This window comes from Rosa chinensis, chromosome 5 (genome assembly GCF_002994745.2).
Source record: "Rosa chinensis cultivar Old Blush chromosome 5, RchiOBHm-V2, whole genome shotgun sequence".
In the NCBI taxonomy this organism is placed as follows: Eukaryota; Viridiplantae; Streptophyta; class Magnoliopsida; order Rosales; family Rosaceae; genus Rosa; species Rosa chinensis.
The window spans coordinates 74,862,847-75,002,488 of record NC_037092.1 but is presented as its reverse complement, the minus strand read 5'-3'; the positions used below and the strand labels follow the sequence as shown (position 1 = coordinate 75,002,488).

Below are 139,642 nucleotides of genomic sequence, written 5' to 3'. Positions count from 1 at the left end.
CTTGGTTGGGGAGTTGCCTAGCGGTTTGAAGAGTTGCTTCCACTAGTCTTGCAAAAGCATAATTAGCGTTAGTGCGTTGTCAACCATGGACTTACTGAGCAAATGCTTTGTACCCTTTCGTGTGGGCCCCTGGTAGGCCCTCCAGGGAGTCCCCCACTCCCCGGCTAAGATAGACCTCCGTTTGGCCGGTATATTGTTTGGTGAGGGGAGCTGCACTGGGTAGAGAGTGCTGGGTAGCGAGCCCAATCTTTGGTACCCGAGTGGCGGGGGTCAACGTGCCTGATTAGGGCCGTCGTAGACTGTTGAGGTTTCCCCGTGTCCCGGAGGGGCGTATCCTGACTATAATGTCGCGTGTCGGTCGTCGTCAGGATGAGGCGTTGCCTCGGGAATCTCTGTTGGCGGAAATCCCTCAACTGGTAGAGAGTGGCAAGCGGTGTCGTTGGGACATGCTTAGTGGTAGACCAGTGAGCGGTGTTATGCTCAGCGGAGACTGCCCTACTTGGCAGGTGAAAAGGTAGAAGTGCCGCTAGCGGAGTTTCGTCTAGCAGAGACTTCCACTTGCAAGATGAAAATGGTGAAGTTCTGCTAGCGGAGTTGCGTCTAGCAGAGACTTCCACTTGCAAGATGAACAGGGTGAAGTTCCACTAGCGGAGACTTCCACATTCAAGATAAAAAGGGTGAAGTTCCGCTAGCCGAGTTGCGCCTAGCGGAGACTTCCGACGATTGGTGGCCTTCCTTTTTTATAGTTCCTTCAGATGGACGCTTCGTCTGACAGCGCCCGACACGTGGCCAACTTGTATTGGGTTAGCGTCTCCCTAGCACGCCCGTATCTTGGCCATTAATGATAGTAATCATGGATTTTGTAACCGAGGCGACGCCTCGGTTAATCCGGAGAGTAAGTGCGGGTGTAGGGCACGTGTACGGCTGTGGTGTGATGTCTTTTTTCAGCGGACGGCCTAGATTGATTTGACATTGACATAAAAGAGAGGGAAACTTGGTGGTTTAACACTTTTCACCTTGAATTAGTATCGTCGTCTTCAAGCTTCGTTCTGAGATCCGAGAAGGAGAGTCTGCATTCTCGTGAAGTCTGTCGATCTTTGGAGGACGAAGACCTTTTGCAGAGAAGACGAGCACCCTCGAGCGCAGCAGAGTTTCCTTCTTTTAGGTTGGTAGCCTGAATCTCGTCCCTGTTTTATTAGGTTTTTGTTTTTTGTTTGCTTCTGTCAGTTTCGGTTTTTTGGTATTCGGAGTGGGTTCTGTTATTCCCTATTGTGTTTGAGGGTCTAGAGTGGGTTCTGGGGATGGGTGTAGGTGTTTGACAAAGGTTGTGGTTTATGGATTAGCTAGATGGTCGAATCTGGGTTTTGGATATACACACGCTGTGTTCTTGTTTTGGCGCTTTTTGGGTTTTCTGGGTTTGGGTGTTCTTGATGTTCTTGGATGAAAACAGAGATAGGGCGAGTTTAGATCTTGCTGGAACTGACTTGGTTTGGGTTTTAGGATTTGTGATGGCTAGCGTCATAGAGATCTCGAGCAGTGAGGATTTCGGGTCTGACGTGTCCCTCAGCTTGGCGGATAGGATGTTTATTGACTCGTTGCCTGTCCATGCAGGAACCTCACTGTCCGATCCGCTAGACATCGAGCCGCTACACACCATACCTGGGAACGTTGTAATGGGTCGTACTGGGCGTCCAGAGAGTTCTAGGGCGAGGGAGGATGTTACCGGCCTCCAAAGGCGTGAGGACAGGTTAGCGAGCAATAGCGCTGTTAGCTGCTCCGTTGGTGAGGGAGAGGTTGGCTGAGAGGACGTTGAGTCCCCCTGGGTCCTCCGAGACGGCACTGCGGTTGATGAGGTGGGAGGGCCGATGACTGCTGCCGTCGTCAATCTCGTGAAGCGGGTATATCGGCGTAAAGCTGGGTCCGTCGAACGCCGATGAGAGGGCTTCCATTCTGCCGGAGGGGCATGCCGCCGTCCATGAGGCTGTATTCTGCCAAGGTGTCACTTTTCCGCTACTCCCTAACCTTTAGATCCTGATATGCGAGTTTGACCTTGCATTCGGGCAAATTTGCCCTAATATGTGGCGGTTGTTGATGGCGCTGAACTCTCTTTGGTGTCTATCAGGGTGCGACGGGCCGACTGTGGCAGAGATGCTGCATTTCTATGAACTTGTCTACGTGAGGCGACAAGGATGTAGCGGACAGGTGAACCTTACTCGCCGACAGGGGGCACCCAAGCTGATAGAAAATCTAAAATATTCGATGTCTCCCTAGCGGGCGACCTATTGCGTGGCGACGTCAGGGTGGGAATATGACGTCGGAGTGAATGATGGGGTGCAGACATAAAGGATTAAGTCGGAGTTCCAGCCAATCTGAGGTTGTTGGCATTCGCTACTGACCACAGTTGGCGGAAATCTTTGATACGATGTGCCCGTGTTTTGCCTTTCCTAATCACTGCTTTGTTTTGTGTGTAGCGGGTCTTCGTTTCAATTTGACGCATGAAGAGCAGTGCCGTGTGGTGATGATAAAAGGCTGCTGGCAGAATCACAACCAGCTTGATCTTCGCCTGCTCACCGGGTGGGAGTTGTTGGTTGATCTGAGGCTGACACGCGCTGTTGGTAAGCATTACCCACCAACATGTTCTCCTTTCTTTTATTTTTTTTGTGTTCCGTTATGAGTAATTTTTTTTTTTTTTAAGATTCACCGCCTAGAAACAAAGCCAGTCGGGAGGCCTTTGATAAATCAATGGAACGGGCGGAGTTGAATGATTTCCTGGAGGGTATGTATGCTGCCGGACTGGCCGCGTAGTAGATCATAGTCGATCCGCAGAACCTAGCGGTGACTCCCTCAGAAACTCCGGTGGTGCTGCCCATGCCACTCCACTCACACCTCCCTCCCTCTGGCCAAGCTGAAAGGCCGACTGGTGGCGCCGAACAAGCAGTTGTCGGCTGGATCCAAGCCACTGTCGCTCATGTCAGGAGCAAGAAAGTTGCCGCCCAGCGGTGAGGGCCCCAAAAAGAGAAGAGGGTGCCGCAGCTTCCCGTTATCATAGCCGGTTTGGAGTCGCGGGTCGTGCTGAGGTCTGTTGCCGCTGGTGCGACAAGGGGGGTTCTGCAAAGGAAGCGACGGCAGAACAACGAGGAAGAAGAGGAGGAGGCAGACGATGCCGTGACCATCGGGGTCTGCCACCAGAAGAAGGCGAGGAAGGACGCTCCGGTGGTGACTGTGGCCGTTGCCGGGGAAGTGCTGCCGAGCGGGCTAGATTCATTCGTTGGCTACGCCAAATTCCTGAACGACTCAGAGCGGGAGTTCCTCTTCCACCTCTATGAGCTGTTAGGATTTGGCGGGTTGGATGGGACTGTCACCCGACTGCTATTCAACAGTCACCATTCAGTTCGGCGTTTGGACATCTGTCCGTCGGCCTGCATAAGCTGTTCCTTGCAACATCAAGCCAGCCTCGGGTCGAGCTACAGCTGAGGGAGGTGATCAAGGGTCTCCAAAGGGAGCTGTAGGAGGCTCAGGACAAGTTGGTGGATGTCGAGCGGCGCTTGACCAAGGCGGAATGTGAAGCCATGGATGCCCGCGGTAAACTGAGCGTGGCCATCGAGTGGGACTTTGAGCGGAATGACCAGATCTCCCGCTTAGAGCAGAACATAGCTCAGTTGGAGGATCAGCTGGCGGCAAAGGAGAAGAAGGTTGAAATCCTTCAGCGGGAGTCCGCGGCCAAGGGTGCCGAGCTGAAGAAGCTGGAGGATACAGTTGCTCGGCTGGAAGCTGAGCGGAGCAGCGCCGAGGCCACCGCTGTGGAGGCGTTCAAGCAGTCCTTGGCATACAAGCAGGCCTTGATGGAGGCGGCGAAGACTGGTGCCGCCGCCAACCTGGAGTTGCTAAACAAGAAAGGCGCCATTGACTGGGTGAAAGTGTCCCAATCCGCCGAGTCGTTGGGTCAACGGGAGCCTGCGAGTAGCGTGATTCCACCGCAAGCTAGGGATGCCCGTTCGGGTAGCGAAGAGAGTGGCCAGCGAGCGGCAGATGACTCTCAGTGGACCGCTCCTACTCGATCAGAAACTTCCCGTGCTGACTTCATGGCCGCCCATACCCATACCCGAGCGGATGGTACAGTGGTGACGCCGAGCCCAACTGCTCGTGGGTCTGATCAGATGAGCCGCCTGGCCGGGCAACAACCGCTGCATGAGGGTGAGGATGTTGGTGCGCTGCTCCTGAGAACCAGTGAAGACTGCTGCTCAACTTTTTTTTTTTTTTTTGTAATGTCGTCGAGGCTTCTTTTGTAACTGACAATATTTTTGGGCGGGTAGTCCTGACCCTGAATATATGACGTACTTGCCATTTGCCTCTGTAATTTTTTCAAAGTATGGATTGGTTAATGATTGCGTTGTGAGCATGCTGATAAACCGCTTATAGTTTTGACGTTGCTTTTGTTAATCAATGAAACATTAAAGGAATTAAAATTGTTCCAAGTTCACAATGTAGCGGACATGGTCCGCCGAATATTGTTGGCGTTGCCAGTAATTCTTGTGCTTGGACTTGGTGATAATGGTTTGAATAATTTCTCGTTTCATTGATAGTTGATATGTCAGCGTTTACAAAAGCAGGGTTGTACCCGTTGGGTAGCTTCACTTGGGTAGCGGCATGACTATTTGTAATAGTACCAAAGGTGTTCGGTGTTCCAGGGGTGGGTCGTTGTGACTCCATCCTTGTCCATTAAGTAGAAGGTGCCGGGGCTAATGACTTCCACAATTTTGTATGGTCCTTCCCAAGTTGGCCGGAGTGCAGTTGGTGGCGGGATAACCTCCATTACCCAGTCCCCCAGTTGGAGGTTCCGTTCTTTGACTCTAGCATTGTAGAAACATGATACATGTTGCTTGTTTTGCAAGTTGTGCAAATGGGCCTTGTGGTGTTTCTCCTCGAGGAGGTCCTTGTCGAGGTTGATGCCTTCGTCGTTGGTAGCGGAGCAGTAGCCCTTGACCCGAGTGGTAGGTTGGGTGACTTCAATGGGTAGGACGGCCTCAGTGCCGAACATCATACAGAATGATGTTTCACCTGTGGCAGACGTTGGAGTAGTCCTGATGGCCCACAAAACTTCTGGCAGCTTCTCCGCCCACAAACCTTTGGCGTTGTCGAGCTTCTTTTTTGGCAACTTCTTGATTATCTTGTTTGCTGCTTCAACTTAGCCGTTGGTTTGGGGGTGAGCGACAGATGCAAAACTCATCTTGGTGCCTAGGTTAGAGGTGAAAGATATGAGTTCCTTGTTGTTGAACTGTGTGCCGTTGTCCATGATGATTGTGTGGGGGACGCCGTAGCGGCAGTAGATGTTCTTCCAGAGGAAGTGAGTTACCTTTGCGGTAGTTATTGCCGTGAGCGGTTCTGCTTTTATCCATTTACTGTTGTAGTCGATGGCGACAATGATGTATTTGAACTGGCCCTTAGTGGTTGGGAATTTGTGATTTGATGCCTAAAATGCAACTTACGCGCAACAAGGACACGGTCATCAAAGAATTGGGAAATATTTAAATCCGGAAATATCGTACCTCGGGGATCTTGAGCTAACTCAAATCCAATGGTTTATGGGTCACAAAAGTCACTTGCTAAACTAAAAGAAAAATTGTAAAATGGCTAAGTGAGACACCAAGTCTCACACATGCACGGCTTAGGTCTCCCGAAGCCAAAAAGTAGCCAAGAACTCACCAAAATAAATTGGTAGGCTCAAGGCCTTATGGTACTTACAATGAAAAATGTGAGCAAATATTTGGGGGAATTAATTTTTGGTTTTGGAAATTAAAAACTAGGAAATTAAAATTTGCAAAAAAGTAAAGTGCTAGAAATTTAAAGGTTTGTAAAACAATGGACAAAATTTGGGTACTAAGGCATCCACTCTAGCAATCATTTACCGTAACAACACAATTTTGGCACACAACAAAAGGGAAATGGCGCAATCCCTAACTCTAAGCCGGACTAGGGCCTTAGAGTGATAATGCAAATCCGGACTAGGGCATTCACATTCTCATAGTATAAAAATAATGTAAATCCGGGCTAGGGCATTCACATTCTCATCACACACACATTAAGACCGGACTAGGGCTCCTAACATGCGTAAAATGGCATTAAGTCAATTTTTAGAGACTAACAATTTGCTCATGACAACATACTCATTCATAAAATTAAGCCACTAATTAAATGAATTTCATGATGAGGGCAAGAACTAGTCATAAAATTGGCTAATTTCTATAACAAATTCCCATCGAAAATTACGCAAAGTCATAAACAAAAACCACAACACACTTTCATTAAGCACCAAAAATTAATGTCATTACATGGTAAAAATTGCTAGGGCATCAAGCCCTAGACCCAAATAAGAAACTACTCACAATCCATCAACATACCCACAAAGAAATTCATCAATTACAAGAAATTAAAGCAAGAAGAGAGTAAAGAAAAGAGAGAGACCAACACTAATCACAACAACACTAGAGAGTGAGCATGACTATCTTGGAATTACACTCTCTCTTGTACCTATAAATCTGGAATTATGAAGAATTGATGAACTTTGGGTGAGTGATGATGAAGAATAGTTGAGAGGAGAGTGAGTAATGGTAGAGAGAATAATGGGTAATCGAAGGAATGGTGGAGTGGTGTGATGGAGAAGGAGAGAGAGAGGAAGAGAGCTGCGGCTACTGTTCGGTGAATGTATATATATGGATAATTAGGTCGTGGTCAGTGCGAGGAAGAGAGAATATATGGTGGGATTAATTAAGGTTTGTGGCTGCAAATCACTGAGAGTGAGGAGGGAGATAGGACAGCCACGTGGCATCATGGGAGTGGCCAAGAAGGAAGGAAGAAATGGGCACGTGATGGCAGCAGACAAGCTTAATTGAAACCAAAGCTTAATCAAGTGTAAGGTTTAATTAAACTAAGGTCTAATTAAGTAAGGTGCTGCATGCTAATGGTTGGAGGCAACGTGCTTATTAATTAATCAAGCTAATGATTAATTAATACAACCTTTTATTTCTTTTCTGCAATTTTCTTCTACTCCTCTTCATCCACAATCTCGAATATTTCCATATATATTGTCAAGTGGCTAATCGGGTTTCGCTCTCAAACTTGCATTGACCATGGTTGATCGTGTCGACAACTTCGTCTTTTCGTCGGTAATCCTAATTAGCTTCATTTTCGCACCATTTCATCCGAAATTCACAAGTCCGCTTATTTACTACAAAATAAATAAAAATAGATTAATTACATTATAATTAACTTAAGGATTAACTAATTTCTAGTGTTTTAGATACAATTACATGCATAGAAATGCGTGTAATCACACCCCCACACTTGAACTTTGCTTGTCCTCAAGCAAACTAAATGAAATATAATCCGAAAATCTAATAACTCATAAACATAAAAGAAGTGTAGTATTAGCCTTTCCAACCATAACCCTCGGAGAACTAATTATGTATATGACCATAAAGTAGATGTAAGCACAACATAAGATTTTTGAATTTGTAAGGCAATTGAAATGCACATGTAATAGATACTCAAGTATATGCATGTATTGACCATGTGTCAAATCAATCCACCACAATCAAATAGGCATATAGAAGACCCAACATAACCCACTAAACTCACATAGGTGCACTAAATATTACCGCTCAAGTGTTTAGGGGCTATATGTGTTTCACTCAAAAGCCATTTCACAACATGCGCTGCCATATGCTTGCTCTTCAATCTCATCTCCACTAGGTAGCCCACAACATTCAAGATCAAGAGGTCTTTTATTTGGTTGTAATGGGGCTAAGGGTAAGTGGCTAATAGAAATGAAGGATAGGGAAAGACAAAGTCCATGAAAATCGGTGAAGCAACTCTCTCTTGTAGAGATATATGACTTTGCTTTCAAATGCTAACTCACTCACTCTAATCCCAATGTACAACACACATTATACTACATAATAACTTTTTTTTTTTCTTCACACAACTTACTTTTCTTTTTTTTTTCTTTCTTTCTTCTACTTTTCTTTTCCTTCAACTTTCTTTCTATTTTCACAATTTCTTCTTCTTCTTTTTTTGGAGAACTTTATTTTCTAAACAAATCACTCACCCCACGCTTATTCTTTTGTAACCTCACACTTTTGACTTTTCTTTTCTTTTCTTTTGAAGCACTCAAACATAAATCCATTCTCTCGAATCGCTTCACCAACCACCATGGAAGGGTATGATAAAAGTGTATAGGCTAGGTAGGAATTTGTGGTGCAAATGAATAAAAAGGCTAAATATATAAATAGGCGGCTCAAAGTGGCAATCTAGTGATAAATATCTTTGGACACATGCTCCTTTGGCCATGGTGGTATTAACCTAATTGCCTCAATCCTTTCTATCCTGTCGCAAGCTAAAAGTAGCCTCGAGAGGTCTTAAGCAAGTTCTAGATACGCAATGTCATGAAACTGTATACACATGAAAGAATCAGTGAATGAACGATGCATACACTATATATATTAGGCTCAAAATCTCACAAATAAGGCATGCAAGTTAATCGAATAATCTATATGCTTCTCTAACTATGATGAACGAACCTAACATAGGCTATGTGCACACATATAATCAAGCATAGATCACATATACACTCAATCACAAAACAAATTCAAAGTCCTAGATCATGCTCAATCTATCCACAATCATAACAAGTTAAGTCCATGTCTCGTCATTGGGGTTGGAAAAGGCATTAACCACTAAAATATAATTACAAAAAGCTAATCTAATTTTTTTTTTTTTCATAGGCGCCCGAGCCCTCACCCCCACACTTAAAACCAACATTGTCCTCAATGTTGCAAAGTGAGCTCGAAAGCCAAATCCATATCGGATTTAGGCATGAGAGTGAAGTCCGGGCGTAGGCACAAAAGATAACTATGAAAATGAAAAAAAAATCTAAATGCGGAGAAGAAATGCGAAAACCCCCTTTGTAGACATCCCATATCTCACGACCTTCGGAGAAGACCAATAGACACCAACCTCAAGGCATAAGCCTTGACTTCCTTTGCGTATGCTCCAAGTTAGGCTCCATGGTGCTTAAATGGTTCAAGTTTCTATTTTCAAGTGATTGTGGTCGTTGGAGCTTCCAATCCTCCACAACAGGAGTAGCAAGCTCCTCCCAAAAACAAACTCCATCTCCATACCCTCCCAACCTCCAAAAGCATGGCCAAAAAGGCCTTATTCAACTACTACTTCTATAAAAAGGATAATCAAACTCTCAAAATTTGGTGGGGTTGCCTCCCCACTAGCGCTTCTTTTTAGAGACCTCAAAGCCGGTCTATCTCATATTGCTTCTCACTTCAAAGTGGCGTCATCAAGGAATTGCACCTCTTTACAAGCCTCATAAGTATGGTCAAAGTAAGGCCTTAGGCGATGCCCATTGACCTTGAATGTTTCCCCATTCCTCAAGTTCTTGACTTCAATAGCTCCATGTGGGAATACCTCAACCACTTCATACGGTCCACTCCAACGAGATCTTAATTTTCCGGGGAAAAGATGAAGCTTAGAATTGTATAGGAGCACCTTTTGATGAGGCTCAAAGATCTTCTCAACAAGTCTTTTATCATGTGTTACCTTTGTCCTCTCCTTAAACAAATTGGTACTATCATAAGCCTCCCTTCTTATTTCCTCCAACTCATAGAGATCAAATTTTCGCTTCTCACCCGCTTTGGCTAGATCAAAATTTAATTGCTTTATTGCCCAAAATGCCTTGTGCTCAAGCTCTACGGGTAAGTGGCAAGCCTTGCCATAAACAAGTCGGAATGGAGTCATGCCCAAAGGGGTCTTATATGCGGTACGGTATGCCCACAAAGCATCATCAAGTTTGGTACTCCAATCCTTCCTTGAGCTATTCACCGTCTTCTCTAGAATTCCCTTCACTTCCCTATTGGAAATTTCAACTTGCCCGCTTGTTTGCGGGTGGTAGGGAGTGGCGACCTTGTGTTTAACCCCATATTTCTTCAAAAGTGAAGCAAATGCTCGGTTGATAAAATGGGAACCACCATCACTTATGATGAACTTGGGTGTGCCAAATCTAGTAAAGATGTGCTCTTGGAGGAATTTAAGAACTACCTTAGCATCATTAGTCCGAGTTGCTTGCGCTTCTACCCATTTTGACACGTAATCCACCGCAACAAGAATGTACTCAAACCCATTTGAATTAGGAAAGGGCCCCATAAAGTCTATTCCCCATGTGTCAAAGATTTCCACCTCAATGATGTTAGTCAAAGGCATTTGGTCTCTAGAGGTGATTCTCCCCACTCTTTGACATCGGTCACACTTTTTGGCATAATCATGAGAATCTTTGAATAATGTGGGCCAAAAGAAGCCGGCTTGTAGGATCTTGAAAGCGGTCTTCTTTCCACCAAAATGTCCACCACAAGTGTGGGAATGACAATGCTCAAGAATATTAGGAACTTCCCATTGTGGCACACATCTTCTCAAAACTTCGTCTTGACCAACTTTCCATAGAATAGGGTCATCCCATACATACCGACATGCATCTCTTCTAAATCTCCTCTTGGTTTGATAGTCCCAATCCTCCGGAATAAATGTACCACCACTTGCCCAATAATTGACAATGTGAACAAACCATGGAAGCTCCCTTGATGTAACAGTAAAGAGTTGCTCATCCGGAAATGAATCAACAATAGGAATAATACAATCATCTCCCCCATCAATAAGTCTTGACAAATGGTCCGCTACCACATTTTCCTTGCCGGCTTTGTCATGAATCTCTATGTCAAACTCTTGTAGAAGCAAAACCCATCTAATAAGTCTTGGCTTGGAGTCTTTCTTGGCTAAGAGATACTTCAATGCCGAGTGGTCCGTGTGCACAATCACTTTAGAACCCAAGAGATAACTCCGAAACTTTTCTAATGCAAATATGATAGCCAAGAGTTGTTTCTCCGTTGTTGTGTAATTCACTTGAGCTTCATTCAAGGTTCTACTTGCATAATAGATGGCATGCATCAATCTCCCATGCTTTTGTCCCAACACCGCCCCTAAGGCAAAATCGGAAGCATCACACATCAACTCAAATGGGAGTGACCAATCGGGAGCACACATAATAGGAGCACAAGTCAAGAGTCTCTTGATTTCATTGAAAGCAATGAGACAAGCTTCATTGAAGTCCCAAGGAGCATCTTTTGCTAACAAATCACATAGAGGCTTGGATATCTTGGAAAAATTTGGAATAAATCTTCGATAAAAGCCGGCATGTCCCAAAAAGCTTCTTATACCTTTGATGTTCACCGGTGGAGGTAGCTTTTCAATGACTTCAATCTTTGCTTTGTCCACCTCAATTCCCCTCTTAGAAACCACATGACCTAAGACAATGCCCTCTTCCACCATGAAATGGCACTTCTCCCAATTCAAGACCAAATTGCTTTCTTCACAACGCTTCAAGACTAGGGTCAAATGGTGTAGGCAATCATCGAAAGTGTTACCATGAACCGAAAAATCATCCATAAAGATTTCCATGAATTTTTCGGTCATATCATGAAATAGAGCCATCATACATCTTTGGAAGGTTGCCGGAGCATTACATAAGCCAAAGGGCATACGCCTATAAGCAAAGGTACCAAAAGGACAAGTGAAAGTCGTCTTTTCTTGGTCTTCGGGAGCAATCACAATTTGATTATATCCACTATAGCCATCTAAGAAGCAAAAATAGGAATGTCCCGCCAATCTCTCCAACATGTGGTCAATGAAAGGTAGAGGGAAATGATCCTTTCTAGTAGCACTATTCAACTTCCGATAATCTATGCATACCCTCCAACCATTTTGCACCCTTTGAGGAACATCTTCTCCTTTGTCATTCTTCACCACCGTCATTCCACCTTTCTTAGGAACGACTTGTACAGGAGAAACCCATTTTGAATCCGAAATAGGATAAATCACACCGGCATCTAGAAGCTTTGTCACCTCATTCTTGACCACTTCCATCATAGGAGGGTTAAGTCTTCTTTGAGCATCTCTAGAGGGCTTGCTACCTTCCTCCATGTAAATGTGATGCATACACTTACTAGCACATATTCCCTTTATGTCCGTTATAGTCCACCCCAAAGCTCCTTTGTGCTCTTTCAACACCTTCAATAACTTGGCTTCATCAACGTCACAAAGCTTGGAGGAGATAACCACCGGCAATGTGTCATTAGGTCCCAAAAATGCATACTTGAGAGTAGATGGGAGAGGCTTTAGCTCAAGTGTAGGAGGAGAAATAATAGAGGGCAACAACTTCGGTTGAAGATCAAGCATGCTAATAGGAGTGTGTGAGGAAGAGGTGGGCATAGCAACTTCAATAGTGGAATCATCTTCTTCAATACTTTTGTCATTGAACTCTTCTCCATGATGCATAATAGAAGTTACTAAAGAATCCTTGGCACTTGTTTCAATGAAAGCCTTCTCCACCATGGAATCAACCACATCTACCCGAAAACACTCACCTAAGTGAAGAGGACTTCTCATGGCATCAAAAATTCGGAAGCCAATAGTAGTATCAAAAACGGTCATCGTCAAGATTCCCTTCTTTACACTAATGTTGGTATCGGCGGTGGCCATAAATGCTCTACCAAGCAATATAGGAGATTCATCCTCCTCAACATCAATACTCTTAGCCATGTCAAGAACAACAAAATCTGCCGGCACATAGAGAGAATCAATCTTCACAAGCACATCTTCTAGCATCCCTCTTGGGTAGACAACACTCCTATCCGCCATTTTCAATGAAATTTTTAAAGGCTTACGATCATCAAGACCAAGTGTTCGATAAATATCATATGGCATCAAATTAATACTTGCTCCTAAGTCCAACATCGCCTTGTCAAAGAATCTTGACCCAATAGTGCATGGCACGGTGAAACTACCGGGATCTTTAAGTTTAGGAGGCAATTTTCCTTGAAGAATAGCTGATACACTCTCACTTAGACAAACTTGTTCATGCTCCTTGAATGCTCTTTTGTTTGTGCACACATCCTTTAGAAATTTAGCATAAGAAGGCACTTGCTTTATGGCTTCCAACAAAGGGATATTGATGTTGACTTTCTTGAACAACTCAATGAACTCTTTCGTTTGTGCTTCTTGCTTCTTCTTTAACTCTTGCTTCCGCTTCACTTGAGGATAAGGCAATGGAATCTCATAATCCGTCATATCTAGAGGAGGCACACAAATTGGACCCTTTCTTGGCTTTTGAGCTTGAGTAGATGCTTGACCACTTGATGGATCCCTAGGGTTACTTATGGCTTCATTGGGGTCCCTAGCCTTCATAGCCTCACCCAAATTATCAAGAGCCATGGAATTCCCATTCTTAGGATCTACAATATCTCTAGAAACCATCGGTTGCACAATAGAAGGATTTGTAGTCTTGCCTTGAATAAAAGTGGGAGAAACCGAAGCTTGGCTTGTGTGAGGCTTGTCAACATTAGAAACTCCTCCGGAGGGTACATTTTCTTCCCCTCCGGCTACCTTATCCACCCCCTTATTTCTTCCTTTTGCATTCAAAGCCACATCACCCACTCCAATTCCCGGGGGTACATTTTCTTCCCCCGGTTCCCATCCTCCTTTGAATTAAAAGCATGCAAATAATCATTATTCAAATTGCCACGAGGTACATTTTCTTCCCTCGTGGCACCATCATGCATATCACGATTATCACTATCATATTCCTCAACCAACACATAATCATCATTAGAATGTAGAGAGGTAGAGTTGGGAACATGTGTGGAAGGGGAAACACAATTACCAAGAGAAGGTGATATAGTAGGAGAGGGAGCATTAAATGGGGCATTCACATGCAAAGGGGATTGAGAAGATGAAGGTAAATATACCTTATTGTCGTATGTCCTCCCGCTTCTAAGAGTAGTAATAGCCTTGGCTACATGCTTCGGGTTCTTCTCCGTTGTGGAAGGAAGAGCTCCTATTGGTCTCTCACTCAAATTGGTGGCTATTTGGCCCATTTGTATCTCTAATTTAGTCATGCTTTGTTGTAGACTTTGATACCCTTGAGCTAGTGAAGAGATGTTTTGCTTGGTCTCCACATTGGTAGAAGTTTGAACCTTGAGGAACTCACCCATCAATTCTTCAAAATTAGGCTTCTTTGGTTCACTTGGAGCTTGAATCGGCATGCCTTGAAGAATAGGTGGGGAATTGTAGCTCTCGCCTTGATTTGGACCTTGAAATGAGCTAGAATTACCTTGAAGCTTGCTACCACTATAGCCAATACCTTGTGTAAACCCGGGAAAGACATTTGGAGCTTGGAATCCTTGTGAAAAAGTGGCTTGACCATGAGAATGAGGCATATATGCTTGCTGCCCTTGTGAAGAAATAGGCATAAAATGAGTGTTTCCTTGGTGCACATTGCCATGGGGCATGCAATTGGATGATCCTTGGCCTTGGTTGCCTCCAAAGCCTTGCTTTCCTCCTTGGTGCATATTAGAAACTCCACCTTGATCTTTCCAAGAAAAATTGGGGTGATTTCTCCAACCGGGGTTATAAGTGTTGGAGTATGGATCATTTCTTGGGTTCCTTGGCACAAAACTACCCACTTGGTTAACATGCTCCTCCATAAATTCTGGATATTGAGAAGATAAATGGCACTCTTGAGTGGAATGTGCTAGGCTCTCACAAAGCAAACATGGTGTAGAAGTCGCCATCTTGACTTGTGCTTGAGGAGGGTTCCGGTTAACTTGATTTAGAAATTGGTCAATCTTGCCTTCTAACCTTTTGAATTCATGCATAGAAGGCCCGGTTGATGTCCCTTGAACCTCATAAATACCACCTCGGTTAGGTATACTCTCCTTGTTATGCACTTGCCGTCTCCTTATATCAAGATCATCCCATTGAAGGGAGTTGAGAGAAAGCTCCTCGTATGTGTCCCAAGCGGCATCCGGGAGTTTACTTGCAATAGTTCCACCACTAAAAGTGTCAACCCTTTGCCTTTGATCCGGCATCAATCCTCTATAGAACTTGTCCACAAGGAACCACTTCTCTAACCCATGGTGAGGACATGACATCTCCAAGTCCTTGAATCGCTCCCAACACTCATTAAAACTTTCTTGTGGGAGTTGTTGGAATGCAACAAGCTCATCTCTAACATTGGAAGTTCTTGAAGGAGGAAAATATTTTCCCAAGAAAGTTTCTTGCATCTCAACCCATGTGCGTATGGATCTAGGAGGCAACTTACTTAACCACTTCCTCGCATAGTCCTTGAGTGTGAAAGGGAACAATCTAAGCTTTAAACCATCGGGATTGAGACCATGTAGTTGAACGGTAGTACACACTTCTTCAAACTCCGCAATATGATCATAGGGATTATTTGAGGGCATGCCATGGAATATGGGTAGAATGCTCAAAGTACTTGGCTTGATCTCAAAATGATGCTCGCATGGAGGGAGCACAATACAAGAAGGATGATCAACAATTGTGGGACTAGTGTATTCCCTCATTGTCTTTCGCTCCCCCATGGTGTTTGTAGGTTGTGATCTTAATGGACTCGGTGAAAGGCTTCTTGGATGTACTCTTGGTCTAGGAGGTGCTCGCTTTCTTGGACGACCTCTTTGTCTCTTTGGAGTTTCACTCATGCACCTCGCAAAAATATGACCATGTAAGAAATACTCAAGAATTCACAAAATAAGCAACTTGAATCCAATTTCACGCTTCACAATGAATGGGGGATGTAATGAGATAAGGTAAGACAACAATTAAACAAGAAAATAAAATAAATTAAAGCAAAGAATAAGTGAAAAGCTAACAACTCAAGAAACTAACGACTAATTAGAAAATGTAATAAAAAAACTAGCAAACAAGTCAAGCAAAGTGACGATCGCTATCGATGCTCATGTCTTACATGTACTACAAAGTAATACAAGGCCCGTCACTTCGATAGAAATAACCACAATGTCTCAACAACAAATCACACAAGTAAAAAAGTAACAAAAATAAGCAAAGTAAAACAAACGATCACAATTTTTTTTATTTTTTTTTTTTTTTTTAAGCTACACACAAAAAGAAAAATTAACTACGACTAAGAAAATAATGCAAGTAACCTAACAACCTAAAACCAAGGGATTAGAGATATTACACTCTAATCCCCGGCAACGGCGCCATTTGATTTGATGCCTAAAATGCAACTTACGCGCAACAAGGACACGGTCATCAAAGAATTGGGAAATATTTAAATCCGGAAATATCATACCTCGGGGATCTTGAGCTAACTCAAATCCAATGGTTTATGGGTCACAAAAGTCACTTGCTAAACTAAAAGAAAAATTGTAAAATGGCTAAGTGAGACACCAAGTCTCACACATGCACGGCTTAGGTCTCCCGAAGCCAAAAAGTAGCCAAGAACTCACCAAAATAAATTGGTAGGCTCAAGGCCTTATGGTACTTACAATGAAAAATGTGAGCAAATATTTGGGGGAATTAATTTTTGGTTTTGGAAATTAAAAACTAGGAAATTAAAATTTGCAAAAAAGTAAAGTGCTAGAAATTTAAAGGTTTGTAAAACAATGGACAAAATTTGGGTACTAAGGCATCCACTCTAGCAATCATTTACCGTAACAACACAATTTTGGCACACAACAAAAGGGAAATGGCGCAATCCCTAACTCTAAGCCGGACTAGGGCCTTAGAGTGATAATGCAAATCCGGACTAGGGCATTCACATTCTCATAGTATAAAAATAATGTAAATCCGGGCTAGGGCATTCACATTCTCATCACACACACATTAAGACCGGACTAGGGCTCCTAACATGCGTAAAATGGCATTAAGTCAATTTTTAGAGACTAACAATTTGCTCATGACAACATACTCATTCATAAAATTAAGCCACTAATTAAATGAATTTCATGATGAGGGCAAGAACTAGTCATAAAATTGGCTAATTTCTATAACAAATTCCCATCGAAAATTACGCAAAGTCATAAACAAAAACCACAACACACTTTCATTAAGCACCAAAAATTAATGTCATTACATGGTAAAAATTGCTAGGGCATCAAGCCCTAGACCCAAATAAGAAACTACTCACAATCCATCAACATACCCACAAAGAAATTCATCAATTACAAGAAATTAAAGCAAGAAGAGAGTAAAGAAAAGAGAGAGACCAACACTAATCACAACAACACTAGAGAGTGAGCATGACTATCTTGGAATTACACTCTCTCTTGTACCTATAAATCTGGAATTATGAAGAATTGATGAACTTTGGGTGAGTGATGATGAAGAATAGTTGAGAGGAGAGTGAGTAATGGTAGAGAGAATAATGGGTAATCGAAGGAATGGTGGAGTGGTGTGATGGAGAAGGAGAGAGAGAGGAAGAGAGCTGCGGCTACTGTTCGGTGAATGTATATATATGGATAATTAGGTCGTGGTCAGTGCGAGGAAGAGAGAATATATGGTGGGATTAATTAAGGTTTGTGGCTGCAAATCACTGAGAGTGAGGAGGGAGATAGGACAGCCACGTGGCATCATGGGAGTGGCCAAGAAGGAAGGAAGAAATGGGCACGTGATGGCAGCAGACAAGCTTAATTGAAACCAAAGCTTAATCAAGTGTAAGGTTTAATTAAACTAAGGTCTAATTAAGTAAGGTGCTGCATGCTAATGGTTGGAGGCAACGTGCTTATTAATTAATCAAGCTAATGATTAATTAATACAACCTTTTATTTCTTTTCTGCAATTTTCTTCTACTCCTCTTCATCCACAATCTCGAATATTTCCATATATATTGTCAAGTGGCTAATCGGGTTTCGCTCTCAAACTTGCATTGACCATGGTTGATCGTGTCGACAACTTCGTCTTTTCGTCGGTAATCCTAATTAGCTTCATTTTCGCACCATTTCATCCGAAATTCACAAGTCCGCTTATTTACTACAAAATAAATAAAAATAGATTAATTACATTATAATTAACTTAAGGATTAACTAATTTCTAGTGTTTTAGATACAATTACATGCATAGAAATGCGTGTAATCAATTTGCCAAGTAGGTCAAGGCCCCACGTGGAATGGACCCATGGGCCAATGATGATTGACAGGGGTTCCACCGGAGCATGGGGAAGGTCAGTATATTGCTGACACTTGTGGCAAGACCTGGAGACTTTCCTGGCTTCGTCGCCGAGGGTGGGCCAGAAGTAGCCTTGTCGCATTGTGCTATTTGCCAAAGATCTGGCGCCGGAGTGCTTTCCACATTCCCCAGCGTGTATCATTGCAAGAACGACCTTTCACTCTTCTAAGGTCAGACATCGGAGGTTTGGATGGGTGAACCCCTGGCGGTAGAGTTTGCCATTCTGGATATTATAGCGGGTTGCTCTCCGCTTGAGTTGCCTTGCCTCGACCTTGTCGGTTGGCAGTGTTCCATTACGCTTGTACTCAATGATCTCATCCATCCTGCTTGGGTTTACCTCAATGTTGAAGATTTCCGCCAGGGTTTTGTGACGCTTGGCTTGTCAAGGCACTCCACCCTTGTGTCCGCCGGGCTTTAGTGTGGTTGGGCGGTTGCTAATCTTGCCAGCGAGTCAGCCTTGGCGTTCTTTTTTCTGGGGATCTGAGTGATGGTGTGGAACTTGAATTTTTTAGGAATGTCTTGATGGACTCTAGGTATGCCGCTAACTACGGGTCGTTGGCTTGAAAACTGTCGTTGACCTGGTTAACGACCAGCTGAGAGTTGCTGAATATGTTGACACTGTCAACCCCTGAGTTGATGGCGAGGAGTAAGCCGGCAATGAGTGCTTCATATTCCGCCATGTTGTTTGAGTCTTTGAAATTGAATTTTAACGCGTATTCCACATTCAGTCCCTCTGGCCCAGCCAAGATGACTCCGGTGCCGCAGGCCTTGGCACAAGCGGAGCCGTCCACGTGGAGGTTCCAATCTGACTATTGCTGGGGGGCTGGTTTCTCAGCGGTTACTGTTTCTGTGTTGTCCTCTGCCTCTAGGTTGAGTTCATCCAGCCGCTCAGTGAGCTCAGCAATGAAATCTGCCACCACCTGGCCTTTCATGGTTGTCCTTGGCTTGTAGTCAATGTCGAACTCGCTGAGCTCGATGGCCTATTTGCTGAGGCTGCCAGAGTGTTTAGGGTTTTGCATTACTTGCTTTAGCGGTTGGTTTGTTAAGACATGGATGGTATGGACCTGGAAGTATTGGCGGAGGCGTCTAGCAGTGACGATGAGTGCGAGAGCGAGCTTCTCCAGGGGGGATATCTCGTCTCTACCCCATTCATGCCCCTGCTAGCGTAGAATACTGGAAGCTCTTCCTGGCCCTCTCGTCCCACAATGGTGCAGCTAACTACTGATGGTGATACCACCAGGTAGATGTATAATACCTCCCCCTGTACAGGGATGGAAAGAAGTGGGACAGCTGTCAAGTATTCCTTCAAACTTTGGAACGCTGCCTCACAGTCTGGGGTCCAATCGATTTCTTTCTTGTGGGTCCTTTTCAAAACTTTGAAAAATGAGAGGCACCTGTCGGTGAGTCTAGAGATGAACCAAGAGAGGGCGGTTAGTTTGCCTTAGAGGCTCTGGACGTGCACCTTCCATTCCAGAGTCTTCAGGTTGAGAATGGCTTGCACCTTATCAGGATTGGCCTCTATGCCCCTTTCGCTAACGATGTAGCCCAGCAATTTGCTAGCGGTGACGCCAAAGAAACATTTTCTGGATTGAGGCGCATACCATAAGCCAATAGGATGGCGAATATGATTCTGAGGTTTACCACGTGCCCACTGGCCTTGATGCTTTTGACTAACATGTCGTCCACGTATACCTCTATGATTTTTCCGAGATACTCGGCGAACATGGCATTCATCAACCACTAATACGTTGCACCGGCGTTCTTCAAACCGAAGGGCATGACATTGTAACAGTATAGGCCCTTGTCGGTAGTGAAGGTGGTGCATTCCTTGTTGCCGGGGTGCATCTTAATCTGGTTATAGCCGGAGAAGGAGTCCATCATGCTGAGTAACTAGTGTACAGCGGTTGCATCGACCAGTTGATCAATGCGGGGTAGCGGGAAGCTATCCCTGGGACATGCCTTGTTAAGAGCCTTGTAGTCTACGCACATTCGCCATTTTCCGCTAGGTTTCTTGACCATGACCAGGTTGGAGATCCACCGAGGATAATTGATCTGGCGGATCAATCTGATGCCCTGGATCTTGGCGACCTCTTCCCCTATAGCACGATATCTTTCTTCATTGAAGGCCCTTCGCTGCTGCTTCACAGGGTAGAAGGATGGTTTGATGCTCAACTTATGTGTTATGATCTCAGGGGAGATGCCCAGCATATCAACGTAGGACCATGCAAAGACGGCAGCGTTGTCACGTAGGAATTGTGTGAGTTCAGCAGCTACCTCTAGGGCCAGCTGAGCGCCGATGTGGACCATCCACTCAGGGTGCTCGTCGGAGATGCTGATAACCCTCAAAGATGTTTCTGGGTTGACAGGCTCCTTTTGGACATATTTCTCCTCGTCATCCCGATGGTCCTTAAAAATGCTTTGTGCCGGTGCATGGTTTCCTACTGTTAGGATTTTGTGGCAGCGTGTCGACCATGCCACAGTCGTTGAATAGCACTCCAGTGCCAGCTATTGGCTTCCTCTCACATAGCCTGTGTTGTTGGGCGTGGGAAACTTCATGAGGAGCATGTAACCGGCGATGATGCACTTAAGTTTGTTAAGTGCCGGTCGACCAATGATGGCGTTGTACGAACTGAAACAGTCGACCACAATGAACTCTGCATGAATTTCCAACGTACATGGGCTAGTGCTGATGACTAGGCGCATGTAATCAGAACCTAGCGGCTGTGTGACATCGCCGGAGTAGCTGAGCAGGGGCTCATGATCTTGAAACAATTTTCTGTTCCGCTGGAGTTGGTTGTAGCAGCTATTGAAGATGACATTGACAGCGGATCTGCTGTCAACCAGAACCCTTCCCACTGACCACTTGTCGAGCATGGCGTCGATCAAGAATGGGTCGTCGTGGGGTAAGTGCACCCCTCGCTCTTTCTCCTCTGAAGGTAACTGGTTCCCAACCGGACTTTAGGAGCTTGGCGGATCTCTCGTAGCGGATGTTGCAAACTTCTTTGAGATGGTTAGCACGTGCATAACGCTTTCTTGCCCTATGAGACATGCCGGTGATTGGAGCACCGCCGTCGATGGTGTTGATGCGGCGCATGGGTTCGATGTTGGCCACTACGGGTAGCGGTTGGCGCACCTTGAATTGTTCCATCTTGCCATCACGGTACAAAGTCTCAATAGCGGTTTTGAGAGCATTGCAGTTGTTGGTGTTGTGACCACTGTTCTCCTGGTATTTGCACCACTTGCTGGTGTTCCTGGGCTTCCCCACCCTGGGGTCTTTTCTTGGGGGTGGTGGTGGGATCTGGTCCTTGCATTGGTCGTATATCTCCTCATACGAGGCTGTGAGGACCGTGAACACTCCGTACCGCTGGAAGGACTCCGTCTGTTTGTTACGGTTATCCCCGTGGGATGAGCGGTTGCCCTTGTTGTAATGCTGGTCCTTCTGTCGCTTGCTCTGGTAGTTGCCTTGTTTCCACTCTCTCTTCTTGTTAGTGGGCAGCATAGCGAAGGTTTTGTTAGCGGTCTCCTGATGGCTGGAGGAGGGATGAGTGGACTTTGCAGATGTTGGCGGTGATGGTGGGGTTTCTCCATATGTGATGAATTCTGCCTGTGCATGGATGACTGCCTCGCTCATGACGTGGTCGTACGCTGCATTTGGATGATTGTAATTGAGATGATAGAGAAATGGTCCCTTTAGGAGTCCTTGCTTGAAGGCTGCCAATGCCATTGTTCTATCAAGATCGCGGCACTAAGATGCTGCCGCTAGCCACCTGGTGACGAATGCCTTTAGTGTTTCCTCTGTGCCTTGCTTGACGTTGAATAGTTGAGTAGTATTGTGGTGTCCAGCGGACAGTAGGATGAATTGAGAGAGAAAAGCGTGTGATAGTGCGTGGAATGAGTAGATGGATCCCAGCGGGCATTCAAAGAACCAGCTCAGTGCCTCACTATCCAACGTTTCGCTGAACAAGTGGCAGAGGGTGGCGTCATCAAATCCCTTGTTGTTAGTGACTTTTTTGAAGGTGTCCATGTGGACAAAAGGGTCCGTCATGCCGTTGTAATGTGACATCTTTGGTGTCTTTGCATGTGCTGGTCTGACGGCCTGCAGGATTCTAGCGGTGAATGGTCCTGGCCTGGATGCAAAGAGCGGGTTTGGAATTGGCGCTGGGGCGCTTGTCTCCACTCGGATTAGCCTTTGCTCTAATTGCTGCATCCTTTCCAGGATTAGGGCGGTTGCATCGCTAGCGGGTCCCACCTGGAGATTCCACTGGGCCACCTCTCCTCTGGAGACAGGTGGATTACCCTCAGTTCTAGCCCTAGCCGCCGAGCGGATGGTGTTCGGTTGCAACTCCGCTTCATGTTCCATCATTAGGAGGGGCGGGGGTGGTGGACCCATCCCCAATAGTTCTGGTGGGTTCGTTGGTATTGGGTCGACTATGTTTGGTGCTCCGCGATTGCTCGCTCTGCGCTGGGCTATCGTTTGCCTCCAGCGCCCTCTTTAACTCGTCTAATTTTGACATCAGCGTCGCCACCTACTTTTGGGTGGGATGGGGGTTGGCGAATTGATCCGCTTGCTCTTCAGAGTTTCCCCCGCTACCGTTAGTCATGGTGATTGTTGTGGTGGGATGGCCTTTTGCTCAAGGATTCCCACAGATGGCGCCAATGTTGATGCTTAAGGTTTGAAGAGTGGCCCAAGCCTTTGGATAACGCTGATCCGATGGGCGGATCGTTACTTGCAATGTTTCAGAGCTTTCGCTACCTGTCAAGTGAAATACAAAGCGGCGTCAGAGGGAGATCACGCTAGGCGGTCTTTTCTTCTCCGATGCCTAAGTTAGTCAATGTATTTGTGTTAACAGAATAACAGTAGGTGAGTAGTAAATGCGTAATTAATAAGGAGAGAGGAGAGAACCTTTTATAGATGGGGAAGAGGCTGATCTCTTCCATTTTTCAATGTGGGACTGATATGCTTCAATTCCCAGCTTCTGCAGCTTTTGATGCCATCTTGACGCGGCGCGTCGGCGGTGATCTGGGGGCGAGCCGGGGCTCGGGCAGTAGCCTGCTTGGTGGTGATTCCGTAGGTCATACAGTTGGCCGTAGTTGGTACCGCTGGTGTTAACATGAGCGTGGCTCTTTTGTAGCTAATTATGCTTGCAAATGCTCATGTAAGTACATATACCTCTTGTACATACATGGTGTCTGCCGGCCATAATCAGCACTCATACCAAACCACTTCACTTTGTCGAAATGGCCTTGACGGTATGACCCCCCAGAACACAGCAAGCCAACCTTTACCGACAAACCAGTTCCAGGCCGAAACATACCTCGACACGCCGACACGCGCCACCCAAAGTCATCCCTGCAGAAAGGACCAAAAATCATCAGATTGAAGCATGTCAATCCCGCATCGAAAACAAGACTGAGATAACTCACTATTCCACCTTTAAAAGGTCCGCTTCTCTCTCTTCATTCTTTACACATTTAATAGCTACCAATCGCTACTTTGTCAACATAAACACATTGTCTAACTTTAGCATCGGAGGAGCGAAGATCACCAACCGCGGTCTCTCCTCTTGACGCCATTGTATTTCTCTTAACAGATAGCGGAACTTTGCGAACTCACAACATATCTGAAGATTGGACCCTGGTCCGCGTTATCGGAAGTTGACACCTTGTGACGGTATTTTGAGCATTAACATTGGCGTCTTCTGTGGAAATCCTTTGAACTAAAGGCCACTCCCCCATAATCTACCATGGCTAGTGGTAGTGGAAATGGCGTTGGCGATCAGACAAACCAATCCGTCAACCTTCAACCCACGAACCCTGATAATCCAACAATTGCCGTTAATCGCGAACTGTTCACCACACCGATCAACACTGATGGTTGACCCCCTAACACCCCCTAGGTACCCCTAACACAATACGTTGTGGAGAACCAAGCCGGCGCTAGCCATCAAGCACCAAGCCGAGACCTCGCTGCCATGTTGGAACTAGCTTTAGCGGACCTGCACGAAATAAACAGGGAGCGGGAAAAAGAACGAAAGGAGAAGGCGAAAGCTCAAAACTAAGTGGCGACACTATTATCAAAGTTTAACGAACTAAAGAAGGTGCTAGGAACAAATGCAAACCTGGCCCAAAGCGAACATTTGCAAAGGGCAAGGCTCAGCCCAAGCACATGGACAAGGGCAGCGCCGGCATCAATAATCCAAATGGATATTGCTTTGAACTAGGGCTGTCACTCGGTCGGTTCGAATCTGTTATAGGTATTACCAACTTCAAAACCAAAGCTTTCGGTTTCAAAATTGAGTTACCAATTACCAACCAAAATTTTCGGTTGTTAATCATATCTGCCAAATTCGGTATTTCGGTTTTCGGTATTACCAATTTTAGAACAACTAATTCTTTGTAATATAAATTTTAATGAACAAAATTAGGTTTTTCAATTTTATAACTGTAAACTTTGTATTCATCTACTAATCATAGCTTTCTTTTGTATATATAACATCAAATTTTATCTATTTTCAATAAAACTAGGTTATTTAACCATTTTGGACTAGGTTACTCAAAATACATGTAGTATTAATTATGTAGTATATTGAGTAATGTTCATACTATTATGAAAACTTTTATGTTTATTTCTTAATATACATGTATGTGTATTGAAAACCATAGTATATAAAGCTAATATTTAGATAATCGGTAAATTCGGTGTTTACCAAAACCAAACCAGCTTTTTCGGTAATTTTCGATTTCGGTTTTATCGGTTTCGGTTACCGAAAAGTTGGTTTATCAAACCTAAAATATCGGTTGGTATTCGGTCGGTTTGGTAATTACCAAACCAAGTGGCAGCCCTACGTTTGAACCCACCTGAACTGGCGGGATTAGGGCCAACCCCACCACCATAGTTGGTGCAGGAGCAGGTAACGGTCTCACTGCCGCAATATGATAACTCATTTAGCGCAAGCCAATAGAAGGGAATGGGAAACATGCCAACCCCCCGACAACAAATTTTGGTACCAAATCAACCACTTCCCAGGCATACTGTCTATACCACCACCTTGATCCTAGAAAAAAAGCGGGAACTAGAAGAAAAGTTAATTAGAGCTGAAACAAGCACACCTACTGCCAACTCAAAACCCGCTCTTTGTGGCACGGCCAGGCCCATTTACTGCCAAAATTTTGCAAACCGTCAGATCAACATATGCTAGAACTCCTAAGATCGCCCAATTTGGCGGTTTCACAGATCCACTTGTCCACATGGACATGTCAAGAAGGTAACCAACAACAAAGGCTTCGATGATGCGACTCTTTGTCACCTATTCAGCGAAACGTTGGATGGTGAGGTAATGAGCTGGTTCTTTGAATGCCCCCCAGGCTCTATGGACTCACTCTCAGCCTTATCAAATGCATTCTTGTCACGTTTCATCCTCATGACGGACGAGTATCACAGCTCAAGCCAATTGCTCATCATCAAGCAAGGTACTGATGAATGGTTAAAAGCATTTGTCACAAGATAGAGGACCGCTACATCAAGATCTCGGGATCTAGACAAAACAATGGTTCTAGCAGCCTTCAAGCAAGGGTTCCTCAAGGCGAACTTCTCTTACCACCTTAACTACAATTGCCCAAATGCCAGATACAACCACGTCATGAGTGAGGCGATCTTACATGCCTAAGCAGAGTACAGTGCTTATGGCGCCACCCCACAACCACCGCAAACTCCACAAAAGACATCCCAGCCTTCCACATCCCAACAAGGTAACACCACCACCACCTCAAATATCACCACACCACCAAATGACAAGAAGAGGGAATGGCAATAGGTTAACTACCAAGATAAGCGGCAAAGAGACCAACAATACCACAACAAGGGCAACAGATCTTTTCACATTGATCGCGACGACAACAGCAACAATATGCCCGCCGCAAACCCTCAAAAGTTTGAAGTATTCATGGTATTGACAGAGTCGTATAAAGAAATCTATGATTAGTGCAAGGATTAAATTCCGCCACCACCCCCAAGAAAATACCCCAGAACAGGAAAGACCATAAACACTGGCAAATGGTGTAAACACCATGAGGATAGCGGCCATAGCACCAACGATTGCAATGCCCTCAAAACCATAATCGAATCGCTATACCGTGACCGAAAGTTAGAGCAGTACAAGGTTAGACAACCGGCATCCGTCGTTGCCAACATTAAACCAATGCTTCTGATCAACAACATTGACGGTGACGCTTTCATCGGCAACATGTCACATAGAGCAAGAAAACGCTATGAACGTGCTAACCACCCAAAAGAGGTATTCAACATCTGTTATGATCGATCCGCCAAGATAGCCAAAACTGGCTGGGACCCAATCATTTTCTGTGAAGAGGAAGAGAGGGCTATTCACTCACCCCATGATGACCTATTTCTGATTGATGTAATCCTCGACAAGTAGTCCGTCGGCCCGGTGTTAGCAGACAGCAGATCCGTCATAAATGTCATATTTAATGGCTGTTACAAGCAACTGCAACGCAACCGAAAACTCCTACAAGACCACGAGCTACGACTCAGTTTCTCCAGTGACATGACTCAACCTCTAGGGTCTGACTACATGCCCCTATCCATCTAGGCAACCCTATGTACAACGGAGATACACACTGAGTTTATTATGGTAGACTGCTTCAGCATGTACAATGCTATCATCGGTCGTCCCGCCCTCAACAAGCTCAAGTGCAACATAGCAGGGTACATGCTGCTCATGAAGTTCCCCACCCCCAATGGCACTGGCTCTGTCATGGGAAGTCAGTTGGTTGCACGGGAGTGGTACTCAACAACAGTGGCAAGGTCAAAAAACCGCCATGAAATTCTAACAGTAGGCAATACACCACAGTTGACGGACAAAATTGATGACCCCAGGGATGATGAGAAAAGGTACTTCAAGAAGGAGCTCGTCAACCTGGAGACATCACTCTGTGTTGTGAACATCTTCAATGAACACCCAAAAAGAACTGTACGCATTGGAGCCCAACTATCCCCTGAGATAACGGCAGAGCTCACTCAATTTCTAAAGGAAAATGTTGCAGTCTTTGTATGGTCATACGGCGACATGCCAGGAATCTCTCCCGACATAATTACACACAAGCTCAGCATCAAGCCATCTTTCTACCCCGTCAAGCAGAAACGATGGGCCTTTGACGAAGAAAGATATCGGGCCATCAGGGAAGAAGTAACCAAGTTGCAAGATATAGGTTTCATCCGCCAAGTTAACTATCCACAATGGATCTCCAACGTGGTGATGGTGAAGAAGCCTAATGGGAAGTGGCGGATGTGCATTGACTTCAAAGGCTTGATTAGGGCATGCCCCAAGGAAGCTTCTCGCTACCACACATCAACCAATTAATTGACGCTACAGCAGGTCATGAACTACTTAGCATGATGGGTGCCTTCTTTGGCTACATTCAAATAAAGATGCACCCTGGAGACCAGGAATGCACAACGTTCACCACCGACAAAGGCTTATACTGTTATAATGTCATGTCATTCGGCCTCAAAAATGCTTGAGCTACATACCAACGATTGATGAACGCAATGTTTGTGGAGCACCTGGGTAATATCATCGAGGTGTATGTCGATGACATGCTCGTCAAAAGTATAAAGGCGGTCAGCCATGTAGCTAACCTCCGCATCATATTCGCCATACTGCAGGCATATGGCATACGTCTAAACCTGGAAAAGTGTTTCTTTGGGGTGGATCACAGCTAGCAAGTTCCTTAGGTACATTTTCAGTGAACGAGGAATTGAGGCCAAACCTGACAAGATACAAGCAATTATAAACATGAAATCTCTAGAGAAGAAGGTTGACGTGCAAAGCTTGCAAGGAAAGTTAATGGCCCTTTCTCGATTCATCTCCAAACTCACAGACAAATGCCTACCATTCTTCAAGACAATGAAGCGATCACATTGTAAGGTGGTAGATTGGACTCTTGACTGTCAGGAGGATCAAGGTCTCAAGGAATACTTGGCCTCTGTCCCGCTACTTTCAATCCCAGTACAAAGCGAGATACTCTACATCTACTTAGCAGTGTCCAAATCAGCTGTCAGCTACGCCATTGTATTCAGAGAAGCTACGGAAGAATTGCTGGTCTTCTATGCCGGTAGAGGCATGAATGGAGCTGAAACTAGATACTCGCCACTTGGCTAGCACTGGCATTCCTATTGGCCACTAGAAGGTTGCGGCAGTACTTCCAAGCCCACACAATCCATGTCCTCACAAACCAACCTCTAAAGCAAGTGCTACAGAGCCCTGAACACTCAGGACGCCTCAGCAAGTGGGCAATAAAACTCAACGAGTTCGATATAGAGTACAAGCCAAGAACCGCCATCAGAGGTCAGGCTATGGCTGAGTTTATAGCGGAGCTGACCGAGCAACAGCCAGAACAAGCAAACGATATGACATCGGAGGTCAACACTCAACAACATGAGGCCACGCCAACTGAAACACCATCAAAGTGGAACCTCTTTGTAGATGGCTCGTCTTGCGCAAAAGCATGTGGCGCTGACATCATCTTAACAGGACCGGGGGGACTTAATGTTGAGTACGCCCTTAAGTTTAACTTCAAAGTCTCCAACAATATTGCAGAATATGAGGCACTCATTACAGGACCGCTGTTGGCCATTGACTACAAGGCAAAAAGTGTCGACATCTTTAGCGACTTACAACTGGTAGTCAACCAAGTCAGCGACATCTTTCGAGTTAAGGATAAACAATTGGCGGCATATCTAGGGTACGCCAAGATCCTACTCGGCAAATTCAGTTTCTTCAACATCACCCAAATACCTCAAGAGAAGAACACCAAGGCAAACTCCCTGGCTCGCCTAGCAACGACCTAACCACATCATAGCCCAACCAACACTTAGGTGGAGACTAGACAAACCTAGCATCATAAAAACTCTGGCGGAAATTTACACAGTTGATATAAGCCCAAATTGGATGGATGAAATACTCAAGTACAAACGTGACGACACATTACCATCCGACAAGGTCAAAGCAAGATGACTTGTGCGAAGGGCAACACGCTATAACATCCAAAATGGCAAGCTTTACCGCTAAGGATTCACACATCCCAACCTAAAGTGTTTGACGACAGAAGAGGGAAGACAAGTTTTAGCAAAAATACACGGTGGAGAATACGACAACCACTCAGGCGCCAGATCACTCGCCAACCGCACCATGCGTCAGGGATACTTTTGGCCATCATTGGGAGATGATGCCAAAGAAATATCACGGCCATGTCATAAATACTAGCAATATGTAGACCTGCCACATGCACCAGCAGAACCACTATCCATCATTACCGGATCATGGATCCACTCCACATGGGGACTGGATATTGTCGGAAAATTGCAAACCGCCAAAGGTCAGTTCAAGTACATAATCGTGACCATTGATTACGACAACAAGTGGATCGAGGCTGAACTGTTAACAGCCATCACAACCCCCAAAGTACAGCATTTCCTCTGGAAAAACATTTACTATCGCTATGGAGTCCCCGATAATCATCACCAACAATGGAATATAGTTTAACAATGAGGAAATCATCAGTTTCACTGCCAAACTAGGCACCAAGATGATCTTTGCATTTGTAGCACACCCCGAAACCAATGGACAAGATGAGGTCGCCAACAAAATTATCAAGAAGCTGCTTAAAAAAGAATTTGGAGGACAAGAAAGGTCTATGGGCTGAAAAGCTCCTGGAGTTTCTATGGGCCATCAGGACAACACCAACATCCGCCAACGATGAAACCCCTTTCTGCATGATGTTCGGCACATAAGCAGTCCTCCCCATCGAGGTAACCCAACCTACGGCCAGAGTAAACGGTTACAACACCATGACAAACGTTGAAGGTGTCAACCTCAACAAGGATCTACTCGAAGAAAAATGAGACAGTGCACAATTGCACAATTTGCAAAATAAGCAGTGTGTGTCGCATTTTCACAACACTCTTGTTAAGGCCATGAACCTCCAACTTGGAGATTGGGTAATGAAGGAAGTCATTCCACCACCTAAAGCACTCCGCCCAACTTGGGAAGGACTTTACCAAATTGTAGAAGTGGTGAGTCCCGACACATGCTACTTAAAGAACAAGGAAGGCGTCATATCCACCCATCCTTGGAACATTGAATATCTCCGCTACTACTACAAACTACGCTCAGAGCATCTTCATTTAGCTAATTTTTGCAAAGCTTAGATAAGAAAAGCTACCCTACGGGTACACATATTTTTGTAAGCACTGGTTCTACCCAGTCGTCAATGAAACGAGGAATTATTAAAACCATTGTCCCACACATGCACCCAAAAAAAATAAAAAACTCAAGTCTGGTCACGCCAACACCTTTCGCATGTAAAACAGGCAAGGACAATATGTGCAATTAGCGGACCAATCTCAATTCTTGTCATGTTCCATTGACATACAAAAATACGCATTCCGAAAAAAACACTTAGCGGATAAACATTCATCATACGCAAGAGAACAAAAGAAGTATCACATTCAAAAGGAAAGTTGGGACTCCCCAACCAAAATTTTCCATATTTTTCAACACAGAGCATCTACACAACCACAATGTTACCAAAAAAAAAAACTAAACTAAACTACTGACAACTCTACTCCTGAGAATCCTCATCAACATGCGGGGAGGAACCTGAAGCACAATCACTGCGGCTACGCTTCTGAACAGGTTGACGAATAGTTCCTTTCCTCTTCTCAGCTTTACCTGTCGCCATTGGAGTCTTAGGATTACCGTCGAACCTGACGTCATCCTCCCCGGAAGAACTACTTCCTTCATCGCGATCAGAGGACTCGGCTTATGAAGACTCGTCATCCCCATACTCCTCAACATCTTTGCCTTCCAAGGGACTTGGCGGAGCTTGGTCGGCGACAATCTTGTCAAAATTCAAATACCCTTTCTCCTCAAGCTCCTGATAGTTAGCAGCGGCACCTTGCCTACCGGCATTTGTCAAAAGCTCCATAAACTCAGCAGACTTTTTGAAGGCCTCCACTACTTCCAAGCCAACCCTTGTTTTCTCATCCTCCACCATCTTCGCCACTTCCTCCCGCCTAGCAGACTGGAAGTCCGCCAACTCCTTTTCTTTTACGTAAATGCCTCTTGCAGTTGGGAGATAGTATCCTCCCTATCAACTTTCTCCATTTTCAGAGCCACCAACTCGGAGTTCAAGTTGGAGACGGTGGTGGTATCGATGATAGTTTTGTCAACCGCATGCTTGAACTTTTCCTAAACATCAAGGAGGGCCCCATCGAGCTTGGCAATGTTCCCCTCAGTTATTTTATTTTTCTCTCTCTCTCTGCCGCCAAGTCATGTTGCCCTTGCAGAAACTCTTGCTTCAACTTACGCTCCTGCGACGAACCCTGATAGAGGTAAAGCTCGTGGGCACCCTTCAAAATAAGGTCCAAAGATGTTTCCATCTTTGATGCCTCCACAGGCCAAGAAACTCTCCCCTTGCCGCCAAAACCAAGTCGCTCGCACACCTTGTATAGAAAACCCTGTTGACCAGCGGGCACACTCTGAACCAGCCCAAGAACAGGATTGTCGGAAACAAACCTGCCTCCCCCGGAACCTTGACTACCACCAGCAGCAACATTCTTTTCAGTAATCTTGACCCTTTTCTCATGGTCAAGGGGAATGACCGAGGCGCCAACTTTCCTCTTCTGCAAAACAGACGATTGCCCTTCAGATTGACCAATGGCGCTATCGCCAAAACCCAAACTCTCAACAATGCTTTCACGAGCATCTTTCCCGTCATGTTTGGTCCCTTCTTTCTCCACCTTAATCTTCTTTTTCTTCTCTTTCTCAACATCATTCTTCTTCTTTACATCCTTATTACCATCTTTATCCGCCACATCTTGTTCTCTAAGGACAGTTGTAGTCTTCTCTTGAGACTTGCCTGCAGGAACTTCCAGAACCAACCCAGTCTGCTCATTTTCTTGCTCAGCCTTATCGCCACATCTTTCTCTTTGCCACCAATTTTTTTCTTCCTCAACTTTGCACTATTGGAATGCAGGGGAGCTCCCATAGTCTTCGTCGTTACCACCCTTGACTTAGGGTCAACGATCTTCTTGCGCACCTTGGCAGACTTGACAATCATGAAGTTAACATAATCTTTAATCCCGTCAAGATCCGCCATTGCTTTCTTCAAAACTTTGTCGGTCCTCTTGTTTGTTCGAATTGCCTCTATAACAAGTAAAAAATCACGATTCAGGCAACGACAACAACACAACAAAGTACAAAGGTCCAGTGACAAGCGCCACTTACTAGGCTCACGAGTAAGAGCCAAGCGAATTAGCAGTGACCAGTGTGACAGAACACGAAGATCAAGGCAGTTCTTGTTCGTCTAGCAGTAGTGCACACGACACACTTGTTATTGTTTGATGTCCGTCAACTTCAGTCTCCAACCCTCTGCAAACACACAGGCAAGTAATCAAATAACGAGGCAAATACAGTAGTCAAAGGTGACGTCAGATTCAACAACAAACACAAAAGAGACACTCAATGCAAAATTATATCCCAAGTGATCAACAACAACCTTTTATCACTTGAAACTTCGACGGAACCCTGAATCGCGGTGCCCTGGCCCCTTTTGGCCTCTTGTCATATTCCCAACCTAACTTGGCAACACACATGGTGGCCCTCCATATCATAGAAGAGTCAGGAATGTATTCCAGAAGTTTGGGAGCGACAGGCCGACGAGTTAGTTTCACGGTGGCACCGCACTTCTTTCTCTCGTTATACGTCAACTCGTAAAATAACTAAACCTCTGCCACTGTAGGGAATTTGCACCCGATAATTTCCATAAGGCAGACATAGCCAACAACATCTTCCATATATTTATAGAACCTGGCCAACTGCAATATTTAGCTCATACAGCAGGTATTGCAAACTCGGAAGCAGCGGCAATTTCACATAGTGATGGAGGATGGCTTCGTGAATGGCGGCACAACCCTCCGCTAAGTTTGGAGCCTTCTCATCCTTTTGAACGGCCACAGCATCACAATACCAGGTAGCCGAAACTATTCTCTCAGTTTATTTATTTTCCGCCATGACATAGTAGAAGTGGGCTCTTCCACCCCGGTGCTGTCACTAAGGGTCCAGGAGAAGTTGGTAGGCCGAGAACTTTGCACCCCCGCTTTGATGTCAACTTCTTCATCAATTTGGCTTGAAACACCGACACTATCCTCACTAACGTCCGTCGATGTTACGTCCTCTCTCTGCCGGACAACCTCGTGTTCTTCACTTCTTGGCGGCACCATTCGTGGCGGAGAGATTGTTTGCAATGGAATTAAATCTAGCGGCTCTTTAAACCTACCCCTTGCATAATGATGCAACGAGTCAATAAATCCCCTCTTCGATAAGTTAAGGGACGATACGACAGACGCCGAGCCTTCGCTGCTTGAAATATTGATAACGGCTGGCATGCCCCACAAAGGCTCTAACCTAGAAGTTAACAGTCAAGTTATATCTAAACCTACCCTATGCTATTAGTCACAAGAACTCACTCAAGAACACAATCGTTCAAAACCCAGACAAAAACCCAACAAAATCCCAGAAAACCAAAACTTCTCAAACCCTCAAACACAACACACATCAAACCACAAACATATCTTTACGACCCCTACGAAGCACATACATTTACCAAAAAGAAAATTCAGCCAGGAACACAAAATCTCATAAAAAGAAAGCATACCTCAGAAACTTGGCAAAGTGAAGAGTGAAGAAGAGCACCACAACAAAAAAAGCAAAACTAAATCGATCTCTGTCTCTATCCACTCGATCTCTACGCCTCTACACGATCTTTTATTTTTTTCCTCTCAACTCGATCTCTGTTTCTCTAAGCGAAGAAGACAAAGGAGAGTTAGAAGAATAAGGCAAAGTGAGGGAAACTAGGCCTTGTTTCCCCCTTAAATACGAATTCCCTTGACAAATCTCCACCGTCGACGAAAAGTAACCGCCCTGCAAGATCACACCACGTACCCTCACTAACTGAGACGTCGCCTCAGTAAAATCCACAAAATCATAAATGTCACATTTATGGCGAAATGACAAATGCTAGGAAGCGACACACCCACGCACGCCATGCCAGTCAAAAATTCCTACGTGTCACCTACCTTGTCAGAAGATCACTCCGAATCTTAAAGAAAACTCAAAATTCAAAAGGCCACTGCCAGTCAAGGCGGCTTGCCGTTAATGAGCATCATTTTCCGACAACAACACTGCCTCTCCGCTAAGGTTACGCAATGAAAGTCCACCTTTAAGAAGCCAATATTCCAGAAAAATAGGCTCACCGCCAACATCCTAGTTTCACAGCTAACATCCTATTTTCACCAACAACTTTTGAACCACCAACACAATTGTTTGTCGATAACGAACCTCCTCGCAGTAAACCAGTTTCATTCCCGGTTCACACCCAGTTTCCCGACATCATCACTCCATCCGCCAAAAGGCAGCATAGCCATAATAACCGACATAGTCCATACTTAAAGGGGAGGTATCCAGCAATGGACACCCCTACTTATTATCAGTACACCGATCCCTACGAGGCAGTGCAGTCAAGTTTTTCTCCTCTGGGAAAGAGTAAGGAACGCGTTAACATAGCCCACGGTAACCACTAATCAGGCCATTAAACCCCTGACACTAGGGCACCAGAAGAGTGGGATCACTACCCACCGCCACATGTTGTCAAGCAGCTCCCCTCAGCAAACAATCACCCGACCAAATGGAGATCTTTCTTAGCCGGGGAGTAGGGGACTCCCTGGAGGGCCTAGCATGGGCCCACCCAAAAGGGCAAAAGCGCTCACTCATATGAAGTCCATGGTTGACGACGCACTTGCACTGATTACGCCCGACATGTAACCTAAGGTTTTGACTTAGCGGTAATAACTCCCCAACCAAGAAATCTCTCCTTGACTGGAGACTTGGGGGACTTGTATATACATGGTATCTGCCGGCCATAATCAGCACTCATACCAGACTACCTCACTTTGTCGAAATGGCCTTGACGGTATGACCCTGGGAACACAGCAATCCAACCTTCACCGACAAACCAGTTCCAGGCCGAAACATGCCTCAACCCGCCGACACGCGCAGCCAAAGACATCCCTGCAGAAAGGACTAAAAGTCATCAAACTGAAGCATATCAGTCCCACATCAAAAATAAGACTAAGGTAACACACTATTCCACCTATAAAAGATCCACTTCTCTCTCTTCATTCTTTACGCATTTGATAGCTACCAATCGCTACTTTGTCAACATAAATACATTGTCTAACTTTAGCATCGGAGCATCGGAGGAGCAAAGACCGCCAACCGCGATCTCCCCTCTTGACGTCGTTGTATTTCTCTTGACAGATAGCGAGACTTTGAAAACTCACAACATATCGGATGATTGAACCCTTGTCCACGTTATTGAAAACCGACACCTTGTGCGGTATTCTGAGCATTAACACCTCTAGAATAGGGAACTAATAAATCACAAAGCAATGAGATATCTAAAACTATATACCTCTTGACAATGTATCTAAAAAACTCATAGCATAAGACAACATACCTCATAGCCATGAATATCACTGAATATTATACCTTTAGAATAGGTAACCAATAAAACTCATAGCATAAAACAAAATGATTTTTATCATAGGTGAGATCTGAACTTTCTCGAACCGGACATAATAGTACCTGGACTTTCAAAGTGATCAAATAGGTATCTGGACTTCTGAAATCACATCACTAAGAAGCTTCCGTCTATATTATGTTATTCCTCCGTTAAGTGTAGAGACAAATCAGACATTTCACTCAATTGACCACTAAAATTAGAATTGCAATTAATGTTATCGTTATGCTTTATTTTTACAGAATACTTTGCTTTATTATTCACTAATCATGAAACGTTTCTACTTGGATAGTGTTTATTTGCTTAATTACTTACTCGTAAATTGAGGAAAGTAATAATTAAAACACATACAGGAAAATGAATATATTGCGAAGGCTTTTTCATTTCTTTTCTGGGCAAAGTCATGTGATCATATATCCTAAAAAAATATAAAAAAAGGTATGTGATCATAATATGTCTAATACTTCAATAGATTGATTTCCCTTGCTCCTACTTCACCTCGATAATGAAGCTAGATATAGTACAGGAAGTCAGGAACGTCACAATACATGTACGGGCCAACTTTTGTTAATAGTGATGACCAAGAGCTTCAATCAGATCTCCAATTTCGACAAACACAGTGAATTTGGCAAGAGAGACCATGTAATCATGAGATCTGACATGAGAAAGAGAACTGGTTTTATAAAAAATTTGAACTGTTAATTGCTTTAGTGAAGAACAAGAAGCTTATGATTTTGATGAAATGAAATTATTTTTTGACTTTGAACCTTTGTCCATAGGAAGACTGACAATAGGGAACTCTAGCCTCTAGGTAGCAGTTAGGATCTCTCTGTTTTTTTTTTTTTTTTGGTGCAATTAGTTAGGGTCTCCCGTAGAGCATTCATTTGAGAGTCCCACTACGATCGTTACATGTCGATCCTTATTTAAGGGAGTAAGTAAAGTGCCTAAACGTGTTAGCTGAATAATAAAGACGGAAACAACGGATTACTATCAGGCCACTAATAGAACGCGTTTGTTCTGCAGGGCATGTACCCGCGGCATCCACCATGCCCAACAAGCCACGCATTAGAACGTCCTTCCTCTGCAGGGCATGTACCCATCGCATCCACCACCAACCAGGCATACAAAGTTACAAAAACTTCAAATCTTCAATTGCCTATAATAATGTCGATCATTTTGGTGGGGCTAGATTTTACTTAAACAATGCATCTAATTTTTTTTTTCTTTTCTTGTAAGTTTCTAGAGAGTGTTTTTATTCAAACATCTAAAATTAGCATTTAGACATCTCGACTTATTAAATCTCTAACCTGCTTTTTGAAAAATCTAATATACTAACTAAACCTCTAAATTAGCATTTTTCAGCCTATACAGTCCATGAGACATCGTGACTCATGGAAACATATATCACTCCTTTCAAGTTAGGTTTAGGGTTTTAAGGATAATATCCTATAAAAACCCAACGAACACCTGAGAAGATTTTGCCAGGTTGTTGGTAGTTGGCGGGTGTATTTATTATATTCGTCCTGCTATAGAATTCTGGCCAATCGGTGAAGTTTACTTATGGCTATATAAACCCATCACATTAGGTTTTGAAATTATTCGATCATCCAAATTAAGCTTTAGGTTAAGTGCACTACTCGACCAAGGCTAGACTTCATTCCCTCTATCACTTCTAATTTTAATTATTTTCTTAAATGGAGTTGGAGAGCATAGTGGCATACCTAAGCAATAAGACCATTTTGATAACTGGAGCCACTGGTTTCCTTGGAATGGGTACGATAGCTCTCTCTCTCTCTCTCTCTCTCTGTGTCTCTCTCAGTCTCTCTCATCAATTTGTTACGTTAATGTATTATGCAGTACTCGTAGAGAAAATTTTGAGGGTTCAACCCGACGTCAAGAGGCTTTATCTTCTTGTAAGAGCAACTGATGCTGAATCTGCTGCATATCGAATGAAGAATGAGGTATTCTATAACACGCACAACTACATAGTCGTTAATTATTTACAAATCAAAAATGGCAAGCACACATGCATGCAATAACAGTAATTGTGTTTCCATGCAATTTTGAAAGTTGAAGACCTAGAGTAGTTTACTAGTTTACTTTGAATTTGTGCACCAAGATCTTAGGGAAGGAGTTGTTCAAGGTTCTGAAAGAAACATGGGGTGAAGATTTTGACTCCTTTATATCTCAAAAAGTCGTTGTTATACCAGGAGACGTAAGTTTTGAAAACCTGGGAGTGAAGGATGTCATAATAATGGAAAATATGTGCACTGAGATACAAATCATAGTGAGTTCTGCAGCAAATACCAAGTTTGACGAGAGGTAAAAAATACGTGCCACACAAATATCCAACTTTTTACAGTTAAATTTGTTTTTTCTTACTCTAGTTCCATCTTTGATGTTTTCTTCCGCATAAGGTAAATTCCATTGGATAGTGAAAATCTCACATCTAAAAAGGGACAAAATAAAATATAACTTATAAGTGGGTGACTTATTTATAATGTTCCCAGGCCTTTTTAGTTTTTGAATTAAAATTGAACACCTAATTGGTAGTTAAAAGTTTGTTCTTTTGTTTTTTAGACTTCATTTTTTTTTTAATTGAAACAATTAGTCTTATATGAGTCGAACTCACAACCTTCTACTGAAAGGGAGAGTTATGTCACTAGATTAAATGGTATTAGGCTCATAATTTTTTTTTTTATGAAAAGAAAAAAAAAGTATATAAAAAGTTAATATAAACTAGAAATTGCTCACACCCTGTGGGTGTGTAGAGAAGTGGGTGGTTACCAATCTAGAATTGGGTATAGTTAGGGCATCTCCAACATAGTAGCTATTTTAAAAAAAAATTGAAATTTAACAAATATTAGGATAAGATCTATCTCCAATAGAATAGCTATCCAATACCTAAATTTAGCTTTAGCTAAACACTCTAGCTATATTTAGCTAGGATGAGAAAAAATTTAACTAAAACCTAAATTTAACTTGAGATGTAATATTCTGCTGGAGCATAACTAAACAGTTAACTAGTTATATTTCACTTTTAGCTACTTTTAGCTATGAATATAAGTATCATTGTTAGCACCCTATACTGGTTCTACTATTATATATGATCAAAATTCTTCTCTTATAAGGATAAACATTATATCTACGAATAATTAATTTAATTTGAGATCGCTTAAGAATCGAATTATTAATGCAATGAATTATTAATGCAATTTATCTATTGAATAATTTTTTTCCTTCTGAAAAAGATAACCCTTGAAGATTGATCTAAAGCGAACACCTCTAAATATAATAACAAATGCATATGTATGTTTATCTCACATTAGTAAAATAATCATATATATATATATATATATATATATATATATTTGCTGGGTTTGCAGATATGATATATCCTTGAGCATCAATACATTTGGAGTTCTGCACATGTTGAGCTTTGCAAACAAATGCTTAAAACTAGAGATGCTTCTCCACATATCAACCGGTAGTATTTATATCTTTTACTGTTCTAATTAATTAAGATTGCGTAACTTACATAACATTTTTCTATTCTAAATAATTAGTACTAGCTAGCAGGGAACCCATACCCTATATGTGTGGGAGAAAAGAAAATAAAAACCGAAACATAGTGGGTAATTTTAGTGAAGAAACCTTTTTTTTTTTTTTTTAATCTTTTTTCTTTTCCTTTTTGAACTAACTTTTTGTGTCATGTTTAAATAATTCAAGGGTCCTTGACCAAAAGCATTAAAATGAGTCAAAATTTTCTCACTTACCTCAGCAACAGATTTTTATTCCCACTAACCCAATTTAGAGTATAACGACAAATATACCCTTAGTCTAATTAAACAATTATATTTTATGCCATTCTCTCATCTCTCTCTCTCTCTCTCTCTCTCTCTCTCTCTCTCTCTCTCTCTCTCTCTCTCTCTCTCTCTATCCATATTCGATATAGATCACCGGCCACCTTCGCCGGAGAAAGTTTCAGAGCGACACGGAGAGTTGTTCTTCCCGGACGGTGGCTTATTCAACTGCAGAGGCGACGCAGAAGATCCATGGCTCTATACTGTTCGACAGGGTCCGATTTGGACAAGATGATTTGAGGAACGATGGAAGGGATCTGTCGAAGACAAGGAGCGCCACACCATCTCGCGCTTGGCCCGCGACAAGGTCATGGGCTTTCTCTGCTTAGCTGTCTTCCTCCTCCTCGGCCTCAATCTTGACCAGATCGACTCCTTTTTGATGAACTTCGCGAGCTTCCCATTAGGTTTTAAAAGCTCTACCATCTCCACCATCTTCTCCCAGATAGAAGTATATGTGATTTTAGGGTTTAGAATTCCGGTTTTGATGTCTTCGGCTAGTTGTTGCCAATTGAGTTGAAGGAAACAGATTGGAGTAGGCCGGAGGCAAAGGTGCCCCTACATGGAGGATTTGCTCTAAGGCCGGGTGCCTAGAGCATTTTCTAGGTGCCTAAATCAAATTTTTTTTTTTTTTTTTTTTGGGCAGAAGGCCCAGAAGGAAAGAAAAAAGAAAATTTATCGAGGGGCAATAAAGGGCCATTGGGGGGGGGGGGGGGGGCAATAAATGTTTTGAATTGATGTAATCTCCTCATTTTTTCCTTAATTAAAGTTTTATTTGTCTAATTTTAGGGAAATTAGTTCTCATTCCAATGACTGAAAGTTCTATTAGGGGGCAATAGAAGTTTATTGAGGGGGGCAATAAACCTTTCTGGCCCCATATGAGATCTCTGACAACCTCTTTGAAGGCCTCTAGAAAAGTTTCATAAACTTTTACTACCCCCAATAAAGGTCTATTGGGTGCCATAGAGGTTTATTGGGCGGCAATAAATGTCTATTTGGGGGCAATAAATATTTCCGGCAAATTATGAGATTTTCGACGACATCTTTGGGGACATTCGACGAGGTTTTATAGAGAAGTCCGGTGGGCGGCGGCCAGTGACCGGAATCCCACGGCTGGTGACGGGACTCCAGCAAAGTCTCCTATGGTGTCTCTCTCTTCCACTCTCTCTCTCTCTCTCTATGTAACAAAAGGATGAGGGTAAAATAGTCTAAAAAAAAACTTAATTGGGTATTAAGAAAGACCTTATTAGAGTCTTTATGGATAAGGGGGAATTAAAAAAACTTGATGAGATAAGTGGGATAAATGACCCTAGAATTAGGGTAAATTGACAGAAACCCATAATTCAATTATAAAGTTTTTTAATATTTGAGGGTTAAAACCGTAAAAAAAAATCTCTCTTTTTATTTTTTGGGTTTGTGTCCATTTACCCCATTTATAGCGATTTTTTTCCCACTAACCCCATTAAGTTTTTTTAATTCTCTCTTACCCAATACACTCTAAGGAAGTCTTCCCTAATACCCCATTAAGATTTTATTTTTTTTTTAATTTTTTTTAATACCATTTTACCCCTCACCCTTTGTTACTTAGAGAGAGAGAGAGAGAGAGAGAGAGAGAGAGAATGGAAGAGAGAGAAACCATAGGAGACTTCGCCGGAGCCGGTCACCGGATTCTGGCTAACTTTCTCCGGATTCCAATCACGGGTAGCCGGATTTCGATCACCGGTCAGCTGATTCAGGTCACCGTCCGCCGCCCACCGGAATTTGCTGAAAATCTCACCGGAAAGTTTTTTGCCCCCAATAGACATCTATTGCCCCCTAATAGATGGGCAATAGAGGTCTATTGCCCCCCAATAGACGTCTTTTGCACCAATAGTCTATTGCTCCCTAATAGAAGTCTATTGCCCCCAATAGACGATTATCAGCCATGTATTGCCCCCCAATAGACGACTATCAGCCATGTATTGCCCCCCAATAGAAGCCTATTGCCCCCCAATAGGACTTTCAGTTGCTACAATGGGAACTAATCTCCCTAAATTTAGACAAATAAAACTTTGATTACAGAAAAAAAAAAAAAAGATTACATCAATTCAAAACGTCTATTGCCCCCCAATAGAACTTTCGATAGCCAGAATGGGAACTAATCTTCCTAAAATTTGATAAATAAAACTTTGATTAAGCAAAAAAACTAAAAGATTACATCAATTCAAAACGCATATTGCCCCTAATAGACTTGTATTGCCCCCTAATAATCCTTTATTGCCTCTCAATAAAACATTTATTTTTTTCTTTTTTCTTTTCTTATAGGCTTTCTGCCCCATTTTACCCAAAAAATTACAGATAATCATACTCACAAAGAAACAAAAATACAGAGCAAAAAAAACATCCTCCCCACTCATATATTAGCCATGATTAAAATACATAAAATAGCAAAATTAGATTATAGATTAATGAACTGTACCAGGAAACAAAAAGTAGTGGGGAAGAGGAAAAAAACAGAGAAATTATTAAAGAGGACTGTGCAAGTCATTGAGATGATAACTGTGCATGTCAACAGGACGAAAAGCATCAATTAGAAGTTAGCTGGCTCATTATTGCACATACTTTGGTGTTTTGATTTGTTTGGCTGATTAAGCTAGGCAACCCACTACTCCGTAGTAGCTCCGCCTCCTCACCCGGCGCCTCGTTCAAGTCGAGAACTCCATTATTGTCAGCTAGTTCAGCAACCAAGTGCTCACGATGATCATCGGAAGTCGCACTCTTTACATGATCGTCAGCATCATCATCATCTTCGGCGACGGGAACCACCGGAGGAGTAGACTCCAGCGCCACTCTCCACCACAATCAGTTGTGGTCCCAGTACCAGTTTCCGGCTAAATCGTGTCGGAGAAGATCCATCTCCTCCGTCAAACCTCCTGTCAACTAGCCTTCATCTTCTGAGATCAGATCGCCAGTGCTTCGGAGCTCTTGATTCCTCGTCATGCCGGACTCGAGAAAGACGACCTGAAGCGCTGTCGCTAGCTCACCGGAGCCTCCGTCGTGGAGCTAGCCGGGGTCGGAGATGTCGGGTTCGGAATTCAGCGGGGGGAGAGGGGGAGAGAGAGAGAGAGAGAGAGAGAGAGAGAAGAAAGCTGTGCATCGTGACTGGTGAGAGAGGAGAGAGAATCGCATGGCAGTATTGTAGTTTAGTAATTAGGCTGAGGGCATATTTGTCATTTCTCTGTAAATTGTGTTAGTGGGAATAAAAATCTCTTGCTGGAGTAAGTGGGATAATTTTCTCTCATTTTGGTGCTTTGGGTCAAGGACCCTTATTTTTTTCTTTCCATGTCTCGGTCCTTGGATTTGCATAACTAATTAGTGGTACGTGTTTTCCAGCATATGTGTGTGGTGAAAAGGTCGGGCTCATACTAGAAGACTCAACTTCAATTAATAAAAGGGTCAAGGAGATGCCTAGATTTGATTTCGAAGTAGTAGAAAAGAACCTAGTGAATGAAAAATTGAATGAACTGAGAACACAAGATGCTTCAGAAGACGTTATTACAAATACAATGAAGGATCTCGGCATTGAAAGGTCTTAGTCATCGACCTACTTACTTTTGCAGTATTCAAAATCCTTATCAATTAATAATCTTTCTCATTCTTTAAACTTACTTTTCTCCAAGTTGTGATGAAAATAAAAAAGGAAGAGAAAATACTTTAAAGACTTCCTTGTATACAACTTAATTTGTAGGGCTAAACTACATGGATGGCCAAACACCTATGTATTTACAAAGGCAATGGGAGAAGTACTCTTAAGTCATCACTCTAAAAACAATCTGCCTTTTGTCATTGTACGTCCACCTATAGTTTCCAGCACATACAGTGAACCATTTCCAGGTTGGGTTCAAGGTTACAGGTATGACAGTCCATGTACTTCAAAACACTTGCTTGGGAATTGGGAAATATTGTTAACCCCTATAGCTTATGAGAGGTTAATGATATTTCTCCATAATCCTCTATTACTTGTTTGATTTGGTCCGTAATCAGGTCAATACTAAATTTGTGTATACATGTGTTCGATGAATATTTGGGTGGTTAAAGAACTGTTGATAGCGTAATTGCTGGTTATTGTAAAGGAAAGCTGACATGCCTACTTCTTGGTCCTATGACAGTAATGGATATGGTGAGTTTAAGTATATCTATTCATTTTAACGTAATCCTTGAGTTTATAATATATTGCTACAATCTAGAAGGAAACAAGAAAAATAAATAAGTTAATTATTTCTTTTCTGTCAAATTTGGTGGTAAATTCTTTAAAGGGCATCTAATTATGTTTGTAAGCAGATTCCTGTGGATATGGTGGTAAATTCAATGATAGCAGCGATTGTGGTGAATGCAAATAAATCATCCGGCATCATTTACCATGTGGGAAGCTCACTAAGAAATCCAATAAAATTCGATGATATTCGTAGTTTTGTGGTGAAATACTTTACCAAATATCCATGGATTAACAAGGATGAAAAACCTGTCGTAGTGAGGAAGGTCCCAATATTCAAGACCATGGCTACTTTTCGTATGTACATTAAAATTCGCTACTCACTTCCTTTGAAGGTTTGTTCTAACCACTCACTAGATTATATAATTAACGTGAAGAAAAGCTACTAATTCTTTAATCAATTAATACATTAATCTCAAACTTTTGATATAATGGTAGAAACTCTTTAGCATACCACTAGAGAGAATGCTTGAATCTCTTAATGTATGCTTAGAGGAAGTTGTGCTTTTAAGAGAAGAAAAATTGTCAATCAAAACAAGATGTATGCTTAGATGGGTGGGTCATTATATATAATTTTTTTTCATATTTTATCTTGTATTCATCAATAAGATAATGTCGTACATTCATGAATAAAAAACTGAAAAAGAACAGTGTAGGTTAAGAAGATCTTGTCATTCATAAATTTAATTTCATTTTATTTGCAAGGGATTAAAGTTGGTGAACAAAGTATCTGGCCAATGTTTCCAAAATATATATGTCAAGTATAACCAGAAACTCAGATTGGTGATGCGCATGGTGGAGCTATACCGTCCTTATATGCTATTCAAGGGCATGTACGTATGCTTTTAACTGGTTATAATTAAACATAATTTGATCATTTGTAATCATGTAATGACACTAACAGAGTGTGAAATGTTGCATAGTTTTGACGACACCAACACAGAGGAGTTGCGAAAGATAACAAGAGAAGGTTACATAGAAGTAGAAGACTTTAATTTTGATCCAACATGCATTGATTGGGAAGACTACATTATGAACACTCACATTCCAGGATTCCTGAAACATGTTCTGAACAAATGATGGATTTGCATTGGGATGCAATGATTTATATGTATGTGTGCATGTATCTCTGTGTGCGCGCGTCGCAAACTTGTATACTTATGTGTTGGATTTGCATTATTATTGTCTAACTACCTAGATTGCGAATAATTGTATTAGTCGTCCATAGCTGCTATCAAATAAAAAGAAAATGCACCTCCTTCGGTCATTCAGTTTAAGCACAATTTAATATTTATTTTGGGATATGTTTACTAAATTGAAGGAGGAAAATGAGTTGGAGATAGAACGCTGTTAGTTGATCAGAGTCGCTGTTGCAAACGGTGGGTTTATACTCCATAGTTTAATGTAGACTAAGACATCAGAACTTCAGAAGTTGTTGTTTCTTTATATATATGATTTTGAAAGTTAGGCAATACAATAAGTTTGGTTCACGGCAATACAATAAGTTAATAACCCTCAATATCAATTCGATTTTGAAATGCTTTGAATTATAGGGAACATGGAAAAAGAGAGAGAAAAACAGATGATAATAGAAGGTAAAAATTTGGGTTAATTACATAATCGTGCATCTTTGAATGTTTTTTTAGCCATAAGACCACAAATTAGTTTTTTGCCTCATAAAGCCACTAGATTAAAACTGGTGTTATATTTTGGATATAAAAACTAACATATTTCCATAAATGCCACTAGTTAACTCCAACGGATCTCCGGCCGACCTCCGGCCAACTTCAACGAGTCTCCGGCGAACTCCAGCGACCACAAAAGCTACTGTCGCTAGCAAAAAAAGCTACTTTGGTGAGATTTCCTGCAACCTCCTGCGAGGTCACAAAAGCTACTGTTACCAGCAACAAAAGCTACTTTGATGAAATTTCAGGCGATCTTATGTGAGGTTACAAAGGCTACTGTCACCAACACTAAAAGCTACTCCCACCAACAACAAATATTACTGTCACCAGCAACAAAAGCTACTCTGATGAGTTCTCCGGCGAGGTCACAAAAATTATTGTCACTAGCAACAAAACTTACTGTCAGTAGCAAAAAAAACTACTCTCAGCAACAATAAATGCTACTCCCACCAATAACAAAAACTGCTGTCACCAACATCAGAAACAAAAGCTACTCTCACCAGCAACCAAAACTACTCTCACCAATATCAAAAAAGTTACTCTCACCAACACCAAAAGCTACTTTAACCATCACTAAAAGCTACTCACAGTAACACCAAAAACTACTACCACGCAAAACAAAATCTATTCGCAAGATTGAAAAAACTACTACCAGAGACTAACAAAACTACTATCACTGACTAAAAAAGCTATTACCAACCAACACAAAAACTACTATGAAACATTAAAACGACTATAAATTTACAATGTCGAAGGCTTGCAACAAAAACTAATGTCACTAGCAACAAAAGCTACTCTAATATGAAATCACAACAAAAAGAAAATTGAATTTCATTGAGAATCACGCTTGACACCAGCTTTTGACATCAGCTTGAAAAGATACCAACATAGACATACAAACCTACTATGACTGTGTTGAAAAATCACTATAACAGTTATAGAGAGCTACTAACTTAAAATCTATTAAAATGAAAATAGAAGATACTAACATTAACTTGAAAATATACTAACATAGAAATAGAAAAGCTACTATTACTGTGTAATAATAAATAGGTATAGAACTTAAGCGTAGAAATCAGTCAAATAGAACTAACATAGGCACATAACTTGGATTAGGCACAAAATCAGCCAAACAAAGCTTCAGTTATGCTCAGATTCAGCTAAACAAAACTCTGCTTCAATCACATGTACAACTTAGCCAAAAGATTGAAAAAAGTGAAGAGAAACAGAGAGCAAAGGCTCACTGTTAGCTTCACATCACAATGAGGAGCTGCAAGAGTGGATCATCCTGATTTTGCAAGCTTCAGTCTCCTCCCTGGGTTCATTGATGCTCTTGTAATTAGCCTGCACAATATGCCCAAATCACCATGAGAAACTAACAGAATGAACACAGATTAAAATTCTAACTATATGAATATTGTATCAAATGCTAAGCTTAATCAAGTAGTTGCCCAGCCTATTATAAATGTCTTCCTAATATAATTCATTCTTATCCATTGGTATTTTATTAGTATTTGCACCAACTACTTGATATTTATTCAGGATTATATTACTGACAATATTCATATTCGAGAAGCCATTGCACCACCAGCTTCTCTTAATTGAGAACTCTTGCATTCTCTGTTCATGACTATTATATGATACAATATCCATGGGCATTCTCTTAATCCGATCAAAAAATTCAAAACCCTAGAAAATCAAAATCCCCCAAATTCCACTACCAATCTAAGTGAACCATCCTAAATAGTCGCAAATCAAATAACTCCAAACACACAAATTGCACTAAAAACACGATCATGAGAGAGAGAGAGAGAGAGAGAGAGAGAGAGGCTCACGAGACACAATAGCTCTTGGCTGATTCGAACCAAAACTCAGATTGCGCTTCCACTGTCATCTCCTCCCAAATATGACCTTATCGTAGACACTCCGAAATTGTCCCAGGCTCGATGAGTATGGTGTCGAAACCTAAATGGCGGTGACGTTGACGAGGCTGAGAGTTGAGTCCTCGCTTGAATTCGGTTCCGACATATCGAGAGTGCCTGGAAATGGGATTCGGCGAGCATTAGTGAAGACAGATTCGATCTATGGCTCAATTTGGGAATTGGAGAGAGAGAGAGAGAGAGAGAGAGAGAGAGAGAGAGAGAGAGAGAGAGAGAGAGAGAGAGAGAGTGTGTGTGGATTTGAATCACCGGAGTGAGAGATCAGAAAAATTTGTTGTCATACTGGTGAAGGGGTATAATTGTCATGGTTGAAAATAGTTTAAGCCTGAAATGGCCTTATGTATACAAAAAAGATTAGGTGGCCTTATGACTAATTAAAGTTTCAGAATGACACTTGTGTGTAATTTTCTATAAAAATTTCAACAATATTCCAAATACACATTCATTAAGAAAATAAACGAAGATTACCTAGTTATCTTCTATTCTCAACAAGTTCGACTCAACAGATTCCACATCATAACAGAACATGTATATACAAAAGATGAACATTTATCTAATGTTTTTGTAGGAGCGAGATTTAGGGAGCAGCAAAAGCTTTCCATTTTCACCAGTAATCATTACATGAGCAATGCCCCTCTCTAAAATGATGAAACCGATATCGATCTCTCAGAAAAATCTCCTTATTATAAAGCTTAGATATAAGCTTAGCAACTGAGTGGCAGTCTCCACTGTTAATGCTTGGATCCGTTGGGGATCTAATTAACGTAAAGAATGAGAGATAGAGAGAGTGACACAAGATGTATAGTGGTTCGCCTCCGCATGAGCAGGAGACTACGTCCACTTGAAAGCTATACTAGTGTGTCGAGCCTTGCGGCCTAACAAGATTACAAGAGATGTAATGAATCTGTTGAGTTGTGGGAGGAGGCATTCCTTTTATAGATGAAGGAATGCTTCACATTTACTTGTTCTTCGATGTGGGACAAGCAAAGTTACTATTATAGTCTATTTAACATGTAGAAAGCTATGTTATGGGGGCATCTTGGCAAGGGCGGAAAGGTGGCTTCCCGGTGGCGGATTTGCGACTTCCGGATACCGCCGCGTAGCCTGAACATAGGGCTACACGATGCATGTCTCGGTTGGGCCTTGCCATGTCTTGTGGATGTCCCAAAGTAGGTGTTACTTATGCTTGGTGATGTAGTAAATACTCCATATTATTGGAGGTATGTACAAGTCCCCGAAGTCCCCAAGTAAGAGGAGCTTCTTGGTTGGGGAGTTATAACCACGATGTCATCAAGCATAAGTAACCGGGCGGCACGGAGCCCCTACAAGTCCCCGAACTCCGTAAGCAAGAAGGGACTCGTTAACCTGCACAACAAAGACAAAAAACAGGCATATGTAGAATGCTCGTTGCATTGGGCAACAAATGTGAGTTGCAATGATATGCGTTGGCATACATGAACGTAATAGTGCGCATATGGTCGTGTGAGCAAATGAATTGCATATGATAAGTGCGTGACGCGCGCAAGGAGACGAACGAGGTCGAGTTTGACGGAGTTATGCTCGCGAGATGCAAGTTGCATGAGCGCCGCGGAGGTATGCGTTTGTAACTCATGAACGATGATCGCGAGTACGGTTGTGTTTGTTTGGTTGTCTCTCGTATTAATGGAACGCGAAAAGAATTTGATTTGTCGCGGTCGGTAAGCGACAAATGGTAGAAAAATTCAATGTTCCATTAACGTGTGGTGTGTCGAGTAGACATGAGCGTAAAGCTCGGGGATTGCCGGGAAGGCATGAGCGGAAAGCTCGTGAGCGGAAGCTCGTGGGTGCCGGGAAGGCATGAGCGGAAGCTCAAGGGTTGCCGGGAAGGCATGAGCGGAAGCTCGGGGTGCCGGGAAGGCATGAGCGGAAGCTCAAGGGTTGCCGGGAAGGCATGAGCGGAAGCTCGGGGTGCCGCGAAGGCATGAACGGAAGCTCGTGAGCGGAAGCTCAAGGGTTGCCGGGAGGGCATGAGCGGAAGCTCAAGGGTTGCCGGGAAGGCATGAGCGGAAGCTCGGGGTGCCGGGAAGGCATGAGCGGAAGCTCGGGGTGCCGCGAAGGCATGAGCGGAAAGCTCGTGAGCGGAAGCTCAAGGGTTGCCGGGAAGGCATGAGCGGAAGCTCGGGGTGCCGCGAAGGCATGAGCGGAAAGCTCGTGAGCGGAAGCTCAAGGGTTGCCGGGAAGGCATGAGCGGAAAGCTCGTGAGCGGAAGCTCAAGGGTTGCCGGGAAGGCATGAGCGGAAAGCTCGTGAGCGGAAGCTCAAGGGTTGCCGGGAAGGCATGAGCGGAAGCTCGGGGTGCCGCGAAGGCGTGAGCGGAAGCTCGGGGTGCCGCGAAGGCGTGAGCGGAAGCTCGGGGTGCCGCGAAGGCATGAGCGGAAAGCTCGTGAGCGGAAGCTCAAGGGTTGCCGGGAAGGCATGAGCGGAAGCTCGGGGTGCCGCGAAGGCATGAGCGGAAGCTCGGGGTGCCGCGAAGGCATGAGCGGAAGCTCGGGGTGCCGCGAAGGCGTGAGCGGTGAGCTCGTGAGCGGAAGCTCAAGGGTGCCGCGAAGGCGTGAGCGGTGAGCTCGTGAGCGGAAGCTCAAGGGTGCCGCGAAGGCGTGAGCGGTGAGCTCGTGAGCGGAAGCTCAAGGGTGCCGCGAAGGCGTGAGCGGTGAGCTCGTGAGCGGAAGCTCGGGGTGCCGGGAAGGCGTGAGCGTGAAGCTCGTGGGTGCCGGGAAGGCATTAACGGGTAGCTCGATAGTGATGCCCTGAGGCATGAGCGTGACCGTTGCTAATTATGTTGGGCTGTATGTACAAGTCCCCGAAGTCCCCAGTCAAGGAGGGTGTTCTTGCGGGTTGATACCAAAGCGTAGCTTTGTGCCATATATCAAGCATAATTAGTGCGAGTGCGTCGTCCATCTAGAATTGGTTGGAGCGAACGCTTTTGCCCTTTCGGGTGGGCCCCTGCTAGGCCCGCCAGGGAGTCCCCCACTCCTGGCGATAGACCTCCGTATGGTCGGAAAATTGTTTGATGAGGGGAGCTGCGCGGAGCAGAGGGTGTTGGGTAGCGAGCCCAATCTTAGATACCCAAGCGTCGGGGTTAACTGCCGGATCAATGGCTGCCGTGGGCTGTGTTAACTAGTCCCTAGCTGTTTTCTCGAAAGAGAAACTTGACTGCAATGCCGCGTAGCGGTCATTGTCATGATGAGGCGTTGCCTTACCGCTTGGCGGTTGTTTGAAAAAATGATAAACACATAGAGCAAGTAATAAAATTTTGTTTGAGTGTCCCATGCTTATTTAATTTTGCAATTAAAATAGAAGCATGGCATATGTGTATAGCATGTACTTGTAATGCGGATGCTAATATCATTTTTGCATTTTTGTAGATATGCTAATGGATCATTGAGATCGGTATGTGAAGCATGGCATATCTAGTACGTGAGATCTAGAAAGTGTTGCCAAATCTACGAAATGTTGTAGGCATGCTCAAAAGTTTATGGAAGCATGTAAAAGCATATCAAGTGTGATATATTCGTAGGCATGCTTAGAATAGTAAAAGCATGTGAAGGCGTAGCAATAGCTCTAATTGCAAGAGCGTAAAAGATAAGATATAGTGACTTATCTTATGCCGATTTGGAGGCTAGCGGAGTTGGCCGAGCATGGCGGTCCATTGCTTGTGGCGGATAAAGTATTCCGATAATGTACGTCAACTCGTAGTTGAGATTGAATGCTCAATAGAAATAATTGAATTTCCTTGAAACAAAATAGATGATTAATATGTAGATTTGTAAAATCAACATCAATAATTTGCATATGTACTTTGATAAAATTATAAGCAAAGTGTATGAGCAAATGTGGTGGTTGACGACAAATAACATGCATATATATCTATTTTGAATGTCGAATTTGCAGGGAGCATGCGAACTTTGACTATGTGCGATAACAATTGAGTATGCGCAACAATATAAACTAATATGGGTAAACTAGGAGGTAGCCAGCAAGCTAGTTTAGCATTTGCTTCTTTAGGACTTAAGTGGCAGCTTGTGATTTAACTAAAAAGGCTGCAAATGCACTGCTCGACAGCGGTGCGTGTCTCTGTCAATTGACTAAACGTGATGGCTTGTGGCCAACAGTCGTAGCATTGCTGTGCATATATATATATACAATGGTGCAATGAATATGTGTGGTGTACGTGTGCGTAGACGTGCGTCCAGATGAGAGGCTATGTATGTGTATGTGACACACAAGTACTGTAGTTGATACGTGCAGCATGGATAGGAGCACGAACGTGTGCATAGCTATAATGGTGGGTCATGTTATTTGATAACAAGTATATGATCTCATGGTCTTACTGCAGCACGTAAATAACCACATGCATAATTATGTATAGAAAGTGTGCACAGGGGAAAAGCATAATTAGGTATATGTGGCATTGAATTATGAACCATGCTCTTGTTGACCAACTGTGCTAAGCTAGTTCACCCGTGAAAACTAGGCACGTGTGCACCAAGGAATAAAGAGATAGAAATACTTATCTTGATGGCTGGCTTTGCTGGTTGCGCTCTGACCATCATAGAAACCCACAGTTCGACTGCATAAATGAAGGCAGAGTCCGCCGCAGTATCCTCCGGCATATGAGAAGTTTGGATGATGGTCGCTGATCCAAGAGGATGGCAGTCGGTGTCCATATCAGATGTCTAGGTGTGCAGGTAAGATTGCCCAGAAAATTGAGTCTACACCAGGGTTTAGAGCTCAGCGGAGCTCCTGCCGGAGGTGGCTAGCGGAAGAGTTGCTCAGCGGGGCTTGCTTGGCCAGCGGAGCTGCCACCTGGCGGTAGAGATTGGCAGTGGTAGCTCGGCGGTAGTGAGGCTGGCGGAGCGGAGCACTTGGTCAGTGGCGGAGCGGAGCCTGGCTGGCGGAGCGGAGCTTGCTTTGCCGCTGATGGTAGCTGGCGGTTCCGCTGACGAAAGCTAGCGGAAGTCATGGCCGGAGCTAGGCTGGCGGGGATTTGCCGTTTTTAAGTCTGCAAAGCCGCCGGTGGTGAAGTTTTAATGGAGCATGGCCAGCGGTGCTTTGGCCGGCGGAAGTGCGCCGGTAAGTGTTGACTGGCGGAGGCCCAGCGGAGGCAGCCCGGTGGTGCAGTCCGGCGGAGGCTTCCTGGCAGTGAAGCTTTGGAGATTCCTAGCGGAGCTCTGGCCGCTGAAGAAGTGTGGCGGAGCGGAGGAGGATAGTTGGCGGTCGCAGCTGGTTGGCCGAAGGACCTTTGCTCCTTGTCTTGCAACCTGGCAGAGCTTGGCGGAAGATGTCGGCGGTGAACAGTCCAGCGGAACGAAGTTGGCTAGCCGATTGTCTGGCGGAGCGGAGGATGGTGCTCGGCGGAGGCTCCGAGTTCGGCGGAGATTGCAGTATGGTCAGCGGAGGTTAGCCGCTGGTATTCTTCAGCGGAGGTGATGAGCTGCAGAATTGGAGTCCGGTGGAACAGGAGTTCGGCGGAACTGGTGTCCGGCGGAACCGGAGCTCAGCGGAGCGGAGAAGAAGAGTTTGGCGGAGGTGGTTGGGTGCCCAGAGCAAATCTCTGGGTGTCCAGAGAGGTTTTGCCGCCAAGTTTTTTTTTTTTTTTGAAGGTTCAGCGTTGACTAACCTTGGTCAGCGTTGACCGGCCCCTGATGGGCGTTGACCGCCTCCGCCGGGCGTTGACCAACCATCTCCAGCGTTGACCAAGCATTGACCGGACCCGCCGGGCGTTGACCGGCCCCGCCGGGCGCTGACCGGCCCCGCCGGGCGCTGACCGGCCCTAATTTGATGTTGAATGAGTGTCGACTCGACATTTTCGGGTCAAAGTTCGTGGTAGGTGACGAAGCCTTTGTGTTGGCTTCCCACAGACGGCGCCAATGTTAATGCTTGGATCCGTTGGGGATCTAATTAACGTAAAGAATGAGAGATAGAGAGAGTGACACAAGATGTATAGTGGTTCGCCTCCGCATGAGCGGGAGACTACGTCCACTTGAAAGCTATACTAGTGTGTCGAGCCTTGCGGCCTAACAAGATTACAAGAGATGTAATGAATCTGTTGAGTTGTGGGAGGAGGCATTCCTTTTATAGATGAAGGAATGCTTCACATTTACTTGTTCTTCGATGTGGGACAAGCAAAATTACTATTATAGTCTATTTAACATGTAGAAAGCTATGTTATGGGGGCATCTTGGCAAGGGCGGAAAGGTGGCTTCCCGGTGGCGGATTTGCGACTTCCGGATACCGCCGCGTAGCCTGAACATAGGGCTACACGATGCATGTCTCGGTTGGGCCTTGCCATGTCTTGTGGATGTCCCAAAGTAGGTGTTACTTATGCTTGGTGATGTAGTAAATACTCCATATTATTGGAGGTATGTACATCCACAAACACGAAGATTCTTCACAACGCGAATTGGTTGAGATGGCTTGGAGCTAATAAGTCCAAAGGCAATCGCTAGTTTCTCACTATGAAGAATTAGGGCATGTTCCTTCATGTCCTCTTCCTCAACAAATTGCAGTAGGTGTGACTTGTTTGGCACATATCCGATTGACTTCAATCTCCCTGCTATCTCATCCAACGTTGAGTAGATATCCTTGGATAAAGGATGAGTATTATCACCAACTAGAAATTCATGAACACTACCGTTGATTTCGATTGAGCTACAACCAGGTTCTTTCTTTATTCCAGAATCTCGCATGAGCTTCCTTAACCCAGAAACTGCTTCCCATTTCCCTGTTTTGGCATAAGTATTTGATAAGAGTACATAGGCTCTATGATTTCTGGGATCCAAGTCGAGCAAATGGCTACAAGCCTTCTCAACAAGTGCAACATTCCCATGGCGCGTACATGCCCCAAGCAGAGCCCCCCATACAGAAGGAGTGGGGGAAATTGGCATTTTCTCTATCAGTTCTGCAGCTTCCTCCAGATTACCTGAATGACCAAGAATGTCAACCATGCACGCATAGTGCTTTATTCCAGGCACAACTCCATAAACTCGCTCCATTTGATAGAAAAATGTTCTTCCCTCATCCGCCAATCCTGCATCGCTACACGCACATAATATGTTAGTAAATGTCACAGCATTTGGCTTCACCTCAACTTCTAACATTTTTGAGAAAAACTGCAATGCATCCCTCCCCTGACCATGCATTGCTAAAGCAACAATCTGCAATGCATCCCTCCCCTGAACATATGCACTTACATTTTTCTCGGTTCTGTTCCTAGCGATATCCTCTCGGTTCGGTTCTGGTTCTTGTTTTTAAAACCCTCTTGGAACCGAAATACAGATGTCAATGTATAATTGGATAATATAGCCAAGCTTATTTATGTAAAATAGACCCTTTCTCATGTGATCAGACACGAAGTTAGTCTTTCAAATGCGATCAGAACCTTCCATCTTAATGATCTTATCTCCTATCCATTCGATCAAAACCTTAGAAAATTATATCTTCCCTCAAACTCTCACTCTCTCAGTATCCACTCTCCCCTCTCTAACCTAGAAACACAAACGGAGAAGCCCCAATTCAGCAATCCTTATGATCAAAACCCAGACGAGCGAGACGACCTCCCTCAAAGTCTGGAACCCAGAAACATCGCTTCTTCGATTTGTGTTGGCCGTCTGCGATTTGGTTGATGCAGCCCCATCTGGGATTTGGTTGATGATCCATCTTGGATTTGTGTTGGCCATGGCTCCATGTAAGCTTTCATTTTTCTCGCTCTACTCTCATTAATTTGCAATTTCAATTATAATAGGATGTTTATACATCACTCTTTGCCAGTGAAATCTGACCACTTTTTCGTCTTCATTTGAACCTAGCCCTGCAGTGAGTGCAGTCCAGTTTCATTCCTTTACAGTTTCATTCTTGATCAGATTTCCCAATCTCGGATTTGTGTTGGCCATGGCTCAATGTAAGCTTTCATTTTTCTCGCTCTACTCTCATCAATCTGCAATTTCAATTATAATAGGATGTTTGTACATCACTCTTTGCCCGTGAAATCTGACCACTTTTTCGTCTTCATTTGAACCCAGCCCTGCAGTGAGTGCAGTCCAGTTTCATTCTTGATCAGATTTCCCAATTTCTCCCAACTCAATTTAAAGGTTCACCCTTTTCTCTATTCTTCCAAATTCTCTCGCTCATCGCAGTTTGCAGCTTTCCTCTTTTCCATTCAAAGTTTCAGTTCAAATAGTCGGGAATTAACTGATTTTGCTTTCTTTATAGGCTTTGCAGGTGGTTGAGCAAATCCCAGAACCAGAGAACAAGCAGAGCGACAACTATAGATTAATCAAATCAGTGCCGCAAATATTGCAGCGACCGATGTGAAAACGCTTCCCAATCGGTACTTGTTGATTGCTGCTAGTGGAGGCTTGAATCAACAGAGAACAGGGGTGAGTATCGAATTGAGCTGCAGCTGCATGGTTCGTCAATCCCACTGTGTTCATTTTTTAAATTTCGAGGCTCATAAGGTGGATTTCGCATGATGTTGTATTGCTTAGTATAAAATTAATATGAAGAAGGGGTGCTTTAATATTGGTATCATTCTGGCCCATGCTTAGAAATGGGACATGCTCTTAAGACTTTCTATTAATTATGCTTAGAAATGGGACCAGCTCTTAGGACTTTCTATTAATTATTATCTATTACATTACTTATCATGATACAATTGGTGTCTAATTTCTGGTTTAGTTTCTAATGATTACCGTATTATATCTGGTTACAGATAACAATCAAGGCTACATAAAGGTCTGAACATTTTTGCTTCATATATTTGAAGTTCAATTTTTTTTTAGCTGTCCTAATATCATTGATTGCGGCTTCAAATTCTGTATGCAGATTTAGTATTGATGGAAGACTTGTTGCATTGAGAAAGCCATGCTGGAAATTTGTTTGAAGTTGTGCACTTTGATGAAATGTTGATGAACTGTTTCAATTTTAGGTTATTTGTTTCAGTTTGAGACTTTCAATTGATCAGTCAAACCATTTTAGTTTGCTGCAAATTGATGCAGCTGCATTGTTCTAGATGGACTATGGACAATCTATTGCTTATTTTTACTTGCTGCAGTTTGCTGGAATATGTATATTGTTGCAGACTTGCAGCTTTGCATTGTTCTGCAGTTTGTTACTTTACTTGGTTCTGTTGAACTGTTGTTTGACAGTTTAATGCTTTCATGAGTTTCATGCTTTGACAGTTTGAGAATTTGCAGGAAACTACTGATTTGCTATTATGATGTTGAATTGTTCATTGTTAAATATGTAGATAATGTTGAGTATGAATGAGTGAATAGATTGTGGCATTGTGCAATGTTGAGTGTATGTTTGGAAAATTGGAAACTGGAAATGGCTTAAAAGTAGTGTTTCATGCCAAACTGACAGTTTAAGATTGGAACCAAAAAATCGAGGAACCGAACAAAGAACCGAAAAACTGAGGAACCGACCCGAGTATGGTCAGTTCGGTTCTACCTCGGTTCTTAATCTCAAAAACAACAAATCCGAACCGATAAGCAATAGTCGGTTCCGGTTCCTAATTTAGTACTAGAAACTGCAGAACCGACCCGAGGCCAACCCTATTGAAAAGTAGATGAAAAATAAAGAAATTGGAGTAAAGCACAGAATTTAGGTGTGTAAATTACAAATGTTCTAAAAGCGTTCAAGGAACCTTATTTTGCAGCTAAAATCGAACGATATGAAAATGATATCTAGACTTTCTAAACAAGATAAGAACATGATGAGAAAAGCATAAACAGTACATGGTTTCGATCAGTTTTTCAACCTAAGCATTAACCTTAATCAGAACCAAAATGATTCCTCATCACATCTTCAATAAACCGTCCAAGAGAAACGGAGGAAGACCCAACGTCCTCTACAGCTTTTCTGCTCACCACCCCCATCTCTTTAACCTTCTTCCTCACCTCGCTGTCCTCCATTACACTAACCACTGCCTTCCCTATCTCATCTGCCTTCACAACCTCACCACCTTTCTTGTAATCCAACCTCATCTCCAATCCCAACCCCCACTCCTTCACCATTCGAAACGCATTCAGCTGTTGCTCGGCATACATAGGCCATGTCACAATAGGCACACCATACCACAAGCTCTCCAAGATCGAGTTCCACCCACAATGCGACACAAAGCCTCCGGTTGCCTTGTGGGACAAGACTTCCACCTGCGGCGCCCACCCGCATATTAGTCCCTTTCCTCTAGTCCTCTCCAAGAACCCATCCGGCAAGACTTCCTCAAGGTTCGAGCAGTCGATCGGAGTCAAAGTTTTGCTGCCTTTTGGTGGTGTCAAACGCAAAGACCACATGAACCTCTGCCCGCTCTGCTCAAGCCCCAGAGCTATCTCCTTCACTTGTGCTTCACTAAAGCTCCCCAAGCTTCCAAAGCATAAGAACACAACAGATTCTTCAGGCTGATCATCAAGCCAGCTCATGATCCTGTCACGCTGCGCCTGGTTTAAATTGGACCGAGCCTGACCATCGTTGAGATCAAGCACCGGCCCAACTGGGTACACCGGAGGCGTAGTTTGATCTTCTGAAAACGAGTTAAAAGCATGTGCCTCTAACTCAACACAAGTATTTGCTATGATACCTTTGGCCTCTCTAAATCTCGCAGCAATCCCAAGATAACTAGAGTAGCTACCATCTGTCATGGACACAGGCAAAACTGTAGTAGGAACTGGGGGGACAATACCTGGGACTAACCAATCAGGATCGGAGTCTTTAGGTGGCGCACCGGTCCGGCTATCCTGCTCCGGAAAGTGGAACATGACAGAAAGATACCCTGCATTGCTCGTCATGAAAAGATAAGAAGGGAGATTGAGTTCATTGACCACATCAATCATGGAGACACAGAAGAAATCAAGAACCACTCCAACAATTGGAACCGAGTCGGGCTTAGAATGCAATGATGAAACGTAGTTAGTGAGGGCTTCCCTGACATTAGGCACATGGTTCTCAATGTTTAGAATGAAAAATTTAGCTGGTGACTTTGCAAACTCTAATGGAGGCAGCTCTGCTTGAGGGACATCAATGAGTTGGATTCGGGATTCCGAAGCAACAAGGGATTCTGTGTATGAACCTAAAGATGAAGGGGCTGCTGATTTGATGGCAAGAACTGTGATTGAAATTCGATCATCTCGCTGAAGCAGACGCTTTCCGAATTGCAAGGCTGCTACGAGGTGGCCGGCCCCTGGTGATGGGATGAACACTAGTTCTGCTCTCTTCATCTCAACTGATCTCTTTCACTCTGCTCGAGTACTTCCTTTGCAGACCTGTCACATATATATATAGAAGAATATTTCGTGCTCAGCAATCCAGCATCTAATGCGGTAGATTCTCAAATTGGTAATGTGAACCTTTACAAAAAAGAGAATAACCCATTCGCGCAGTCAGATTGACTATCATTAATGAAAATATATCATTAATTGGACCAAAAATGGATGGACATGATAGGTCATTTGGTCATCAGTGATGCAAAGCTTTTTGACCACCTTACCTTCTTAGACCGCGCTGGTTAAGAAATGTATTGGGAAGGGGAGAATAAAAATCAGAAAAAGAAAAATCACATTATATATTTATACATAAATTCTACGATTACACAAGAGTCACCAAAACATCTCTTAAATTTTAGTCACCCCTCGTAAGATTAGCGACTTCCATAGTGTTGATTAATCTAGATAATCAGTAGCAGACCTCAGCTGACCGACAACAAGATCAGACTAAAAATCTTGGGACTTGTTTTGGTGTTTCTAGCATTTCCTCGAATGCTTCCGTTGTTTTACACATCACTACTGTCGTCTTTTACTTCTCATAGATGATGATAATGGAGTGCTGATTCCATAAAGAAGATGATAATGGCGCGCGCACTGTCCCTACGTAACAAACAAGTGAAGCAACCATCATATTTCTGTTGTTTTGCATCACATTCACAAGCGACCAACTATTATTAAAGACGCGGACCAGGAAATTTCCGTGTTTGTTCCGTAAAGACGAGTCTATTGACCATGTTTGTCTATTGAAGATGGAATGGTAGGTGTCAAAGTAAGTAGACCAAAAATGCATTACCGAGAAAAAAAGGACCAGTTCACGATGTTAAGCACCAGTTCGAATATGCAGAATAATTCAATCGCAAAGCACCAGTTTGAATGTAACCAAAAAAAAAAAAACAGAAGTTGCGTTGAATGAACGAAAATTCTAATATGGACAAAGACTCTTCGTTGAATGAATCACAAATCACAATGATCATTTCATCATTTCCACAAGGGGTGAAATTTGCACACCCAAATTTGCAAAACTCACCCCCTTTTATTTTTTTAATAATATTTCAACTTGTTGAAGGATGTCGATATAGTGTGACTCTACAAATTAGGGTTTAGAATTGTAATAGGAAAGTGTTATAGGTATTCAATTGTATTCGGATTCTCTTACCTTTTGTATACCTTTTAACTCCCTATATAAGGACTCCTATTATCAATAATAAACACACAATTCTATTCTCCTACAACACGTTATCAGCACGACGCTCTAACCCTAGCCCAAAACAAAAAGAAAAAAAAAACCTAAAAACTCTCTCACAAATTCTGCCGCAGCCTCACCCCAGCAGCCTACGCCCTACAACCTGCTGCTGCCCGCCATCTGCCGCAAGCCTCACCGCCTTGCCCCCGCGCACACTTCCTACAGCCCACTACCATACCTCCTACAGCAACCTCCTGCCGCACGCCTCAACCTCCCCGCCTGCTCCCTGCGTCCTGCCCCCAGCAGCCCAAGTCGCGAACAGCCCAAGCACCTACAGCCCGACCTGCAGCCAGCATGCCCTACAGCCCGCGCATCCACACAGCAGCTCCCCGCAGCAGCATCGTCCCCGCAGCAGCTAGCCTTCTTTGCTGCCCTTGCACAGCAGCCTCACAGCCTTGCAGCAGCGCAGCCCATCAGCCTTGCAGCCCCTGCAGCGAAAGAAAAAAAGAAACCAGAAAACAGAAGGAAGATGAAGAACACGCGTAGAAGGAGGAGGAAGAAGGAGTGGGGCCAGAAGAAGAAAAGAAAAAAAAAAAAAAAAAAAAAAAAAAAAAAAGGGGTAGCAGGCCTGGGCCAAGAAAAGAGAAGAAGAAAAAAATAATAATAATAAAATGGGGTAGCAGGCCTGGCCCGCGAAAAGAAAAAAAGAAAAAAAAGGGAAGGAGAAGGGCAGCCCACCAACTGCCAATTTCCGACCGGATTCCGGCAATCCAAATTTAGCTACACGCCTGCATCAACACGCGCGTGTATAAAGAATCGTGAAGCAAACCTTCAAATTGCCAAGTAAGTTTTTACGATTAAAGTTCCTACATTTTTGTCTTTTAAATTCCATTATTTGCTGCAGGTTTTGAAATATACGAACATAGGTTCGATTAATTGATAAGCGGAATTGTGGGAATTCACGCTAAACGAACTAAGAGCGTTCGTAACCAATGAACTAAGAGTGTTCGTAATAAACGAACTAAGAGCGTTCGCATGAACTAAGAGTGTTCATAATGCTTGGACTAAGAGCGTCCGTAAGCATCAAATTGTGACCATATTAAAACATCATTGTTTGGTCTAATCCAATTATTCTTGGAAATTGATTTCTTCGTAGCATAGCTCGGAAATCTTATTATTATTAGTTTTCGTGGAAGTTTAGCTCCGAAACTAATTCGTTCTTGTTTCACCCTTTTTCAAGATGTCAAACTCGAACATACTCGATTTTGTTCCATTGGATTATGCAGGCAAAAGATACATATTGTGGGCTCAGGACGTTGAGCTCCATCTTATTTCCCGTGATCTATTGCACACAATCCAAGAGCTTTGTTCTGAAGGAACTGCTCCAGACCCTCAAACTGAGATTAACAATTCCAGGGCACTTGCCCTAATGATGCGTTATATGGATAGAGACCTCCAGTTTGAGTTCATGAATGAGGATAGCACCATAAAACTTTGGCAAGTGCTTCGAGAACTCCATGGCAATGTTCGTGACTCCATCCTTCCGAATTTAGAAGCAGAATGGAATGATCTTCGCTTCTCTGACTTTAATACAGTCATACAATTTTATTCAGAAGCTCTCCGCATCACAGGAATGATGCGCTTCTGTGGCAAGATGATCACAGAAGAACAATTGATTGAGAAAACCCTCAATACCTTCCCTGTCTATGCTATGAGATCCTGTGATTTATTTCGGACTCATATAAATGCAAGACAGATCACAAGCTTTCAAAAGCTTATTGAAGCTATGAAAATTGCTGAAAGGTAATACAACGAGCTTGTGAGAAGAGAAATTGATAGGCTTCGAGATAGCTATCCAGAGCATCGTCCCATGGCTAGAGAAAGTCACCATAGACATCATGATCCATATGATCGAAATGCTCATGAAGGTAGTCGCCAAAGGCGACAATCACGCCACCGTAGGAGCCGTGATTTTGAGGGAGTAAGGGTTGGAAACCATAGAGCCAACGTTGGTCATGGTCATAATCTTCCAACGCCTCAGGTCCTAGGGACCATGCGCATTGCGCCAATGCGCCTCAATCAAGGGAGAGTCCTCTTCATGGTATCTATTTCTGATATGGAACGTCTGATCAATGAGACTAAGTTTGCAATGTACCTAAGAAGGTAGCTGCCTCACAGTGATCAAGACATCGAGTTCAAAAGACTTTAAATCTGGCGATGAAGACAAAATGCCGCAGATTTTTATTTCGAATAGTCTTTTATTTTTCCAAGAATTATGTAATGGCAGTTATGCCTTAAATCAATAAATGACATTTTGTTTTAACTCTTTCTCACTTGGCTCACCTAATTAAGTATGATGTCTAGGAAAGTAATTGAGATTAGTGGTACTTAAGAGAGCCTCACTCCACCGACATATCTTCCTACTTTCCTGGTCATATTTGATTGGAGTCACCAAATGGATTGAGTGACTACAATCTATCTAAGTTTGACTTTTATTTTTGGATTAGACTTTGGTTAAGAAACTTTGATGTAATCATTGGCTATTAATAAAATGTCGATTCCTTAATGTCTTGGACATACCTTAATTCGGACTTTATTATATAAGAGCCAATGGTTTTCATGTGGAAACACATTATGAGAATGGACAGAGTTCCTTTGCATCACCTCTAATGACTACGAACATAAACGAGTATTAGAGAAACTTATGTGTCGCTCTAGTGGGTTGTATGCAACCACTATTAGAGTTATTGAATCCAACCATGTCATGAGAGACGACTTATGGGATTCTGACACATATAGGCTTTGACATGATAATCCGTGTATTAAAGACTTTACACGGACATCCATTTTCAGAACGAAGAAAAGTAAGAACCAAGAATTGGTTCGAGGAGCTGCACATGCGCCTCATGGCGCCATGATTGTGCAAAGACCGGCCATACATGGCCAGCGCCGCCTACCCCCTGCGGCAAATACATGGCATTGACGCCATAAACTCCTCTCTCTACTTCTCAAGTCTATTGTGACATTATGGCTTAACCAAAACCTTCATTGGTTGATTATAAAGTCCATGTGTCGTTCTATGAAGCCTGTTATTTAGGATTGAGACCATTCTATGCAAAGGAGATTGAGGAAATAATTCCATTCTTACAAAGAATCTAAGGGAATTCTATGGATTGATCAACCAACTTGCGGACCGTATAGATGTTTTATGGGGTTGGTTGATACGCAAACACGCTGGTCCCTTGTTGTGTCATTATCCACTCATAATGCTGCTTATACTACACTCCTAGTACATAACATATGGCTACGGACTCACTACCTAGATCATCCCATCCAGTCAATTTGACTTGATAATGCTAGAGAGTTTACATCGACAATTTTCGATGACTATTGCATATCATTGGGTATTGATATCAAGTATCATATTCCCATGTACACACCCAATTGGTCTCGCGGACAAGCCACCATTAAACGACTACGATGGTAGCCCGGACATTGGTAATGCGCACCAATATTTCGGCTTGGGTTATGCAATATCGCATGCAGCTATGCTAATTCGTCTACGACTCATAGCAGCCACTCAACTTTTATTTGCGTTACAGCTAGTGACTGTGTTCGAGTCTAATATCTCATATTTATGCATATTTGAGTGTGCGGTTCATGTGCCAATTACGCCGCCACAGCGCATCAACATGAGTCATTGCAACGAATGCATATATATATTTGTTGGACATGAGTCTCCAACTATGAGTCCACTATATAGAACCCTTGACAGGCGATCTCTATTTAGCTGGATTTGCAAATTGTCACTTTGATGAGACAGTCTTCCCGTTGTTAGGGGGAGATTAGAACGTCACTGTTCAATAGGAACGACAGGAATTGTCGTGGTCTGTCCCCACTATGTCTCATCTTGATCCCCTAAAAGTGACAAGATCACATATACTTGCTGCAAACATGTCTGCAAGGATTGATGTCTCCACAAGAGGACATGGTGCCACCCAGAGAAGATGGGTACTGCACCACTACCATGGATGGTGGTATGGTGACGCCACAAAGGTGGCATAATGGCGTCATAGGCCATGGGTTCCTCTAGAGAGAGTAGGAGACCCATAAGTTCGATGGATTCTCGCCCTAAGAAGAGAGCGAGTTTGGCACAACTTGATCCATTGACATTGATACTCAAAATCCGTCTCATGAAGATATTTTGGATTGTGGTTATGTCCAACAGACATTGTTGGGGGACGCCTCAATGTTAGAACCAATTCCTGAGAATATAGAGATCTCTACAAACTACACTAGTGTACATGAGGACGTGGAATTATTGAGACCAATGACATCGAACCTTACTCCGTTGAAGAATGCCAACGTAGAGAAAATTGGCCTAAATGGAAAGATGCGATCCAGGTTGAATTGGATTCACTAACGAAGAGGAAGGATTTCGGGCTTGAGATGCCAACACCTCCTAACATAAAACCTATTGACATTAATAGGTCTTCGTTAGAGAGCGTGATGAGAAAAAGAGATGGTAATCTCGCCTTATGGCACAAGGTTTCTCACAACGCCCTAGAATCGACTACGAGAAGGCATATTCTCTCGTAATGGATGTCATTGCACTCCACTACCTTGTCAGTTTTGTAGTTTCCAAATAACTGAACATGCAGCTTACGAATGTGGTCACTACGTATTTCTATGGGGATCTAGATAATGAATATAATGAAGGTTCTTGTGTATTTCATTTACCCAAATCAAGTGGCTCTTGACCACGGAGCGCGTTTGCAATGAGAGTGAAATGCTCACTAAAGTGACTACTTGATTGGGAAGGGATATGATGAACTATGCCCCTGCGTTTTCATGACAAGTTCGGGATTTGCAATTGTCGCGGTTCATGTTGATAAACATAATTGGAACCCTTGAGAGTTAAGGGAAACCGCTGAACACCTGAAATCTGAGTTTGAGATGAAGGACCTTGGGAGAACACGGTTTTGTCTAGATTTAGAACTTGTATACCGTGTCAATAAATGCTTTGCATTTTGATAAAGTCAAAGATGCACTCCCATGGTCGTCTGTAGTCTTGACCCTAAAAGGGATTCGTTTCGTCTCAGGGATGATGACGAAGACGTGTTAATAGCGGAAGTGCTTACTTATGTACAATAGGCGCATTATTGTACTTAGCACAATACAAGACCGGATACCTCAATTATTATGAACTTGTTGGCTAGACATAGCCCCGCGCCAATGCAACGCCATTAGATTGGTATAAAGACAATCTTTCGATATTGGAGAGGTACGATTGATATGGGCTTGTTCTATCCCTATAGAGAGATGACGGAAGTGTGGGATCGGACCCCACAAGGCAAAATGCCACCTTATGTGCTCCTCCTCCCCTCCATCAAAATGACAACAAGCATTTCTAAATATTGGAGTGAACCAAATCCGATCAGAGGATAATGTAGCGGACTTATTTACTAAGTCGTTACCAAAATCCACCTTTGAGAAACATGTGAAGAGCATCGGATTGAGAAAGTTATCCGAACTCCCATGATTGTAGCAATCAGGGGGAGATATTGACATCAGGGGGAGGCATGATGTCCACGTGTTCGATTTCGAAGAGTGAAGGACGTGTTGTGCTCTTTTTGTCCTTCGACCAGGGTTATTTTTGTCCCACAGGGTTTTTGTTACCTGACAAGGTTTTTAACGAGGCAACGATCAAAGCGTCATCACTAAGTTTGAGCGGCACAAGGGGGAGTGTTGAAGGATGTCGACATAGTGTGCCTCTACAAACTAGGGTTTAGAATTGTAATAGGAAAGTGTTATAGGTATTCAATTGTATTCGGATTCTCTTACCTTTTGTATACCTTGTAACTCCCTATATAAGGGCTCCTATTATCAATAATAAACACACAATTCTATTCTCCTACAACACAACTCACATCTATTTACACTTCCTAAAATACCCTCAAAGTCAGATTTTCTTTTTTCTCTTTTTGAGTCTTCTCTCTCTCTCTCCCCTCCAAAACCACGACAACTCTTACTCTTCTCTCTTTCTTCTCCAGACAGCGACATACTCTCTTCTCCATTGAAACTTTACCAACCTCAACCCTTCCTCTTTCATTCTCTCTTTCTGCAGTCAAGCTTGCAACAATTTGCAAAGATTTATATTCTCCACTTATCTACTAAGAAAAGTAGGTGTTAAAGTCTTACAGCACAACCAAATCATAAGAATGCACCATTGAATATAAGACCAACAAGCACGCATAAAGGTAATATTTTCTTTACTTTTACCTCAGCTCCATGATGATCCATCAAATATCCAACTAGTCCAACAAATTCTGCATAAAACCTAAATGAAAATATTACCTTTATGTGTGCTTGTTGGACTTGTTGGATATTTGATCGATCATCATGGAGCTGAGGTAAATATATGTGAGTTGAAATATTATTAAAAAAATGGAAGGGTGTGTGGTTTGCAAATTTGGGTGTGCAAATTTCACCCCCTTTCCATATTGCTTCAGTCCATAAGTCTCTTCGATCTCTATCTACTTCTTCCTCACCTCACTGTTACACATCACACAGCCATCTAAATCTTGTGCACTGAACAAAAAGTCCCTTATTTTGATCCACTCTAAATGCTTTGAGCAGCTGTTCCGCATATATAGGGCAAATTTCCAATTGACATGCACCATACCAGGACGTCTAGAGTTCTTAGCATCCTTCTGGCAACAATGGACGATGGATCGTTTTGCGCTGCCAAGTATGTTAAGCATATGACTACGAAACCATGTTTTGGCAACCCATTGCATAATCAAAACTAAGTCATCACTCTGCCTCACGTGCTTGAGCAGCTAAGATTCGATTACAAGGGCATGTGCAAAAACTTTTACTTGGAATCTGGCTAAGCACCTTTATTGTTTTTCAACGTTGAGACGTGGTATATGTTTCAAGCACATGCCTTAAACTACTATTCTACTGAGTGGTGTCAATTACTAGTCTAGTAATCAGAAATAGTACTGAAATTTGATCGTCTGGGGTTTGAACAGAACTGAAGACAGAATCATATATACAAGAATGAAGCAGGAGTTAATTTTCCCCGGTGCAGAACAGCATGAGAATATTTGGCTAAACCCGCAAATCCTTGTGAAAGAAAATCTGACAAGATCCGAACACAGAACTCAGAAAGTGCAAACAGCCATACAAATTATCAAATGAGTTCTGCATCTACAAACAAAATGAGGAATAAAGTTTTGATTCAATCTAAAATTCAATTGTTTTCCATCTCAAGACAATTCCCACAACATTTAGTGAACTGTGAATACAGTTCTACAGAAGTCAATAGACTCAATACCATGGGAAATGCATAACTTAACAAAGCCATAAGGTAACCACACCAAGTCAACAGTCTGCCACACCTATCCGAGCAGCTAAGCCTGCATTTCCAGGACCGCACTGTTCTGCAACTAAAACTCTACCCAAATAAAGCTTCAATCTTATAACTGTTTACAGATTCAGCTAAGCACATTGGTTGATTTCCAAAGTCAAGACCTTCTAGATGTCTAAAAACATGCCTTGAATTATTTTTCTGGCCAATGGTTTTGGTTATTTGTCTAGTAGTCACATTCACACACATTGTAGCCTTTGGGGTCAAAGACATATGCTTGCAGTAGGAACAAGGAAGGAAAAGTGTATGCAACATATGACAGCAGGAGAATATTTTGCTAGACTCCCAAATTCAGCTGAACGAATATCTGACCTAGATTCTGGAAAAAGCTCCCAATGTGCACACAGACACAGAAACGACTCAAATGAGTTACGCACCAACAATACCAAATTTGACCGATAAGCTTGCTTCAATCTAAAACTTAACTCTTTACAATCCCAAAACAATTCCCACAACATTCAGTGAACTATGAACAGAGTTTTACATATTCCAGTGCCATCTAAAACACTTATTCCACTTGCCAACCTCAATTAGCTAGTAGAACAAATCATCTCAGTTTAGCACAAGCACACTGCACACCATTAAAGTTCAATATTTTTCAAACGAAACTATATAAATCGCTATCTCAATTACACAAAACATAAACAAAGAAGCCACAAAGGAACAAAATTCAGCCTAAATTTCTCACATTCCACAGAGAAAAAAGCTCCAAAGTTTCATCGATCAAGAGAAAATATTACATTGAGCTAGTTTTTGTTTCAAAACAAAAGTAAAAACACTTAAATACAGTCGCAGTGTACCAGATGAGGACTTCGGGACAAGCATCACCGGCGGTTATCGTAATCGACGACCTCGGAATCGGCGAGCGATCTGGAGTGCTGGACTAATGACCGTCCGATGGAGTTGATCCACTCCTCCTTCTCCTTCTCAGTATCGGCGATGAAGTACATGGTGTCGTGGGTGGTGGTGGAGAGCTCGAAGGCGCAGGGCTTGTGGAGGACGTCCTCGGCGCCCTTGACGGTGAGGCAGGTGCCGACGGGGATGACGCCGCGTGGGGTGGAGGAGGGGGTGACGTGGGAGTCCTTGAACCAGAAGAGCTTGCCTTGCTTGAGGACGAACCAGCGGCGGCGCCAGGTCTTGATGTACTCGCCTTGCTTGGTGAGCCAAGCGGCGCGTTCGGGGTTGGACCAGAATTCGATGCCGGTGTAGTCTTCTGGGCTTGGGTCCTGGCCCGTCGCGGCCCGCCACAGACCCTCCATCAAGAGCTGAGAAGACGGAGATGGGAAGAGACAAGAGAGGGTTTGGGAGTTTCAGTTGCCTTTTTTGGGATCGCGGAACGGAATATGGTTCGTGATTAGCTGGGTGCCATAATACGCTGTCGTTCTCTGTGCTGGAGTATAAGAAGTTGGACCCCACTATCTTGCACATGACTAATGGTCAATCTTATCTTGTTTTTGAGCTGGGTGCTATGTTGGGCCTATCTGTTTGGGCTCATTGTAAGTTTTGTACGGAGTAAGTTTGATGTTATTGGCCCATATGTTATTTCTGATTAAATCAACCAAGCGTCACGCCATGTTGTTGACATTGCAGCATCCGTGTGCGAGGAGGAGCATCTAAAAAATGAATAAAAGAGAATCAATTATTCTGTCTCTTAATTTTTTTTTTTTTTTTTACCTCAGCATCGTTCCCACTAAATTCAAGTAATATTATTGACTTAGACCACACATGGTAGTGTCACGTGGTAATCCGGGATCACAGAATAATTCTTTAGTAGATTGTTATTACTAGAGAATTATTCCATGCAGTACACCTCACACGACACACGCCATGGGAGCTCACCTCACCGGTCTACAAGATGTCCCAAGACACAAGCCGCTCTTGGTTTAGAGCACGGTGAAGTGCTAATCCTAAATCCTAACCTACCTTAGACTAATCATGCCGAAATTACCAGCCGAATGTATTTCCTAGTTGGCCAGGGAATTCCCCAAAGAATACTGGCGAAGCTGCTAGGAATATTCCACGGGGATACATGTACGCATCAGCACCATCAATACCGTGGCATGCCCTAATCCTAGGACTTCCATATTATGTGTTTTACACATCTCTGCTCAGACACACAACGCCTAAATCATCATCAACACATAGAACAGGCCGAAACTATTTGCTCCAACGTTCATGTGTAGAGACTAGAGACGGGTTGCAAAAGCAGTGGAGCCACAACGCATGCCAGGCCCAATCGAGCCCACTTGCAAAAGCAATTTCAATCCACACTCCCGCTTGTGACACAACCCAATACTGTTGATCACACTGTTATTTTCTTCTGTGCTTCATTTCCTCTCCTCGGTTCTCGTGTGAACCCCCCCATTCCTTTCTTCTTCTTCTTCTTCTTCTTCTTCTTCTGCAATTCTGTTTCTTGGGTAGTGCAGGTTTCTGGGTTTCGATTTCAGCAGCCAGGTTAGTTGTAGATGTAAATCGTTTGCATGTTTTTATTTTCTTTTTTGATCGAACTGAACATGCATTCTGTATCTTATTACATCCCTTAATTTGTTAATCTTCTTGGTAATTCCCTTTGCATCTCAAAAGACTCCCTCAATGTGCTCCAAAGATCTCAAGTGTGAGTGAAATAGTTAAAAATGTGTTCAAAGAGCCTCTCTAATTCTCTATCACACTCGATCTTGGTGAACTCCATTGTGAACTTTATATTACATGGTTGAGTTTTGTTGGATTACTCAGTTGAAAGCGGCTTGCCTTAACAGGCCATTTTGACAACAAATTCGACTAAAATTGGATAGTGTTTTTTGAGATGGTCTTTATAGAATTGAATCAGCAATGCTCTTTTTTCATATAATTAGTAGTAAAGTAGTGGACTTTCCTAGCCGAAGTACCTAGAGGGTTGGTTACTAATTCTGATTACCTTTTGGTTCCACATTTTTCATTTGCCTGAATCTTTTGTTCCGGTTAAGAATTGAAACACCCCAAATTTTAGGTGCTGTTGACGTCAACACTCCATAATTGTGGTTCGTAATGTGCTTAATCATTGTAGAAGGTTAGAATTCGGTTGATACATAGACAGTATGCAGAAGAGAGTTTCTCACGCTTTATAGTTTAGATATTCGTAGTAATTTTGGGTGACTATTGTTCTAGTACAGGTATAGTCATTTCTCCCTGTCATTTAATGCTGCAGCAGAACAACTCCTGTAGCTCCACTGCGGCATCCAGCAATCCATACAAGGTGCTCTTACAGTATCAGGGGAGCCTAGCAGAACCTACGTGCAATGACAAGTTGTCAAGTTCAAGAAGCTTCTAGTGAGAGTATAATGATGGACAGATTCAGTGATCTCCCCGATGAAATTTCTCATCATATTATTTCGTTCCTCTCTGACTCTTTAAGGAACCTCATTCAAGTGGGAGCTGTGTCCAAAAGATGTAGGAAACTTTATCTGTCAGTTCCATCAATAATTATTGATGCAAGTAGCGTTGCAGATTGCACCAAGTTGCGAGTAAGATTGTTGAACTCTTGGGATAGGTACTTCTTTCACCGTGGTAATAATAAGATTGAGCGCCTTAGTATTTACTGGGTTTTCAGAACCTCTTGGGAGGCAAAGATAAGTGATGAGTATTTCCGAGTCACCACATGGATCCAAAATGCAGTGAGGTGTAATGTTGAAGTACTTCACCTTGATCTGAATCAATACGACCTCAGGATGACAGTTGTGTTGCCATCTTGCATCTTCCTTTGTCATTCGTTGAGGACTCTATCTGTGAATTTGTATATGGGCAAGATTCAGTCACCCAACTTGTCTTTTTCCTGTAATCTCCACTACTTGAAGTTGAAGTATGTAGTTCTTAAAGATGACGGTATTTTCAAATGGATCTCATATTCCTGCAAATGCATTAAGGAATTACATCTTGAAAAAGTTATTGGGATAAAAGATATCAAGATTGAGAGCTCGTCTTTGGAATCGTTTAGTCTTTTGCTTCCTTTTCAGAATTATGAGCTCTGCGATCTTAGCATTTCAGCTGAAAAACTTGAAGATATATGTAGACACTGGCAATTTGATTCAAGATGTGATTCAAAGTTTCATCATTTACCTCGCATCAGATCGATTAATCTCTTTGCTCCAAAGCTTAAAAATTTCAAATGGAGTGGGAATTTTCTGAACCATCATCATCTTGGGAACTTGATGTGTTTAGAAGAAGCTGACATATTTCTGATGCCCGATTTAGATGATTCTAGCAACCTATTTGAGGTTCTTTGCAGCATATGTATGGTTAAAGTTCTAACCCTAAATGAAGAAACTACAAAGGTAAGAACAAATGCTCTTCAGACTATGAAATCTTTTTATGTGGCTATATGGCATGTCACTGCAAATACAATATGGTGATGCTAGGCTTAATGTATATTGTTGGTCAGTACGATAAAGTTGAAGTTGATAATAAGTCCCTGGTTAGAGATACCAAGCAATTCGAAAAGGACAGTAAACTGGGAACATACATGATAGTATGCTATCGGTTTAAATATCTAGCAATAAATGATTATTCATCTAGATTTTGAAACATATGTATATACTGCAGATATGCTTTATTAGTACTTTCGTTACTGGGTTTTAGGGTTCTCAATTTTTTTTTCATTTGTTAATGGATGGGCTGTACTGCAGGCTTTATGCAGGGGAGGTTCCTTGCCGGTACCATTAGATAGTATTCGTTACTTGAGTTTGCATGTTACAAGTCTGAATGCTGACTTGGTCGCGGCAATGGTGTCTATTTTTAGAGGAATTACTTCTTTGAATACTTTGTGCAAAATGTCTGACCTATCCAAGTCATCTGTATCTGGAACTGAAGATGACAGTGATATTGAGGAAGTGGTTGAGGATAATGATACGGAGGAAGAGAATAATGAAAACGAGGAAGAGGACAATGACAATTATACCGAGGAAGAAGATAATGAAACTAAGGAGGAAAATGCAACTGAGAAAGAGAATAATGTAAGTAATAAATAGTGCATATGCTATGGTAATTTTTTTCTTAATACTTTAAGAAGTTGCCAATTAGCTTATTGCATTTCCAGGAATCCAGGTTCAATGTGGAATACTGGAAATCCCAAAACCTAACCTTTATTTATCAGCTCAAGGAAATGAGAATAGACCTTCTAGATGGTAATAATGAATTGGAATTCGCAAGGTATATTCTGGAGAATGCTCCGAGTTTGGAGAAAATGGTCATAATTCAATCACCTCAGCATTCGGATGTTGTGGAGATGGTAACCAAAAGCAAGATGATTTCCAATGCGACAGTTGTTTTACAAGAAAGGCAGAGCAGTTGGCCATGAAGAAAGAGGGAAAGCGTCCAAGTTAAATATCTTTCAGAAGGATATTTTATGATGTAATATGTTTTTTTTTGGTCAATAGAGGCTGGCTGTTGAGGATTATGCGACTGTTGCAATGGCTGAGCCTTCTGTCTGTGTATTGTCTATGTTGTACTGTCTAAATGCATTTTGAACTTCAGTCTTAATCCCAAAGCGCATCAAATATTTTGTCTTCTTCGTTGAAGAGGTGAGTATTGTATTTTTACTATATTTCTTTAGTCCTCTAGTTTTGTCGTGTAAACGCTCTGTCTTGACTGGAGTTGAGGTTTTGTTTTTTTGTTTTTTTTTTTTTTTGACACAAAAATTTAAGTCATGAACAAAAAAACCCAGGAAAATAAATTAAAATAACAGCCAAAAATTTAACGAGCTGAAGAGATGAATTAATGACTACTGAGGTTGGAAAACACTCTCCAATCAAAAGCAAAGAAGTATAAAACACAAAGTTCTAGAGACGGATGAACAACAAAATTGAATATATGCTATTACCAAAAAAAAAAAATAACACAAACGAATCTATGCCCCTTTGATTAGGGCGAGGACTTCAGACTCAGTGGGGAGTGCAGGAATTGCTCCCTTCTTGGTAGTTGTTATTGCTCCACATGCATTTGCAAATTTGAGTACTTCCCTCAACCTTTGCTCATCATCAAGAACAGATTGATCATCAACAATCTTTGCGAGCAGAGCACCCACAAATGAATCACCAGCACCAGTAGTATCTACCGCAGTTACATGAAAAGCTTCCACACATCCACGGAAATTCTTAGTGTAGTATCTGCAACCCTTTTCACCAAGAGTGACAAGGAGGAGCTTCAAGTTAGGGTGCCACAGAGTCATAGCAGATTCATCATCAATGTTGGGATTTCCTGTGAGAAACTCAAGCTCCACATCACTGACCTTGATCACTTCAGCCTTTTCCCATATACTCATTATCTGCTCGCGAGCCTCCTCCGGTGAAGGCCACAGTGGTAGCCGGAGGTTCGGGTCGTAGGAAAGCAAGGCACCGGCATCTTTTGCTACCTCCATTGCCTTTAGATGTGCCGACCTGCATGGTTCCACAATCAAGCTTATTGATCCATAGTGAAACACTTTGGCGGATCTGATCAGCTCGAAATTGAGCTCTTCGGGCTTGAGCAGCATATCAGCGCTAGGGTTCCGGTAGAACATGAACTCGCGCTCTCCGTCAGCGCGTAGGGTCACGAAGGCCAGAGCGGTACGTGCGCCTTGGTCAAACAGGATGCCCTGTCCGGAGACACCGTTCTCCTTCAAGATTCCAGCGAGCATGTGCCCGAACTCGTCGGCGCCGAGCTTCCCGACGAAGGAGGCGTTGCCACCGAGCCGAGCCACCGCTATCGCCACGTTGGAGGGGGCGCCACCGGGGGCTTTCAAGAAAGCCGGGGCTTCTGCCAGCGAAACGCCCGAAACAGTGGGCACAAAGTCGATCAGCATCTCCCCGAAACTCACAATCAGACCCTTCTCATTAGCCATTATCAATCACTCAAAGATAAAAAAAAGTAAATAGAGTAGGAGGTTGTCTGGTGGGGTATAGGAGGAGAAAGAAATAATAAGATACTGGATTTTGGGGAAGGCATGCATGCAGTATTTATAGACTAGAAAGAGAGACAATCATATTCCTCATTGAAAATTAATTCATTTTTCTGATCAACTTAGCATTTCCGAATTCCGATCTTACTCCTCATCGAAAACTAATTCATATGTTCTTTAGAAATTTTACTAATACAGTGAGACAATCCTACTCCTCATTAAAAACTAATTTATTTTTCTAATTGCATTAGAATTTTCAATCTTACACCTCACTGAAAATTATTTTAATTAAATTACTAATATCTGCGATTTGTGTGATTTATATCACTAATGAAATTAATGCTCTGAAACTTGTAACGCGTTCTTCAACAATTATTCAAACACAAGAAGCATATGCATTTCCATATCTTTCTAATTTTAAAAAAGCATGTGCATTACCATCCTTATACATTACAGTTCATGTATTGTAACAGACTTAGACTTCAACTAGTACTTCTACTATTCCAAAATGCAGAAAGATTGTAATAAAGTCAGACTCAATAAAGACTAGCCAAATGAATGGTAGTTCAGAGATTCAAAATTATTATAACTTCTAAGTCACCTGCATGTAATAATTTCCCCCAATGTATATATATGTTCTACGTTCTTGCACAACCAATTGTCATTTTCTCCACAATTATGCTCTTTTGGCTACACTATAATTAAAAGAATGTTACAAGAAAAAGAGTGTTACAACAGACCAGGCCCAGTTGGCCCACTCACCCAAACAATCTCAGAATCCGCACTCCCCGCCCATCACACAACCCAACACTATTTTCTCGACTTTTTCATTTCTTGTTCTCGATTCTCGTGCGAACTCACCTTTCTCATTCCTTGGATTCTTCATCTGCAACTCTCCTTCTTGGGATAGATATCAGTATTTGAAATGGTCGATTGAAAAGGTAAGTCTAATGTTACTATACTTGCTCTCTTTGTTTTTACTACTCTTCTGGTTCTTGTTATTCCCTTTACTCTCTAAAGAAGTTTTCTATGAACCAACATTTAATTGTTATATTTTTGAGATTTGAAATAATTCCCAGATTTGGTAGTGATTAGTTGTTGGATTAGTCACTTAAAAGTGATGGCTTTCAGACTATTTTTGACAAGAACTTGGCTGAAATTGGGAGAGTGCCCTTCTTTGGGTGGTGTACTAATTTTATAGACTTAATTCAGCGATGCCCTTTTCATGTAATTAGTAAAGTAGTGAACTTTCCTAGCCTATAATGGATTTATTGAAATACTGGTTGGCTGCGCATTCCAATAATGTTTGGTTCCACATTTTTTAATTTTTCCTGAACTTTTGGTTAACAGTTGAATGTTGAAACAAAGAAACATAGTGCTTTTGGTTTCTCATGTCCTTAATCCGTTTAGAATGATGCTTTTATTATTTTCTTGGGTTGAATCGTCTTCACTTTTCTTGTAAGAATACAAAAATCATTTGTCCAATTCTTTTTGATGCTCCAGGGGAACGATTCTTGTGGCTCAGTTGTCCAACCAGGTGCTCTTATAGTAATGAAAAGAAACACATTATCATGGAGCCCAAGTGTGAGTTAGGAGCAATGACAAGTTCTCATGTTCTAGGAACTTCTAGTGAGAGTATCATCATCGACAGATTTAGTGATCTCCCAGATGAAATTGCTCATCATATTCTTTCCTTCCACAGTGTCATCTTAATGAACCTCATCCGAGTGGGTGCAGTGTCCAAGAGATGCAGACAACTTTATCTATCACTTCCGTCTTTGATTATTGTTTCAGGTCACGTTTCAAACTGCACCATGTCGAGAGTAAGGTTGATGAATTATTGGGATAGGTACTTGTTTCATCGTGGTGATAATAAGATAGAGTGCTTTGGCATTTGCTGGTCTTTCGATGCCACAGTCAATGCAGAGATAAGTGATGAGTTTTTTCGAATCACCACGTGGATCCAAAATGCAGTAAGGTGTAATGTTAAAGTGCTTCACCTTGACTTCACTCAAAACAACTTGAATATAGTTGTGTTACCATCTTGCATCTTTCACTGTCATTCTTTGACGGAACTCTATGTGAACTTGAGTGGGGGTGATATTCAATCACCCTCCTTGTCTTTTTCAAGTAATCTCCAGCACTTGGAGTTGAAGGATGCTATGGTCGAAGATGACCGGTTTTTCAAATGGATATCATCTTCCTGCAAATGCATCAAGGAATTACGTCTTGAAAATGTTAGTGGAATAAAAGATATCACAATTGAGAGCTCGTCTTTGGAAATATTTATTTATCTGTTTCCTTTTAACAATTATGAGCTCTGGGATCTTAACATTTCAGGGGAGAAACTTGAAGAAATAATAATACTTTGGCATTTTGATTCGAATGATGATTCAAGACGTGGTCTTATACCTCGCATCAGGTCGCTAAATATTCTCGCCCCAAAGCTTAAAAAGATCACATGGGGTGGGAACTTTCTGGATCATCAGCATCTTGGGAACTTAATGTGCTTAGAAGAAGCTAAGATTTTTCTGTTCCCTGACTTAGATGACTTCAAGAACCCATTTGAGGTTCTCTGCAGTATTCGCGTGGCTAAAGCTCTTGTCCTAAACGAAGAGACTACAAAGGTAAAGAGACAATCCTCTAAGAGTGTGAATCCTTTCTATTTAGCTATATGGCATGTCACTGCATTTACTATATGATGATGCTAGGCTTAATGTATGCTTGTTTCCAGCATAGATAAGAAGTTGAATTTCAAACTCGAAAGTCTTATAGAGGTATAAATTACTGGTTAGAATACTAAGCAGTAGCTTCAACAAATAAACTGGACACATGAGATGGGCATAAATAGTCTAACAGGAAATTACTATTCATCTAGATTCTGAAGAATATGTAGTGCAAATATGCTATATTACTATTTATTGTTAAAGATTTGGCCTTTACACCACTGCAGGCTTTTTTCATGGAAAGTTCGATGCCATTACCATTAGATAATATTCATGACTTGACTTTGCATGTTAGAAGCGTGAATGATGAATTCGTCCCAGCAATGGTCTCTCTTTTTAGAGGAATCACTACTTTGAATACTTTATGCATAACGTCTGTCACATACAAGCAAGCAATTGAGGAAGCGTTTAATGAAATTGAGGAAGAGGATTATAATTATGAGGAAGAGGACAACGGAACTGAGCAGGAGAATAGTGAGACTACAGAAGAGGATGGTGCAACTGAGGAAGGGGATAGTGTAAGTAATTATTGTATATCTCTCTCTCATAGCATATAGCATGTTTTGCCAGATGAATTTAAGAGGTTGTCAACTGACATGCTTATGGATTTTCCAGGCTCCCAAGTTTGATGTGGAATATTGGAAATCCCAAAACCTTAATTTTACTTGTGAGCTAAAGGAGGTGAAACTGGAGATTGTGGAGGGTAATGATAATGAATTGGATTTAGCAAGGTACATTCTGAAGCATGCTCAGAAATTGAAGAAAATGGTGATTCTTCATTCACCGCAGCATCCGGATATTTTGGAAATGGTAAGAAAAAGCAAGATGATATCCACTGCAACAGTGGTTTTGCAAGAAGTAATATTGTAATATTGTAACCTTGGTACAGTATGTGACACAATTTGGATGAAGGAACTCTCTAATACCTGTCACGAGTGTAGTACTCGTATGCTGAATCGTGCAATATGCGTTTTGAACCTTCAGTCGGGGATGAAAATCAGAAAATGCATCAAAACCTTTCGTTTCCTTTCTCTTTTTTTTCTTTTTTCTTCCTGCCAAGTATAGTAACCCTAACACCAACCCCAATATTCATTGGAAAAGAATAGACCCTAATAAAAGAAGATTAGTTTCTTTCACTCTTTCCTCTTCCTTGCAATACCTGTCTTTTCAAGATCAGTACGATACAGAGCAAGACATGGTACGCATGGTGTAGGCTTACATTTATAAAATCACTGATTTCCAAATACAACCTAAATACTTCAACTTAGAATAAAACAGTCCAAACATAGTCTGGCCGGCATCTACAACGATATCAGAAAATCTCCTAGAACCAGAATAGCAAAAACCCACCATGTCAAAATAGGTGAAAATAGCAACAGCTAAAAATAAAAATCTACACATTAGCACCCCTAGTCGGCCGGCATACATGATTCCTTTTACGAGCATGGTCTTCATTATGGTGCTGTGTTCGACATGAATATCCATACCAGCAATTTTCCCTTTTTGATGCATCAGGGGGAAGATGGGATGCAGAAACTGAAACCCGAAACCAGTACAAGAGGAATGAGATCAGTTTCTCATAACAATCGCTGCATGTATATGTCCCAGAAGTTATCAGCTCGGCATGCTTCAGTGGCATCCTGTTAGTTCGATCAATTGTTCTGTTATTGAACATTACCATCCATTCTGCAATAACATCCTGCAATGTTCTTCCCATTTGTGCAATACACCTCATAGTGATTTCTTGTTCATGGCGATTGTTTTCATGTGCTGAAGTAGGAATTCTAGAGATGGTGCGTTCTGAGATTGGTTTGAAAGTATCGCGACTGCATATGTGGTGAGAAGCACTTTGTGCAACACCTTGAGCATGCCAATATGCACCGCAAAATGACCTATCACACCCTATACAGTGTTGAGGTACACTTGTATTGGTTCGTGAAGGCATCATTCCTCCACATGCTTGACATTGCAGATGGGTAGTGCTTCGGTTGCAGAGAAACCCACCAAATTGATTACTGCATTGAGGGCAGGGAAGCTCTACACTATCAGCTTCATCTTGCACTGCTGAACGAACCCTTTTCCCAAGCAGCCCTTTTCCCGACTTTATTACCAGATTTGATCGTACTGTTGCATAGGAATCTAAAACTGCAGTGTCTTCGTTGGAGCGTCTCAGTGAAGAATCCGCATTCAGTATTTCATCGGCAATGTTATGCAGGAAGTGGTTTCTTCCAACAAATTGCACAACTGCTCGACATTGGGGACAGAGTACACTTGAACGCTTCTCCTGTGATCTCCTTAACCACTCTGAGAAGCACCCATTGCAGAAGTTATGGAAGCAAGGAGCAATGGTAACAGCATCATGCCATATATTTAAACAAATGCAGCACTTTGCATGCTCAGCATCCACACTAATCTTCAGCATCTTCTGACAAGTTTCAGGACCAAGCAACACATTGAATCTGTAGCTTAAACACCCTTCTCTCTCAAGACCTGTAATAATTTCACTTCCAGATCTGATAACAGTACTCTCTTCAGATTGGATCGCAGCTCCATCAACAAGTATTGCATTTGAACTCTTATTTTGTATAGTGGCAGAAGACTGATCGGGGTTCCTCGTAATTCTGCACCACTCGCATTTGTCAATAGGAGAGCAAACTAAACTCTCATCTGAACCAATATCTTGACTCTGAGGGGTATCTTGAGTCAGAACAAGATCTCTGATCTCAACATCCGGAAATCTCGAGTCGGAAGGAACAAGCTTGGCCCAGATTTCACCAGAGGGCTTTGCACCAGAGCTTTCTCCAACTTCTGCCATTCCTGGCTTTATTCACACAGGAATCAAATTTCACAATTAAGAAACAAGTATTTCTATTAACCTGTATAACAGATCAGATTTCAATTAACCAATAAAACAAAAAATCAATCCCACAATCAAATAATGCTCCGCAGCAAAGTTTCAAACTTACAACAAGTCAGTTTGGCACTCCAAATACTTTGTTCCCTCAGTTCAAATTGTCCACTCCAAAAAAAATTGAAGCATAACATTCACAATTTAAGCGATCAACCATAAAATTTCTTAACTCAAAACCTAGCCACATACAAGTATAAGTTTCATATTACATCTAAACCCATTCACACATATCACATTATCTTATAATCCTAGTATGAACTTTCTCCATAAACTAACCCCACTGCAATCCCAATAATTCTAAACTGTTGCATCATTCATATAACCCGATTTCCCTGCAATCTTTGAACTCTCTCTACTCTAAAGAATCAATCTTTTTATCCAAAATATAACCCCTAATCAAAAATCGTTTTCATTACTTAAAACAAGACAATAAAAGATTGCAACTTTACCCAAATTTTGATACTTTGATCAAAGATTCCTGATAATTCTACCACACCGAAACAACAAACCCAGTCATTACAATCAATTGGAAATAAGAGGTAGAAAGAGAAAAGAAAATACCTTTGGGCCGGCTTGGGATGAAAATGTTAAAGATTGGGTTTGTTGCGAATTGGGGAAGTGGGAAGCAGCCTATGAAAGACTGCCCAGATGATCAAACTGAAGAACCGAACAACACGGGGGGAAAAGGGATTACGGGGAGGCTTCTCTTATAATTTTTTTTTTTTTTTTCTTGGCCCTGAAAGCTTCTCTTGTAATTCATCCCAAAACTCAATTTTTTTACTTCTTTTTTTTTTAAGCCATGTGTCATATTCCTCAACCCATAAGAAAAATGATACATTTTATAGACAAATTAATGGTCTTTCAACCCAAAAAAAAAAAAATTAATAAGAAACAATTGTCGATGAATTATCATTTGTAAAAATCTCAATAAAAATGTAACATACTATGACGAGGAAAAATTCGTGAGCACTAGCCTCCCACAAATCCTTATTTTTGTGGAGGCTTTTTATCGTTGAAGTTTCCGGCGGCATTCTTTGTCATTGTTCGCTTGTGAAAATATAATGGATTATGTACTGCGGTAGATCTGTACAAGAGAAGACAATGATGAAGCAGAAGAAACAAAATCACGATAAGACTATGCCATGTCATAGTGATAATAATATAGTTAGCTAACACGTTACTTTATTGTTTCCGCTTCGTAAACACTTGGCTGAGTTGGCTCGAAACTAAAACTGGATCATCATCTTTATCATCTTCTTCACCTACCTCCATACCCTGACTCTGCATTTTCAAGGTACCACCAACATACTCTTAGCTCCTTTTCTTGTCCTCAAATTGATCATATAGCAGTTGTTTTGCACTGTCTGACTGTTTGATGATCTGGGTTTGTGCTAATATGTGGAAGAGGGAAAAAAAAATGATTTTCCATTGTTTATGAGCTTTTGATATGTTTAGGTCTTGTAGACTTGAGTTTTGATCTTGATATTGACTAATTGTAGGTTATGTCATTGCATAATTGAATCTCATAGTTAGTTGCAAACTTGCAATAACTTGGAAATTGGATCATAGAAGGATAAGGTTCTGTTTCTGTATTTTCATTGTTTTAATTTCTTCTACTTCCATAACTTATGCACTCTGCCTTGACTGCCTTTTTGTTTCCAAGTACTTCTTGTAATGAGGAGTCATGAGATGAATGTCTGCTTTTATAAAACATATCAGAGACTGGGATATTCTTGAATTCAAAATCATACCATTTATGGGAGATATTCATCAAACACGTTTGCTGTCTGTGAATTTTCTCCTCTCTTGAAGTGATCGAGAGCCTTCTCTATGTAGTAATCCTCATTAGACCTTTATCGGCAAAATTATGCCGTGATGTTCCCTATTGTATCAATTAAGGATTATCATTTGGTTTTGAATAGATCCATATCGTTGGCACACTTTCACCAAAATTCTTCACCATTCTTCTTTGCTTTTCGTCTATGTACTGTAGCTTGTACTAATGAGCGTAAGTGATGTGAATCAACAAATATTTATTTGCACGTCAACTATCATCTCTCATTCGTTATGTGGGTTGCATTTGTCAGGGAAGCAATTGTACTTGCATAAATAGTTGGAAGTCAGGAATCAGGATCAAATTCCTACCAGTAGTCTATCTGTATGGCTACCACCAAGATATACATAGTGTAAGTATTTCTATATCTCCCTTTTTTTCTTGCATACATGCATCATTTAATGAACTTGGACCATTCCTATTTGTTTCCTTAAAAACTTCTCCCTGAACAGACTTTGGATCTTGAAACTACTTCTTGCAGGTACTACTCTTTACATGGACATGTGGAGACTATGGCACGAGAAGTACAGCGAGGAGTTAATGCAGTGGAAGGTGTTGAAGGAACACTTTGGCAGGTAATTGATCTCATTGATTTTGATTGCAGTCATCTTTGATATTGAATGATCACAATCATCTTTATTACTCATCACAACTATCAAGATAGCTGAATTCTACTACGGTAGTGGCCCTTTAATATTCTGAATGGAGCTTTGTTTTGACTTGATTAGAATGGAGCAGGTGCCTGAGACACTTTCTGATGTAATATTGCAAAAGATGAAGGCCCCTCCTAAGGCAAATGATGTGCCAGAGATAAGGCCAGAACAACTTGTGGAAGCGGATGGTTTTCTCTTTGGATTTCCATCGCGTTTTGGTGTGATGTCGGCTCAATGCAAGGCCTTCTTTGACGCCAGTCATGAAATATGGGAAACACAAGCACTTGCTGGCAAACCTGCTGGAATCTTCTGGAGTACTGGATTTCATGGGGGAGGCCAGGAGCTTACTGCGTGAGTTTCCACTTCTCCTTAAAAACCAACCATTTATAAACCAGTTCACTTGATTAGTCTTGGATACTTGTTTGTGTCATTGACTCCATTTACTGTTCGTGCATAAACTTCATCAACGAATATGAGATAAAACTTAGGGAAGACCTTATAGTGTTGTGTCTACTTTCTTCCACAAGGACAATATGTTCTAAATTTTCACTTCACTTATGGTGACTTGTAGCTCCAATAATACGGAGCCCTAGACAACACTTAAGGCCAGAATTCGAACTTCCCCCTTTCCCTTTGGCCTCTGTTTGGGGTTTTGTACCCCAAAAAGAGAAGAATTTTTATTTTCACTTCTATAATACAATCTGATTTCGTGAAGTTCATTCATTTTCATTCCATGTTCTACATCTGCAGATTAACAGCAGTAACACAGTTGGCACATCATGGCATGATATTTGTCCCTCTTGGGTACACATTTGGAAAGGGAATGTATGAAATGAACGAGGTGAAGGGTGGCTCTTCTTATGGTGCTGGAACATTTGCAGCAGATGGATCTCGTCAACCAACAGAGCTGGAACTACAACAAGCCTTTTACCAGGGTAAATACGTGGCTGGAATTGCAAAGAAGCTTAAAAATTAAGGTCTTTTGGTTTCAGTTTCACCATCACATAAACAACTTTAAGCAGTTGTATACTCATATACTCACTGTCAGAAGAATTATTGACTATAAACTAATACATTGTCGTTCGGTCCAGTATTTTCAGTTTAACTTGTTGTTTCTTTGTCTGGTGAGTTCAGTGGAGTTAATTCATTTCATTGCTGAGTTCAGTGGTGACATCAAACTGATGAAAATACAGAGTACATTCTTGACATCCACTCCACAAGAATAAATTGAGCAAAACTACTGTATACAAGTACGTGGATTCTTAAATAGGCTAAAGGCCACTCATGATTATTATGTGTGTAGCAAAGGAAGATTACTTACAGTAGAACTTATGTGCATGACATGGGAATAACGCTCAATGTTCATGAGCTTCTCAACTTTGACAGAACCAGGTTTTGAGACCTGCAGGAAGAATTAAGCATATGATAATGGTTAAGGTTTTTTTTCCTTTCTTTCTTTCTTTCTTTTGCTGAAACAGTTTTTAACAGGGAGTACAGCAATATGTTGCCTTAATTCGAAAAGACACATCAGACTGAAAAATTTCAAACCTCAAACCTTAATTAATGAAACTGCCGAATACAAAAGGAAAACATTGAGCCTAAACCCCTTATCACAATAAACATCTAGAGTATGTCCCGAAATAATATCAAAAAATCTCTACAAAATACATGTATTCAAACAAGCACCAACTAGCAAATAATCAGATTACACAAAATGTTACACAAAATCATGCTGCAATATCTATCTTTATTAATCAATAATTCATATGCTTCATTTGGTACAAGTGTACAACAAATAATCAGGTTTTCAATGTAAAGAATGTACTACAACAGCTAGTACAAGCAATCACAAAGATTAATCTCCTGTGTATGACCTATACTACATTTTTCTTTGTTATTCTTCTGTCATCTTTTCTAAAGGCTTGATGTCAAAATTGGGGGTATTGAGCTCTAAGCTGAACATAATTACTCAAGACAAGTCCGAAAAAACCGAATTCCCTGTTCAAAAAAAGAAAAAAGAAAAAGGTTAATGTCAAGAAGCAAACATTGAGAATCAAGAATACAACATAAATGAAATGCAGACCATCTCAGAGGCTGAGATATGTGTCCTCACCTGCAATGCAAATGTGATGTCCCCTTCATCTACATTCAATGTCACTCTCTTGGATTTTATATCCCTGGATTGGCCACTGAGTTTGAGGAGGCCCTGCAAATTGATGATGCTTCAGTAACTGACTAGTTTCCCATTTTCCAAGTTGGTATGTACTATTAAGAGGAGTTATATTAACAAAATGTATTTTCTTACCTGGTCATTTAGCACTTTGCACATACTTGAAAATTCAAAACTTCCAACTGGGGGAATTAGTGTTGCTTTGCAGATGTCAAAGTAAGATTTATTTAACTGCATACAATGACAAGTTTAAGAGATCAGTAACAAAGTTTGCACATGCTTCCATTATCTTTATGGTCAAATATTAGCCAGAAAACACACCTCTCCTATAGTTGTATCTTTCTTCACACCACGGAAATGCTTTGCAGCAGAGCACATTATAATCTGTGGTCAAGCAGATGAGGAAATATACCAACACTTGTTAAACACAAGTACAAGGACTAAAATTTACACAACTAAACTTAGAGACATAGAGCTAAGGAATATTAGCTAGCAATTAATTTAACGGCACCTTGCGGACTGAGCTAAAGCAATGACCAAAAATTTATAGCTTGTCAATATGTTCAATTGATGGCTTGAAAGTAGTGAAATTAATAAAGAGTAGTTCAAATACTCCTCCTATGCACTAGTACAACTGAATACAATACTTGCATGAGGGTTACCTGTTGATGTTGAGGAAGACATTGTATGGTATCCACTACTGGTGACTTGAATGTCTTTGACAAAGCAATGGCCATGTGATCAATTCTCACCTGCAACCAGTGGTAAAACTCGTAAACAAAAATATAATGTGAACAATGACATGGATCATGGATGTATGCATTATCAGACTTCTGCCACTTTGAGTCTCTTAGTACTAATAATACCGTGGAGTTAAAGTGAAACAATTATAGGTCTGAAATTTGAAAACTAATCATAAAACTCATGGGAAGTTATTAAAGAGGAAAATAGAAAAGAAAAAGGATAGTCCATCTAACAAAAGGGACCAAAACTCCTCTTGATGAAAAGGACATAAAAGTCTACAATGGGTACGCATGGTGTCAATGGTAACTACTTACAATATCAATCTCCTGTTTTTTCACCAGAGCAAGAGCTGGAGCTGTCTGTTGCTCAGAGAATGGATTCTCTGCTGTTGATGAGTTTAACTTGTCAGTAGATTCTCTCAACTCTGCTTCCAGCATCTCAATTGCACTCCTGGAAAAAAGAAGTTTAGGTTAGGCTCATGCCCAACAGAAAGCTCAAAGATATCAGTATGTTTTTTGTTTGGTCAACGATATCAAAAATGTTACCCTAGTCTTATTGATACACTTTTCAGTAACTGGGATAGAAGTGGGCCAGTTCAACTTGGAGGACCGGGATTTTTGAGGGACTAATCAAAGCTAGGTTACAACCATCCTAAATTGCCTTCACACTGGAGTTGTATCAACCATTCTTGTTCTACATTTTTCTACTTTCTTATTAAGGGTAAGCTATATATTCCAATATTTTCTTTTAATGCTTTTGTAAGATGTTTCAGAAGTTAAATAAATGATGTTCAGTAAGATGCTTTTGAATGCCTGAGCTTTCACTAACCTGGAAATACAGAGAGCTTTCCTCATATCTCCAGATGCAGCAGCAACTTTCTGCCAATTTCATACAATTAGTACTACATCATATAAAGATGATTTTGATAAAAAGAGCAATGGCCTCAAAATCCGAAAAAAAATCTTTGAAATATTATAAATCATGGTAAACTTACTCTGGCACAAAGTTCCAATGCATGTGGTTGAAAAACAGTGTAAGGTAGTGCCTGTTGAAACAGAATAAAAGACCCAATTATTACTAAGAACGACGAGTTGGCTACAACAATAATTAGCTTCTACTCATACTTACAAGTATGACAAAAACAACACTCTGATTACATTAAACTAATTTTTTCTTTAGCAGGATTATTAAATCCACTCTTATCCAAATCTTCCTCCCAAGGGGAAAAACAAACATTCTTAGTCAAGGTTCCCGATGAAAACTATTTCAAGATTTACATACATTAATGAGTTGAACAAGTAAATGAACTCTACATGTATAGTAGAAAGTCAAAAGGAGCACAAACTTACCACAAGCCTCTCTTGGAGAATCTTGAGAATCTGATCCTTAGAGTATGCCCGAAAAGTTATAACCATAGGCTTACCTAGAAGAACATACGAGTTCAAGCACCAGTAAGTACTACAAAAAGATTATAGATTGCTAAACTTGTAAGCAGAAACATTAGGAAATACAAAAGTAGGTAATGAACTCACAATTTAATGACTGAAGTTTTGGAACAAAACGATCAGCTAAGTCGATAGCATTTGCTACTCCTGCAATGCGAATATATTATGAGCACTTAACATACAAACGTGGCATACATTTTAAAATAGATTGTGTTATTGACTACAGTTAGTACCTAAAAGTATACATCTTGAGAATGGGTATGTTGTGAGCATGAAAAGGTCATGGAGCACTGCCCGGTCTTTAGTGATTAAGTAATCCAACTCATCAGCTATTATCAACCTGAAACAGAAACCGCTTAGATTCACTCTCTTGGTCACATCGAAATTGTTAAGACGAGGAAAGAAGCATTATGAGTTCATCCGGAAATGCAATACAGTATAGGTTGCAGATAATTTGCTTACATCATCTTAGTCCCATCTGACTGAGGCTTTTGAGAATATAATTTCTGAAGAAGTTGCAGGGAGGTAGTGCCATTAGCTTTCTTCTGAGGTTGGTATTTACCAAGTATCTGCCAGGCAAAATTGGATAAGGACATCTGATACATTAATCAACAATAGTATTTGCTTCAAAAATTTGAGTACCTTAGCAAAAATATCAGAAGTTTTTGTTAGCGATGTACAGTTCAATTCCAACACATCCGGTTCCTGAAATCCACCCTGGTAGTTAAAACAATTCAGTGTCAAACACTTCATACTTGAAGCAATGAAGCCATTTGTAGACGTGAAATATGATATTGCAACGAGATAAACACAATCACATTTTAGGGCTTGAAAATAAATCAATTATAGCCTAGATGTTTTGAAGTTCTGACATCTATACAAAGTGAAAACATAAACTTTAGAAGGCAATAATCTCACCTCTCCTGCCCAATTCACCAAAAGCTGTTTCACTTTCCCCATGGACAAGGACTTTCCGGTCCCAGGACAGCCGCATACATATAAACTCCCGGCCTTCTCTTGCTCTATGCATGACTTGCAGAACTCCAGAACCCTATTCTGCTCCACATCGCGGCACGCAACAGTAGAGGGGACAGTAGACAAGTGCAATGCCTCCTTCACTATCCTCATCTGCTCCTTATCTACAAGTTCAACACAATTTGCTAATTTAGAAACAAAACAAACACATTTTCTCCCAAAATTTAATCCCAGTTTGTTTCAACAAGGCTTGCCTTTGGGATTCCAATTCGGCTTAACAACAACCGGTGGTTTGCAAAAGGCTTGAGGCTTTTTCTGACTGAAATACTTCTCAATTCCCTGAAAAAACAAACACACTTAAGTACTCTTGATTTGCCCAATCGTTTCTCGGATTCAGTTCTTACTATACAATCCAAATCTCACATTTGCAGGAGTGCTGGTGCAAGCACTGAGGTTCCGGCCAGCCGATTTGCACTTCATCGGCGACGAGACCGGTCTCGGCTTCATCGGCGACGACGAATCGGACCTCAATTTCCGCTTCTGAGGAGTCAAATCACCGCCGGATCCGACTACCTCCTCCACGCTCCTCTCCGATTCGACCTCAACGCTGCGTAATTTCGCGACGGAAGAAATTCCGACGCGCTTGCATTTCATCGGACTCAGCTTCATCGGCGACGAATTGGATCTCAGCCTCCGTTTCGGAGGAGTAGAAACTCCGGCGGATCCGACGGCGTTGGATTCGAGTTCGACGCTGCGGTCGGCGATGGAAGGCATTGTGAATCGGGCGACGGCAAATGGGGGGAGGTTTTGAGAAGAAGCGAAGATGTGACGGGAATCAGAGGCTTGCTTAAACCTGAGAGCGCCAAGGGCAAGGGGTGTGAGGCTATATAGATAGAGGGAGACGGAGATTTCAGTGGAAATTGAAAAAGGGTGTAGGGATTTTGGTGCCTTTTAGCGGGAATAGGATTTTCATTTGGCGCGCGCAGACGTGACCGGTTTTCAAAGTGTGGGGCGGATCTAGTAGTACTATAACAAAGTGGCGCCAATGCTTCCGCGCGCATCACGTGAGTTGTCATAAACTGACTCCACTGCAATCCCAATACTTCTAAACTGTTGCATCATTCATATAACCCGATTTCCCTGCAATCTTTTAACTCTCTCTACTCTGAAGAATCAATCTTTTTATCCAAAATATAACCCCTAATCAAAAATCGTTTTCATTACTTCAAACAAGACAATAAAAGATTGCAACTTTACCCAAATTTTGATACTTTGATCAAAAAATTCCTGATAATTCTACCAACACCGAAACAACAAACCCAGTCATTACAATCAATTGGAAATAAGAGGTAGAAAGCGAAAAGAAAATACCTTTAGGTCGGCTTGGGATGAAAATGTTAAAGATTGGGTTTAGTGCGAATTGGGGAAGTGGGAAGCAGCCTGTGAAAGACTGCCCAGATGATCAAACTGAAGAACCGAACAACCGAACAACGGGGGGAAAAAGGGTTTATGAATTAGTCGCCTCTCTTATAATTTTTTTTTTCTTGGCCCTGAAAGCTTCTCTTGTAATTCAATCCCAAAACTCAATTTTTTACTTTTTTTTTTTTTTTTTTTTTTAAGCCATGTGTCGTATTCCTCAACCCATAAGAATAATAGAAAATTGATACATTTTATAGACAAATTAATGGTCTTTCAAGTTTCAACCAAAAAAAAAAAAGTTAATAAGAAACAATTGTCGATGAATTATCATTTGTAAAAATCTCAATAAAAATATAACATACTAGCTATGACGATGAAAAATTCGTGAGCACTAGCCTCTCACAAAATATAAAATAAAATAAAAAGGCCAAATGCCCTCCAAATATTCACCAGCAATGTACATCCTTCTTTTTGTGGAGGCTTTTTATCGATGAAGTTTCCGGCGGCATTCTTTGTCATTGTTCGCTTGTGAAAATATAATGGATTATGTACTACGGTAGAACTGTACAAGAGAAGACAATGATGAAGCAGAAGAAACAAAATCACGACAAGACTATGCCATGTCATAGTGATAATAATATAGTTAGCTAACACGTTACTTTATTGTTTCCGCTTCGTAAACACTTGGCTGAGTTGGCTCGAAACTAAAACTGGATCATCATCTTTATCATCTTCTTCTCCTACCTCCATACCCTGACTCTGCATTTTCAAGGTACCACCAACATACTCTTAGCTCCTTTTCTTGTCCTCAAATTGATCATATAGCAGTTGTTTTGCACTGTCTGACTGTTTGATGATCTGGGTTTGTGCTAATAAGTGGAAGAAAAAAAAAATGATTTTCCATTGTTTATGAGCTTTTGATATGTTTAGGTCTTGTAGACTTGAGTTTTGATCTTGATATTGACTAATTGTAGGTTATGTTATTGCATAATTGAATCTCATAGTTAGTTGCAAACTTTGCAATAACTTGGAAATTGGATCATAGGAGAAGGATGAGGTTCTGTTTCTGTATTTTCATTATTTTAATTTCTTCTACTTCCATAACTTATGCACTCTACCTTGGCTGCCTTTTAGTTTCCAAATACTTCTTGTAATGAGGAGTCATGAGATGAATGTCTGTTTTTATAAAACATATCAGAGACTGGGATATTCTTGAATTCAAAATCATACCATTTATGGGAGATATTCATCAAACACTTTTGCTCTCTGTGAATTTTCTCCTCTCTTGAAGTGATCGAGAGCCTTCTCTAAGTAGTAATCCTCATTAGACCTTTATCGGCAAAATTATGCCATGTTGTTCCCTATTGTATCAATTAAGGATTATCATTTGGTTTTGAATGGATCCATGTAGTTTAGGGGGTTTAGGATTATCATTTGGTATCAATTAAGGATTATCATTTGGTTTTGAATAGATCCATATCGTTGGCACACTTTCACCAAAATTCTTCACCATTCCTCTTTGCTTTTCGTCTATGTACTGTAGCTTGTACTAATGAGCGTAAGTGATGTGAATCAACAAATATTTATTTGCACGTCAACTATCATCTCTCATTCCTTATGTGGGTTGCATTTGTCAGGGAAGCAATTGTACTTGCATAAATAGTTGGAAGTCAGGAATCAGGATCAAATTCCTACCAGTAGTCTATCTGTATGGCTACCACCAAGATATACATAGTGTAAGTATTTCTATATCTCCCTTTTTTTCTTGCATACATGCATCATTTAATGAACTTGGACCATTCCTATTTGTTTCCTTAAAAACTTCTCCCTGAACAGACTTTGGATCTTGAAACTACTTCTTGCAGGTACTACTCTTTACATGGACATGTGGAGACTATGGCACGAGAAGTACAGCGAGGAGTTAATGCAGTGGAAGGTGTTGAAGGAACACTTTGGCAGGTAATTGATCTCATTGATTTTGATTGCAGTCATCTTTGATATTGAATGATCACAATCATCTTTATTACTCATCACAACTATCAAGATAGCCGAATTCTACTACGGTAGTGGCCCTTTAATATTCTGAATGGAGCTTTGTTTTGACTTGATTAGAATGGAGCAGGTGCCTGAGACACTTTCTGATGTAATATTGCAAAAGATGAAGGCCCCTCCTAAGGCAAATGATGTGCCAGAGATAAGGCCAGAACAACTTGTGGAAGCGGATGGTTTTCTCTTTGGATTTCCATCGCGTTTTGGTGTGATGTCGGCTCAATGCAAGGCCTTCTTTGACGCCAGTCATGAAATATGGGAAACACAAGCACTTGCCGGCAAACCTGCTGGAATCTTCTGGAGTACTGGATTTCATGGGGGAGGCCAGGAGCTTACTGCGTGAGTTTCCACTTCTCCTTAAAACCTTCCATTTATAAACCAGTTCACTTGATTAGTCTTGGATACTTGTTTGTGTCATTGACTCCATTTACCGTTCGTGCATAGACTTCATCAACGAATATGAGATAAAACTTAGGGAAGACCTTATAGTGTTGTGTCTACTTTCTTCCACAAGGACAATAATATTCATTTCACTTATGGTGACTTGTAGCTCCAATAATACTGAGCCTTAGACAACACTTGAGGCCAGAATTCGAACTTCCCCCTTTCCCTTTGGCCTCTGTTTGGGGTTTTATACCCCAAAAAGAGAAGAATTTTTATTTTCACTTGTATAATACAATCTGATTTCGTGAAGTTCATTCATTTTCATTCCATGTTCTACATCTGCAGATTAACGGCAGTAACACAGTTGGCACATCATGGCATGATATTTGTCCCTCTTGGGTACACATTTGGAAAGGGCATGTATGAAATGAACGAGGTGAAGGGTGGCTCTTCTTATGGTGCTGGAACATTTGCAGCAGATGGATCTCGTCAACCAACAGAGCTGGAACTACAACAAGCCTTTTACCAGGGTAAATACGTGGCTGGAATTGCAAAGAAGCTTAAAAATTAAGGTCTTTTGGTCTCAGTTTCACCATCACATAAACAACTTTAAGCAGTTGTATACTCATATACTCACTGTCAGAAGAATTATTGACTATAAACTGATACATTATCGTTCGGTCCAGTATTTTCAGTTTATCTCGTTGTTTCTTTGTCGCAAATTGCACAAAGTTTGTCATTGTTTTTGACGTCGTCAAGATTAAGTGCATTCCCAACATCTGAGACATTATCTTTTCCCTTCAAACTTGCATTATAAATCGGGAAAAATTCCTCAATTCTTGGGCAAACTCGGAATTACATAAAATAAAAAAAAACAGAATCTGAAAGTGAAGAAAAATTTATTCAGTTATCAACAAACGATGACTCTGCAAGATCGATAGCCCGTGCAAGACCAGCAGCTTTGTTCTCACACTCTCTCTGCTCCTCGGCTGGAACACTGTCGGCCACAATTCCAGCTCCGGCTTGGAGATGAGCAACCCACTCTCGCCGCTTATTTGTGTCCTTGTATGAATACATTGTATCATATCGAAAGCTAGTTGGGAAAACAATAGTTCTCAGAGCAAGGGCGATGTCCATGTTTCCAGAAAATGAAATTCCTCCAAAACCGCCACTGTATGGACCACGTCTAGTCACTTCCAGCTCATCAATCAGCTCCATGGCTTTTACCTGCATAGTTTAAAATGAAGTCATTCAAGAATGAATCTAATCATAAGCAAGTCCATCTAAGACAGAATAGGAATCTCGATATCATGTTAAATCTGTTGCAAGTCCACGACTTCATTTCCAACTATATAGGTTAATCCTCTTCAGCACATACAGGATAATGTTAGTCAACTAAGGTGACTTCTGACAACATGAATGGCAAACAACCAATTAATTAGAAACTTTGAAAGCATAAATGCAGAATAAAAAAGTGCAATAGGGCTCATGATGAAAACCTTTGGTGCTCCGCTGACAGTCCCAACCGGCAATGCAGTTCGTAGAACATCCCAGCTACTTAAATGATCAAGCAACTCTCCAGTGACCTACCATGAAAAGTGGTGAGTTCAGTGGAGTTAATTCATTTCATTGCTGAGTTCAGTGGTGACATCAAACTGATGAAAATACAGAGTACATTCTTGATATCCACTGCACAAGAATAAATTGAGTAAAACTACTGTATACAAGTACGTGGATTCTTAAATAGGCTAAAGGCCACTCATGATTATTATGTGTGTAGCAAAGGAAGATTACTTACAGTAGAACTTATGTGCATGACATGGGAATAACGCTCAATGTTCATGAGCTTCTCAACTTTGACAGAACCAGGTTTTGATACCTGCAGGAAGAATTAAGCATATGATAATGGCCACTATATACTCAATAAAATAGCGGAATAAAAAGAAAAAAATTAATAAAATTTAAAAGATAATAACAGGTCAGACCCCGCACAAACCTACTGAGCCAGATTTAAGGTTTTTTTTCCTTTCTTTCTTTCTTTCTTTTGCTGAAACAGTTTTTAACAGGTAGTACAGCAATATGTCGCCTTAATTCGAAAAGACACATCAGACTGAAAAATTTCAATGCAAATCAAAGGGCACTCCATCTATGGTGTATCTCTTCTCATGCTATGGTTGGCCTAAAGTCAAGAACTAACACCATCAAATGCTCAGTCTCCAATTTGATGCAAAATAGACACATGAAATTCTAATTCAGAAAATTAAAATTTAATATCATTGGAATGGAAAGTTTAGCAATTACCATACTCCTATAAAATATAATAAAGTTTGCCTCTTTTGCTGTAAGTCTAGGGAAAGGGGATACATAAAGGAAGTGGGTTTGATTTGTTATTTTATCAGCTTCAAGAACCAAAAAGAGAAACAAAATCCACAACATGCTTAACTGGAGCTCTAGAGCAAATGCAATAGTAAGAGAGTATCAAATATGTCATAGAAAAGAGGACACTTCTCCAAAGTAACAGATCTTTGTGGAGAACTTTGTGATATGGTAATAAATATTAAATCACTATAATGTTTCAAACATCAAGGCTCTCTGATATAGAATTTCTATCAACCTGAAAACAACAATTTATGCCAATTTTACTGTCTGGAGAGTAAAGTAGCAGAGAGAAAAGAGTATAAACCTTCCCGACATCATTCCTCCCCAAGTCAACAAGCATAATGTGCTCTGCGCATTGCTTTTCATCATTCAAAAGCTGATTTTCCAACATTAGATCTTCTTTAGGTGTTTTTCCTCTTCTAACAGTCCCAGCAAGAGGTCTATTGGTGATTGTTCTCTATTAACAACCAAGAAAACAACCAAAGATAATGAGAATGTTATAGAAAAACAAAAGGAAAATAAACATATCAATATGACTAACACTATAATAACCCAGGCACCCAGCTAGTAACAATGTCACATAATAAATTAATAAGACAAAAACTCAGATGACAGAGGTTTTTGGATTTCCATGACTTACATTCTTAACACGTGTAAGAATTTCTGGACTTGAAGCAACCAGAATACAGCCTCTACCCTGATCACAGGAAGTAAGTAATCGAATAACATCAGATTGCACGGTAAACAAGAATCAACAAATAGTGTTTACTCAAAAGGAGGCAAACCTGTAAATAAGTCATGTATGGACTCGGGTTAACTATCCTTAACGATCGGTAAATTTCGAATGGGTCAGCAAATGTTCGCCTTTCAAAGCGCTGACTTAATACTATCTGAAATATATCCCCAGCTAAGATGTGTTCTTTAGATTTCAAAACTGCTTCCTTGTATTCCTCACTTGTCATGTTTGAATCCTCCAATTTAGCACCAAATAGATGAGTGTGTAACTTTATTGAACCTGCAGGCAGCCTCGGGCTGGAATTGACTTCTTACATCAACCTTAAGATAAAAAATAATGTGATGAAAAGTATGGAACAACAATTGTTTCCCCTGCCCTCAGGCAGCCTCGAGCCGAAAAGGACAGTTGAAAATCATGCATTCGTAAAACACCCAAAAAATCACAAAAAAAAAAAAGTGATTGTATTCTAGCACACTTTATACTCAAATCCCAACCAGCACTAACTTAATTTTCCTTCAAAATAGATTAGTTCACCCTTAACATTGAAAAGTACCTTCAAACTTTTATGAGCCAAACCTTTAATTTTTTTTAATTTTCTGATGACCATGGCAACCACAAAATGCTGCCATGTCCTCAGCTATGACCTCCCAACAAATGCTGTGGTATAACTCTATTGCTATCCAGGCCATAGAAGTAATATTCTTTTTTTCTTTATTTTAATATATTTATTCATTCATTTATTTTATATATATATCTTTTTTAACTGAAACGGTGGCTTGAGTGGAAGGTAGGATAGAAGAAGAAACACTTGAAAATAGAAAGAAACGGGAAGAATTGATTACTCACGTGATAATGTCATGCACTCTAGATACCAGTGTTTCCAATCTATTCATCCCATCATTGAAGGCCTCCTCAACTGAAGAATACTGATCTAATTGCACCCAGTGAATTACATGTGCTTTCTGTAGTCACAAGATTAACAAATAGAATGGTTATACTCAGAGAGCATGGCAACCAATATGTTCAAATGCAAATTTACAACCAAAAGAATGCAAGTAGCTCATTCTCCTAGTTTTATTAATGGATTAAATAATTTGTTTTACCATGGAATTTTTTTTTTCTTTAAGGAACACCATGGACTACTTCAAAAATATTGAAAAAACAATGATCTTAAATATATGAAGAATGTATGAATAAGAGTAATTGGGAAGGAAGAAGCTCTTTTTAACGAGCAGATATGTTATACTGACATGCATTTAAATTTAGGTATGGTATCAAATTATTCATTTTTCATTTCACTATGTTTCAGTGAGTAAATTGGACAAAGGTATTGAAACCTAGCATGAAAATCCAAGTATACGGAAAACAAGGCAGCTAGTGCCACTAAATAAAATTTATCTATAGTGACAAGAAATAAAAAGTTATAATCGGTCATAGATCAAAGCACCTTCTCCACATGATCAAACACTATCACACTATCGTACAGGCCAAGATGAAGATCAGGAAGATTTCTGTCATCTGGTGGTGCACCACTGAATGGCAGCTTTTTCTTCTCCACATAACGCACTGTATCATAAGAGAAGTAACCAACCCATCCACCTGATCAAAGATTTAACACCAATTAGTCATTTCAAAAGCTAGACAACGCAAAAAAAATTGATTTCTGTAAGAATCCATGACATCAAATTATATAAAGAATTTCTGTCAACAAAAAAGTGCATGCAAAACAGACTGACCAGAACTTGTATCTGAATAATTTAGAACTTAGACACAAACAAAGAGGAAACAAACAAACAAACAAAAATATGTGTTCTTCGGGAAGAAATTCATCACCACTTGACAAGTATCTAAGACCACAAGAGGGGTGGTGATATTAATATATGAACACTATGAGTAAAATTCAAGTTTGTTATCCATGCACTTCTCTTACCACAAAATGCTTCTGGCATCTCATCAAGACGTTGCGGTATCCATCCCTCCGTGATTCTCTGAGGAACAGTCATTGGATCCTCCACAATCTCCTCTGTCCTACACCCTTTTCTATGGTCCATAACTGTAACCATGTTCTCTTTTGCTACGATCTCAATAGTTGGTTGCGCTCCAATAATACTGTACCGCCCCTAACAAATATTCCCAGAAAATTAAACATATGATCCAGTACTGTCAAAAATGAGAGTCAGGTGACATCAAAAACAAACACAAATGTGCAAAAAGACTGAAGAATCTTACAACATTGGAGTCCTTGAAACCCGGATCAACTGCCTCAAAAAGAAAACTCGGAGCGTCTCTATCATCCTCCTTAACCAGACACCGGTAAGCAAGCACAGGAGTTAAGTGATCCGAAAATATACTTCGGTATAAAGGAATTAAATTCCCATTTTTCGAAGCCTCGAAAAACCTCTCTGACTGTTCAGCTGTAGCAGCATTCCAATCAAACCTCACATTAGTATACTCTGAACATATTTCCAGTGCTATAACCAAATTTTTCACAAGAACTCCATAGATCATTTTTCTTCAATTTTGAATTCTGAACCGAGCTTACTACTCAGCTCATGGCAGCAAAATGTACATTTCTAATGTAAATCGAAACACGAACATCAACGGAGTCCAGAAATTGAAGAGAGCATTGTACCTACTGAAAGAGACGAAATAGCGGAGCATCTGAGTGAACGGACACGCGCGGTGGAGCGAAGCAGAGGTAGAGAGCTGGAGACTCGGCCGTTGAAATTGACGGTGACGGTGGACGGCAATGCGAGAGTTGACGTCAGCTGACGGGAGCTGACGGCGGCTAGGGTTTCCATGGTGGAGCGGAGGAGGAGGAAGCAGCAGGACTGATTTGAACTTTCAACAGACCGAGGGGGGGAGTGGTGTTAACTTGTTTCTGCGGTCCTGCTCTGAGAAGGAAGAGACAGATTTTTGTGGGCTTTTTATTTGGGCCCCATGTTGTGGACTGAGATCTCGTGAAAAATATGATAAAAAAACAAAAGGAAAAATATCCTGAAAAACGTGGAAACCATTGCGCAAAGAACAACACGCAATGATCTTCTGATAAACTCTTCTATGGTATCCTGAATTGTTCAAACAAAAAGAAAAATATCCAGAAGAACATGGAAACAATATGATGATTTGCTCAAAGAAGTTGCCCAGTTTTATACATAGATCTTATACTTCTTTTGTCACTCAACACAATGAAAATAGAACTTATAATTATTTTGATACTGTTTGCTCAAAAATTGTCTCAACCACGTGTCACTTGGCGGAAGGATTTTTGGTTTACACGTGTTATTTTGGCTTAGTGACATGTGCACGGTCGTGCTAACTCGAGGCTAGGCGAGCTTTTGTTATGGTTCTTGATCTTGCATTAATCTGACTTCTAGTTAACTGATTGTGGACCGAAGAATATATGATTGATCTCGACCACGGGGTTATCTGTATCTTGGATATAAAATTTTAACACGGATCAGCCTTAGTAGTTGAAATTTTGTGATGTGGGTGATTGATGTGAAAGTATTTATGACAATGATTTTTAGGTTTCCTTAATTTTTGCATACAATAAAGCATCAATTAAATGGGAGGAAGTAAATAGCAGTGGATATCGGTAAAGAAATTGCAGGAACGTAAAGTGCATAAAATATAGTGCATGATAATAACAAGCAAGAAGATAAATTGTAGGTATATAAAGTGCAGGAAAGATAGATAAATACTGGTAAAGAAAAACGATAAGATAGAACAAGTAAAGCCTGATAATTATGTTGAAATGTTGACAAGTTATTGAGATAAAATGTATAATCGCGTTGACCGTTTGGTCGAGCACATCTAGCAAAGATGTCTATGGTCTTTTTTATAGGGAAAGATAAAACTACTGAATAAATAATATATACAATCTTGGCTGTAATTGTCGAGACCGTATTGATTATAAGAATTCAAAGTTGAGAACCAAAATATAATTACGTGCATTTGAATAGAGTAACAACTGTCAGGACCCACCCCGGAATTACGCTCCTAACTCTAAGATGGACCTGCGGGGCCCACTTTTCGAGAAAATTCAACAGAATTTCCCCTAAAAGTGGACAACCCTAAACCTGCTGGAAACACTTCTAAGTATAGTAAATTTCTATGCTTGAAGTCTCCCTGTTCCGAGCAACAATCCGCAATTTCCAAGTATAAACATCGTACTACACAAACATAACCATTTATATAAATTACAACCCAACAAATCAAATCTTTCAACTTCCTCCAATATTATACAACTCCCATACACTCATAATTATACAAACGTATAAATCCACCCTTTTAAAGTAATCAGAGCAATCTAAAGAACACACTCGAAATATAATACATATGGTAGGTTAATAAATAACCTACTGAGGATAGATGGCAAAGGTCATGCTAGCCTCCACTCCTAAGCCGGTCAGCAACGCTGCGATCTGGGCAATTGAAACCAAAGGGCCCAGGGGGAAAGTACATAAAAACGTTAGCGTGAGTGGACAAAATAAATAAATGTAAAGGAAGAAAAGTTTATACTTTCCCACAAATTTAAATTATAAAATCTCGATGCATGCAACGTTTATAAAACGTATTTCTTTAAATTCAAAAACTCGTGAAAAACATACCAGCCCCGCTGTTTAAAAGAATTCGGACTAGCCCCGCTAGTCAAGTAATGATAAAATATGGGGAAGAAATTTCACCATACAAAGAAGGGAGCCTCCCAGGCTCGGGTCGGAGTGTCCCACACTCTGGAGCATCCCATGCTCTGCTCTTACTCACCCACAAACACATAGTAAGCAGGGAGGAGTACTAATAGGCTAGCTAGCAATAAAATATAGCGACCCAGGTATGGTGGGTAAAAACTATTAAAATCCAATAAATCCTTAAGGCTTCCCCATGTCCCACGAATAAAGAAAACACGGGTATGATTCCCAACCGTACCCGGAAATTCTCGTAAAGTCGTATAAATTAACAGCGTGTCCCACACGCTAAAGGAATAAGTAGATTGTCAATGAGGCATTCCCAATGCCAAAATCGAAAATCGATAAATAAACATGGAGATTTACTCCAACAAAACTCAATTTGCAAATAAAGTCTCAAATCAACGAATATAAATATAATATAATTAGTATAAATCCGGAAATCACATCGAAAACAATTCGTCGAAAATCAACATCAATTATAAATTCGAATCCGAGCATAACAACTTAATAATCGAAACTCACAACCGGTATAAATCATAATTATTTCCTGAGAATCATTATTGAAAGCAAAACAGATAAATCGCAATCAAATTCATATGCTCGGAAAATAATATGTTAATTAAATAGAACATGATTTAATAAATAAATGCATGCATCACTTATTTGAAAACAAAAGTCTACTCACAGTGTACGGCTAAGCCTACCGTCGATCCGAACCCTCCTCGAGGGAATCCTCCTCATGTCTTGTACAATATAACGTTCGTAAACCCATAATTACTGGATGGAAAACTAAATTACGGTAAATAAAACCAAACCCTAACATTATCTTTATTTGCCCCAAAACCTCCCAATCTTCTTCACTAATGTTATTCCCTTAATGTATGGGCTTTAGGGCCGAATCGAGGAAATCCGATGGATGGATTCCTCGTAATTCAATTAACAATTCCACCATTAAACAACATCAAAATCCATATTCATTCCATCTCCAATTCTATCCCAAAGCTGCAATTATGAAACTAGATGTATAAATGGCTAATTATCTCAACAGCAGAAGTTAAAGTCCGGCCAAATACAGTCTCACGCGCCACCAACAGTGGCGACGCGTGGCACCCACGCGCCGGTACCAACCTCCACCACCGGCTACCAAATTCCATGTATAGCTACAACTCAACCCACTGATTAATTTTCTCAACTACAACACATCCCAATTTTACCTGGAAATGGTCGAATTCGGCCGGCGAAGATAACCCATAAATTCAAGAACCCTAGGTTGTCGATTCGGCCTCTACACGGCAAATCTTGGCTCGAGGCTAGGGGCGAAATGATCTCCGTCGAAAACCGAGCCTTCGACGCCGGTTTGGTGACCGGAGCTGGCCGGAATCGCCAGAAATCGACAATAATGGCGAACTGCTACAGTAACCTTCCCTGCTCAAAATCGAGCTCCTCCGGCCAAAACTCCACAAAATACCACCACAGATGCGTCAAGGGGAAGGAGACGAGCTTGGGGATAGCCGGATTTCGTCGTGGGTCGGCCGGAGGGGGACGAAATCGAAGGGAGAAAATTCGGGCCGAAAGGGAGGAAGGGTCAGGGGAAGGAGAAGAGAGAGTTACCGGGGCTAGGTAGATTTTCCGAAAATGGAAATCTACCAACAGTAACTTCCATATATATATTAATTATCATGAACAGTAACTTTTACAATTTTGGCCATAACTCTCACATACTAAGTCCAATTTTTACGCACCACATATGCACGCGCTCGGTTTAAAGTCCTCTACAACTTTCATGAAGAACATTTCCTCAAATTTTGAACCGAACAAAAAGTCAACTTTTAGGGCCACTAAAATATCGATAGAAAGTAAAAATTGAAAATATTCGACAATTACCGTCCAAATAGTAAGTAAATCGTTAATTCTAGGTTCGGGGCGTAACAACAACTAACTTGGGAATTGAAACTCATAAACATGCATTCTTGGCTATAACCATTGAGACTATATTGACTAGAAGAATTCAAACTTGAGAACCAAAGCACAAATAAAACTCATAACCGTGCATTCTTTGTAGTAACTATTGAGACCATATATGACTACAAGAATTGAAACTTGAGAACCAAAGCATGGTTACATGCATTTGAATGGAGTAACATCTAACTTGGGAATTAAAACTCATAACCGCCCATTCTTGGCAGTAACTATCAAGACCGTATATGACTACAAGAATTGAAACTTGAAAACCAAAGTACGGTTACATGAATTTGAATGGAGTAATAGCTAACTTGGGAATCAAAACTCATAACTGCACATTTTTGGCAATAACTGTCGTGACCTTATATTACTATAAGAATCGAAACATGAGAACCAAAGCACGGTTACATGCATTTGAATGGAGTAACGGCTAACTTGAGAATTAAAACTCATAACCGCGCATTCTTGGCAGTAAATGTCGAGACCGTATATGACCATAAGAATTGAAACTTGAGAACCAAAGCACGGTTACAGAGGCGGAGCCACGTTGGGGCACGGTGGGTCCCGTGCCGCAGTAAGATTTAATATAAAATCTTTCTAGTTTGATATTACCATTGATAGTTGGTTTGCTATAGTGGTAGAAGTCTTTTTGCATGTGGATGTGGTCCTAGGTTCGAGTATCACTAGCAACAATGCACTTTCTTTTTTTTTCAAACATTAATATTATTCTTTCTTCTCAACAAAAAAACATTAAAACTATTCTCTCATATGATTTTAAATTCATAGATAAATTATACTTCCATTATGAAAAATTGTCTCAAATCTAAAAACTATAAGTTTGATTAATAAAATATGTAATTTAAAAAATATATATTGATATTTTCGTAATGTTATTTTAATTTTTTATTTTTATTAAAATTTTGATATATTTTAAATTTAAATTTTTTTTTTTTAACTTTAAAGTACCCCACTGATCTTAAAGTTCTGGCTCCACCACTGCACGGTTACATGCATTTGAATGGAGTAATGGCTAACTTGGGAATTAAAATTCATAACTGCGTATTTTTGGCAGTAACTGTCGAGACCGTATATGACTAAAAGAAATGAAATTTGAGAACCAAACCATGGTTACATGCATTTGAATGGGGTAACAGCTAACTTGGGAATCAAAACTCATAAATGTGCATTCTTGGCTGTAACTGTCGAGACCGTATATGACTACAAGAATTGAAACTTGAGATGTTTGCAAGTGAAATAATTGTCTCTTCAACACAACCACATCTCTTTTCAGAATCAAAGCACGGTTACATGCATTTGAATGGAGTAACAGCTAACTTAGGAACTAAAACTTAAAACCATGCATTCTTGCCTGTAACTGTCGAGACTGTATTGACTATAAGAATTCAAACTTGATAACAAAAACGGTTAGCATTTGAACGAAGTAATGACTAACTTGGGAATTAAAATTCATAGCCATGCATTCAAGTTGATTATCCCAACTTTTATTATCTGCGACTTTGAATGCCATAAATTTTCTTTGACTCCTGCAATTAATGGATTTTGTAAACTTGATGAACACTTAAGACTTGTTTGGTTGACGGAAGGAAGGAATATTAATTCCATTGTCTTTTCCATGGGAATGGGTAAAAATTCCTGTCAGGTTTCATTTCCTATATTTTGTAAAGCAGAGAAAACATTCATAAAAGACCATTTGATTTTCCTTCCGATGTTTGATTGGTGCAGTAATGGTAAGGCAAAAATACATCTATGTTTCACTAATACCCTTATATATTTTAAAATAAAAATAACATCGTGAAAATTTAAAAGTATACCAATTTTGACAATAGCACATTTGAGCAGGTGTTCGCTCAAAAATCATCTCGGCCGCGTGTCACTGAGCCGAGGGCTTCTTTGGCTTACACGTGTCCTTTCTGGAGTGGTGACGTGTGCTCGGGAGTGCCAACTCACGGCCAGTAGGCCAAGCGAGGTTTTGTTCTAGATTGTAGATCTTGTGCCGATCTGACTTCTGATAAGTTGATTGTGGGTCGAGGAAGGATCGATCTCGGCTGGAGGTTCTCTCTGCCTTGAATGCAAGGACTTTAGCACGGATCGGCCTTACCTAGCCGCAGTGTTGTGTAACTCGGTGATTGAGGTGAAAGTGAAGTGATGAAGATTCTTTTTGTGATTTTCCTTATGAGCGCAAGAATGTAAATAATGCAAAGTAGAAGTGCAGCAAATAAAGATAAACAACAAGAATATAAACCGCGGGAAATAAAGTGTAGACAAAGTAAATAGCGAAAAGATAAATTGCATGAACGAAAAGAGCAACAAAGTAAAGTGCAGGAAAGATAAATATTGGTAAAGAAAGCGATAATATAAACACGTAAAGATTGATAAGTGTTGCTGAATTGTTGAATCGTATTGAGATAAAATTTGAGTAATCGCGTAGAACGTTTGGTCGAGGACCTCTAACAATGAATCCTATGGTCCTTTTTATAGTGAAGCTAAACTACTGAATGAAGGAAAAGAAGCAATCTCAGCAGTATTCATGTTTGTGATACTTTTGACGTTACCAATGATTGATTCTTTCATGAGCAATCAATCAGGTCTTGTAACTAATGATTGGCAATAACACCTCCTAATGCTCATTCAAGTTAATTGCCCCAAACTTTGGTAACATTTCTCCTGACAATCAATCTCTTTGATGAATTAGCCGCGGTCATTTATTACGCCTTGTGACTCATTTGGTCTCTCCCGATCTAATAACGGCTCTCTGCACACGTTATCTTCGGTCATAAATTTGACAATAAACATTTAATGTGCCGCGGCTAATTGAGAATCAACTTTGTAAATCTTTAATGTGCCGAGGCTAATTAGCCGCGGACATTCATTACGCTTTGTGGGTCGAGCCCACCTATCTACCACATGAGCCTTGCCAAATATTGGTTCAAACAGCAGGAATATTGTAGTTTAAAATTTTCAGAAGGAAAAATCAATCCCATGGAGTATGAAATGAATGATCTATCCCCCCTATTTTCCCTTCTGTCAAGAAAATACTTCCAAAGTTTGCGTCTGCCAAACAAATGAAATGAATGACTTTCCTTTCATGATTCCTCATATCCGTGAACCAAACATGGTCTTAGGTTTGGCAGGTTAGTCAAACTTTCAATCTAGGTTTACCGGTCGACCTTGGCCTAATTTGGTAACGGCCACAACCTAAGCTATGCAATCTCGCGGTTGCGGTGTCAGTCAACTTCATTCATTATTATTATGGTCATTTGACCAAGGTTCCAACAATTTCATTCATTACCCCGCGGTGTCAGTCAATTTCATTCAAAAGCCCAAACTATTATTGCGGTCCCAACCAATTTTATCTATAGCAAGTTACCAAAAACTACAAACTCAGCCCAGCTTTTCTTGTGCGCATACCCTATTTTGAAGAAATCCATGCGGTATATCAAATTACCCATGCGCAAGGCATAAACACATGCGGCCTTAATTTTGTTTATTTTCAAGATTTTTTGTTAAATGATATTTTACTAAAATACCATTCGCTTAGACCTAGATATGTTTTTCTTTTAGTTCAGTTTGGTAGTTCTGGTTTCCTCTTCGTTCGAAATGAGCTCTGATTCTCTTCATTTTTGAATTGAATCAATTCTATCTTCATGGACAATCAACCCCATACTTTTTTCTATTTATGCTCACGTCTTTGCTATATAAATAGTATTTTTTTGAGGTTGTGAAATATACAAAGAAATAGAGAACTATTACATTTCATCTTGACTTTTGAAATAAACTACTCATTTATATAATAACATCCCAAAAATTATTTACACATTTTACAGAATGAAACTTAAACAATATATTTTTTTTTATGGCTTTGCTGCTTCCCCATATAAGTTGCTTTAAATTCCAGGTCTTCTCATGATGAAGAAGTTTCTCCAATAGAATTTTCTCATGTGCTTGAGGCTTTCTTTGATTTCCTTTCCAATTTTATAGCACATTTCTACCTAAACTCTTCTATCCTTGTCTTCTTGGTTATCTGTAACTTGTTGAATATAATTTAGGATATATACACTCCACAATCAAACTAGAAAACGCATAAAGAAATTTAAGTGAAGGTATGCATTTAGTTAAAAGCTACTGACATTGAGTAAGGTAGGTATAATGAAATCTTACAAAAAACATTGCTGCAAACATATTCCATGTAGTAGCGAACACACATTGTGTCATCTTCTTCCATTACAGCTGCCTTCCTCTTTGCCACTGTGATTTATCTGTGTATATGATATGCGAATATATGAGTATTGCTAAAACTAAGAATATTGACCTTTAATAGAACATTTTTATGAATACATATTAACCTTCACTAGCTTACTTGGTAGCTTACACATGAAATTCATGTGTTATGTATTTACACAATCATGCGGTATAAAGAACACAACTATAAGGGAATCATATAATGTATCCGACATTCTCAAAGTAATGAAAGAATTAGATGCTAGAAATCAACAGTTTTAATGAAATTCTAAAGCTATTGAAACAGACCTCAATAGAGTATTGACCAAAGGAGCTCTAATATTGACCAAAGAAAATAGGATATTAAGTGCCATATGTTGCGTAAAAATTTGAACTCTTCCATTTCATGTAGGAAAAGAAAGGTACTGATCCTCAATACTACATTGCACATATGACACATTTTAATGCTACTGACCTTCAAAACGCAGGTTTTACTCAAGCCATATAGGCTATAGCTACCCAATCCTCACTAGCTTTAATTGCAATTGAAATTTTAATGATACTGACCATCAAAACTCATATTTTACTCTAGTTAAACATGCTACTGCTACTCAGTCCTCACTAGCTTTAACTGTAATTGAAATTTTAATGCTACTGACCCTCAAACTCAGGTTTTACTCAAGCCAAACATGCTACTTCTACTCAATCCACACCAATTTTAACTGCAGTTAAAATTTTAATGCTATTGACCCTCACAACTCAGGTTTTACTTGAGCTAAACATGCTACTGCTCCTCAATCCTCACTAGCTTTAGTTGCAATTGAAATTTTAATGATACTGATCATCAAAACTCGGATTTTACTCTAGCCAACATGCTACTGCTACTCAATCCTTACTATCTTTAGTTGCAATTGAAATTTTAATGCTATTGACCCCCACAACTCAGGTTTTACTCAAGCCAAACATGCTACTGCCATTCAATGCTCACTAGCTTTAACTACAATTGAAATTTAAATGCTACTGACCCTCACAACTCAGGTTTCATTGAAGTCAAACATGCTATTGCTACTTACTGCTCACTAGCTTTAACTGCAATTAAAATTTTAATGCTACTGACCCTCACAACTCAGTTTTTACTCAAGCCAAAATAGGCTACCGCTACTCAACTCTCACTAGCTTTAACTAAAATTGAAATTTCTCATCATTTCTAAATAGTTTCATGCATTTTCTCGTCCTAACCCTAACTCACTCTGCTGTATCATAAAGTTCCTTATCAGATCTCAAAATTAGTAGCCTACTATCCTATGTACAGCTACATAAATTCGTTATTCACTTACTTCAGATTTCTCAATAACCAAACCAAACGATCAATATATCATGAATCAAAGACTATACCTACTGACCCTCTGTGACTAGATATTTCTTCTGCTACTAACCTTCAAGGCCTACGCCGGAGCCTAGTTTTGTTGCTTCACCGTCGGAGGCTCGCCTTGTTGTTTGGCCGCCGGAGCCTCGATTTGTTGCTTCGCTGCAGGAGTCTCGATTTGTTGCTTCGTCACCGGAGCCTCGAATTGTTGCTTAGCCCCCAAAATGGAAGAGAGAGGTTTTGATTTTGGGGAGAAATGGATTTGAAAGAGATATGAGAGAGAGACAGCTGATGTATCATGATATAGAGTGAGTGGCAATTTTTGTAATTTCATAAAAGTTTAAATGTCCTTTCTGTCTTTAACGTATAGAATTGTTATTATAACTAGCTTTAATTGACCGCACGGAGACCGTGTCTGTGGCTCTTGCACGTGGGAAAGAAATGTAAGAATTCGTAGTTAACGTTCATTACCCCTTTTATCTATTATACTGCTATCCATTCGATGTGCGACACATAATCTGGGATATATGACTACGGTGGTGATGAACTTCATTCCTTATACTGTGGTTATTTAACCACATTTTCTACAAATTCATTCATTGGGCTATGGAATTTGACTACAGTGATTCTTTATGTTGGCGGTAATTCATTCGCGGTCATTCATTATGCCGCAGCCATTCAACTGCAGTCTCACATGCCATTCATCGAATTCAGGTAAATAGCTATGATATGGGTAGGCCTCATCATATGGCCCTTGGGCCCAAACCCCGCCCGGCCCTGCCCGGCCCTTCCATTAAGGGGGGCCGGCCCGACCCTTTCTCAAGTAGGGTAGGGTATGGGTCATACAAATGAAGCTCGGCCCTACCCTGCGGCCCTGCCCAATTGAGCCCGTAAGGGCTAGGCCTAGCCCGGCCCTAACCCAGCCCTAAAACTATAAATTATGCTAAATGTATACCATAAGCATAGGGAAGTATGGATGAATGGATCTGTATCTGTCTGATGAGGGCATGAAGACTACTAGACTAAGTAGAGTAGTATTTGAGGCCCATTCTCAACAGGTCACAAGCTCGTGTGTGAGTCCAAAGTTCAAACTTCCAAAGCCCAAAGATGAGCTGATGAGGTTCATGAAAAAACCCTAGAGACTAAGTCATAGTGTCAAACTCCAACACTGAACACTCCATTTGCAGCAGCAGCCGTTCTCCTTTCTCACACTAGCGACATATCAGATCGTCCAATCTTATGTTGTTGTCAGCGGCTTTCAGCGATGCTTAGACCTACAATGCTTTAACCGGCGCTCATCCTCTTCCCGGCCACGATCTATGGTCTCAACAGCTCCTCAGTCGACGAGGATCATATCTATGGTCCCTTCAATCGGTTGGCAAGAGCCTCGCCTTCATTACATCGCTGGATTTGACCCTGTCGGCAAGTAGCTTCGTTCAATACCTCAATATCTAGGTCAGCTTCTTCCATTGGTGGCAATCGAGCTCAACACTTTGAAGGAAGGCTTCGATCCGAACAGCAAAGATGCCTCAATTTCTTCGCTTGTGGTTTTGTGAGCAGGGAGATGTACAACTTATGAAGGATATGGGAATGGATGCTTATACATTTTCGATATCCTGGTCTCAGATTTTCCCCAGTAAGTTCTATAAGCTTTTGTTATGTTACATTTAAGATTCTATAGCTATTGGAAGAAGCCTAAAATGGAAGAAAATACAAGATTGAAATTTCCAACGTTGAGTTTTATGTATATCAGATGGAACGGGGCAAATCAATCAGGCAGTGATTGATCACTATAATAAACTCATCAATTCATTGCTAGCAAAAGGTAACTTCTACATATTCATCAATCATTACCCTCCAAAATTTTTCCTAATAAAAGTCTAATTAGGGTTGAATCTTGGATTATTGAGTTTGTTGCCGTTGGTCCATCATATATTAAGAAACATACACGTTCAGAAGGTGTGTATCTAGGGACGCAAGAATTAGTTGGTAAGTCTTGCATGTTTGCCTAAGAATAAGTCTTCACAAGAGTCAAAACACTTGGTCCATGTTTAAGTGTTCCTGATCATTGTTTCATATGCATAACTTCTCTTGAGATCAGTAGAGGAGCTGTGAAGAAAGGAGAGCGATATTTGGTGATCGTTCAAGTGAAGAAGAAGTTCAATTAGTTTTCATCTAATCATTGTAGCCGAGTTAGTGCTATTCAAGTTTGTAAAGAACATATCCTTCACCATAAGTTAATTCTTATTTTGGGTTCTCAAGATTAAGAGCCTCGCAGTGTTTTTAATCTCAAAAGTTGAGATTTTCACTACGTAACCAAAAATCTGGTGTTCTGTTGGTTATTTTTGGTTTCTACCTAGTAGGGATTGAAAAGTGCCTTGCAATCCCCATTTTCCAGAAAAACACATTCTGTCCTTATATTTTCACTTGGCATCAGAGCAGGTTCTAAAGCTTTTTAGTTGATCCGTGGTCAAGGATGAAAAGTGAATATAACAGAGTCTCCAGTTCGATAAATTGCCCCCCTTTGTTTGACGGTGAAGATTCCCCACAATGGAAGATCATGATGAGGGCATTCATCTACTCTCAGGATGAAAATATGTGGAATATAGTTGAAACTGGATGGGAACACCCCACCAAGGATGAAAATATGTGGAATATAGTTATGACTTTCATGCTCGTCTTATGAATGTGACAAGTCAGTGTCACAGTCTTAGTGATCCTTTTGAAGAGCATCGGATTGTCAAGAAAATACTTAGGTCTCTTTCATCAAAGTTTTAATCCAAACATACAGCAATAGAGGAGACTCAAGACCTGGACACCTATTCTCTTGACGAACTTATAGGTAATCTCAAAACCTTTGAGATAAGGATCAAGCCCGAGAAAAAGGTAAAAAATATTGCTTTCTCTTCTGTTAAAAAGAAAGATGATGTTGATGATGATTATGTGGATTTATTGTAGTTGACAAAAGAGTTCAAAAATTTTCTCAAAAACAAAAAATTCTTTGGAAACTCTTCGAAATTTTTTTCTAACAAACCTAAATGCTTTGAATGTGGTGGAATTGGACACCTTGTTGCCGATTGTGGCAACAAGAAGTATAATTCACGTGGTAACAAGGCTTTAAAGACCACATGGAGTGATAGTGATGAAGGGTCTCAATCAGATGGTGAAGAGGTAAATCTTGCTCTTACTTCCTCTCTTAATATTGATTTATCCGATGATTCTGACGTGGAAGATGATACTCTTGATGAAGAAACAAATGAAAAGTGTAAGCAATTGTATAATGCTTCAAAAATTGTTCTTCGAAAAAATTACAAACTTGAAAAAGAAGTTGAATCATTAGGAGTGGAAAAAGAAATTAAAGATTGAGAAAAAATTTGAAACTTCTTTAAAAGAATGGGATGAAGAACGTACTGACCTTGTTTGTAAGATTAAAGTTTTGCAAGGTGATGTCAAGTCTAAGGATTGGGACAAGGAACATGGTGATCTTATTAACAAAATTAAAGTTTTGCAGGTTGAAGTCAAGGCTCAGTCCACTCTAAATGTTTCACTAACCCTTGAAAATGAGAAATTGCAGGATGAGCTACTCAAAGTCAAGGAAAGCTTCAACAAGTTCTCTATAGGGTCTCAAAAGGTCTCCAAGATGATGGGCTTTGGTAAGACTCATGGCAACAAAGAAGGGTTAGGTTACGAATGTGAGTCTTGCAAGCCTTTAACCTTTGTTAAAGGTGTGGAATGTGAAAGTTTATTGGATCAGTCACAAGCTTCAAACAACAATGATTTTGGTCCCAAGTTGCCCAAAAGATCAGAGGCAAATTTAGCCCTTCAAACCCATCAAAAAGATGCTTAGGTAAGTTCTAACAGTCACAAGTCTGTGCGTCAACCCAGGTACGTTCATAACACTAAAAGCTTCATTCCCACTTGTCATTATTTTGGAAAATTGAGACACATACGTCCTAGGTGTAATATACTTCGCAGGGTCACTCAAAATCAGAGAAAATCATCAAAAATTAGCCCAACTACATCGCTGCAAGCTGAGCTGAAAAAGCATTTAGAGTTGATTAGTAGGATTGCAGAGAGTATTGCAATCCCCAAAGATGAAGCAGAAGCAAATCTGGATTAAAAAAAGGTTCAAATAATCATTTTTCTGCTCATACGAATAATCTTGATAATATGCTTGAGCTTACTTTTGTTCCTACTGAACACAAATTGGCTAATTCGTTTACTAGACCGTTAGACATAACTCAATTTGAATCACTTAGAGGCACCGTTGGTGGATGCTCTAAGTATTGATACTCTCACTTTGCTTGATCCATTGTGCATTTTCTTTACGTTTCTGCATTGTTAAGTTCAGTTTCTGGAAATTTAGGATTGAAATGGTGGTTTGTATCCCCGAGTGTCTGATAGATTATTTTAAACTTAGATTGACAAGGGTCGTACTCTTTTCCTTAAATCTGTGTGCAATAAGGTGCCTAGCATGTTTTGATTTTGCTCTTGCATTACTCTGTAATTGTGAGCTTGAACAACATATTCTCTATCACCTTGAATCCTCACATGCACACATACTCTAAGTGGTGGTAAGTCATATTTGTTGGTTGGCCTGTTCTCAATACTCTTGTCCGAAATATTTCCTTATTTTTGCTGCTCCTTGAAAAAAAAAAAGAATGATTTATGGAGCATGGCCAGGCTATTCCCAAAGTAAACAGGCCTCGGTTGTGACGAATGATATGAGGATTGGGAAGAAACGGGAATGGTTTGGTCACCCCGGTGGATTGTGAAACTATTGACTCCAGTAAATGTGCTCTTTGGGATGTCCTTGTTACATCTAGTACCCTAAAGTCATCTGACTTGGGAGCTGCTAGCATAATACTTGTTACATGGGTCGTAGTCTTCTTGAGCAAAAATGTTACTTTGTGTGAAAGGCAAAAAGAAAAAAATTCAAAATCATGCCCACACGGTGTTATAAGGGGACCAAAGATTATGTGCTTCAAATTGTTTCGTATGTGAGTTTTGCTTTTCAGGTTTCCACAAATATTACACACCCCATTTTGAGATATATTCACTCTTCACAACAAGAGGTATAAAATACTCGATCACCCTCTATCTTACCTTGTGATTGTCGGAATCAATTCACTCGTGTGAACTTATTTTGTTGCACTCTTGCTTATGGTTAAGTGGTATTGCTCTTGTTGGAAAAGCTATGCGAATTAAATCTGTTCTTAGCATTTGAATACAACTCACTCATTGTGTGTTTGCATTTCATTCTTGCATCTCCCATAACATGATCACACTTAGGGTGTGTATTAATACTTGGACTATCTTCCTCTGATTGATTCGACTGAGCAACATCTTTTTGTGATCCTCCTTCTACATAGCTTCCCCTCCATCTATTATCTTTGTCGTTCCTATTCAAAAAGGGGGAGAAAGTGGATGTGTGACTGTGATAACATTATTCTATCTTATGTATTTTACCAATGTGTGATAAGTGTTTCAGGAAAAGTATGGATTGTTATTCTCTCCTCCTGTACTTGTTGAGGGGGAGTTTGCGTTGCTTAGATGTGTTTTGTATAGGAATGCCAAAGGGGGAGATTGTAGGTACAATTCTTGTACATGTCGTGTTGGCATTCCCATACAAAGCTGTGACAAAATCTATTTACTGATCTTGGAGAATCACAGGTAAATGCATCTGCATCTGTATATGCATGGGATTGCAACGTGTGTTGCAATCCCCGAGTCAGTAGTCAGTTTCTTTTGGAGTCCGATTTTGGAAAGTAGGTCTTGGGTTTTATGTAATTACATTCTTAAAAGATTTTTTCTGACTGATAAAATCGTGGTTTTTAAGTCCTAGGCATTTTAGGATTTGTAGATTTTTTAATTGATTATCTTTAGGATTTGGTGGATATCTTGGAGTAAAAGTTCTTTCCTAATAAAAGTCTAATTAGGGTTGAATCTTGGATTATTGAGTTTGTTGCCGTTGGTCCATCATATGTTAAGAAACATACACGTTCAGAAGGTGTGTATCTAGGGACGCAAGAATTAGTTGGTGAGACTTGCATGTTTGCCTAAGAATAAGTCTTCACAAGAGTCAAAACACTTGGTCCATGTTTAAGTGTTCCTGATCATGTTTCATATGCATAACTTCTCTTGAGATCAGTAGAGGTGCTGTGAAGAAAGGAGAGCGATATTTAGTGATCGTTCAAGTGAAGAAGGAGTTCAAGACGAAAACAAACTTGGTATTAGTTTTCATCTAATCATTGTAGCCGAGCAAGTGCTATTCAAGTTTGTAAAGACCATATCATTCATCATAAGTTCATTCTTATTTTGGGTTCTCAAGAGTAAGAGTCCCGCAGTGTTTTAATCTCAAAAGTTGAGATATTCACTGCGCAAATAAAAATCTGGTGTTCTGTTGGTTATTTTTGGTTTCTGCCCAGTAGGGATTGATACGTGCCTTGCAATCCCCATTTTCCAAAAAAACACATTTTGTCCTTGTATTTTCAGGTTGTGATAGGATGTGATGGAGTGAACTCAATGATAGCTAGTTTGCTGGAGCCAAAACCTCCGCCAAAGGTTGCCTCCATATGTAACGTGAGGGGTTTCACCAATTACCAGAATGGACATGGATACAGCCACGAGTTTGTCACCAAAAACCAAGATGGTCATTTTCTTGGAAGAATCCCACTCGATGATAAGTTGGTCTTCTGATCCATAGCTCGCACAGGGACACCTCAAGGTACCAATCAATGACCCATTAGGGCAACTCCAACAATCAAGTTTCATTTAGGGGTGCTAATGTGCTATTCTCATTTTAGCACCCCTTTATTGCACTATTCATATAGAACTCAATTCTTATCTCCAACCTTGAGGTGCTATTTTCACTATTCTTGATTAAAATATAATATGAGAATAATGTTTAATTGTTTATGAATATTATATTAAAAATATGTTAATTTAATTAAATAACATAAAATTTTACATTTTTATTGTTCGAAATGGGTCTTTTTCCCTTCATTTTTCTGAAATTTTTTTTTGGATTAAAATAGAATTAATAACCATCCATTTAATAAGAGCCGTCGATTTTTTATCTCTCAAATCTGACCCACCAGATCAATTATTACCTTTGAAGTTTAAAAAAAAAAAAAAAAAAAAAAGAGAACATCAAGCAGGGCCCACCAATGCTACAGAAAAGTCAATGACATCTTCTCTCCCAGCGCACCAAGGTGCGTGCACATGAATCCAATGCTCCAGCCCAGCGCGTTCGATGCAATCTTCTTTTCGGCATGTCCATCTAGGTGTTGGGGTGACCCAGCCCAATGTGTGGCCCCGATGCTACAGTCTCCAGTCTTGGTTCTGAAAAAGTCTCATATTTGAGACTTGGGATAGCACCAAGTCTTATAATTTTGGGTTTGAGACCCCCTAAAAATACCTATTGGAGATGAAAAGTCCTATATTTTTACAAATTCTGGTATGGAAACCCCTTGTTGGAGTTGCCGTTGGTGTAAATTTACTATTCATAATTAGTGCTATAACTAGCTGCATATGAAAATTTGTACATAAATCGCCATATGTACGTTTGATGTAGGAGAGTAAAATCAAAGTAATGGACTCGAGCATTGTTGTATCATGTCTAAAACTAGTAATGGATGCAACGCATCGGACGCGAACGGATTAAAACACGCTATTAACCAAAAAGGAAGTCAAATGAGTTCATTTCTTCTTTTTTTTCCTTTTTTTCTTTTCCCTGTTTTCTATAGGGAAAAACCAAGTTACTATATTTTTTTATTTTTTATTTGTTATATTGAAGAAGAGTCGAACTCCCATCTATATAGCCTAATATTCTCATTCTACCCTCACTGCTGGGGCTAACTGAAGAGCTTGAAAAAAGCCCCAAACCTGGAACACCAACATCATGCCCTACATTAATTAGGAATTTGGCTTCTCAAAAGTATATGTCTGAAACTAAAGAAGACAAATGAATTAGGGGTTTCTCAAAAAGGTTTCAAAAAGGAAAGAAATGAGTTTAAGGTTTTACACTTCACAAGTCTTTTTTTAATTATTATTGTTATTATGTCAACAATTGAGAATTACAACAACTAGTTTTCTATGAGTCGAACCTACAACCTCTCACTTACAAATTAGAGACTTATGCCACTAGACCAAATGGTATTCAGCATGATTTTTTTTTTTTGGACAAAATACTTTAATACACTTTGCATTGTTTTATTTTAGAAAAATGCATAGTAGCACCAGAGAAAAGTTGGAAAAACAGAAAACACAACTTATGTAAGTTTCATACAAATTAGAACACAGAGTCCAGGCCCAAGGGGAATGGGGCATGCCTAATCCCTGATCTTTCATGTGTAATTATGAATTAAAACAAGCCCTTGTTAAAAATTACCGTGATGCCACTAAGATAGTCTAGTAGCTGTGAAAAAATCGTGCTTGCTTATTTGCGGCTATGGAGAATGAGTTGAAAGAGTGTCTTTTCTCTTGTGACATTTGAAACGACAACGTAGAAGAAGACCTACAGAGCTATGGCATCCCGTGGTTCCAACTCTTCCCCCAATGGGCTTCTGCAGACGTGGAGTCCAGTTGCCACCAAGTTGAGTCGCTGACGTGGAGTCTCGCGCCAAGGCCTGGCTGCCCATCGAGTTTGACGACAATGCGAAGTGCAATAGTGATGATCATGACAATGACGACCCCGATCTCGATGCTTTTCTCCTTCACATTCTGAACAATTCTGATCTCTCATTTAATAATTCATGATAGCTTTCATGGCGGTTTTGGAGTGAGATCTTTACGTTATCTGCGCCGAGGCTCACTACAAGAAAAAATATCATCCGCAACAACCCAAAGTTGTCGTAAGAAGTGTAAATTTCTTGCTTAATTGAAAATGCGATGACTTTGGGTTGTCACAACCAGTTGTCGCCTAATGTGTTTTACTAATTGTCAAAAGCGACAAAATTACACGGTTCTCGCTTTTTCAATACATGACGCAATTGGTTCCTCATATATAACAAATTGTGAGACACACAAGTGTGTTACCAAAAACTATATGCTAGACTTTATATTTGTTAATATTTGTAATATACAAGGCTTCATTTACGTCGCATATTCTATCTGTGGGGCTTGTATATTAGTTGCATTTTCTATATGTGACACAATTTGTTTCTCGCATATGATATCTTGCAAGACACCCAAGTGTGTTACATAATGTTATATATGAGACTTTATGTTTGTTACAATTTCTAATATATAAGGCTTCGTTTACGTTGCATATTTCATCTGCAAGGCTTATATGTTTGATCAAAAATTTATACGCGAGACTTTTTTCTGTTGCAAAAAATAACTACGAGGTTTTATTTTTGTTGCATATATTAATATGTGACCCATATGTATTTGTTGTAGAAAATTATATGCGAGACTTCTTGTTTGTCTCGTATAATTTCGTCGATGAACCAATTGCCTCGCATATTGAAAAAACGATAACCGTGTAATTTCGTCGCTTTTGACAATCAGTAAAACACATTAGGCGACAACCGGTTGCGACAGCCCAAAGTCGTTGCATTTTCAATTAAGCGAGAAATTTACACTTTTTCCGACAACTTTGACTTTTGTATGCGAGATTTCATATCGTTGCAAAATATAATTGCGAGACTTTGGTTGTGTTTTAATAATTTGCAATGCATATGTTATTGTTTATTACATTAGTTCTTCTTAAAGAAGTAGTATATCTAAAGTGGGCAAAAAAAATATTTGTTGGTAGAAATTTTTTTTTATCATTGATAATAATAGGAATACAAGAGTAAGAGAAGGGGACATAAAGCCTAAACTTCTCCTAGTAGAAGAAAACAAAAAAACAAAAATGCAATCTATTAAATTAAGGGGCCGTGACCACTTACCCAATTTTAGCTAAAAAATTGCCTACTCCACCAAGAGTTTTTAAACCTCATTTAGCCAATCTAACAGTGTTTGACAATATCGTCCTCATTTTAAATAATAAACTACACCCATCTCTCTCTCAGACTCTCTCCCCCCCCCCCTCCCCTCACCGATATTTCTCTCTCTCTCTCTCTCTCTCTCTCTCTCTCTCTCTCTCTCTCTCTCTCTCTCTCTCTCTCTCTCTCTCTCTCTCTCTCTCTCTCTCTCTCTCTCTCCCCCCCCTCCCCCCCTAAGCATGAAGCTGCACTGCCGCGCCATGGAGGCACCGAACTTGGAGGAAGAGATCTGAGCTTTCTCCAGTTGCGGTGAAGACACTCGACGGCAAGGCCCAGTTGAGATTTCGATTTCGACTCCGATCGACAATGCCCAGCCTTGATTCCGATGTCGATCTGATTCTGATTCCGATCAACAAGACCTAACCTTGATTTTGAACCCAACGCCTGCAATTCCGGTCAGCTTCACCAAGGAGGCTCCGAGGTGGTGAGAAAAGAGATCGGAGCTTTCTCCAGTTGCGGCTAATACACTAGACGGCAAGGCCCAGCTGAGATTTCGATTTCGACTCCGATTGACAAGGCCCAGCCTCGATTCCTGTTGACGAGCTTCCTATCCTCTTAACCACGTCAACGAGCTTCCTATCATCGACAATAGCGTTGTGCACGCTTCCTGCAGTGGGCCGAAACCTGACGAACAGAGGTAGGTTGTCGCGCCAGATTCCGGATTTGCAACTGGAAAGAAGAGAGAAGTCGACCTGGGTGCCCAAATCAATTTTTTTTTCATTGTTTGTTTTGATGAACTTTTTAATGTGTTGGCATCTGACTACAATTCAGCTCTAACATTTTGCTTCTACTATGGTGGTATCCAAAAGTATGTGAATATATGTAAAAATGATGTATATTGTTGTATATGTGTTGGCAATAATATGATTATTAGGGCAATAATACGATTATTGGGGGTCAATAATAAAATTATTTATTTGGATAAACCTCCGAAAGCTTTCAAAATTCAAAACAACTTTATTTTTAACTAATTATTGATCCCCAATAAACTTGTTATTGAGGAGCAATAATATGTTTATTGGGGGGCAATAATATGATTACTGGGTATTATTGGGCGGTAATAAAATTAGACGCCGGAATCCGGTCACCAGTCTCGTAGCCAGATTCCGGTCACTGGTCGCCGGAGTCCGCGGCCGGCCACTGGTCACCGGAGCACAGCAAGGTGGAGGTTGACTTTTCTCTCTAAGTGAGAAAGAAGGAGAGGGCAAAAAAGTCCCAAAAATAAATAAAAAGAACAAAAAAAGAATTAATTGGGTAGTATGGAAATAATCCCTTAGAATGTTTTGGGTAAATGAGGTTAAAAAACTGTTCGTGGAGCAAGTGGGCAATTTTGTTGTTAAAATTGGGTAAATGATCATTTCCCCTTAAATTAATAGAAGAACTATATCAGAGCTAGCCCACATGAATAGACTAATACAATAAATCAAAAATCACTTGGGCACCATAGAGATAAGTAACAGCCAACAACTGAAAAGAAGCCAACGAAACCAGTAGATAGAAAAAAAGTAACTCATGCTTCTGAGGAAAAACTTAACTATCTTGGACTAGCTACTGCAACAAATAAAAACCAAGCAGTAGCAATAAAACCAAAGGAAAAACAATTAATATGAAAGTAGCAGAGTACCGTTCTAAGGGAGGACTAGAGTAGGCTATTTTCAAATGTTGCCTACATACAAAGTTACCAATTGCAATGATTAAAGAAGAAATCAATATAAAAACAAATTAAAAAAAAAAAACAGTTGCAAGATATATATATATATATATATATATATACAGATCCTATCTAGAGCGAGGCCTCACTCTGAAATTAAAGTGCGAGGTTGGAGTTTAGGGTCACTTCTCGGTCGCATATCCACATCTCGACCGTTCAGTTTTTAGGTACTAATATATAGATCATCTCTGCAAATTGATGGTGGTTAAGGGATTGATAACTGCCTTAAAGCTAGTACGGTTCAGGTTGGACAGATTCAGTTCATCCATTAGTTTAAGCGGGTTAGATACCTTAAAGATCATCAATTTGGCTAAAATTTTGCAGAGATGATCTATACACTAGTACCTAAAAACTAAACGGTCAAGATGTGGATATGAGACCGAAAAGTGACCTTAAGCTCTAACCTCGCACTTTAATTTCAGAGCGAGGCCTTGCTCTGGATAGGATCTATCCAGAGTGGAGGTCCGCTTTGAAATTAAAGTGTGAACTTCGAGTTTTCGGTCGCTTTTCGGTCGCACATCCACATCTCGACCGTTCAGTTTTTAGGTACTAGTGTATAGATCATCTCTGCAAATTTTCAGCCAAATTGATGATCATTAAGGCATTGATTACTGCCTTAAAGCTAGTACGGTTCAGGTTGACAGATTCAGTCTGTCGATTGGTTTAAGCGAGTTAGATACCTTAACGATCATCAATTTGGCTGAAAATTTGCAGAGATGATCTATACACTAGTACCAAAAAATTGAACGGTCGATATGTGGATATGCAACCGAAAAGCTACCCAAAACTCGAAGTTCACACTTTAATTTCATAGTGGAACTCCGCTCTGGATAAAATCTGTATATATATGTAGTTCAAATATTGCCACCCATACTGGACATGAAAAAGAACAATAAGCGCACATACACATGAGGAGTACTAATTGCAATAATTGACTCTTCTTGAATGGCTCTTTTACTTCAAAGCAATCCACTATGAACAAAATGTTACGATATAAAGTTCAAGACATAATTAAGGATTCGTCTGATCCTATTATAATTTTTTTGATCTCAAGGTATTCAATTTCATTCATCTCAAACCAGAATGACACGAATACATACATTTTCTTGCCAACTCAAGGGCAAGTTTTGGATGTGGTATGCTAGCACAACCCTTTAGACAACCAATGCTCACTTATTATAAACAAGCCTGTAACTATGACAAAACCATATTACAATAAATAGACAGAGTTCAATAAAAAATTAAAATTTCTCATTGTCATCCAAACAATGACACCGAGGTTTGGCTGGGTCCATCCTCCTGGGTCCCAAATTCAAAACCACATAGATCCAGAGCCTAAGACTTGAAGTCCCAAATTGAATTGGAGCACCCAACTTTGTTTGGACACCCAAGAAGGTTTGGGCACCCAAACAGAATTAGGCCTACAATAAGATTTGGGCCACAAAAACGATCTTGACACCCAACCCAGATTGGGTTGGCTCCCTGTTGCATCGTTCACACTCACTGTCCCTGAAGCTTGGTTTCGGCGATCAACATTCAACATGTAGAAGTGCCTTCGCCTCTCCAGTTCACTCCAGTTCACCGCCACGAGCCTCGCCATACCCCTCGTCAATCCACTCTGACCCATCAGACCAGTTTTGATCCATTTTGTTCCCAGCTCGACTTCAGTCACCGGCGTCCAAGCCTCTGCCACTCCCTTCGCAACACTCACAGATCAAAATGCCGCTCAGGGTGTAAATTGGAGCACGAAAGGTCGACGATGTGCTAGATTTCCTCTATTCTAGGCCCAGGAATTCCTCTTTTGCCCTAAGTGATCCTTTTGTTCCATCCACATCCAGATCTTAGTGTCGATCACCATGCCATCAGCCACTCACTCCAAATGTCAGCAGTCTTGAGCCATGCTCTGCGTGGCCTGACTCGGCCCCAATCAACTGAAGAAATCCTCACTACCATCTGACATCGAAAATCACCAAGACTTTCCCATGATTTTCCCCACCGGTTGCCGGCATACACAGATTCAAGATCTTTTACTTCCCCTGCTACTGAGAGCAAAGAAACACTGTTGTTCGATACGAGGAGGACTGATTGAAAGTTTGTCAAAAAGGGTCGACGTTGGATAGTCTCGAGAAGGCAACGAGAGGCAGACAGAGAGCATTTGCTTGGTGTTAGCGCCAATCGTCGTTGCCAGAGCCTCCAGCCATAGCAGCTAGGGTTTGAGAGAAGACAGAAGATATTCCGTCTCATATTTTTGTAGATTCTGATCCTATTATAACAGGTCTATATAAAATGCAAGAAAAGATTTATATTTGATAAAAAGACACAGGCAAATATTTTCCTTTTATTTCATTGTATTTGAAGGATTTCTTTGTTCGAGTAAGGGGAAAGATTAATCCCTTAACACACCTAAAATGAATACAACATGCTTGAACAAAAACATATAAGAAGAATAGAAACACCAAGGACTACGAATAGAAAGATGGTGTACCTTAATTAGGTTTGCTACTGCTAAAACAAAGTAGAATGGAATAGAAAGATTAATAACAAACATCATAATTATTGCCATATCAATGCTTCTTGACCAACTCTACGATCCTAGAAATTAGAAATTAAACTCTGAGTTTAGAAATACATGTCTGGCTTCATTTCTGCCTCAAGAAAAAAAGCATGACCCATTCCGAGAGACTCAAAACTGCACATCCTGGTTAGCCTTCTTCATGGCCTCATAGTATTCCATCTGAATGTCCTTAAAGACGTCAAACGCCCCAACGAAAATAAGCACCAAAAACACATAAGAAGAAATATGATCTCACTAAAAATAATAGTTCTAAGATCTAATTCAGTGAATGGGAAACTAATTAGCTGTCCATTCTCGCTCTTTGATCGTCATCTTTTTTTTCCTTCCTTTAGCCCGTTTTCAGCCGTGGCTTATTGCTCTTCTCCTGCCTCCATTTTTTTTTCCTCTCGTTTCCCGTTTCCTCTAAATTTAACCCACTAAAGACTCTTATTAACCCTAATCCTAAATGAATCTTAGCTATCCATCTAAAACAAACAATTTCAACCTTATAGATTGGTGTCGGCCTAAACAAAAGGAAAATAATAATGTAAAATAACAATTAATAAAAAAGGAAAATAAATGGCAACTATATAAATAGTGTAGGAGCTAACTAGTAGCAAACCTATTATCAATAAAACGATACACTAAGTTATATATATATAGGGCCCTTCCATTAAGGGATTCCTTTTTTTGGTCTTTCATAGGGATAGGGAATTAGACCAACTTTTCGATTACATTTCATCATCTCAACCATTCAGTTTTTAGTTCATAATGTGTAGATCATTTTTGCAAATTTTCAGCCAAATCGGTGATCGTTAATGTATCAAACTAGATTAAATCAATGGACGAACCAAACCTGTCAAACTTGAACCGTTTATACTTATAATCTTAAATCGCCATTTTGAATGCCTTAAGTATAATCAATTTGACTAAAAATTTACAGAAATGATCTACACATTAGGACCTAAAAACTGAACAGTTGAGATGCGAAAATATGATCGAAAAGTCGGTCAAATGCCCTATATATCCCTAGAAAAGATCAAAAAATGGATCCCTCACTAGAACGGCGTTGTATATATATATATATATATATATATATATATATATATATTTATATAGATTGAACTTAGTGTATCGTTATTATTGGTATATAGGGAGGATCAATAAAGGATATCTTTAAACTTAAAAAGTGAGGACGATTTTAATAATCACAACCACTCATTCTGTAGTTACCTACACACATATGAATTCTATAAAAAATTAGCAAAATTAAAAAAGCTTTAATCATTTGATTAGCACAATATTTGTTTTAATTTTATCGAAGGTTCTAAAAAACACTAGGCGCTAGTCGGGCGAAAGGTCGGGGACTCGCGCCTAGGGGCCTAGGCGGTTTTTTAAATTTTTTTTTTTTATAACATATAATTATATAAATAAAAATATAAAAGGTATTATAATGTTTGAAAATAGTAAAAATACTCAAAATATAGATAAAATGTTCAACAACAATGAGATAATGAGTTCTTAATAATAATAAAAAAAATTGCAAATTTGATTCTTCCATCTCCGACATTGCTGAACAACAACCAATCAGCCATTTGACCATTTCTATATATGCAATTCAGTTTACCAAAATTGAGCCTAATTCAAAACTTAAATGAATTACCAAAAACTCAAAAAGTCCATAACAGAGCATAATTAAAAACTGAGCATAGGCAGTAATCAATCACTAATCATGCAAAATAGATGAATCAATTGATTCAATTCCCATTCACAAAGGCCAAAACATATGCAATTCAATTAATCAACTAATTCAATTCCCATCCAAAATAGATACAGAAGCCAAATATCATCATCTCAAAACAATGCAGTAAGCAAAGTCCAAAACAACTCCAACAATCATGAATCAGAAACACCACAGTCCAAAATCCAAAACTTGAGTATGAGATACACAACTACAATTCAATTAAGTTTATAACATTCACGGAGCTTGCAGAATGCCAGAATCACTTCAACTATGACTCAAATCAGTGAAATCTCTCAATGCCCAGCAACTTAACAAGACTCACCGAGCTTGCAGAAACACCAAATCCAAAACCCAAAAATCGAGCTTGAAGAATCACCAATTGAACCCAGAAATAGAGCTTGAAGAATGAAGAATCAGCAAGCTTCGAGGTTGAAGAATCACCGAGCTTGAAGCCTTGAACCCAAAAATCCAACCCAAAATCAAACCCAGAAAGCCCTAAAAAGTGTGAACCCAGAAATTGTGAGATTGTGAGACTAAAACCCAGAAATTCGATTGAGAGTAAAACCCAGAAAGACTGAGAATCGAGTTTACCTGCGAGTTGGAGAGCTAAAGAGCTGGCCGGAGAGAGACTGAGAATCGAGTCAATCGACTGATCGAGAGAGAGCCTGTCGGATAGAGAGAGAGCAACTGGCAGACGGCCGACGGAGCGTGCAGAAAAGAGAGAGAGAGAGCGACGAAACCCAGAAGAGAGAGCGACGGAGCGTTTTGCGTTTTGAGTTTTGACTTTCAACCTAGAAAATAGGGTTCTCTCACCTCTCTTCACATTTTGGTTAAGAGAGAGAGAGAAAAGAAAAAAAAAAAAAAAAAAGCCCAAACGCCTAGGCGCCGACCGCCCAGCCCCGTCTAGGCCGCCGACTTTATCCCAGTGCCCAGCTCGCTCCACTAAGGGGAAATCGGATGGAACTGAGGCGGCCGCCTAGGCCAATTTTTAGAATCCTAATTTTATCTAACGGATTACATTTGTTTACATAATTTTGAATGATCAAATGATTAGGAATTTGGTTAATTTTGTGAAGACATCATTCTTGCATAGAAATCTATCCAGTATTACAAGCATCAAGCTTTTCCAAATAAAGAAAAGTGTCTTCCCCACGCATACAGCTGCTTGAAACAATGCACCTACCGTGACATTGAAACAACTCATTTACAGTGAAATAAAAAATTTCTTCTTTTTGCTTTCTTTGAAATCTTCATATAATTAATTATATTGAGAGGATTTCTCATTAATCGGATTTCTCTCAAGAGGATTATTCCTCACTCAGATTCATCTTGAGGGGATTTCCCCTTATCTGGATTCCCTTTGAAGGGATTTATCTTCACCTAGATTCCCCTTGAGGGAATTTCTCCTCACCCATACTCATCTTGAGTGGATTTCTCCTCACAAAGATTCTCCTTGAAGGGATTTCACCTCACTCAAATCTGCCTTGAGAGATTTCACCTTGGATCATGTTTTCCAAATAGATTGCGCTGCCTCTCTGTTAGGCTATTTCCTCACTAGAAACTTGAACAAGTTGTCGTATAATTGGTTTCCAGCGAGGAAGTTCAATTTGTCACATAATCACTAAGCGACAACCGGTAGAAGTCGTCGCCTAATTGATCTTTTGTAAGAAAATTAAAGTTGTCATATAAACATTAACTGACATCTAGTACAAGTCATCGTCTAATTGGTTTTCAGCAAGGGAGTTCAAGTTGTCACACAAATACTAAACGACAACTTGTAGAAATCGGCACCTAATTAGTCTTTTGTAAGAAAATTAAAGTTGTCTCATAAACGTTAACTGACAACTGATAGAAGTTGTTGCCTAATTGACATTTTGCGAGAAAATTAAAGTTGTCACATATACATTCGACAACTTGTAGAAGTCGTGTCACGCCCCTGATTTTTAACACAATAAAAATCGATATACAATCCCATAATTATACACTCGTGAGAGTTCATTCATCAATACAAAATACCTGGAAACATCAATCCTTTACACCAAGTGCATATTGAAGCCCTGAACCCAAAATTTCAATATTGACCCGCTCCATAGAGTCACATATTACACAAACTTACGAATTAAATTGTCATCGCAAAATAAAAAGTAAATGCTCCTCAGAGCTTACTACATAGCGGAAGTCATACAATGGCAAAGCCAACAAAATTTGTTTCCTATCAGTTCAGCTGCCAACAAGCTACCTCAGCTTCAGCCACGATTACCCTGACCTGCAGGATTAACCCCTACACTATAGAATGGTGCACCGGGTTTCCACACAACAAACCCGGTAAGCTTATGAAAGCTCGTATGAGTAACTCATGAACATCAATCAACAACTCACACAAATTAGTTTAAGGAAACCATGCAACCATGATTCCTTTTAACACTCCATAACCTTTCCATCGAAAGGACAACATAAATCACCGCTGTGATAATGTTCTATTTGCTAACTTAACCATCAAGAAGCAAGTCAAGTCTCATCTAGACAATAAAAGAAAAATACTCTCGGAACTCTCCTTTAAACTACATACTTATGAGTCTCTAGCAACCTCGACCGTTACCCCCATAAGCTATAATGGCAAACAGACTATAGCTCTACTGAAATCGTAACCACTCGTCCGACCACGAACGTGATTGCCTATTTCCTGCCTTGGTCACCATCTGTGACATGTGATTTTCATACCCCGTCTGGTCTTAGAATCAACATTAAGGTTAACATCTGTGACATATGATCTTCAGACCCCGTCTGGTCATAAAATCAAACATCAAGGTCACCATCTGCAACCTGTAACCATCTGTGACATATGATCTTTAGACCCTGTCTGGTCTTAAAGTCAAACGTTAAGTAAGTCGCACCTGACCTAAAAACGTTACAACATCTAGTTTCAGCTTTCCCCATCTCTGCTCACCATCTGTGGCTCTTGGTACAAGGACCAATACATCTAAAATGAGTCACGCTTGACTCAAACATGTTACATCAAATTCACTACTTTTCAAACAATAGAAAACATCTTTTTCCACAATATTGTTTCCTGAAAAGTCGCCTTCAACAATAATATCAACACCATCATGCATATTATTCATCACACATCATTCACAAGAATATATATATTTCACGTAAATATATATATACGTAGTCATTCTCTCAGGAATCCTACTAATACCAACTATAGTTTGCAGTTAAATAATTAACGCCAAAACAATAATGGTAATTCCGTTTATAATGAACCTTGTGAGATTACTCACCTCGAAACTTCCGCTACATCTTCAATATAGTACAAAGCAGCCAATCCACAAAATAACCGTCCAAAGTACTTCGCCAAGTACCTAACACATACGGTTCCAACTTAGTAACGATTCACATTTGACCAACTTAGCCAATCCACAAAATAACCTCTCAAAGTCTCCGGAATACTTCCACGATCGATATGACCAACCCACAAGTCGATCGGAAGCTCGAATCCTCACGGATCGAATAAATCGATCGGTATGAAACCGTAAAAATCATGACAAATCCATACGAAATCCAAAATTTGCATATTATATATCGAAACATTCGTATCAACGAGTAGAACATATATAATACCAAAAACAGTTCCCTACATGGCCGGAAAGCCACCAGAACGCCGCCGGCCAAAACTCAATATTTCACAAAACTCCCAACATCAAAGCTGTTCATCTAAGCATCCTTGTCAATTTTCATAACTAGCTTGAAGTAAGAAAACAAGCATAAAGGGTCGAAAACTACCTCACAAGCTTTGGATTTTTGCTCAATCCGAGTTGAACCGATTTCCATGTAAATCGATCCAAACAAACACCATAGATCGATCCAGAAGGCTCCCACGAAGCCAAAGGAGGAAACTTGAAGCCGTATCGTCACCTGAGCTACGTTTTCCGGTCGGGTTCGAAAACACCAAACTATGCCGTACACGGTGGATATTGCCTCTAGAGGATGCCACAGAGACGACCAGACGGAGGAGACGAATCAGCTGACCAAGTTTCACGGCCAGAGATCGCCTGAGCTGCGAGTTCCGGCAGTGTCGGATCGTCCGGATCTGGGTCGGGTCAGGCGGAAAACTCAGATACCGAAGGTATCAGTCGAGAGAGAAGAGAGAGAGAAAGATGGTTTCCGGAAATGGAAATGGGATTTTATGATTTCATTTTCTAATTTTCCATATTTATACTAAAACGGAAACTTCTTCCGATAGTCATAACTTTCTCATACAAACTCCAATTGACGCGTTCCGCATGTCCATGAGCTCGTATCGACGCGCTCTAAAACTTTCATGAATGAAGTTTTCTGAGAATCCCAACATATAAAAAGTCAAACTTCACACGACCCCCTAAACTGTGAAATTCGAATAATTACACATACGAAAACCATTACACTTCACATACAACCTACGAATAAAGCACAATAACAATTATTCGTACAACTGGTCCATTATTAATTACCAAAATTAAATAACATAAATCCAAGTCATCACAAGTCGTCACCTAATTGAGTTTCAGTGAGGAAGTTCAAGTTGTTACATAATCATCAAGCGACAACCTGTTAATTGGTCTTTTGCGAGAAAATTAAAATTGTTACATAAAAATTAACCAACAACTAATAGAAATCGTCACCTAATTAGTTTTCAGTAAGGAAATTCAAATTGTCACATAAACATTAAGCGACAACCCATTAAAGTTGTCTCCCAATAGATTTTCAGCGAGAAAGTTAAGGTTGTCACATAAACATTAACCGACAACTCACACAAGTTATCGCTAAATCAGTCTTCAGCGACAAAAATCTAGTTGTCATATAAAGATTAAACGACAATTCTCAGAAGTCGTCGCCTAATTAATCTTTTGCAAGGAAGTTAAAGTTGTCACACAAACATTAATCGACAGTTGGTAAAAATTGTCGCCTAATTAACATTTTGTGAGGAATTGGGTGTCGCATAATGTCATATGGGCGACAACTGTCAATTTCTCACAAATACCTATGTTATGCGACAAATTGGTTGTTGCCGATGGAATCATGTGCGATAACTAAAATTTTCTCGTATTTGCCAAGTTTTTGGGACGAATTTTGGGTTGTCATAGTGAAATTCCTCGCTTTTGCTATTTTCTCTTGTAGTGGCTCACCATCGCTACCCTTCTGTCAAAGACGGTGCTAAGCATGCAATTATAAAGTCTCACTACTACAAAAAGTGCGTCACACAATGGTGGAAATCTGTTGTGTGATTTGGCCCATGTCTGTCATCTATCTTGGTGTTGTGTGATGAGCACACTCCAACAACGGTGAAACACCGTTGTGTGTATATCATAGACACAACACACTTCTTATAACCGTTGCACCAATTCTGCACATGCCAATGCCAGAAAATGGATGCGGCGCATTCAATTGTTATTTCTATGGTGGTCAGACAACAGCAGACAACAGAAGTAAGTACCATGCTGTTGTTGGTTAACTTCTCACACAACAGAAAAATGACACTCAGACAATGAAAGTAATACCATACTGTTGTTGGTTAACTTCTCATACAACACAACAGTATGGGATCTATTATCTGAGTGAGACTCAATGTTGAATTCTTCACAGGTCATACAACACATTGTTTCTGTACCGTTGTGTGATTTAACATTGGACAACTGATACCTATTTGTTTTGTTGTGTGAGTACTAATGAGACAACAAAATTTTATAGGAACCGTTGTGTGATTTAACATTGGACAACTGATACCTATTTGTTCTGTTGTTTGAGTACTAATGAGGCAACAAAATTTTATAGGGACCGTTATGTGAGTATTAGTGAGGCAACAAAATTTTATAGGGACCGTTGTGTGAGTATTAGTGAGACGACAAAATTTTATAGATACCATTGTGTGATTAAAATTGATTTGTTGTGTAATTAACGATATATGTGTATTCATACAACGTAATGTAATTGACTGTTGTTTGATTATTTTTGGTTCTTTACCTAAAATATTTGCACAAAATAATGCACAATATATGATTTAGGCATTGAAATACTCTAATTCAACCATCTAATATACCAAAAGAGGTAGCATTCATGTATCCATCCATACCATAAAACCAAAAAAGAAGGCATTCTAGCCAGCTTGATGGCTACTACATTCTAGCTAATTACATTGAAAGATAGCAAATTTACCGCTAAAGTTCTCTCATACTTGCCACTAAAGATTCATCTCCAACATGGAATTTTAGGCCTGAATCCACACCCAACTTGGATGCCAAGGACAGTTGTAGCTGCTGCCTTTGCTGCTAGGTCAGCATCATATTTCTGTATAATTTTTTTTTTTTTAAAAGCATGGCGGAAGGACAAACAAAGAAAGTTAGGTCCGGTTTCTAACCTTTTGGCAGATGATCCATTACAATACCAATATGATCCTACACACCTGAAAACCTCATTTTTAATGCTTTTGCATCCTCTCCGAAATACACATGCACAAAATCAATGATTCTGTATATATAGCTCACACTTGATCTTTTCTCTCCCTTATGAACAGTGCTGGGAGCTTTAGTGTATGTATAATTTGAAATTTTATGGATAGTGATCATTTATCAAGGGATTTTCTGTAGTTCGCTAATTTTTTTTTCCGAATTTATAGCATGTCTCCCAACAATAAATAAATATATAAATAAATAAGAAACATGTGTACTTGTTCTGCATGTATTCAATATTACCGAAACAGTAGATTTGATCCCACATGAATGAAAAAGTTGTTGATTTTTGGAAAAGACTACATGAACACCTTTATAGGGTGTAAATAAGTCGAAACGAATACCAAGGTGATCAAGCTCGGGTCAGTTGCTTTTTATCGAGCTTGAGCTAAGGTTACAATTGAATAATTTGTTTTATGCTCAAGTTCAGCTTGGTTCGAATATTTTTTTTAAGCTGGAGCTTGAATTATGCTCCACTTAGCTCATTTGGCTCAAAATTTTTTCTTTTTTTCTTTTTTGAGGTGGGAATAAAAATTACAGCTACTACAACCAGAACTAAACTGATCAAAATTAAAAGCAGACAAAGCTGAGAACAGCAACTTTTTGGACTAAGTGATAGGAGTAGAAGATCTATGACCCATATTTGTAACAGCATCAGCAACGAAGTTGGCTTCCCTGGGAACATAAGAGAATGAAACAGTTTCGAAATTATAAAGTTAAATACGGAGAAGAAAATTTTAAATAAAATAATAATCTAAATTGATTTGATGGGTTGCCCCATCTTAATTGTAGGTAGAGGTCATCATTTGACTCTTAGGCCCTAAACTCATTTCAAGCCCGCCGACCCGATCCTTTGCATTAGGGCAGTTCAGCCTGGTCCATTTTCAAATAGGGTAGGGTAAGGGCCATGAAAATGAAACCTGGCCCATTTGATCCCATTAGGGCCAAGCTTGGCCCGACCCTTTAAACTTATCCAAATAAGCCCTAATAATTTTATCCACAAACAACTTATCCCTTTATTATTTTGTAATTGATTTAGGAATATTTATTTTCTATGTTAAATAACAATAAATTTGGAGAGATTTGGAGAGATGATAAATCTTAACTAATTTTTATAAGTGTTATCAAGGTAAGTTCAAAAAAATGTATATATTAAATTGGGTAAATTAAAAAAAATGATCCTTTCAAAAAAAAAAAATGATTACTAGATTACCCCCTGATACAACCAATGAGCCATATTTTGCCAAAAAAAAAGTATTCTTTTTAACAAAGTAAGGCCCTTTCGGCACTTGTTAGCCCTATTCGGAAGGCCGCCCCGCCCCTTTTGACTCTTACGGAATGGGCCTTAAGGATGGGTAAAGGCTTACATATTGAAGCCTCGACCTGGCCCGGCTCGACCCTAAGTTTGGTTGACTTTGACTAGGTCTGGCCCGACCATACCCTAAGCCTTAAAATCTATGGTAGGACCCCTAATCGTAGGCTAGAGTTTGATTTGTTGCACTAATCTAATTCAATTGTTCCACAAGTATTGTCCCTTTTTGTTACTTGTTATACTCAAAATTCTCTTAAAGTCGACAAGGAAGGCAAAGAAAAAAAATTGGTTTTTATTAGAAAAATTATATTTTATTTACACTATAAATTTTCATGAACTGAGCTTTAACAAGCTCGAGCTACTCATGAAAAATATAAGTTGCTCGCGAGATTGACGAGCCGAATACATCATTATTCAAGCCTGGCTCTTTTTTTATCAGGCTTAATATTGAGTTCAAGTTCAACGCATTCATCTTATGAAGACGAACCAAACAAGCAAAAAATGAGTCAAATACAAATCGAATTAGAACTGTATCGAGCCTATTTACAACCCTACATGTGTAAGATTGGTACTGCATGTCATAACAAATTCTAGTCTGATCAAAGTGTTTTACCATCATGGATTGTGTATATAATCTTCTTGGGTAGGCCTCTTAAAAAATGTGGTTACCATTTCCTCTACAAAAAGAATCTATTTCGAGATCGTAGACATATGGTAGAACGCGATGATGATTTCATGTCAATTTGGATAACATATCTTGACTCTACATTACTACAGTGACACCACCAAATAAACTTTAGCGTAGCTACCGTAATAATATGTGGTTCTAACTGCAACTGTCCTTTGTGCGTCCCTGACTCCTGCCCACTCAAATTAATCTTCAGCAATATGTGGATCGCATTCATTTGCCCTAATTTTTCTTTTATCTTTCTTGGAAAAGGAAATTGAACCCTAAGATCTATGTATTTACCCCATCCTACCCATTGGCCTCTGACCTAAATGAATGAGCATACTAATATTAACACTCAAGAACAAAATATCTAAGTTTTATCATCTCCACTCTAAATCCGACCTATATATAATGCTGTTGGAATGTTGCTGGTTCAGGGAGAGATATCTAGTCACGTAGACCTGTCTCTTGCCCTCTTGGTATTGTTCATGTGTGCGGTAGGAGGCTTGAGCTGTTCATGCAATAACACCCATATATACATAAATCTGGACAAAAACCCACATGCATGTATATCTAAGCTACTGTAAGTTGAAATCCATGACAACCACAAACTGATGAAGCCAAAAGGCCCAGAATGATTCCATTTTCGGAAAACCTGAACATCATTGCGCTGGACCTTATTCACAAAAGTAGACTATTCAGTCCACCGCCCACTTCGGATTCCAATTAATTCATGATCGATTGATCGTAGAAGACGACCCTCGTATTTCAATATCCAATCACAGCCAAAGAAAACTACGAATCAAAGCCTTTACATGATAACGAAGTATCCCACTGTAGCCACATTCACATATATAAAGACGTATATGCATTGATATATCTGCTTACTTGGCCCTAGCTGGGTTTGCGATATGTAATTTGTGTGGACTTGAATGGCGCGCAGCCGGTGTTGAAGGTTCACTTGGCATGGGTTCGGTGGTCTGCAGTCACCAGTCCAAATTAATTAGAACGAACAATAGTTACAATAGGGTCTTGTAGGCTGTAAAGTGACAGAGAATCGTTGAAAGCGATCGCTTTCATTTGTCCAAAGGGTCCAGCTAGCTAAGCTATGACCACTCAGATATTTTTGCACATGCACGATATTACCGAAGTATCCTCTTCCCGGACCTCCCTTAACAAAGGAGAGTTAAAACCTGCAATTTTATTTAGGAAAATGATTTGTAGCCTCAATTTTATGTGTCATGTCATATCACCTATACACATTACTTATTTATCAAATTATATCATATAACTCTTGAGAAAAATATCATCTTATCTTTTTAAAATCTAATAACTCTAAGTTATTTTGACTTTCTAAAATAAATTATTTTTTTTTAGGAAATGATCATTTACCCAATTTCAACAACAAAATTGCTCACTTGCTCCACTAACAGTTTTTTAATCTCATTTACCCAAAACACTTTAAGGGATTATTTCCTTACTACCAAATTAATTCTTTTTTTATTCTTTTTATTTATTTTTGGGACTTTTTTGCCCTCTCCTTCTTTCTCACTTAGAGAGAAAAGTTATCCTCCACCTTGCTGTGCTCCAGTGACCAGTGGCCGACCGCGGACTTCTGCGACCGGTGACCGAAATCCGGCGACCGTTCACCTGAATCCGGCTACAGGACTGGTGACCGGATTCCGACGTCTGAATTTATTGCCCCCTAATAATACCCAGTAACCATATTACTGCCCTCCAATAATCATATTATTGTCTCCCAATACTCATATTATTGCCTCTCAATAATCATATTATTGTCTCTCAATAATCATATTATTGCCTCCAATAATCATATTATTGTCGTCCAATGAATTGTATAAACTCCCAAAACCAAAATGAATACACTACAGGCACAATTGATCAATTTATAATCATATTGTTGCTCCCCAATAATCATATTATTGCCTCCTAATAATCTTATTAACGAATCGTCTTTTCGAACTTTCGATTCTTTCTCTTCTCTCTATACCTCAACACCCTAGCTTCCCGTTCCGCCGATGAAATCTGAGCCGCCGGATGCGTTAACTGATCGCCGATCGACTTGGGGTAGGGATCTAACAACTCTGTCAGCATGTTGCCATTTGGCACGACGCTAACATCCATAGAGGATGATGATACATGACAAAGAGAGACACTGTTAGATCAGATCGATAATAAGCAGTAACCAATTCACAAAGATCGAGGAAGGTGTCTGACAGGACCCGCCCCAGATTTCACCCTGAAATCCGAAGAGGCCCTGCGGAGCCCACTTTAGAAGAAATTCTACCAAAAATTTGACAGAACTTCTCCTAAAAATGGACAACCCAAAACTTGTAGAAAAACATCCACACTTCTAAATCATCCATCCTTATTCTCCTGGAGCCACCCTGCTCCCTATATCACAACATCCCGAAAATCATTCCTCAACTCAATAACTCATGAATGACTATCTCAAAAATCTACTAAAAGCCCTCGGGAAGGAATTTCAATACTAATCTCGTAATTCATAAATAAATCTCGATAAACTAAATCTCATAAAACCATAAAACTCAATAATTCAAATTATAAATTAAATCTCAATCGGAAAATGCTAATATGCTGCATGCACAATTAATTTAAAATAAATGTCCACTCACAGTACTATTTAGGCGACCATGCATACGAGTTCCTTCGTCGAGCAATAGCTCGGTACGTCGCCCTGTACACAATTATTTTCCGTGAATAACTATTCAACAATTAAATACGATTCTCAAAATCAAATCCTCATAAATCATCTCGCCACTTCTTCTCTGATTCAACCCAAATTTTACATCTAATACCAATTCGTTATCTTAAAGGTTCCAAGTCAGAACCAAGAGATATCCGACGGTCGGATTCTCGTAAATCGATAATCGAAATCCTAAATTCCCAGAAATTCATAATCAATTAAAAACTTCTCCAATTCCAACCAAATTCACATATTCAACCTCTACAAAAATTATAGGATTTAACTAGCTAAAAAAATTAAAAAAACATAATATAAATCACTGTTCATACACCGCACTATTCACCGTCGCACTATTCATGCGGCGGCCAACTCCTTCTCCGGCCACCAAATTTCATCCACAGCATCATCTCAACATTTCCAATAACTTTCTCAACTGTGACAAAGTCAGAAAATACCTTGAAGTGGCCGAACAATTAAGCACTCCGAAGTACAGTGAAATTTTCCAATTATGCTTTCTTCCTCCATGCTTCGATCTGGGTTCTGAAACTTGGTGAGCATGAAGAGTGGCTCAAGGCGCTTCTAAAGGACCTGACTTTATGACCGGAGGTGGCTGGAAATCGGCGTTGACCAATTTGATACAGTAAAAATGTTGGCTTCGATCTCCACATTTCCGGCCAAATCGTCGCAAACAACTCCCACATGCGTGATAAGGAGGAGGAGACGAGTCCATCGATGCTCGCAGCTCGCCATTTGGTGGCCTAGAGGTGGTGAAAGAGGAGGTTGCAGAAGAGAGAAAGAGAGAGTTGCAGAAGAGAGACTGAGAGAGCACGGGGGAAGGAGAGAGAAAAGGAAGAAAAGTTACCCGGCTACAGTAACTTTTCAAAATTATACCAATCTACAATAAACAGTAATTTTTTTATTTTGCTTATAACTTTCGCATACGAACTCCGATTTTTACGTACCACATATGCACGTGCTCGGTTTAACGTCTTCTACAACTTTCATGAAGGAAATTTTCTCAAATTTTGACCCGAACAAAAAGTCAACTTTTAGGGCCCCCTAAAAGCATTGAAACGACAGTAAAAGTGAAAGTAAAAGTCGTTTACCGTCCAAATGACTAGTAAACCGGTGAATTCGGGTTCGGGACGTCACAGTGTCTTACAATCTAGCTTAAATAGTGGCCATGGTAGCCGTAGATGAAAGGCTTGGAAGTTGGCAACTCCATTTCAAAGCTTTGACGCTGGACAGTCTTGCTTTGCACAGGGACCACTCCGTCAGTACCGCTACTGTTCTGCTCCTCCTGATCTGGAGCTTTTGGATCCACTGCCCCGTAATCCAGATCCATGTCGGAGAACACGTACTGCCCCAAGTTCAGATCCGTAGGATCTGGGAGCAGCCACGATGCAGCCTCAGCTTCCTCTCTGCTGACCTCAGTCGTCTCTCCGTCTACGTCTACGTCGGACAAGTAGCGGTCATCGAGGAAGTTGACCGCAGCCTCAGATTTGACGGCGGTTGAGTCGTTCGAGTTCAGCGAGTCGTAGAATGGAGCCACCAGAACTCTCATGTCAGCGGCTGAGGGGGGTTAGAAGAGTGGATTTCTCAGTCGCAGGTGACGCAGAGCGTTGCATCGTCGGCCTTGCACGTGACGTGGGCGGGAGGTTGCTCGCACACCTCCCACCTTCGGCCTGAGGTAGGGAGAGAGAGAGAGAGAGAGAGAGAGAGAGAGAGAGAGAGAGAGAGAGAGAGAGAGATCGGTCTGCAGAGAGAGAGAGGAGAGAGAGAGAGAGAGGAGAGAGAGTGAAGCTGTAATTTTATAATTAATTGAATGTTAAAATTGTCATTTAATACTGAATTGGGTAAATGAGGTTAAAAAACTCTTAATGAAGTAAGTGGGCAATTTTGAAGCTAAAATTGGGTAGTCACGGTTTCTTCATTACACTCATGCTTAGATTTAAACAGCAATTTTTTTTTTCTTCAATCAAGAATAGAAGGGTAAAGTTGGTGTTGCAATAGTATGATGTGGCAAGATATATTATGTGGAATTGAAAATAAAATTTGCATTTACTTACATAACATGACACCTAGAATTTGAGGTCACAAATTTTAGTTCTTATTGAGGCCTTATATCATTGCCCTTTTATTTATTAGATGAGAAGATTATTGAGCGGGAAATTTTAACATGATTCCGGAGCCTTTACATTTTACCATTTAATGATTTGTACCATCAATATGGACATATATTATTTCATGTCATAGTGGGAAATGTTGATGAAATATTTCAGTGGACTCGTCATAATTGTAGAATTTGTTGAAAACAATAATGGACATTCACAATGATGGGCCGGCCGGGTTTGGTTAATGAGTACTATATCATTATATGTATGTTGAACTTCAATCGGGTAGAAAGTAACTGTCAAATGAAATAAATCGCGTTACTCACATGAAAACTTATTATACGTTGAGTTATACATGTCATAACTACATGTCATAACTATTCTGAGGCGTTTGTTGATTTTGTGATGCCCAGGGGCGGACTCATATAGAGCCCAGATTAGGCACTTACGTAGACCGGGTTTTTGCGTTTACACTGATTTGGTGTAGGCAAGGTATGTGAAAATGGCAGAAATTGGGCAAAAATATGGCAAAATCTTCATAATTGCCTCCAGAATCTATAGCTTCCCTCTAATTTTCCTCTCTTCCCCTTCTGCCATTGTCTTGCCTTACCTGGAAAAATTTTCTGGCTCTACCCTTGGTGATGCCTGTACAATATTGTGAGGTATTTGTTGCTTTTGTTCATTTGGTCATTATGGTTGATATTTTCTAGTGATGTGTTAGGTAACATGAGGTTTTCTACAGAAAAAGAAAGAATAATTCTAACTTTATGGAGCCATTCCTTATTAATTAATTGACAATATCTACTTCAAAAATAGGAATACTAACACCAGTGGCGGATCTAGAATTGAAACTCTGAGTGAGCTTGGTTTTTTTAACGTACAAAAAAAAATTATTGTGGAAAATCTCGACAGTGCGAGATAATTTTATTAATAAAAAAAAAATACACCTAGTCATGGGGGGACATAGTGAGCCTTACCTCTCAAATGCATATTTATACAAAACTAACAAAATCAACAATAAAATAAACAGGCAATGCAATACAAGAGAGATATTGCTGGTCATGAAATCCAAAAGAAAGGAAAAGCCTCAAAATATCAAAGCTGCATCAGTTTGCCAAAAGCATGAATGTTTAAGCAGCATTAGTCACGACTATATGAAGAATTAAGGAAGAAAAAGGAAAAGCTTTATATTGAACAATCCAATGTTTAATTGTTAACACATACCAAAGTTTAGTTGCGAAACACACTAGGGAGGTAAACTAATCAAATTTTTTTTTTTTTTGAGATAAATGGTGTCAAACAACTAATCAATGTTTAATTGTTATCACATACTGTTAGTGTGAGTCATCGTTCCCTATTAGGAATAGACTACAAAGGAATATATTGTTGTAAATACTTACCTTGTATATGTTGTAGTACAGTAGTACACAATAGTTGTAGTACGATTGTAATCTGTTTATATACACCACAGAATGGGTGTAATAATATATCAGAAAATTATTTTCTCAATCTTGTCTTATTTGACTTGGTATCAGAGCAAAGATCCGAAAAAGACGTTGTCTCTTTCTTTCAGTTTTTTCTCAATCCAAGGAAAAACTATTGGGTTAAAAGCCAATTCTTTGGTCAGGCTCTGAAACGACGTCGTTTAGATGTCCTCTTCATCTTGTTTGTTCGCTCGACTTCGTCTTCAGCAACAGCCTTCGCTCGCTCGACTGCGTCTTCAGCAACAGACAGATCTTCCAGACCTTCGGTCCAGACCGGCTCGTCTTGTGTCCCAGACCGCCTCCATCTCTTCAGCAACAGACAGATCGCCGAATCCCATCAGTCCGGCGCCGCCCCGCTTCCGATCGTCCCTCTCCCTCCCATCAGTCCAGCGTCGCCCCGCTTCCAGCCTCGTCTTCGTCTGTCTCCGACATCAGATCGGTCTTCGTCCGCTGTCGTTTACAGCAGATCGCCGAATCCCATCAGTCAGACGTCGCCCCGCTTCCGGTCGTCCCTCTCCCTCCGTCAGAACCAGCTAAACTCGGTAACCCGGTCAACTCAGTAACCCGGTCCACTCGGTAACCCAGTCAACTCGGTAACTCGGTCAACTCGACCAACTCGGTCAATCCTAACAGTTTTCAAAATATATATATATATATATATATATATATATATATATCGCTGCAATTGTTGGAATATCCTCTTTTTCTGCTGCATACTCTGTGATTTTTACTACTGAATTGTTGTGATGGGTGGTGATCAAAGTGAAGGTCAGGGTTCTAAGACCAATGAGGTTCAGAAAGTTGAGGTCTCTGTTAAGAGCTCAGAAGGTGGTTCTTTTGGTGGTACCAAACTCACTGGTACCAATTTCCAAACATGGAAGAAGATTATGTCCGTTTATCTTCGCGGGATACACAAGATGGGACATGTGACAGGAACAATCAAGGTTCCTAGTGAAGATGACATAGAAGCCTATGCTAAGTGGGAAGATGATGATGGGTTAGTAATGTCTATTTTATTTAGAGCCATGACTGATGATGTGCTACAAATGGTAGAGGAATGTGAAACTGCTGAGGCAATATGGAAGACGTTAGGAGATCTCTATACAAATGAGTCTGATTTTATACAAGTTCATGAACTGATGTGCAAAGCTGCAGGAATGCAACAGAATGGGCAACCAGTGTCAGTGTTTTTCACCAAGCTGAAGAATGTATGGGCTGAAATTGATCAGAAGCGTCCTTGCAAGATCAAGAATCAAGAAGATCTTGTGTGGTACCAGAAGGAGAAGGAGCTAGAAAGGGTTCATATCTTCCTGAGAGGGCTTGATGAGAAGAATAGCAGTGCCAAGGGAGAATTGCTCAGAATGACAGACCCTCCTAGTTTGAACACAGCTTTTACATACATCCGCAAGGATGAGTCTCAACAGGAAAGTGTCAAACATGCACAGGTTGAAGTATCTAGCCTAGCCATTCAGGCCAAGTCACCTGCACCTTTCCTTCAGCAACAGAGTTCGGCCCCACTTCATCAGCAAGGTTTCCCGCAAGGCTTCTCCAACCGTCCTCGTCCTCAATGCTCTTATTGCAACGATCTTGGGCATGTTCGGGAGACTTGTTGGAAGTTGAACCCACACCTTAAACCTAAAAAACAAGGTTATCGCCTTAAGGGGAAAGCAGATGCGGTTCACTTGGTCCAAGAACCGGATTTCTATGGAGTGGCTGGCCAAGATCATCATACAGCAGGTGGAGCTACCCCTACAGCCTCTATAGCTGGTCGAGGTAAAATTGGTATGGTTTTACAGATTTCTAACTTTGTTGAATCTGATACATGGATTATTGATTCTGGT

At 40.6% G+C, this 139,642-nt stretch overlaps 13 protein-coding genes and 1 non-coding gene across 26 annotated transcripts; 6 read left to right on the top strand and 8 right to left on the bottom strand.

Moving 5' to 3' along the window:
• The first annotated feature begins 15,021 nt into the window (after positions 1 to 15,021).
• LOC112168525 lies at positions 15,022 to 15,128 on the top strand. The gene has a single exon (XR_002924286.1). It is a non-coding gene; the product is annotated as a small nucleolar RNA R71 (small nucleolar RNA).
• Positions 15,129 to 37,373: 22,245 nt separating this feature from the next.
• Positions 37,374 to 45,149, top strand: LOC112167579 (alcohol-forming fatty acyl-CoA reductase). Of its 2 annotated transcripts, none has more exons than XM_024304620.2 (10): positions 37,374 to 37,533; positions 37,618 to 37,721; positions 37,880 to 38,082; positions 39,147 to 39,247; positions 42,993 to 43,188; positions 43,348 to 43,512; positions 43,698 to 43,779; positions 43,941 to 44,207; positions 44,587 to 44,705; positions 44,796 to 45,149. In XM_024304620.2, exons 1-10 carry the CDS (start codon positions 37,455 to 37,457, stop codon positions 44,950 to 44,952), a joined length of 1,473 nt encoding a protein of 490 aa, XP_024160388.1. In that variant the 5' UTR covers positions 37,374 to 37,454; the 3' UTR covers positions 44,953 to 45,149. The 2 variants fall into 2 exon arrangements, with proteins under 2 accessions (XP_024160388.1, XP_024160387.1); XM_024304619.2 differs by having other exon boundaries at positions 44,578 to 44,705.
• An 8,739-nt stretch (positions 45,150 to 53,888) lies between these two features.
• Positions 53,889 to 54,677, bottom strand: LOC112164057 (pentatricopeptide repeat-containing protein At2g29760, chloroplastic). The gene has a single exon (XM_040505973.1). It carries the CDS (start codon positions 54,675 to 54,677, stop codon positions 53,889 to 53,891), a length of 789 nt encoding a protein of 262 aa, XP_040361907.1.
• A 2,434-nt stretch (positions 54,678 to 57,111) lies between these two features.
• Positions 57,112 to 58,819, bottom strand: LOC112165966 (UDP-glycosyltransferase 71K1). Its single transcript, XM_024302692.2, has one exon. The coding sequence runs from the start codon at positions 58,749 to 58,751 to the stop codon at positions 57,309 to 57,311; it is 1,443 nt and encodes a 480-aa protein (XP_024158460.1). The 5' UTR covers positions 58,752 to 58,819; the 3' UTR covers positions 57,112 to 57,308.
• Positions 58,820 to 67,990: 9,171 nt separating this feature from the next.
• LOC112168125 (pleckstrin homology domain-containing protein 1) lies at positions 67,991 to 68,785 on the bottom strand. The gene has a single exon (XM_024305244.2). The coding sequence runs from the start codon at positions 68,671 to 68,673 to the stop codon at positions 68,239 to 68,241; it is 435 nt and encodes a 144-aa protein (XP_024161012.1). The 5' UTR covers positions 68,674 to 68,785; the 3' UTR covers positions 67,991 to 68,238.
• A 1,014-nt stretch (positions 68,786 to 69,799) lies between these two features.
• LOC112167994 (F-box/LRR-repeat protein At4g14103) lies at positions 69,800 to 72,930 on the top strand. 2 transcript variants are annotated; one of them, XM_040507378.1, is made up of 4 exons: positions 69,800 to 69,868; positions 70,564 to 71,721; positions 72,073 to 72,399; positions 72,596 to 72,930. In XM_040507378.1, exons 2-4 carry the CDS (start codon positions 70,690 to 70,692, stop codon positions 72,767 to 72,769), a joined length of 1,533 nt encoding a protein of 510 aa, XP_040363312.1. In that variant the 5' UTR covers positions 69,800 to 69,868; positions 70,564 to 70,689; the 3' UTR covers positions 72,770 to 72,930. The 2 variants fall into 2 exon arrangements, with proteins under 2 accessions (XP_040363312.1, XP_024160877.1); XM_024305109.2 differs by having other exon boundaries at positions 72,483 to 72,930.
• A 333-nt stretch (positions 72,931 to 73,263) lies between these two features.
• Positions 73,264 to 74,264, bottom strand: LOC112165588 (probable fructokinase-4). Its single transcript, XM_024302158.2, has one exon. It carries the CDS (start codon positions 74,262 to 74,264, stop codon positions 73,293 to 73,295), a length of 972 nt encoding a protein of 323 aa, XP_024157926.2. The 3' UTR covers positions 73,264 to 73,292.
• An 849-nt stretch (positions 74,265 to 75,113) lies between these two features.
• Positions 75,114 to 78,110, top strand: LOC112165586. Of its 2 annotated transcripts, XR_002922905.2 has the most exons (5): positions 75,114 to 75,262; positions 75,825 to 76,558; positions 76,662 to 76,948; positions 77,275 to 77,565; positions 77,663 to 78,110. XR_002922905.2 is itself a non-coding variant. In XM_024302149.2 (4 exons), exons 2-4 carry the CDS (start codon positions 75,893 to 75,895, stop codon positions 77,915 to 77,917), a joined length of 1,602 nt encoding a protein of 533 aa, XP_024157917.1. In that variant the 5' UTR covers positions 75,114 to 75,262; positions 75,825 to 75,892; the 3' UTR covers positions 77,918 to 78,110. The 2 variants fall into 2 exon arrangements, 1 of the variants encoding a protein (XP_024157917.1); XM_024302149.2 differs by having other exon boundaries at positions 75,825 to 76,948.
• Positions 78,111 to 78,162: 52 nt separating this feature from the next.
• Positions 78,163 to 89,359, bottom strand: LOC112165587 (E3 ubiquitin-protein ligase CHFR). 6 transcript variants are annotated; one of them, XM_024302151.2, is made up of 2 exons: positions 89,151 to 89,359; positions 78,163 to 79,923 (listed from the first exon to the last, which is right to left on the bottom strand). In XM_024302151.2, the coding sequence occupies exon 2, from the start codon at positions 79,860 to 79,862 to the stop codon at positions 78,441 to 78,443; it is 1,422 nt and encodes a 473-aa protein (XP_024157919.1). In that variant the 5' UTR covers positions 79,863 to 79,923; positions 89,151 to 89,359; the 3' UTR covers positions 78,163 to 78,440. The 6 variants fall into 6 exon arrangements, with proteins under 6 accessions (XP_024157919.1, XP_024157922.1, XP_024157920.1 ...); XM_024302154.2 differs by having other exon boundaries at positions 78,163 to 79,868; XM_024302152.2 differs by having other exon boundaries at positions 78,163 to 79,864.
• On the top strand, positions 81,099 to 83,604 carry LOC112165592 (probable NAD(P)H dehydrogenase (quinone) FQR1-like 3). Of its 2 annotated transcripts, none has more exons than XM_024302163.2 (5): positions 81,099 to 81,252; positions 82,046 to 82,144; positions 82,274 to 82,367; positions 82,531 to 82,796; positions 83,196 to 83,604. In XM_024302163.2, the coding sequence occupies exons 2-5, from the start codon at positions 82,119 to 82,121 to the stop codon at positions 83,419 to 83,421; spliced, it is 612 nt and encodes a 203-aa protein (XP_024157931.1). In that variant the 5' UTR covers positions 81,099 to 81,252; positions 82,046 to 82,118; the 3' UTR covers positions 83,422 to 83,604. The 2 variants fall into 2 exon arrangements, with proteins under 2 accessions (XP_024157931.1, XP_024157932.1); XM_024302164.2 differs by having other exon boundaries at positions 81,195 to 81,252; positions 82,521 to 82,796.
• Positions 84,163 to 89,130, bottom strand: LOC112165584 (cell division control protein 6 homolog B). Of its 2 annotated transcripts, none has more exons than XM_040506546.1 (18): positions 88,907 to 89,130; positions 88,728 to 88,856; positions 88,203 to 88,632; positions 88,034 to 88,118; positions 87,723 to 87,943; positions 87,447 to 87,521; positions 87,267 to 87,373; positions 87,038 to 87,144; positions 86,892 to 86,951; positions 86,709 to 86,782; positions 86,354 to 86,404; positions 86,188 to 86,237; positions 85,674 to 85,809; positions 85,278 to 85,367; positions 84,937 to 84,999; positions 84,751 to 84,846; positions 84,559 to 84,651; positions 84,163 to 84,443 (listed from the first exon to the last, which is right to left on the bottom strand). In XM_040506546.1, the coding sequence occupies exons 2-18, from the start codon at positions 88,853 to 88,855 to the stop codon at positions 84,411 to 84,413; spliced, it is 1,899 nt and encodes a 632-aa protein (XP_040362480.1). In that variant the 5' UTR covers position 88,856; positions 88,907 to 89,130; the 3' UTR covers positions 84,163 to 84,410. The 2 variants fall into 2 exon arrangements, with proteins under 2 accessions (XP_040362480.1, XP_040362481.1); XM_040506547.1 differs by having other exon boundaries at positions 87,447 to 87,509.
• A 464-nt stretch (positions 89,360 to 89,823) lies between the features above and the next one.
• LOC112165589 (probable NAD(P)H dehydrogenase (quinone) FQR1-like 3) lies at positions 89,824 to 92,414 on the top strand. Of its 3 annotated transcripts, none has more exons than XM_024302159.2 (5): positions 89,824 to 89,970; positions 90,836 to 90,934; positions 91,064 to 91,157; positions 91,321 to 91,586; positions 91,977 to 92,414. In XM_024302159.2, exons 2-5 carry the CDS (start codon positions 90,909 to 90,911, stop codon positions 92,200 to 92,202), a joined length of 612 nt encoding a protein of 203 aa, XP_024157927.1. In that variant the 5' UTR covers positions 89,824 to 89,970; positions 90,836 to 90,908; the 3' UTR covers positions 92,203 to 92,414. The 3 variants fall into 3 exon arrangements, with proteins under 3 accessions (XP_024157927.1, XP_024157929.1, XP_040362483.1); XM_024302161.2 differs by having other exon boundaries at positions 89,912 to 89,970; positions 91,311 to 91,586; XM_040506549.1 differs by lacking the exon at positions 89,824 to 89,970 and adding an exon at positions 90,231 to 90,255.
• Positions 92,415 to 92,534: 120 nt separating this feature from the next.
• On the bottom strand, positions 92,535 to 97,638 carry LOC112165583 (anthranilate synthase alpha subunit 2, chloroplastic). Its single transcript, XM_024302145.2, has 11 exons — positions 97,379 to 97,638; positions 96,976 to 97,160; positions 96,677 to 96,866; positions 96,194 to 96,345; positions 95,593 to 95,708; positions 94,796 to 95,042; positions 94,651 to 94,707; positions 94,315 to 94,467; positions 93,430 to 93,510; positions 93,131 to 93,217; positions 92,535 to 92,858 (listed from the first exon to the last, which is right to left on the bottom strand). The coding sequence occupies exons 1-11, from the start codon at positions 97,545 to 97,547 to the stop codon at positions 92,535 to 92,537; spliced, it is 1,761 nt and encodes a 586-aa protein (XP_024157913.1). The 5' UTR covers positions 97,548 to 97,638.
• Positions 97,639 to 133,314: 35,676 nt separating this feature from the next.
• LOC112164056 (zinc finger protein CONSTANS-LIKE 4-like) lies at positions 133,315 to 138,139 on the bottom strand. Its single transcript, XM_024300300.2, is given in 4 exon segments — positions 133,315 to 133,648; positions 135,385 to 135,781; positions 135,784 to 135,888; positions 138,076 to 138,139. Coding segments are annotated over 4 exon segments (777 nt in total). The 3' UTR covers positions 133,315 to 133,437.
• Between the last annotated feature and the right edge of the window lie 1,503 nt (positions 138,140 to 139,642).

Coding starts and splice junctions, on each gene's coding strand:
- LOC112165592 (XM_024302163.2), top strand. CDS start 82,119: ATGGCTACCACCAAGATATACATAGT. Junction 82,145..82,273: donor ACCACCAAGATATACATAGT/GTAAGTATTTCT, acceptor TACTTCTTGCAG/GTACTACTCTTTACATGGAC. Junction 82,797..83,195: donor GGAGGCCAGGAGCTTACTGC/GTGAGTTTCCAC, acceptor CTACATCTGCAG/ATTAACAGCAGTAACACAGT.
- LOC112167579 (XM_024304619.2), top strand. CDS start 37,455: ATGGAGTTGGAGAGCATAGTGGCATACCTAAGCAATAAGACCATTTTG. Junction 39,248..42,992: donor GCTTCTCCACATATCAACCG/GTAGTATTTATA, acceptor CGTGTTTTCCAG/CATATGTGTGTGGTGAAAAG. Junction 43,189..43,347: donor AAGGATCTCGGCATTGAAAG/GTCTTAGTCATC, acceptor CTTAATTTGTAG/GGCTAAACTACATGGATGGC.
- LOC112165584 (XM_040506546.1), bottom strand. CDS start 88,855: ATGACAACTCACGTGATGCGCGCGGAAGCATTGGCGCCACTTTGTTAT. Junction 86,405..86,708: donor TTCTCCAAGAGAGGCTTGTG/GTAAGTTTGTGC, acceptor CTGTTTCAACAG/GCACTACCTTACACTGTTTT. Junction 85,368..85,673: donor AAAAACAGGAGATTGATATT/GTAAGTAGTTAC, acceptor CACTGGTTGCAG/GTGAGAATTGATCACATGGC.
- LOC112165586 (XM_024302149.2), top strand. CDS start 75,893: ATGGAGCCCAAGTGTGAGTTAGGAGCAATGACAAGTTCTCATGTTCTA. Junction 76,949..77,274: donor TAAACGAAGAGACTACAAAG/GTAAAGAGACAA, acceptor ACACCACTGCAG/GCTTTTTTCATGGAAAGTTC. Junction 77,566..77,662: donor CAACTGAGGAAGGGGATAGT/GTAAGTAATTAT, acceptor TGGATTTTCCAG/GCTCCCAAGTTTGATGTGGA.
- LOC112165588 (XM_024302158.2), bottom strand. CDS start 74,264: ATGGCTAATGAGAAGGGTCTGATTGTGAGTTTCGGGGAGATGCTGATC.
- LOC112168125 (XM_024305244.2), bottom strand. CDS start 68,673: ATGGAGGGTCTGTGGCGGGCCGCGACGGGCCAGGACCCAAGCCCAGAA.
- LOC112167994 (XM_024305109.2), top strand. CDS start 70,690: ATGACAAGTTGTCAAGTTCAAGAAGCTTCTAGTGAGAGTATAATGATG. Junction 71,722..72,072: donor TAAATGAAGAAACTACAAAG/GTAAGAACAAAT, acceptor GCTGTACTGCAG/GCTTTATGCAGGGGAGGTTC. Junction 72,400..72,482: donor CAACTGAGAAAGAGAATAAT/GTAAGTAATAAA, acceptor TTGCATTTCCAG/GAATCCAGGTTCAATGTGGA.
- LOC112165589 (XM_024302159.2), top strand. CDS start 90,909: ATGGCTACCACCAAGATATACATAGT. Junction 91,158..91,320: donor TTGAAGGAACACTTTGGCAG/GTAATTGATCTC, acceptor AGAATGGAGCAG/GTGCCTGAGACACTTTCTGA. Junction 91,587..91,976: donor GGAGGCCAGGAGCTTACTGC/GTGAGTTTCCAC, acceptor CTACATCTGCAG/ATTAACGGCAGTAACACAGT.
- LOC112165587 (XM_024302151.2), bottom strand. CDS start 79,862: ATGGCAGAAGTTGGAGAAAGCTCTGGTGCAAAGCCCTCTGGTGAAATC.
- LOC112165583 (XM_024302145.2), bottom strand. CDS start 97,547: ATGGAAACCCTAGCCGCCGTCAGCTCCCGTCAGCTGACGTCAACTCTC. Junction 96,867..96,975: donor GTTTCAAGGACTCCAATGTT/GTAAGATTCTTC, acceptor AATATTTGTTAG/GGGCGGTACAGTATTATTGG. Junction 95,043..95,592: donor AGAGTGCATGACATTATCAC/GTGAGTAATCAA, acceptor AGTCAATTCCAG/CCCGAGGCTGCCTGCAGGTT.
- LOC112164057 (XM_040505973.1), bottom strand. CDS start 54,677: ATGCATGGTCAGGGGAGGGATGCATTGCAGTTTTTCTCAAAAATGTTA.
- LOC112165966 (XM_024302692.2), bottom strand. CDS start 58,751: ATGAAGAGAGCAGAACTAGTGTTCATCCCATCACCAGGGGCCGGCCAC.